Source organism: Mytilus edulis, chromosome 1, assembly GCF_963676685.1.
Source record: "Mytilus edulis chromosome 1, xbMytEdul2.2, whole genome shotgun sequence".
In the NCBI taxonomy this organism is placed as follows: Eukaryota; Metazoa; Mollusca; class Bivalvia; order Mytilida; family Mytilidae; genus Mytilus; species Mytilus edulis.
Genome location: NC_092344.1, coordinates 4,782,727 through 4,926,905, shown reverse-complemented (window position 1 = coordinate 4,926,905; position 144,179 = coordinate 4,782,727). Strand labels below are relative to the sequence as shown.

The 144,179-nt window shown below is 31.9% G+C and overlaps 4 protein-coding genes and 1 long non-coding RNA gene across 18 annotated transcripts; 3 read left to right on the top strand and 2 right to left on the bottom strand.

Annotated features, from left to right (window-relative positions):
• The first annotated feature begins 4,036 nt into the window (after positions 1–4,036).
• On the top strand, positions 4,037–9,731 carry LOC139522494 (uncharacterized). Of its 2 annotated transcripts, none has more exons than XR_011664451.1 (3): positions 4,037–4,142; positions 7,908–7,995; positions 8,868–9,731. It is a non-coding gene; the product is annotated as an uncharacterized lncRNA (long non-coding RNA). The 2 variants fall into 2 exon arrangements; XR_011664447.1 differs by having other exon boundaries at positions 4,088–4,238.
• Positions 9,732–27,251: 17,520 nt separating this feature from the next.
• Positions 27,252–43,936, top strand: LOC139509974 (stromal membrane-associated protein 1-like). Of its 9 annotated transcripts, none has more exons than XM_071296269.1 (13): positions 27,275–27,614; positions 29,143–29,276; positions 29,835–29,920; positions 30,190–30,280; positions 31,032–31,046; positions 32,298–32,363; positions 32,989–33,106; positions 33,497–33,633; positions 35,437–35,575; positions 36,449–36,511; positions 38,978–39,216; positions 39,774–39,881; positions 40,632–43,936. In XM_071296269.1, exons 1-13 carry the CDS (start codon positions 27,497–27,499, stop codon positions 40,773–40,775), a joined length of 1,458 nt encoding a protein of 485 aa, XP_071152370.1. In that variant the 5' UTR covers positions 27,275–27,496; the 3' UTR covers positions 40,776–43,936. The 9 variants fall into 9 exon arrangements, with proteins under 9 accessions (XP_071152375.1, XP_071152374.1, XP_071152370.1 ...); XM_071296268.1 differs by lacking the exon at positions 29,143–29,276 and adding an exon at positions 28,956–29,089 and having other exon boundaries at positions 27,418–27,614; XM_071296271.1 differs by lacking the exon at positions 31,032–31,046.
• Positions 43,937–44,923: 987 nt separating this feature from the next.
• Positions 44,924–48,538, bottom strand: LOC139510063 (MRG/MORF4L-binding protein-like). Its single transcript, XM_071296292.1, has 4 exons — positions 48,387–48,538; positions 47,205–47,326; positions 46,437–46,599; positions 44,924–45,427 (listed from the first exon to the last, which is right to left on the bottom strand). Exons 1-4 carry the CDS (start codon positions 48,490–48,492, stop codon positions 45,243–45,245), a joined length of 576 nt encoding a protein of 191 aa, XP_071152393.1. The 5' UTR covers positions 48,493–48,538; the 3' UTR covers positions 44,924–45,242.
• Positions 48,539–48,669: 131 nt separating this feature from the next.
• Positions 48,670–106,513, top strand: LOC139509918 (uncharacterized). Of its 5 annotated transcripts, XM_071296264.1 has the most exons (32): positions 48,687–48,947; positions 52,250–52,526; positions 52,638–52,693; positions 53,325–53,580; positions 54,258–54,313; positions 61,171–61,486; positions 61,707–61,762; positions 63,829–64,150; positions 64,362–64,417; positions 65,393–65,600; positions 65,634–65,714; positions 67,258–67,313; positions 70,172–70,529; positions 72,353–72,408; positions 73,431–73,608; positions 75,535–75,654; positions 76,649–76,730; positions 77,502–77,602; positions 90,028–90,083; positions 92,029–92,082; positions 92,610–92,674; positions 93,905–94,015; positions 95,489–95,630; positions 97,522–97,622; positions 97,878–97,965; positions 98,328–98,387; positions 98,789–98,859; positions 99,580–99,645; positions 100,217–100,324; positions 101,241–101,315; positions 101,880–101,967; positions 104,560–106,513. In XM_071296264.1, exons 1-32 carry the CDS (start codon positions 48,816–48,818, stop codon positions 104,752–104,754), a joined length of 4,047 nt encoding a protein of 1,348 aa, XP_071152365.1. In that variant the 5' UTR covers positions 48,687–48,815; the 3' UTR covers positions 104,755–106,513. The 5 variants fall into 5 exon arrangements, with proteins under 5 accessions (XP_071152366.1, XP_071152365.1, XP_071152364.1 ...); XM_071296265.1 differs by having other exon boundaries at positions 48,670–48,737; positions 65,393–65,714; XM_071296263.1 differs by having other exon boundaries at positions 65,393–65,714.
• A 3,027-nt stretch (positions 106,514–109,540) lies between these two features.
• On the bottom strand, positions 109,541–139,690 carry LOC139522484 (ADP-ribosylation factor GTPase-activating protein 1-like; the record flags this gene model as incomplete). The annotated part of the gene is given in 11 exon segments (XM_071315985.1): positions 109,541–112,012; positions 113,418–113,551; positions 114,281–114,340; positions 115,079–115,138; positions 116,439–116,528; positions 131,872–131,928; positions 132,359–132,467; positions 133,565–133,633; positions 134,623–134,819; positions 139,083–139,254; positions 139,581–139,690. Coding segments are annotated over 11 exon segments (1,578 nt in total), but the record flags the coding sequence as incomplete, so codon positions are not given.
• Between the last annotated feature and the right edge of the window lie 4,489 nt (positions 139,691–144,179).

The following is a 144,179-nucleotide window of genomic DNA, read 5'->3' as shown; positions in this document are numbered from 1 at the left end:
ACTGTCTTCGAAATAGTCTTTCTTTGTTCATGTTTGTGTCGTTTTGGTCTTTTGTGGATAGTTGTCTCATTAGCAATCATACCACATCTTCTTTTTTATAATTTCTCGCTACTACAATCTAACTTACATATTTCTAGAAATAATTATACCCAAAATATCATAATTTCAAAAAACGGAGACGAAACGGAGACAAGTTCATTTTCAGAATTTATTTTCGCATTGAAATTCGTTTCAGGCTTGTGAAACTGGACAAAACGACTTTAATTAGAGAAAAAAAACTTAATAAAAACGGATTTCTTAAAATATTCGTATAACTCTAAAATAAAATTCCTGGACAAGTTCGATAAATATGAGAAATTACATCTAACTACATGTATAATGAGTTTGATTGTTTGAAAAGTACGGCTTTTACCGTTAAGAACGGATTCCATATGTATACAAAACTTTAATTAATATAAATTCTTTTAAAGTATGAACATTTATTTCCCTTTTCAAACTCGTGCAAAGAATTAATTACTGGTCCAGGACATGATAATAAAATTAAGAATAAAACTTAAAAATTTATGGAACGAAATTTTAATAAAAAGACGAAAATCTTAAAACATCGTGATATTCATTCTACACGTCACAATATTACTTCCCGCGTGGTCACACTGTACAAACAACACAATATATAAAACAACAATAAAGATAATCCAATTAATTTTGTTGATTGGATAATTCATGGCTCAGTAGTTGTGTAATCAGTGACACGTGCCCTTATTATTTACTAAGAATTACAAATGTAACATATCTATCTAAGTTCGATTTCAAATTCTGCCAAATTTAACTCTAAAATAAGAAGCGTATAAAGAATATATGCATCCATCCTGTGTGCGATGACTATAAAGGGTCCTGAGTGCACTTCGTATGTCATGATTGCAATCAGGAGGTCCTTCAAGCGGTGTTTAGACGTACCGTTATTCTTCTGGAAGCTTCAAATTTTTTTTTATCAATAACTTTTTCACAAGGAGAAATTTTTGTTTTTTGACAGCATGAACCCCAGTTAATGAGCAAACACAAATTAAGAAAGAAAATCGTTTACAATTAAATTTTATAGAAGGAAAAAAAGGGGGGGTAATAAACAAATTTTATTTACGCTCACATACTTCTAAACAGATTTGCATATGTAAGCTCTCTATAGATAATGTTAAATTATTTCAGGAGTTTTGAAAAAAAGAATATATACAGTTTAATTTCGACTAAAATAGTGATTCTTTTTATAGATTTGGTACCTCAGTTTCGACTCAACATTTCATTTTGAATTGTTAGATGGCAAACTCTTTAGGAGAATATTTTATCTGTTCTTTATGTAATTATGGTGATATTGGCGATAATATTCATTATAACAAGGCCTTGTACGAATCCTTGATTATAGAATGTTTGGCAATATAAAAAGACGAAAGTAGACAAACCCTAATTATGCAGGGTTTCACAATTTGATCTCCAAGCGGCCCACATTGTACATATAATAAGATCTATATTTTTCAACGTTTTCAAAATGAAATTACTTGAATTGAAAATTTCCCAACTGTGATTTGTTATTTCTAAACGTCTTTAATTATTATTTCGGAAAAAAAAATATTTAGCATATTCATATATTTTCATAATTTTTTCCAAGGAAACCTTTTTTTTTACAAAGTTTACTTCTATATGTTTTTAACCATCACCAGCGACTGATTTTCTGCCATCACTAATTAGTCCTAATTATTAAAGATCAATTGACCAAATTCAAATGATGATTGGTATATCGTATTGAATATGACCATCGGTCATCCGTGACGTATCCCAAATAACGACGCATGCCGATAGATAGATCATAGTTTATTAAATAGCGTCTCGCAATTTAAATTTCATCAAGGGGACTTAATTAAACCAGTTACTATACAAATCTTGAAAAAAAGATGTACATGTACTTTTTAATATTTTTAAAACAAATTACGAAAACGTTTAGTGTAAAAATCACCGAATATAAATGTTTCTTTCTTGCAGGTTTTCGCATTTGTAAATAACATTAACGTTTTGGAATTCTAATGCAAAAAACAGTCGATTCAAACTGAAATAACTTCTTTAAAGATGGTTTGATTTTTTCAGAGACACATGTATTATATATGTCTCAATACATGTATTATATGTCTCTGATTTTATCAATACAAAAATTACAAAATTATAAAATATGTTAGTTATCGAATGTATACCCTGAACTCTTACTATTATATATACATGTCCTAAGTTACTTAATGTCCTGTGTGCAACCAGGAGATCCTGAACGGTCTTTAAACGTACCATTATTTTATATGCATATATTCAAAGCTGTTCTTAATTATATGCATACTAGGTATCAGTGGCGGATCCAGGGGGAGGGTTTCGGGGGTTGGAACCACCCCTTTTTTTGAACGATCAATGCATTTGAATGGGGACATATGGTAGGAACCACCCCCTCCCCCTTTTGTTCTGGGTTGGGACCCCTCCTTTTCAAATGGCTGGCTCCGCCGCAGAGGTATATTTATATATATATGTGTGTGTACCAGCCCTCCTAAATCTTGGGAAACAAATGGTAGATTATATAGGGAATCATGGAAGCATGACTGGACGTGACCCCTCTAAGGCAGTCAATGAGTCCCCACTTATGAAAATTTCTGGATCAATCATTGCTTAGTTCTAGTTATCTTAGGTCCTAGTGTGAAATAAAGCCAATAGGTCTTTTTAAACACATCTTTATTCATACATGTATATATACGTTTTCTCACGGATTTGTTCATGCAATATTGAAATTATGTTTACTCAATGCGCAATTACTGAAGTTTATATTTGCTACTTTTCTTCTTAATTTCATATATTTTTTTTTTGATTTTTTTTCTTCGAAAAATTAGTGGTGTTGAAATAGGGAATGGACACAGATACCTTATCACATTTAATCAAAAAAATGTTGTATAATGTCATAAATCTGTATTACACGTAGACAGGATGTTCTCTAGAAAACTATACGTTATACACACCCGAGAATACACGCACTGTCGTAATGGAAAATTACTGTATGTTATAGTTACCTGTAATCAGCTTTGCAACACCATGTCATGACAGTTCAAAAAGATTTTCTTCAAATCAAAATGGAATATTCATTTTTTCTGTAAAATTTAAAACTTTTAAAAGTAGACTTTGACAAAATTATGAAATAGAAAGAATTGAACAATTTAAAATCGTATTTTAACAAAGATTTAGGTATAATTTTACAACGATCCTTAAAAAATAACCAAACAAACGTTGAATTAAACGATATGAACCTACGCAGTTTTATATTAAAATACTGACACACACCAGTTTGCCATCTCAGTATGCAAGGCAAGAGTGCTTGGTGAGGTGCTGGAACTTGATGTACATGTATCATTTTAAGTTAATACAGTTCTGTTAGGATTGACTGCCTTTTTACAGAGACTTTCTATTCTTACTGTTATCAGTTAGTATAGACTGTTCCTGGCTTAGAATGATTCTCTGCTCAGCAAATGGTGCGTAATTAGCATTTGAATCAAATTTCTTGTAGAAGTAAAAAACACAAATTAATGTATTTGACAACTTTATTCAGGTGCACAGTCTATATTATCCGGCGTAAATAACTTCGAGATTTATGTGGAAGTTTACTCTGCTGCTCGATCTATGCTAATCGATGTTCCAGTATATTTCATATTTATATTTATTTGTGAGGCCTCGTCATCGTTTATATTCACTAAAAGCACAGTCGCCTAAATATTTTATATGGCGAAAAAATTGCGAAAATTGGGGGAAATAATATATTTTTAGTAGCATTTTTATTTTAAAATCTTAAGAGGTTGCTGGCAAATTTAACTCTAAAATGAGAAGTGTATGACGATCTATAACGAATATATACATCCATCATGTGTGCAGATACGACGGCGACTATATAGGGTCTGCCATGAGTGCACTTTGTATGCCCTGCATGTGTGCACCCAGGAGGTCCTCCTGAGCGGTGTTTAGACGTACCGGGAAAATCTTATCTATTTAAGGATCAATTCATCGGTTACACTCCCCTGTCACCAGTGATTCTTTTTTGATGACATTCTGAAAAAGTATTGTGTAGTCCCTGTGTAAGTGTTGACTCTCAACTTGCACATGTGATTTTTTTAACACTCCCCGGACTTCTGCAAAAAAACAATTATTCAGTTCACTGATTAAGATGGAAGGTAAACGAACAGAAAGTCACAGGACATTCCGACAAAAAGTCACAGGACAAAAAGTCAAACTCAGACATAAAGTAACAAAGTTGATAGGACAAAAAGTCACAAACAATTTGTTGACAATTGATTGAATATAAATGAAAAAAGATTTTGAAACATCTTCTTTTTCTTACATATATTCATTTTTAATTTTAGGAAATTGTTCATAATATAAAAAAGAAGATGTGGTATGATTGCCAATGAGACAACTGTCCACAAGAGACCAAAATGACACAGACATTTACAACTAGAGGTCTTTATGGCCTTCAACAATAAGCCAATATAAAGAAGGTATGGTATGATTGCCAATGAGACAACTGTCCACAAGAGACCAAAATGACACAGACATTAACAACCATAGGTCATCATACAGCCTTCAACAATGAGCAAAGCCCAAGGTAAAGCCCATATCGCATAGTCAGCTGTAAAAGGCAATCATACTATATCTTTTTCTTTATATTTACATGTTAAAAAATGCGTGCAAATGTAATCAAAAGCTGCACACAAACGTAATGATTTTTGTGCGCAAATGTAATGGTAATGTGCGCAAACCTAATGCACTGATTTATTTGTTTTTAATAAATTTTAATTTAAAGTTGCTACATCATGTTCATGTATAAAACTTTAAGAAAAATACAAAAAGAGTGTTTTCTTGTTCAAAGAAAAATAATCTCAAAACTAAATTGTGACTTTTTGTCCTGCGACAGTGTGTGACTTTTTGACTGTGACTTTCTGTCCTACATTCAGATTGAATAGGGGTGTTTGGTTGACCCCGCCTCCCTCTATCTGAGACTACTATCTCAGTGATGAGCTTTATGTTTCATGTACAAATGTATTGTGCTTGTCATATATATATGTATGTCGGATAAAAGCTCTACAGACCTCTAATATGTTGTATTGTTATATAACCGACAATAAATAAATAGCCCTAACAAGTAAGAATTAGGTTACTTCTTTTTGTTTTGACATCTTGCATGGGTTTTTATAGCCCCGTATTAAAATTATGCCCCCATTTTAATAAAAAGGGGGGTGGGGTGTATTCTGTTTTACCCCTGTCTGTCCATCCATCCTTGCGTCAGTCAGTCCGTCCGATGAATATTTTTCGTCCCATTTTCCTTAGGAAATACAATAGAAGGATTTCTGAAATTTGGTTTCAGGGTTAAATAAGTCAGCTATACCGTCTGATGCATTTTCAGATTCATCACTCGACAACTTCCTGTTTTCCCAACACTTGTATGATTTTACACATGATAGCCAAGTTGAAAGTTGAAAACTAACAACCTAGTTTATGTACAAAAAAATTGAAAAACGGATATGTTACATATAAACAAACGACAATCACTGAATTATCGGATCCTGACTTGGAACAGGCACAACCATAACAAATTGGCAGGGTATAAGGAACTTTGAAAATATTTAGTTTTTGTGGTTTGGTCTATTTTCCGGATACTGTAAGTAATAAGGCCCCTTTATTTAGAGAATGAAATAATTGTAATATGCACTTAGCTGTCTGTCATATTTTATATGAACATGATGAACTTGACCTCATTTTCATGGTTCATTGGTCAATGAAACACTGCATTGTTTTGTCAGTTTATCATATGTTTAAAGTTACAGGTAGATTATATTTGGTAGATATGAAACAATATTGTGAGGTGTGCATGTCTGAATGGCAGATTCATATATAAACCATGACCGCATTTTATTGTTCTTTGGTCAATGATAAGTTTTCTTGGTTTTGTCATTTTATCAGGCCACATTTAAAAGAATGTCTGTTTCCCCTCCCCCGGGTATACCCTTTGTAAACAGACCAGGAAGGCAGGTTCTTGTTAGCTCACCTGACCTGAAAGGTCAAGTGAGCTTTTCTCATCACTTGGCGTCCCTCGTCTGTCGTCCTGCGTCTGTCATCCGTCGTCCGTAAACTTTTACAAAAATCTTCTCCTCTGAAACTACTTGGCCAAATTCTACCAAACTTGGCCACAATCATCCTTGGGGTATCTAGTTTAAAAAATGTGTAGCGTGACCTGTCAAACCAACCAAGATGGCCGCCATGGCTAAAAGTAGAACATAGGGGTAAAATGCAGTTTTTGGCTTATAACTCAAAAACCAAAGCATTTACAGCAAATCTGACAAGGGGTAAAATTGTTGATCAGGTCAAGATCTATCTGCCCTGAAATTTTCAGACAAATTGGACAAACTGTTGATGGGTTGCTGCCTGTGAAATGGTTATTTTAAGGAAATTTTGCAGTTTTTGGTTTTTACCTTGAATACTATTATAGATAGTGATAAACTGTAAAAGCAATAATGTTCAGCAAAGTAAGACCTACAAATAAGTCAACATTACCAAAATTGTCAGTCGACCCCTTAAGGAGTTATTGCCCTTTATAGTCAATTTTTAACAACTTTTCATCATTTTTAGTAACTTTTTTAAAAATCTACTTCTCTTAAACAACTTTGCCAAATTTAACCAAACTTGGCCACAATTATCATTGTGGTTTGTAGTTTAAAAAATGTGTCCGATGACCCAGCCTACCAAACAAAATGGCCAACATGGCTAAAATTAGAACATAGTGGTAAAATGCAGGTTTTGCTTTATATCTTTGAAACTAAGACATTTAGGGCAAATCTTTCAAGATTTAAATGTCCATCAGAATAAGATATATCCCCTCACAAATTTTCAGTTGAATTGGACAACCTGTTGTTGGGTTGCTGCCCTAAAATTGGTGATTTTAAGGTAATTTTGCAGTTTTTGGTTATTATCTTGAATACTATTATAGATAGAGATAAACTGTAGACAGCAATAATGTTCAGCAAAGAAAGATCTACAAATAAGTCAGCATGATCAAAATTGTTAGAGAACCCCTTAAGGAGTTATTGCCCTTTATAGTCAATATTGAACAACTTTTCGTCATTTTTGTAACTTGTATAAAAATCATTTCTAAAACTACTTGGCCAAATTTAACCAAACTTGGCCACAATCATAATACTAGGGTATCTATTTTAAAAAAAGTTTCTAATGACCCCGCCTACCAACGAAGATGGCGGACATCAGTAAACACATTAACAGGTGAGCGACACAGGCTCTTGAAAGCCTCTAGTTTTTTTTAACAGGATGTGATTGTCATAGCATGGTCACATGAATGGTTTGACTTGTCCAGTCCAGGCCACTTATCAGTTGTTTGTGCTCAATTTGAGTGTATTTATTTAGATTATCAATCCTTCTGCTTTCAAGCACTTTTGAAAAATGGAAACAAATTATTTTCAGGAAAAAAATATTTTCGATTTTTTTGTGGAAAATAATTTTTTGACCCGGGCGCTTATTTTTGACCCGTGTGGGGGGAGGGGAAACAAACATATTTTTAATTTTGGCCTTAGATTTTTTAAGCATAGGTCTACTTGTTGTATGGAATGACTACAAGGTATCATATAAAAAAAAGATGTCTGCCTGCCAAGGTTAATTTTACTGTGACCTCATATTCATAGAATAATGATAATATACATGATATTGAACAGCAAGAATGATGAGTAAGTTGATGTTATATACAAATAAGACAAAATTTTCAGTTGCCTACTAATTATGTTATACATGTAGTAGTTATTTTTGTCATTAAATGATATTTACCCTTTTATGTGTAGGGCAAGAACATGAAAGATAAAGGGGAAACTATAAACAGAAGAAATTATCAACAAAATAAGATTTACAGAGGTCAACAAAGCCTAAATGGTAAGTCCACTGTTATAAATTTTTTTGTCCTTGAATAATGATTAAATATTTATTAAAATAAGATGTGGTATGATGAAAGAGAAAACTATCCATCAGAGTTAAATTTAGTGGATGTAAGCATTGTAATTACTTATTAGAGGCCATTAATGGCCTGTAAGTAATGAGAAAACCCATACCCTATACATGTTATAGTAATCTATAAAAGTCAACACTAACCAAATTTGAAACAGAGCATCAATTCAAACGTCAAATATACCAGACTAATTTATAAAAACAAAAAATTATGAAAAATAAAAATGACGGATATGAACCAACGTCAACCACTGAACTATGTACAAGCTCCTGATATTAGACAGGTATAATATGGCTGGGTTGATATAAAAATAAGAAACACTTAGCAGTCTGATTTCCAATGAGACATTTCTCCAATAGAGATCAAATGACATTTAAGGAGGCTCTAGCGTATAACAATTTCATAAAAATGTTTAATATTTTTTTTTCATAACTCATTTTATTTATAACTTTATCATATGGTACACCAAATCATTCAATACAATCAATTCGGTTTGGCCCTAGATGACTTTTAAAATGCATATATCATTGAAAGAGCTCCAAATTATCTCCCTTTGGAGCAAAAATGCAATTTTTTGGCATTAGAAATGTAATATCTTATTTTACTCATCGGTGGCCTATATTTTTTATTATAATTTTAAATAAGCTGTACTTTACTAAACTATTATAAAATTTAAGCGATTTCTGTAATTTAGTACTTGAATATTTAAATGAAAGTTTATCATATTAATCATAAACATGATAAAATAGCCATTTTATTGATCTCTTCACTGATAATTTTTGAGTTTGTGTATTTGTAGGTCAGACATCTCGATTTTCATGGTCATCATTCACAGATCAATACCGAACGGAAAACTTAAAGCTGGTATTTTTCTCCACAGTGCGACTTTTTTTATTAATTTGAAATGGAACATGTTTTTTCCTACATTTATTTGAAAGAAGAAATTTCAACATTATGACTATAAACAAAAAGGAGTCATATCATCACGATCATTGATGCACAAGAACTTGATCATATAAATACAACAATGTAATTATCAATTGAAAGATGGAACGAATGAACTAGATATTAGAATGTTGTTGTCCAAATAAACTTGCTTTGTCTTCTCATTTGAATCTCTCCATTCAATAAAGATGTACACTACAGAGGCAGATCTTTGAAGAACAGATTGAAAAAATGTTTTGTCTAACTAGGAATATTCTAGTGAAAGAAATTATTTATTGACTTCACTCTTATATAGTGGACTGAATAATTGTACATAGCAAGTTGGGAATAAAGAAAGCAAAAACTTTAACAAAAAGTGTTTATATTATAAATTTGCAAATATAAGCATACTATTATGTACACCACAAAGGTATATATAATTCAAATTGTTTGCCTATACAAGTATTGCAATGAACCTATAACAAAGAAAATCTTACCTCATGAAAAGAGTGAACTATTCAGTCAGAATATGAAATATGTTTTCAGTTCTATTTTTCATAATAGAATAAACAAGACAAAGATTTCAAAACAATATTTTTTTCATTTATTTAGAAATTTCATCATTTTGTTTCAGTGAAAGGACTTTATTCTTTGACTGTAAAATATTATTATTATACATTCCAAAAATAAGAATAATCTTTATTGTCATATAAACAAATAAAAAACATGTTTGTGACAATTTTTTTTTTTTTTTACATATATGTATATATAAAAAATATTAAAAAAACTTGTGTACATTTAAAACATTTTACTACCAAACAGCATTCATTGTAACATACACATAACTTTATATTTATATATATTTATAATTTTAATCCTATAGGATTTTATTTTGTCCCATGGGATATTAAAAATCCCATGGGATAATTATAGTCCCATGGGATTTTTTTTGTCCCATGGGACAACAAATATCCCATGGGACTACAATAATCCCATGGGACCAAAAAAAATCCCATGGGATAATGGTAAATCCCATGGGATTTTGCCCTGTCCCATGGGATATTGAAAATCCCATGTTTTTATAATTCAAATTGCAAAATAAATATGAAAGTAACAGTATAAAACCAATGAAATTATTGAATCCCATGTAATTCCGCACATTTTGGTTATATACATGATATTGTAGCTCTTGTTTGAGGCGGCGGCGGATTTGCAAATGAGTGTTTTGCAAATTAAAAGTGTCCAGTGTTGAATGTTTAGACAAAATCACCAAACTAGAGAAAGAAAAGGAAGACAATGCTGCATGCACGAAAAAAATATCAGATCTAAACAATTTCCTAATTCTAAAATGTGACTATCAAACTAATGAAATTGAAATATAGAAATAGCGCTCTAAATTGCTTTAAAATGGCAAAATTATTGAAAAACGATTGTAAACTGGAATATCAAATACAGTCAAATGTTTTTTGTACCTTATACGGGGCGCCGAATGGGACTCTTGTGGTTTTGTACAAAATTCAATTCTGTTATAACAAAATCATTTTTGTCTAACAAAACTATGTGCTACATACTTGTTTTGTGAGAACTTCAATTTTGTGATGACAAAATTCATTTTTGTAGACAAAATTCATATTTGTCATGACAAAAGTCAATTTTGTCTAAAAGGTATGCAAATATAAACATATTTGCATACAAAATTGACTTTTGTTACCTGATATGGAAATTAAATCACAAAAGTCAATTGTGTGAGGTAAGATTCAATTTTGTGAGACAAAATTGACTTTTGTGAGACAAAATTAACTTTTGTGAGACAAAATTGACTTTTGTGAGACAAAATTGATTTTTGTGAGACAAAATTCAATTTTGTGAGACAAAATTCAATTTTGTCAATTTTTTTGAGACAAAAGTCAATTTTGTTAATTTTGTTGAGACAAAAGTCAATTCTGTCAATTTTGTTGAGACAAAAATCAATTTTGTTGAGACAAAAGTCAATTTTGTGAATTTTGTTGAGACAAAAGTCAATTTTGTTAATTTTGTTGAGACAAAAGTCAATTATGTTAATTTTGTTGAGACAAAAGTCAATTTTGTTAATTTTGTTGAGACAAAAGTCAATTTTGTCAATTTTGTTGAGACAAAAGTCAATTTTGTGACGACAAAATTGACTTTCGTGAGACAAAATTGACTTTCGTGAGACAAAATTCAATTTTGTCAATTTTGTTGAGACAAAAGTCAATTTTGTCAATTTTGTTGAGACAAAAGTCAATTTTGTCAATTTTGTTGAGACAAAAGTCAATTTTGTCAATTTTGTTGAGACAAAAGTCAATTTTGTCAATTTTGTTGAGACAAAAGTCAATTTTGTCAATTTTGTTGAGACAAAATTCAATTTTGTCAATTTTGTTGAGACAAAAGTCAATTTTGTCAATCTTTTTGAGACAAAATTCATTTTTGTCAATTTTGTGTAACAAAAGTCGATTTTGTATGCAAATTAGTTCACAGAAACCAAACTAAACTAATTTGAATACAAAATTGACTTTTGTCGCCCAATTTTCAAATTAGGTAACAAAATTCAAGTCTGTGTAACAAAAATGAATTTTGTCATGACAAAAGTGACTTTTGTCCGCTGATAGATAATTTTGTATGACAAAATTTTAAATTTGTAGTATGATTCAAATTTTGTTAAACTGAACTTATTTTTGTTGAACAAAAGTCACTTTTGTCAGTACAAAATTGAATTTTGAGTACAAAACCACAAGAGTCCCATTCGGCGCCCCGTACCTTAAACACATTTAATTGTCTCTGTTTCCTTATTTTTGGAGGCCTTTGGACATTTCCCGCCATTTTTAATTGCTATTTATAATAGATTTTTCTTGAAATAAAAAAAATCTACTAATGTTTTTCCCTTCAAACTTATGCATAAGTTGCAGCTTCAGGGAAGATTTTAAAAGCATAAATAAAAAAAGGGGGGTCACCGATGTTTTTAAATCCGTTTAAACGGAAATAATCTTATCGTCGAATTTTGGCGGGAACTATAAACTTTTCTGTTAACGTTAATGAACGACGTTGCTGGCATAATAGCATTTCTTGCAACGCTTGGTCTGATTTAAAATGTAATAACTATATCATGATTGAACATTTTTTTTAGGTATTTTGATTATTCATTAATATTTTTATCAATCTATCGAATCGTTAAATATAGATTACAGTAACATTTTATTGTTAAGTAATTGTCAAAGTTGGTCATCTTTAGTATTTCTTAATTGCATTTGTTGTATGGGAAAAACGAATGTTTGTCTCCGATGATGCCGTAGTATGCAAATCTTTATTTAAGAATTGAATGCTTCTTTTTGTAAATTTATTGGGGTGTAAAAGCGTTGACCGAAGTACATTTTGTATGAAGCGCGGAAGCGCTTCATTCTAAAAATGTGCGCACGATCAACGCTTTTACAACCCTATAAAGTTACAAAAAGAAGCATTCAATACTTATAATTACATTTTTTAGCTATGATCATGAAAACAAGAATTTTATATATTTTTTTATTTAATTCACCTGTGCACTTTATTGTTGGACCACGTGTTATCATGAATGAAAAGTTGTATTGAGCAATGCAACTGCTTACGGAATAACACGTAATGTGCAGTTAGCCAATCAGAATACAGTATTATAATGAAACATACATCTAATGTAATTATAGGTAAATAATCTTCTATCTCAGAAGACCGAAGGTATCCGTGCTAAAAAGTAACACGTTCCTTTTAGACTACAGACAGAATAATTTCACTAGCTTGTCCATTTGCACCGTGTAGATAAAACTTAAATGCCGTGTTCAAAATGCCATAAACTTAAAACGTTAATAAAAACTAGTTTCGTAAGGAATTAAAAAATGGTTAACATTTCCGTAATTACACATCAGTTATTCGAACTGTGGAAAACAATTTTTAGTCTGAGTTCTATCATCCAGCACCCATTTTTCATACATCGTTTCGTGTTCATTGTACATAATGTGTTCAGTGTTAATCGCCTGTGTATGAAAGCTTTATGTATTACTTATATATGATATTTCCGTTCGATTATTCGCGCAACATTGGTACGTTATGATAAATACAATGCATCTGATAATTCAATGCTAATACAGATTGACAATAAAAGACACATCGATATATTGATATCAGGAACATATATAATGTTCCCTGGCCGTAGATATGTAATAAAACATTCTTTTAACTTATAATAAACGGAACTAGTTTTTTTCTTGTTCTGTTACATCTTTCCGTGTTTCTGTGGAAAAGTTGATATATTTTATCTAACTCTAGTTTTTTTTATCAGATGACAAGTGAAGTGTTGATAACATTTGTAGTCATTTTAGTTCGAGTTCCAGTTAGATTTTGAGTAGAAGTTCGAGTATCATTTTGAGTTCGTATATTCACTCGAATAAGAGTTCTAAATAAAGTTCGAGTTCCGCTTAGAACTTCCAAGTTCTAGTACTACTGTGAGATAGTATGAGAAATTTTGGTAAGAGTTAAAATTTTGAGATCCGATATTATTGATGGTGAGATGTTAATAAATTAGTATTATATTATTGTATATCCGATGAAATTAAGAGAAAGATTGCAGTTTTTATTTTCTGTTGGTGCACCTCTTTTTCTTTGAATGTATATTCTTTTATCACATTTATGTTTCAATATGGTATATACTTTTGTTTCCCAATACGGATTAATAATAGGTAATTTGAAAATGACTTATTAATTGTGTGTGCCATTTTCAGCACTCTGATATATCATATTGGCCATTATTTTAAAAGAACCAAGGTATCAAGAGAAAATCATCTGCCTTTGAATTAAAAAAAAATCGTAAGGGTTCCGCGGAACCCAGTGTCTCGCCTTCTTTTGCTGTTAATCCATCAAGAAAAATGAGGGGGGGAATCAATAAGAACATTCCGATCGATACTATCTTTTCATTGTAAGAAGCTTCTGTCCAAGATTGGTAAAAATTAAGGATACATGTAGTTTATGAATCTAATAAATGTTTTAAAAAGTTTAACTGTAGACTGTATGTAATATTACCTGGAAGAAAAACTAAGGTAATTTATAAGTAAAATACGGATAAACAGGTACAAAATTTTAACAAAATTTCCTTCTAGATACTAGCTTTTAATCATAAACAAGCTTCAGTCCAAGTTTGGTACAAATCCAGAATAGTATAAGAAAGTTATTAAAATTAAAAAAAAAAACTTAACCACAAAGTCAATGTATTGTATCCGGGCAGAAAACCTAAGTTTATTTATAAGTAAAATACGGAAAAAATGGATATTTTTTTTTTCAAAATTTACTTCTGGATACTATCTTATGATCATAAACAAGCTTCTGTCCAAGTTTGGTTGATATCCAGAATAGTTTAAGAAAGTTATTCAAATTTCAAAAACTTTAACCACAGAGTAAATATTTGTGGACGCCGACGCCGACAGAATGTAGGATTGCTATGTCTCCCTTTTTCGACTAAAGTCGAAGGCTCGACAAAAATTGTTGTCCTTTTCAGTCATGGTCGGATTCCGACAATCTCTATATGTCACTGTTTTTTGACAGGCAAGTGATCACATTGAGAGATATGAACACGCACCTACATCTGAACTACTAATTTATGTTTTGTTTTTCTCCCGTCTTTTTCCTAATTTTTACAAATATTTCAGTGGCAAATATTACACGAAATTCGGCACAAAACATTTTTCTCTATGAGTTGAATGCTCTTTTACAAGACGGACCCTGGTGTGATAGTTACAGTTTAGCACTCTGAAAGATAAGTTACTCTACATAAATACATGTATTTTTGTGTTAAATATTTCTCTTGTCTGTGACTTGTAACGCCAAATATACAGTTTGGAACTTTTGTTGTTTTAGTCATCAATAGGAACAAAATAACTAGGTATAGTGTTTGATATTCCCATATTGCTATGACGTCTAGCGGTCGTATGTTTTAGTTTAAACAATATTAATTCAGATAAATCAACATTAAACATATTATTGAACAATACATAAATATAAATACTGGCATGATCTGTAATAAATATATGAATATGAAAAAGGTGAAAAAGGAAGAAAAAAAAATTCATGAGAAAAATAAAATAAAAATAATAATAAATAATAATAAATAAACGTGAATAATTGTAATTTATACAGTGTGAAATGCTTGGGTTCCTATTGAGTGATGAGGCATTAACATCAAGGGTTAAAACGTTTACTTTTAATAATATATTTTTGCACCAAACTGAATGAAATACTATTTTGCTCATCTGAGAGTACCGTTGATCCAAAAAGCAAAGTTTTTGTGTTTACTTGGACAGGAAGAACTGAAATAGAATCTAATAGTTCATGTCTTAAATTAATGTATATAGGACAAGATAACAGAAAGTGAGTATTTGTTTCTACATCACCACAACGACAATTTGGAGAGTCTACTAAATTACGAACGAAAAGGTGAGAATTCAAAGAACTTGAATCCATTCTTAAGCGAGCATGAAGAATTTGACCAAAACGATGTCCTATATAATAATACGTTGGGACCTTACTATTTTGGGTACTAATTTGTTTTTTGAATAATGATAGAGATTCACATTTTCTTATGTTTAAGTTAAGAGTGTTCCATAGTTTTGTTGTTGCAGGGATGAAATATTCAAAATATAAACGGGTCCGTGTGTTGACTTGGGTAATATTATTTCTTTGTCTTGTATTATGATCATGCCTACTTCCTACTGAATCAGGCAATAAGTCTCTTAAGTACTCTGGAGTTTTATTATTCAAAATTTTGTGATAATGAATTAGTCTATGATTGCGTCGTCTTTCAGATAATTTTTCCCATCGAGTTTCAATATATAAATTGTTTTTACTGGTAAGTTTAGTACCTCCCGTGACGATACACGCTGCGTCAAGCTGAATATTTTCAAGTTTAGCAATCAAATTCTGATTTTGGGAGTCCCAAAGGACATCGGCATATTCGAGAATTGGGCGAACAAATGGTATGTAAACTTTTTCAAGTGAAAATCTTTCAAGAACATTTTTCATTTTTCTCATTATATTTATTCTTTTGTAAGATTTAGAAACTATATATTCAATATGGTCGTTCCAGGATCCGTTGTTAGAAAAAAAAACCCACCTAGATGTTTGTGTTTGCTAACTGTTTGTAGCTCTTGGGTATTCATATTTAATGGAGGATGAAAGGGTTTATTTACTTTTTTGGAAATTATCATACTTTTAGTTTTTTGGGCATTAAAATTCACAAGCCATTTTTTTGACCAATTATAAATCTTATCTAGATCGTCATTTAAAATTGTGACTGTTTCTGTTGGATTGTCAACCATAATATATAATGAAGTGTCATCTGCGAATAGCTTAATTTGAGCTTGAATGTCTTCTACAATATCATTTATAAATATCAAAAAAAGGAGAGGGCCTAGAATGGACCCTTGTGGGACGCCTGCATTAACAGGTAACCATCAGGAACATGAACCGTTAATAACCACCCGCTGGACTCTGTTTGTAAGATAATTTTCAAACCACCTTAGTAAAGAACCTGATATACCCGCTTGTTGAAGTTTAAATAGCAGACCCTTATGCCAGACTCGATCAAACGCTTTACTTATATATGTAAAGGTTCAAGCACTAAAATATATGGCAAGAGTATCTAACACAGAAATTAATCCGTTGTTATATGATGCATACTGCACAACTAAACTGTTGGATGAAACAGGAACCTATTCTTGGTATACTTTTGTAAAAAATATAACTCATGAAAATAATTTAAATATATCTGATATACAAAATATTGACTTCATAAAAGAAAAATATAAAATGAATAAACACATGAAAGATATTATGCAAGAAAACTATAAAAAGCTGTTCTTTAAAAAATTAAATTCTTTAACAGAAAATAATAAATTATTTATCTATAGTAAAATCAAAAAAAAAATATGAAACTGAGCCTTATTTACTTAAAGAGAATAACTTTGAAATAAGGAAAAAATTTACTAAATTAAGGGTAAGTGACCATATTTTGGAAATTGAAAGGGGTAGATACAAAAATATAAAAAGGGAAGAACGTTTATGTCAACATTGTTGTCTAAATAAAATAGATGATGAAGAACATTTTTTATTTACATGTATTAAAAATAAAGATTTGAGACTTCAATTTTTGCAGAAAGTTAGAAATACCTATTCTGATATAGATAATATGGATGATGTGGATAAATTGGTTTTATGTCTTTCGTGTCCGTCAATTATGCAGTATACGGCTCCATTTGTTAAAAAGTCATGGTCACTGAGGAGAGTGGACTCAACAACTGCATGATAGATACTTATATGTATATAATGTTTGTTCTTTTGTTGTTATTTTTGTATGATGTATTGTGTTCATTTATATATGCCTTCAACCCCATTGGGGTATAAATGTGCATTTATTCAATAAACCTTAAAATATATCACAGAATAATACCCGTATTTCTTTACCGCTATCTAAAGCCTTCCCAAAATCATTTGAAATGTTAATTAATTGATTAACCGCTGAATCCCCCCATGTAAAGCCTGATTGATTTTTCGTTAAAATATTATTACGCATAAGGTGATTGTAAACATGTCTATATACACATCGTTCCATACACTTTGAAATTACACTCAACAAGGAAATAGGTCTATAGTTTTTAACGTCATTCGGTTTACTATTTTTATAAACTGGGGTAACATTTGCTCTTTTCCATTGATCTGGAAAAGTAGACGTACTTAACGATAAGTTAAATAGCTTACATAGTGGATACATCAAAACAGAAGATGCTTCTTTTAACAATTTGGGACTTATTAGGTCTGGGCCAGAAGCTTTTGTGGGATTAACAATTTTCAATATATCTTCAACTTCAGTAACAGAAAGTTCTATATAACCAATGTCATCACTAATAGTTTTAAGTTCTTCAGGTAACATAGCACTTGAATCATCAATATTTGACTGGGAAGAAAAAAATCGATTAAATTCATTTGCCTTTTCGATTTCATCAAATATTAAGTTGTTATTAACCATTAATGGAGGTACACTTGCGTCGTTTGCTTTTAATCCGGATATTTGTTTAACCGTTTTCCACCAGTTAGTAGTGGACGGGCTACTGTTCATGATTTTTTTAATTAAATTGTTGTTATAATCATCCTTTGATTTTCTTATTAAACTGGTAACTTCATTTCGTATTTTCTTAAATTTTGACCAATCCGATGGGTTATTATATTTTTTAACCTTTCTGTGGATTCTATTTTTTTTCCTTATCTTTTTTTTAACATCATTTGTTAGCCATGGAGGTTCATTTTTACGAACAGTTATTATTTTATTTGGAATACATTTTTCAGCAGCTTCTATGATAGTTTTTGTTATTTCGGTTGTAAATTGTTCAACGTTATTTAAGTTAATTACGGAATCCCAATTTTTTTCAGATAAAATGTTACGATATCTGTCATAGTCTCCTCGATCATATAGCCAAATTTTCCGCTTAAAAGTTTTTTGACGACATTTTGGAAAGTTCAAAAGACTAATTATAGGGCAGTGAAAGCGTATTTGGTCTAATAAAGGTGGCCCGACTCCACAGTAAGTTATTATGTGAGCATCGTTTGTTATAAAAAGGTCTAACAATGATGACGACGATTCAGTAAAATGAGTAGGTTCATCTATCAATTGAGTAAGATTAAATTGGCTTACAAAGGTGTAATTTTTGAATTAACAGGGGCTAGTTGGTTATCGTTAAAATCGCCTGTGGCCATTATGTAATTAATATTATAGTATTATCATTAGACGCCATATCAAGAGAATATTCAATTTTTTCCCAGATATCTGGTCCGAGCAAAGCCTTTTTATCTTTAAATTTAATTTCTAACCATATTGCTTCCAAGCTTTCGCTTTCGAGCATGTATATCATTTTTTACATACACAATTATCCCCCCTCCAACCTTGTGTGGACCTCTGTCGCGACGGAAGGGGTGCTGGTAATTTAGGATTTCAATTGATTCGTCTGTATGATTATTGTTTAACCAGGTTTTACTAAACGCTAAAATGTCGAAATCAGAATATTCAGCTTGAATCAGATCTATTTTCGGGGCTAGACTTTGTACGTTTAAGTGAAGAATTGAGACTGATTTTGAAAAAAGTTCACCGAAATCCGACATGTCAGTTGAGTTAATTGAACTTTGAGAAGAATCGATATCGTCACTGGGACCTGGATTTACCTCTATTCCTGCTAAGATTAGCAAAATTTGAATAAAAAATAGTAAAAATAAAATAATAAATAGTTTAAGATTAACATTTACACTTGTTATTTTTTGTACATTGGAGTCTACATGTTTCATCTCTAAAGGTTTAAGGCACACGCCTAGTTGATGCGTCAACGTGAAGATTAAAATTGATAACACCAGTGCCTGCGAGACACTTTTACAAGCGAGAAATAAGTTGATACAGATAAAATCAATATAATTTAGTCTATGTTTGATGTTTTTGCCTGGTGAGTATTGGCCAACTCTCATACGATATAACTCGATTCCTACCCCCATGATGTTATGTTACATCTGGCTGAAATTGGTCAAACTGAGAGCGGCCGTATACAAAGATAAATAACCCATAGCATTTCATCTGTTCTGTGAAAAAAGTGTAAGTAAAAAATATGAAAAAATTGTGAGAACAAAAATTGGATAACAGTATGTTGTATGCATGAAGCATAAGTAAAAGTATGCACATGTACATGGATGTAACAAGTAGTTTGGAGGATTGATTATACACATGACATTGTATAAATGATTGGTGAATGATACAACTTTATATATACGTAGTAAGGCAGCAACCATTTGATTTTCTGGGGGGGGGGGGGGGGGGGGGGCTATGGTTTTTTTTGGGAAAAAAAGTTTGTTTCCAGTTTTTGGAGAAAAAAATAATTTGTTTTTCATTCTGAGAAAAAAAAATTGTTTGTTTCACCCTCAGCTGCCACTATATGTAATGCTAAAATTGAAAGAAAAAAATTGTTTTTGACTTGTCGCGAAAAAAATAGATTGTTTTTCGCCGCAAAATTTGTACAGAAACCCCCCCCCCCCCCCCCCAGACGAATGTATGAATGGAGGTGTTGATTTTTTCGCTCCTAAGATAAGTCATCTTATTTGATGAAAAATGAAATGGATAATTTTGGAAATTAGAACTTTCAAGTGTTTGATTAATATATTGGGACCTTTCGCCCGTTATTTATATGGTAAAGACGCTGATTCTTTTGGTAAATTATTTATTTTTTGAAATCCAGTATCAACAATAAGTAGAATCCCGAGAGACATTGTTATTTATTTGTTTATCACCTGTACCCTGGGGTGTATTGTATTCCAAGTGAACAGTAATTAGAACTACGATTCATTTATTGAGGCTCTATACGAGTGGGTTAAAATATGGAGTCAAGCAAAACGGACACATCTACAGTATTAACGGAAAGTAGGGATGTTCTTTACGGAGATCCTAGCCAGGACATAACATTACAAAACGTCTATCAACTGCTAATAAACATGAATGGCAGACTTACTTCCATTGAAACGGGAATGACACAAGTCACCCAAATGAACAGAACATTAACAACCTTAGCTAAAAATTTTAGCGAGTTAAAAACAAAAGTTAACGAAGTTGAATCAAAAGTTCAAAAAATAAATGTAAGGTGCGAAAAAAGTGAGTCCGAAATATCACAAATTAAAACACAACATGGAAATCTAGATAAACAAGTAAAGAATTTACATGTTAACAATAAAGAAGTGAATAATAATTTACAGAGTATAAGTGATTTTATGGACGACTTTAAAGTAAAACATGACAACAATATAAAAGATGTAAAACAAATAAGATCTTTTGTTAGTAGAGTAGCTAACGACTTAGACGACCGAACAACCGAATTGAGGTCAGAAATTAAATCAGCTTTAAGTGGTGCGCGAGAGGAACATTAAGAACTTCGCAACAAAGTAATCGATTTACAATGCAGATCGATGAAAAATAACTTGGTATTCACAGGAATACAAGAGACGGAGCACGAAAATACAGAGCAAGTAGTGAAAGACTTTATACGCAAGGAATTGCATATTTCAGATTGGATAGAACTGGGAAATGTTCATCGCTTCGGCAGTGGAGCTCGCGCAGGAAAAAGAGGCCGCCCGTGACCAATCATAGCCAGATTTATCTTCTATAAAGATCTTGCAAGGGTACTATCTAACACCTACCGCCTGAAAGGTAAACCGTTCGGAGTCAACCAACAATTCCCGGACGAAATTGAGCAGACTAGAAAGAGTCTTTATCCGCTCATGAAGAAAAAACGAGCTGAAGGTTGCCAGGTCAAGTTAGTGAGGGACATCTTGTATGTCGATGGGGAAATATATAATGAAGAACGCAATGTTGAAGACGATATAGCTACGAACACACAGACTCACACAAAAATGTCTCATACTCCAGATAAAAACCCTGTACAAAAACGCAAACGTACAACGACGCCAAAACACTATTAGCAACCCCATAGAGAGTCAGTTGTTGCGGATGCTTTTCTGAAAGACATTAAAATGTTAAACCTTAACTGTTGCGGTTTAGTGAGAAAATCGCAGTATCCTGAATTTATCAAATTGATAAGTGACCATGATATTATATGTTTGACTGAAACAAAAACTGATAATTTTGATAATATTAACATACCAGAATATACTTTTAAATTTAAAAATCGAAAGTCACACTCTAGAGTAAAATCAGGTGGCATAGCTTTTGGGTATAAAAATGAAATTTCTAAATATATTCATATCATTGAAACTAAGAGTAGCCTAGTGCTATGGGCTAAGATATCTGCAGATTTCCTACAGACTGATGAAGACTTGGTGATTGGGAATGTGTACATTCCTCCTGAAAATTCGCTGTACAAAATAACCGATGCATTAAACGAACTTGAGCAAGAGTTGTTGAAACTTTCTGTTAACTTTAAATATATTATGCTTGTCGGAGATTTTAATAGCAGAACTGCTTCTGATATAGATTTTTCAAATATTGTAAATAGCAAACATGATATAGTTAGTGATTCAGATTTATGCTATGATTACTCAAATACTTTAAAGAGTTAAATATGCTAAGTATTAGAAAAAGTAAAGATATATCGAAAAATACTTATGGAAACGCTTTACTTGATATTTGTAAAAATAACAATTTGTTTATATTGAATGGTAGAGTGAATGGTGATAAAGAGGGAATATTTACATGTAGAAGTTCTAGTGTTGTTGATTATTTTATTTGCTCATTTGAATTATTAGATCATGTTGTAAATATGCATGTAGATACGTTTTCGTCTCTTTACTCAGATGTACATTGTCCATTGACACTTTTGTTAAAATTTAAAATTGAGCAAAATACTGATGTAACTGAAGCTGAAAACAATGATGTAACAAGTGGTAGTGAAAATATTAAGTTAAAAAAATGGGATAACGAAAAAAAACAAAATTTCATTGAGAACATTGATGGAAATAAGATTGCAGAATTAGAAAATGAATTAGTGTTTTTGCATTCAAGTGTTTTGTCGCAAAATTCTGTAAATAAATTGTCCGAACATATAAATGAAATACTTTTGGAATCAGCAGAAAAGGTACTATAGGTACCATTACTTATAACACGAAGGTTAAAAAGATCACAAAGGAAAGCAAACCATGGTTTGACAAAAAATGCTGGGAGCAAAGAAAGTGCTCACGAATTGCAAAACGGCGATATAAAAACAACAAAACAACAGATAATCAAGTTCAAATGAAAGATGCAGAGAGAAAGTATAAAAAGCAGATGGATTGTTCTATACAAGAGTATAGAAAGACTTTTAGAAAAAAGATGCAAAATTTAAAAAACAGTAACTCTAAAGAGTTCTGGAAAATTTTAAATGAAAAAAGAGAAAAACGTAGTCAAAGAATTTCCATCGATGTTCTCTTTGATTTCTTTAAAGACTTGAATTCGTCGGATTCAGTCGACGATATCCCTGTTTCGCAAGTACCAAACCAGTTCAATGAAACTCTTAATAGTATCATAACAGAAAAAGAAATATTTAACTGTATTAAAGATTTAAAAATGGAAAGGCTTGTGGAGATGACAAAATTATTAACGAATATATTAAAAGCACATGCCATATTTTTATGCCTATTTATGTTCAATTTTTTAATATTGTTTTCGATTCCGGTAAAATTCCAGAAGCATGGTTAGTTGGTAACATTATTCCTTTTTATAAAAATAAAGGTGATACAAAAAAACCAGAAAATTATAGACCTATCACAATTCTTAGCTGCATGGGAAAGCTATTTACCTCAGTTCTAAATTCAAGACTATCCACTTTTTTGGAAAATTACTTATTGTTAAATGAAAATCAATCAGGATTTAGAAAAGGCTATTCAACCATAGATAGTATTTTTGTCCTACATATTCTTTTTGAACTATTGAAGATGCGAAAGAAAAAACTTTTTTGTGCTTTTATAGACTTTGCAAAAGCCTTTGACACAGTTTGGCGATCTGGTTTATGGCAAAAACTTCTGGAGAATTTTATCAGTGGAAAAATGTATGATACCATTGTAAATATGTATAGTAATTTTAAATCTAGAATTTTTAATGGTAGTGTATTTTCAGAGTATTTTCCTTGTAATGTCGGTGTACGTCAAGGTGAAAGCCTCTCACCTTTATTATTTTCACTGTATATTAATGATCTTGAACATTTTTTAAAAGAACAAGATGTAGAAGGGTTAAAAACAGTATCCGATGATATAGAAATTGAGCTAGACTACTATTTAAAATTGTTTCTGATTCTGTATGCAGATGACACAGCTCTTTTGGCAGAGTCAAAAAATGACTTACAAAAGCAGCTTGACTCTTTGTATAACTATTGTGAACTTTGGAAATTGAAGGTTAATGTGAATAAAAGCAAAATTGTAGTTTTTTCAAAAGGTAGACCATTATCAAATTTAGAATTTAAATATAATAATACTGTTTTAGAAATTGTAAATGAGTTTACGTACCTTGGTGTTATTTTTTCTAGAACAGGAAGTTTTTCTAAGGCAAAAAAGGCACAAACAGAAAAAGCCACACACGCTATGTACGATGTTATCCGAAAAGGTCGAAAACATAATTTATCTATAGAATGCCAACTCGATCTTTTCGATAACATTGTCAAGCCTATTTTATTGTTTGGAAGTGAAGTTTTGGGAGTCGGCAATAATTCTGTTATTGAAAGGGTCCACCTTAAATTATGTAAAATTTTGTTAAGTATTAAGAAGTCAACGCCAGATTTCATGATTTATGGAGAACTTGGAAGATATCCTTTGGAAATTGATATCAAATTGCGGATTTTAAATTACTGGTGTGGAAAGCAAGAAAAACTTCCTGTTATTTTGTATAAATATGCATATAAAAAGTATGGGATGAACATTCCATGGCTTAATAATATAAAATCTATTCTAGATAGTTGTGGACTGTCATATGTTTGGAATGCACAGTACTTTGTTAGTAATACATGGTTATATCATAAGGTTAAAGTTAGTGTTGTAGACCAATTCAAACAAAATTGGCACTCTATCTTATTAGAATCGCCAAAAGCTATTAATTATCGTCTATTCAAAGATAATGCTGAAAGAGAAAACTATTTTAAGATCCTAGATGATAAAAATATTATTACTTTTTGTAGATTCAGGATACTCAGTCATAAACTTCCTATTGAAACTGGAAGGTGGAAAATGTACCTAGAGAAAATCGAAATTGCAAACTATGTAATTCAGGAGATATTGGGGATGAAATCCACTATATTTTTAAATGTTCGAAATTTAATCATGATAGAGAAAAGTTTTTGAAACCATATTATCTAAATAGACCAAACATATTGAAATTTCATGATTTGATGAATACTAGAAACATCAGTATGTTGAATCATTTGTGCAAATTTATCAGACTGATTAATAAACAGCTGGACTCTTAGGGGAAACATTGTTTAATAACTTTTTTATATAATATTGTATACATGCATAATGCGTTTTTTTTTATATTACATGTAGCTGGAAATATTTTTCCAGTTGTAGATCATACATTTGTATTAATTCTGACTATATGTTATATTATTAATTGTATATATCTCTGTACCATGGATTTTGGTTTATGAGAATAAAGATATATATAGAAAATCAAATGGTTGCTGCCTAAATCAGTACAACTGTTAATACCAGCCGTGTCAAGTCATCTCGATTTTGTTTTGATTACATGAAACGTCATGTATGTTTTAATCTGCTGGTCGTACAGTTTGCTGCATGTAGCTACAGTTTGAAGAAATACAACAACATATATTTGTTTGGTGCCGCTTAAATTATGTAAGCCTTTACAAAGCATTAAAGAAAGATTGAGTATGATTTATTTTATAATAGGTGCTAAGTTTTCATTGATTTCGACAGCAAGCAACCGATGTAAAAATTTGTATGTTTCTTACAGGGATTTTTAAATGGCGTTATACTTAAATAACATTTGATATTTCAACAACTATATTACTCTAGAAATCACTCGTGTTTATGTATTTGTGCTCCACCTCCCAAAAGATAAAGAAAAAAAATAGAGGGAAAGAGAGACGTAAGATACCAAAGGAATATTTAAGGAAAGATGGATGACACTTGGATAATTTCTGTCGTCACATGCGAAATAAAAGTTAAATACATATTCAGAACTAGAACATATTGACTTATGAATTTTGACCCTGCTTTCTATAACCCGACAGACTGAGCCGGATAAATACAAACGTGAAATTAAGTTTTGATGAATTGTTTATACATGTAGTATAGAAGACTATATAGTAATGACGTTTCATGTGATATGAGAAAACTTACAGTCGACAGAAACTCCTTGTTTTTGTTAACGTCCCTATGCTGGACAGAAAACTACAAGTTCTGGAAGCTGTACGCTTACATGCTGTTTCTCTTGGTAATAATATATTGTTATTTTTTCCCGGAAAATATACGCTGAATCCCACATACCGCATCGCGACGATACGCTGCCAACAGCTGGGCTACACTAATGACAGGACGATTGCCCGGATTGTGACAGGATATTCACCGGAACTTTCTTGTTATTTGATAGATTATTTTAATATTTGAATACCTTAGAGATACAAGACTATTTTATATGAAAATCCACCAAAAATAATTAAAAAAATGATCGGACAGATTTCAATCTATGTACGCTTTAATAATTTACGTATATTGAACTGATCGACAAAAAGTGTTAATATTTCTTTTGATTTACAATATTTTTTCATACCACTAAGAAATCTGCGAGATTAATAGTTATGAATCTTATATGAAAATTTTAACTTAATAATAAAACAAATTGTTTTTCTACAAAAAAAAAAATGACTGGACGGATTTTATATTCGCCAATTTACGTGTTGATTATATTGAACTGATCGACAAAAAGTTTTAATATCTCTTTTTTTTCACAATATTGTTTCATACAACTAAGAAATCTGCGAGATCAATAAATATTTTATTTGAAATTATATAAACTTTACAGTAAACTTAAAGTTGTTTTTTTTATATATACAAAAATGAGTTGAGCGGACGGTAATTCATATCAAGACCATATCAAGACCACTATCGGCTATTTTTGTTGACATACATTATGATTTTGTCCATTTCAAGTAGCATTTTCATTGTTGCATTTAAATCAAAACGTGGTTTGCTTTTTTCTGCTTTAGTGAAACGTCCCGTCGGGGGGGGGGGGGGGGGGGGGGTAATTGTTTGTTTCACCCTCAGCTGCCACTATATGTAATGCTAAAATTGTGAAAGAAAATAATTGTTTTCGACTTGTCGCCAAAAAAAATAGATTGTCTTTCGCCAAAGGCGAAAAAAAAGTTTGTCAAGAAAAAAAACCCATAGCCCCACCAGAAAATCAAATGGTTGCTGCCTAAATAGAGAGTTTTTTGTCATGTTGGAAGACGTCAAAGTTAAATTTATACTTAAGTGCGGATGGGTCAAAGTACCTTTTTTGAGATGTTGATGTATTTTTTTTTACAACCTTCTTATAATGCGAATGATATTTTAGAATAAAGCACATTCATTGCAAGTCTTTATTATTTGTCACATACCTACATAAGATCTTTCAATTCTCAGGTAAGATATTTTCTTTTCGAAGTCGGACTAGCTTTTAAAAAAGCTAGTATTTGTCATATTGACCAAGTTAGCTCCCCTTGAATTAAATACGCAAAATAATTCTCGCGTAACCTATCTATCAGTCTGACAGATACTGTAGTAACAAGGATTTGCCTCCTTTAAATAAGAATATATGATGAATATTATTTTAGTGAATTGTACATATCATGTCAAAGTTTATATAGCAAATATGTTTTGAACAGGAAGTTAAGAAATTCTTCCGCAAAGACCTTATCACACATCCGGTTAGTTGTCATCGGAGGAGTGTATTGATTGATTTCTGGTATTGTCAAAATGTCTACAAGATCAGAGAAGGAACGACAAAAACACTTACAGGAAAAATACCAGGCTACATTGGCAAACCTTTTGAAAGATGATGATAACAAATATTGTGTTGACTGTGACGCAAAAGGTGTAAATTACAAAAAAGTTATCTTGTCCTTACCTTAATACCCAGTCGACCAAAAGAAAACAATTCACATCAAAATTATAATTGAAAGTCACATTTGTGAAACTTTCATCTTTTGGAGACACTTGTTTTCTGTAAGGAAAGACAATGGGGGTTCTTACATCTTTAAGTAAAAATATGTAAAAACTATTTACCAAAACAAAACTAAAGTGAAAATACAAATTCATCATTTCATGTAAAGACTACAGTCTAAATGCCTACAGAACGTATCAGTATTTGAGTAAGAACTAAGTAATATACAATGTGTACAAAACAAATGTGAAAAACAATTAATCGAACTTAATCTGTGGAAATAACATCGGGGCCATCCAGCACAATCAAACTTGTTCATAGTCATAGACTAGTACCATAACTGCCAGTAACTATATTTTGGATTTATAAACAATCCCAGTAAATAGAAAAATAAATAAATATATTAAGATGAAACAAAACAAAGTCTACTGACAATGACTGATAAGTACTAACATCTTAAAAAACAGTTAAAAAAGAACAGTCTACCAAACTGGGCAATGGTTATCATGGTTACCCAAATCCAAACCTTGGCAGAGGGACGATTATTACATTTCTGGAGAAAACAAAAAAGTATTTAACACAGACTTATGGGACAAGTTTCTTTCTTGGAATCAATGAAATATAAAAAAAACCTTCAAAATTAAACCCTTTTTTCCCACAACCCACAATATGCTTTGTACTTTAACTTTGGACATATGTCTTGCAACATCGATAGTTCTTTCAAAAACTGACAAATGCTGTCCCCTGGCTTGATTAGAATTTAGACAGGTTTATCAGTTTATTTCATTGTATTCACATACATGTACATGTAGACTTTAGGAGTAAATTTAGAATATGAACCGTTTTGTCTGCATTATATATATCAACAAGCCTTAAGCTTGCTTCATCAGCCAATCTAGATCTGTTGCATGTAAATATAGTGTATGTCAACCTTTTTGTAAAGAATAACTCCAGTGATTTCAAATTCACAGACATACATGACATACCAATATCTAAGTGGAAATTTTTCATGTGTTTGGTGATAACTTAGTTTGTTACACATATTTATTTCACTTTATTTTGAGGTCAGAAACTTAAAAGTTACATACAATTAACGTCTGATTTGAAAGGATATTGTTTAGATTGATCATTCAAATAATGTTTTTTTTGGCAGAATAAAATTAAATTAGCATATATATGTACATGTAATAATACTTTCATTCAACGTTTAACATCTGATTATGACACTTGTATAGTCTTATTATCATCATTTACTTTGTTGATAATTTTCAGGTCCGAGATGGGCTTCCTGGAATTTAGGAATTTTCCTTTGTATCAGATGTGCAGGAATACACAGAAATCTTGGTGTACATATATCAAAAGTCAAATCTGTAAATTTAGACACATGGACTGCCGAACAAGTAGCAGTATGTATTATTAGATTATGTGATATATATTTTACTCTTTAATGGAATTACAGGTCCCAGATGGGCATCATGGAACTTAGGGATTTTCCTCTGCATGAGATGTGCAGGAAAACACAGGAATCTTGGTGTCCATATATCAAAAGTCAAATCTGTAGATTTAGATACTTGGACTGCAGAACAAGTAGCAGTATGTATTTTATTACAAGAGTTAGTCAGCTACTGTGGTGTATGTGGTGAAGGGTAAAGGCATATGTCATGCATGTCCAATAGATATATTGTAAAAATTATGTCTCGTTTTTTAAAAAGACATATCTTAAAAACAAATTATCTTACCTCCATAAATAGATATGCTTGTTTAATCTGTTTTAAATATTCTGTCAAAACTTTTAACAATTGTGAAATAAGAACATATTTGCCTCTAATTTTAGAGAGTTCAGATATATTTGCTTTTATTTAGTTTTGGCAAATTTTACCTTAAAGTTTTTTACAGGATAGATAAATGAAATAATACAGTTCAGCCATTGAAATTGTTAACATTATCAGATATAAAAAGAAAAAATGACGAGAATCATCAATGAACCTAAATCATTTTAAAATAAAGTGGTTAAATATATTTAATTATGTGAATAAGAATAAGATATTAACATAAACATTTGTAGATTTGAGTAAAAAAAATCAATAGTTACAAGTATATAAATATTTTATTGTGGATGTCAGTCATTTTAAACATGTTATTTTTTTTCAGATGATGATGGAGGTTGGAAACAGTAGAGCCAGAGCAGCCTATGAAGCACAAGTGCCAGACAGTTTCAGAAGACCACAGACAGACTCGTATCCTTGTCAGCTAATCCTCTCCATAAGTATATTGGTTTTGGAGATATATTTTCTGAATCAGAATTTTAAAGTTTTTAAATCAAAGGTCAAAACTATTGTACTTTTATGTTCTGATACTAGTATTTTTGGTCACTGAAATCAAATTATTTTTTTTAAACTTTTATTTATCTTAAGCAAAACTTTTCTTCAAGTAATAAAATGAACTGGTAAAAATGAGACATTTTAAATCCCTGAGTTTTCAACTTTATTTCCTTAACATAAACAAGAGCTCTAGAATCGTTTATAAGAGCCAAGTATGAACATAAGAAGTATGTTGCCAGAGAATGGGTGGTACCTAAGCCAACTATACCAAAGGAGGTAAGGTATTATATAGATGTACATTGATGTATATAAAGTTGAAAGCACTGTGGATTCATTATTATTTGTTGGATACCAATGTTTGTGGATTTCTTGGGTGCAAGTTAACCACAAAATAAAATGCTCAACTTATGTCATATTTTATAAAGGCTTGTACGAAGAATTTGTGAAAGCCGTAAATTAAATATCAACGAACATGCAAGATTTCCTTAATCCACGAAAATAAATAAATCCACAGTATCATTTGAAATCAAAGGATTTGTGTAAGTGTAAAACCAGTACTATTTAAACATTTTCAAATTGATTAAATTTTTTTGAAGTTCAAGAAATATGCTTTGCTTAGAGACACTTGTTTGTTTTTTAACACGCGTAGGATTATCGACTGCATTAAATTAGTCCAACCAGATGAAATAGACTAGTAAGCCAAAGTTTCAAAGAAATCCAAGTTAGCATCATCTTTTTGTAAACATCAATAAATGAATAATTATATAAAATTTTAAATAAATATGATTCATACTTATTTAAAATTTTATATAATTATTCACTGTAAAATCTGAACTTGAAACATTTTAATCCAATAATCTGCTGTCTTATTGATGTATGCCACCATCATCTTTATTTATACTCATTTTGTTATCATGAATAACTATAGTTGCACAGAACTTTGCATGTCCTTTTTATGTTGTAAATGTATCATTTGCTTATCCTAGATATATGTGTATAGTTAATGCAACTTTGAATATTTCTGCAGTTAAAAGGAGACACGGTAAATTTTACTATCTTTAATCTTTCTTTCTTCTAATACAGCTATGGGTTGATTGTTTTAACATTTGTATGATGCTAATGAAATAATATAATAAAGTAAACCTTGTTTTAAATAGATTTGTCTTGGTTTATTTTAAAGGAATAATTTGAAAAAAGTTTACCATTCATTTTGGTTTTTGAACTTCCACAAACCAAAAGGGATTTTTTATTTACACAAAAAGTTTTTAAAGAGATGTAGCTCAATTTACTGTGTCCTTCATAATTATTTCGTTAGCCTCATAAAAGTAAAGCTTTTAGATATATATGGATAACAACGTCAAATATTTATGTATGAATGCAAGAGTATTGATATTAGGAGCTAGAGTATGCTTAAGAAGTATATTGTATAGCAAATAGTGGAAATATGCAAAGTTTCCTTCATAAATGTTGTGAAAATTAAAAATTTGAGGTTTTACTTGCTATTCTTTTCAGTTAATTTAAAAGCATGCAGAAATTACTATTTTTTGTTCTTTTTATAGATATTAAAATAAAAACAGGAATTCTGAACATTTGGAATAGATTTATTTAAATTAATACACTTAAGAAAAAGTATTGTTAATGTTCATATATCTCAATGTTTACCATAAGGACCATTTAAACGAAACCATGACACACACTATCTGCATTTAGAGGCTTGGTTATTCACAGCTGTTTTGTAATGACATTAACTGATCCTTTTAAGTTGTTACCATCACATAGTAGAATTATGGATATATGCATGTGGAAATTGGTGAAGGGTCTTTAATAGTAATTATAACATCTTTTGTTTGTTTACTAGTAAGATAAATCTGTCTCCTTATATAACATCACTTTTCAAATGTCCTGACCATGTAGCAGAGCACAATTAACATTTTTTGTATAAATAGAACTCAATGAGACAAAAAAAAGATAACTACATTTGTAATCCGAATTTTTTTAAAACCCACCAGATTGGTAAATAGAATATTAACAATTAATTGGATGGGTATATGTATTGTAATGCTTGAAAGGCAAATGCATTGATATACAAAGTAATCTGCTTTTAGCTACTTGTAAACAACCTATTTATATAACCAAGTATTATTTACATGTACAATAGTTATCAATATGAACTTATTAATATCAATGTATTTCCATTATATTATTCTTCATACATCATTATAAAAACAAATTGGAGTCATATTCAACAACCAATCAAAATTTAAGTTAATTTAGAAGTTTTAAACTCTTTCAGTTGGAAATGGATGAAAAAGCAGAGAGAAAGAAAAGACCAAAACAACAGTCATCTATACAAATAGAGGTAGGAAAACATCTTACTTGAGACCATGTACTCCGCATACCTGCCAACTGTCACTATTTGTGAGGGATTTCCCACATAAGGCTGCCAAATGGAAATTTTTAAAGAGCAATATTGTCCACAATTTTAAACATAGTGATTAGTTAAAAGTATGGAGAAGCAAAAAAACAACATTAAAATATATTTGAAGGCCCTCTTGAAGGTTTTGTAGGACTATAAGAGCCAATTTGCACATTATGTTACAAGTGTTGAACAATGGATACAAACAAGAGATTGATTATTTGGGTTTATTTAAAGGATAAAATAATGATTTTAAAATTAAGGATGCACTATTTTTATTATAATTGGTATAGCCTTCAGTCTGAGTTGTATCTATATGAAAATAAGAGTTTAGTAGAATTACCAATGAGACAACTATTTACCAGAGACCAAATGACTTGGATATAGGCAACTATACATGTAGGTCATCATATATACAGCCTTCAATTCTGTAGAGGATTTTCATAAAAAGATTAAACACTTGAAATTAAAATATACAGTTTTATGCAGCTAAAGATTTAAACAAAGTAATTTTTGCAGCATATAAATAAAAGTGGAATTTTTATATTTATAATTTATACCATTTCAGGCACCTAAATCTAGTGTACCAAGGTCACAACCTGCAGAAAAGAAAACACAGAACACTAACCCCCCTCCTCCAGTACAGACAAAACAGACCTCCAATACAGAAGATTTACTTAGTCTAAGTAAGTTGCTAATAAGACACAAAACTCTTTATAATCAATATTTTCAGTTAAGTGGAACACTTAACTAGATAAAACTTACTTGATCTTTTGGCTCGTATCTTTAAGAGAAATTCAAATTTACATGAATGAGGACAGAATCTATTACATAAAATTTCAATTAATTGTATACTTTATTTTGCAATACTTCGTATATTTAGGAATCACAAATTAATGTCAGGCAATTCCTAAGCCACATGCCCTTAAATTCGGTTTGTCCTAGAAAGGCACGAAATTTTTGCCACTGGACATTTAGCAACCAACAATTTATTAACCCTTAGATTTGGTCTTATAAAGGTTGATTAAATAACACAGCTGAATCTGAATATAAAACTAGATGTTGATATTTTATAGATACATCACCTGCAAAACAACCAGCAACACAATCATCAGATTTACTAGGAGATTTAGTAGATATCATGGGACCAACTGTATCAACTAGTCAAAATGGCAATATTCAGTCTAGTCAACCGTTAGATTCAGGAACCCAGGTATGTACACAATCATCAGATTTACTAGGGAGATTTAGTAGATATCATGGGGCCAACTGTATCAACTAGTCAAAATGGCAATATTCAGTCTAGTCAACCGTTAGATTCAGGAACTCAAGTAGGTACAATTTGGAAGATATTGAATTACTATGTTTACATTGTCAGTAGAAAATATTTATCCATCTCATTCTTTTTATGCCCCACCTACGATAGTAGAGGGGCATTATGTTTTCTGGTCTGTGGGTCTGTTTGTTCATCTGTCCTTTCATTCGTCTGTTTGTCCGTCCGTTTGTCCTGCTTCAGGTTAAAGTTTTTGGTCAAGGTAGTTTTTTGTCGAGCCTGCAACTTTTGTTGCAGAAAGCTCGACATAGGGATAGTGATCCGGCGGCGGCTACGGCGGCGGCGTTAGCTCACTTCTTAAAAGCTTTATATTTTAGAAGGTGGAAGACCTGGATGCTTCATACTTTGTATATAGATGCTTCATGTTACGAAGTTTCCGTCAGTCACATGTCCAATGTCCTTGACCTCATTTTCATGGTTCAGTGACCACTTGAAAAAAAAGTTCAAATTTTTTGTAATGTTGAATTCTCTCTTATTATAAGTAATAGGATAAATATATTTGATATGTGCGTACCTTGCAAGGTCCTCGTGTCTGTCAGACAGTTTTCACTTGACCTCGACCTCATTTACTGGATCAGTGAACAAGGTTAAGTTTTGGTGGTCAAGTCCATATCTCAGATACTATAAGCAATAGGGCTAGTATATTCGGTGTATGGAAGGACTGTAAGGTTTACATGTCCAACTGGCAGGTGTCATCTGACCTTGACCTCATTTTCATGGTTCAGTGGTTATAGTTAAATTTTTGTGTTTTCGTCTGTTTTTCTCATACCATATGCAATAGGTCTACTATATTTGTTGTATGGAATGATTGTTAAGTGTACATGTCTAGCCGGCAGATGTCATGTGACCTTGACCTCATTTTCATGGTTCAGTGGTCAAAGTTAAGTTTTTGAGTTTTGGTCTTTTTTATCTAATGCTATATGCCATAGGTCAACTATATTTGGTGTATGGAAATATTTTATGATCTTTATGTCAGTCGAGCAGGTTTTATTTAACCGTGACCTCATTTTCACGGTTCATTGCACAGTGTTAAGTTTTTGTGTTTTGGTCTATTTTTCTTAAACTATAAGTAATGTGTCAACTATATATGTTGTATAGAAGCATTGTTAGCTGTACCTGTCTGCCTGGAATGGTTCATCTGACCTGGACCTCTTTTTCAAGGTTCATTGGTCTTTGTTTAGTTATCTTGGTTTATGTTAAGTTTATGTGACAGTTGTAATAAAGCTTAGCTTTATACTTAGGACTATCAACATAATATCAATGATTAGTATAGAAGGCGAGACATTTCAGCGTGTGCACTCTTGTGATGAAGTTGAAGTCTAATTCACTTGAAACTTAGTACACATGTTCCCTATGATATGATCTTTCAAATTTTAATGCCAAATTAGAGCTTTTACCCCAATTTCAAGGTCAACTGAACATAGAAAATGATAGTGTGAGTGGGGCATCCGTGTACTTGGGACACATTCTTGTTTATCCAGGTGTCCGATGTGCTCATGATGCATCAGTGTATTTTAAAGCGATTCTGTAATTTAGTACAAATAAAAAAAATCTTTGTCTGTATGTTTTAACTTTCTTATATGATTAAGTGTAATTTACCTGATCATAAAATATTGTTTTCTTTGTTCTGTTGTTGTCTTTTACGTGCATATGTAGCATTTAAAATATTGACCTTTTTTGCAGATGCCAAATGGTGATTTAGAAGCTTCATTATTTGATGATGGTGCAGCTAAAGTTCAGGAGAAATCCACAAAAGATTCCATCTTGGCCTTGTATGGTCCTAGTAGTCAGCCACAACAACAACCAATGTATGGTGTACCTGGTAAGTCTGTTAACATGTTTACATATACAATCAAAGGAAAATCTGACAAACAGATTATGTTTAAAGGGTACCTCACAAAACAGTCAACAATTAGAGGGAAAAAGGAATTATGCCTACTGACCACCACAAGAACTACACTTTACACAAACACTTTTAAAACAAACTATTCAATAATGTATATATTAGAATACAAATAGGAGAATGAAATTTAAATAAAGCTCAATTATTTTATTTTTCCATTGGGTAAATTGCAACCACAAAAATCCTAGCATAAGAAATAAGTTTTGAAAACATCTAGAATTTAGTTTAGAAGTCTGTTGATAATTTTGTTAAAAAAATTATGATAACATTAGGAACTGTGCACAATAAAATTAGTTGATAATAAACATTTTTATGCCCCACCTACGATAGTAGAAGGGCATTATGTTTTCTGGTCTGTGCGTTCGTTCATCTGTTTGTTCGTTCATCCGTCCCTGTGTCCGTTCGTCCGGCTTCAGGTTAAAGTTTTGGTTAAGGTAGTTTTTGATGAAGTTAATTAAGTCCAATCAACTTGAAATTTAGTACACATGTTCCCCATGATATAATCTTTCTAATTGTAATGCCAAATTAAAGTTTTGACCCCAATTTCACGGTCCACTGAACATGTAAAATGATAGTGTGAGTGGGGCATCCATGTTCTATGGACACATTCTTGTTGTTTTAAGATTTATGAAGATTTTTTAGCTAAGATTTCTTGTGTCATGTCCTTTTATGAAAACATGGTTGGATCTAATAAGTTGATTTATTTTTCTACAAATGTTATAAATGTGGCATGATAAACTAACAGCATGTTATAGACAAGATGATTAACACCATATAATTATTACTTTACAGGTGGCACACCTTATTACAATGTGCCACAAAGTGATATGGGATATTATAATCAGTACGATACAGGTACAGCATGTATAGTAGATGTTCATACGCTTCAATGAATGCATTTGGTTTCTTTTTACGTGTCAATATGGGATGCATGTGGGCTTTTCAAATCACTCAGTTTTTAACTCACCTGGATTGAAAGGTCCAGGTCAGCTATTGCAATAACTAAGAGTTTGTGGTAATCATAAACGTTATTTCCGAAAAATTGAAAGGATTTTAACTTTATATTCTGTGTAGTTTCTTGGTACCTCTAGTTTATAAATTCAATCTGAGTTTTTATTTGACCACTGTCCACAAGCATGACTGTGGTCACTGTTTCATGGTTTTCACAGTACTGTACAAGAATAGGTTAAAAACATGTTTGTTGGATCTGTAATTATGACAGTTACTGGAAAAGACGTAAATGTTTAGAAGGAAGAGAATATTTCCCTGCAACTGCAATACATGTAGGTCATCTTAAGACTCAAAGGATATTTTGATGTGTAAGATAGTTTCACTGTTAAAACAATGGGCATTGGTTTTAAGGTTCTAATAGAATGATGTAAAGATAAGCAAAAAGTCTTATGGTGCTGATATGGAAGAAACTTCTTTTTCTAAATCATGAACTGTTAGTTTATGGGTGTTTTCATCTTCTTGTGTACATATCGTTTTTGTTTAGCACTCTTTATCAGCCATTTATTTTCAAATTTGATTTACCCAAGATGTGCAAATTCTACGTTTAAAAATATATGTGTCAGAGTTTCCTAAAAAAACTAAAATACAAAATTGTACAATTTATTTCTATTCAACTCTTCTGTACACATGTAGTAACTGGGACACATTTAAACATTTTTGTTAAATGTAAAAAATTACAGAATTTGATATATTTGTTTTAATTCAGCTATACATGTACATATTACAGAACTTTTTTTTTTAGACTTTGCTATTGCATAATATATTGCTATATTTTCATTATTATTTGATATTTGAAATGCTGGGTTATATGTTTATACCTAAATGTGAACATAATAACATGAACTTTATGTGCTTTGATAGTATTGTATCAGGTTCTTTTATTCTGCTTTACAATTACATTCAATCAATGAAATCATTTCAATTATGCTTTAAAAAAGTTTTAAGATTCATGTTGCAATATTGATCCTCAGAACATTTTAGCAACCAAGGATAATATGAGGCAGGTGCTATGAAGCTTATTGGTGCATGTTTGCTTAATTTATCATCATACTTTTGGAAATCAGACATATAAATTTGTTGGAAATCTTATGCACCTTTATGATATTCTACAAAAAAATCCTTCAAAGGAAGAAAAACCATAAAGGGCTTTTATTGACTGCCATATTGTTGACGGTCTTTCAGTACATTTGTTGTCTGACCAAAATCAACCCTTTTTCCATATAAGTTCCATGTTTAAGCATTTTAAGAAAACAATAAATCTGACTCTGGAAGTTAGATATGATGTTATTTTCTTTACAAATCAGAAGATAGGATATGAGTGCCACTGAAACAACTCTTCAACCAAGTCACAATGCATAAAAAGTACAGCCTTGGCTCACACTGAACAGCAAGCTATGCATGCTATGAAGGGACCAAAAATGACTAGTGTAAAACTATACAAACAGGAAAATCAAAGGTCTAATCTATATAAAAACAAAATATGAGCCACACCAACAAACAACAACCACTGAACAACAGCTCCTGACATAGGACAGGTGCATACAAATATAAAACTAATGGCTGTGTCTTTCTGATTAACCAAAGGCAGCTATTTTGTACCTTTAATAAAACTATTAAGAATTTACAATGTCATATTGCATTTCAGAGAATGGTTACTACACTACTAAATAAAGTTAAAACCAGTTTTGACAATCTTTTTTGAACAATATCTTTTTTGTATGGTATCATTTTAGATGATATGTAAATTGGACAATTTTAGATGGCTAATTTCAGCATTGTAAATCTTTGTTATGACTATGTTATTGCTTACATTGCACAACTAACTAGTGAAAAAAAAACACCTGATAAATTGTGTTATCTGCAACTTTTTAACCTTTGCACTGCTGAATCTAAAGTTCATTTATTTGACAATACATTGAAGAGTTTTATCTTTATTCTTTTTATTAGTACAAATATTGATAGGTTCAGTAAAATAGATACTGAGAGAATATAGAAATAGAAAGTACATTTTTGGCTTGTTGTATGTAAGGCCAGATAATTTTCCTAATTTGATTTGGATGCAATTTAATAATATAATAAAATAATTCTGTTAATATATTTGAATAAAATAAGAAACTGATTGTTATAATATATCTGAATTGCTTAGTGTAAATACTTAACTACAAAATAAAACTTATTATTTAAACAATAGAAAGTTGTCTTTTGAAAGATATAATACTGGTCCAAGTAGTTTATACTTCCTCATATGAATAATATACTATAATATATCATCTGTAAAGTAGAAAACAATTTAAAATATTCTTTTTACAGGTGGTATGTACATGCCTCAACAGAACATGGGAATGTATGGTGTGCCACAACAACACGGGTTGAATAACCAAGGCAGTATGCAACAACAGCCAATGATGAATAACCAAGGAGGCATGCAACAACAGCCCATGATGAATAACCAAAGTGGAATGCCACAAGGTGGAATGCCACAGGGAGGAATGCCACAACAGCCCATAATGAATAATCAGTATAATCCACAGCAAGGGCAAATGCAACAGGTATTTAGCTTTACAATTTCTATTTTTATTCACAATGTTAATTACCATAAAACACAGGTCAAGTTTGTATTTTGGTGGCGTCACCTTATCTGTTTTAGAGTTATTCCCCTTTACAAATAGAAAAATTTCTGAATTTTTGTTTCTTTTCTCTTAGTTATGTTAGCCTCAACCAAATGATTTGAATGATGATCCAATCTTATGCATAATGCTTATAACAACATAATACAGATCAAGAATGAATTTTGGTGGGGCTTCTTTAACCGTTCTAGAGTTATGCCTGTTTACAATTTTTTGTTTACTTTAGTTTGACCTGACCAAATATTATGAAACTCATATACAGTACTTTAATGTTACCACACAACTCACAAGTCTTAGAAGTGTCAAAATAAAGTTCTTCAGATATGTCGCTTTAAAAAAAATGAAATTCAAGACCCATATTAGATTTTATTTCTTAAATGATTTTGAGTAATCACTTTTTATTTTATTAAACCAACACCACCAGATATTCATATAATAAATAATGAAAACATTTGATTCACCGTTTTGTTTGTTTACAGAATCCTAACATGTATGGTATGATGGGACAACAGAATATGCAGCCCTCAATGGGAATGTATAATCAGCAACCACAAATGGCCGCTGTCCAGTCCATGCAGTATAATCAGGTGGGTCTAGATATATTATATCATCTTATTTTGTAGTGATTAATTACAATTCCAAAAGAAAAGTATGATTGTAAGAAACGTAACGTAAAACATGACACTAATTGTAGTTTATATGTGCTACCCCTCAGAAAAGAAAGAAAATGTTAAAATTTACAACTGGTCACCTTGTTCATTTTGATAGCCATATTTTCATTTAAGAAAATATATAAGAATATATCAACTTTAAAAAAAAACAAAAAAACATTCACTCCTAATATGATCAAATAACAGTAAAGTCTATTTTGTATGACAGAGGTAGATGTAAGTTTCTACTGAATTCACTATTGACTTCTTAAATGTAGTGCATGAAATCAGTTACTGACAACAGAGAAATGACACAATGAAAAACAAAAATGTGTCCATGGTACATGGATGCCCCACTCGCACTATCATTTTGTATGTTCAGTGGACTATGAAATTGGAATCAAAACACTAATTTGGCAATATTATATCATAGAGAAGATGTGTACTAAATTTCAAGTTGATTAGACTTCAACTTCATCAAAAACTACCTTGACCAAAAACTTTCACCTGAAGAGGGACCAATGAAAGGACGCACAAACCCAAAAAACAAAATGCTGCTAAGTGGGCCGTAAAAAATCTTGACAACAGATACATTTATAAATGTGTGTTAGTATTCCTCTCACATCATTGAAAAGCATTTTTGAGACGAGACAATTGTTTCATAATTGAATATTTTACATCTTTCAGATGCAGCAACAAATGAATAATATGAGATTAAATTCTGGTAACATGGTTGGACAACCTGTTGGGGCAACATCCAATGGAGGAATGGGTAACTGGGGAGGTCAGGGAAATAGTGGACATACTCTCTCTACAAATCTTTGGCAATGATGACGTTATAATTAGGCTGATTTGTAGCATTCCATTTGTTCATGTGATGGTATTGTTAATTTTAGAATTGTTTAATGAGAGGATGAATGTATGAATTAGTGGATGCTGAAAACTTTTGTGACTGTCATTACATAAAAGTGTATCATTTCTTGAACTCAGGTGGTGTCTCTACTAGTCATTGCCTGATTATGATGGAAATCTGCCACAAAGCCATTGACAGTACATTAGTTTTCTATAGTTAATTGCTTTCAATAATAATCAATAAAATAGATAAGAAAATATTATCATAAAGATGAAAATTGGTAAAAATTATTGAGAGTTGCTGAAGACGTTTACCTTTAACAGATTTGATATGATTGATGTGAATCTGGTATGAATGTTTATTTTTAATATCTTGCTGGATCAAGTTTGATGAAAACATTGAACTGTAAAGTATTATTATCGGCCATGTAGGGAAGTACCGTTATGAAATGTGATGTGTCATGTTTACTGCATGTATTTTTGTCATGTTCAAACTGTATTTTTCGGTTTACATTTGCTTATTCATTAATTTTATTATTTTTTATAAAAACAATAACTTGTTTAGTTGATAAAGGGTGATGTTATAGTGTATGTGACACATTAATACACAGAAATAAATAAGGGCAAAGGAATGACTATCCTAATGTTGTTTTTCATTTTAAACTTTTGACATGATAATAACTGCAATATATATACAAGATTGTAACTGCCTCTGGAAATTATTTTTTGGTTTGTTTTTTATTTGAATTTTGTTTTTATTCAGCAACTATTATTATTGTATTTATAAACAGAATATTTTCTTTTGTTATTATCAGAAAATCTATAAATTGATACTTAATGAGTTATAGTAAATATATTTTGCAATATTTGTTTACAGTGCAAATTCATAATTTGAAAGCCATATACACCAACTATTGCAAAAGATTCTGCAGTACATATTGAAGGACTCATTAATTAATAATTATTTATAATGAAAGAGACCATTATGCAAATAAGATAAATATGTATTTCCATAGTTTTTCTTTATATAAAAGGTGAGGGTAGCACTAAAAGTCATTCAGCAATCATACAGTCCATGCTTTCAGAATGTAAATGTGTCTGCATTTTGTTTTGATAACAAATTATATCCTGTAAGGAACAGTATTTTATTTTATATTTTATCATTAATATAATGTAAATATTCAAAATGAGGTTTATAACATTTATTGAATTCAGATTCTTTATAGTTCTAGGTGAATGAAAATTCAGATTTTATAGGCCTATATAAATGATAATTCAGTTTTTATAGGTCAAGGTGAATGGGAATTCAGATTCTAAAGGTCAAAGTGAATGGATAAATTGTTGAATATTTATATGCCTCTTGTGCAATATTAAGATCATATTCAATTGGCTTGCTTTTATTATCATTACTTTGGATGGAATATGTGCATTTTGTTTTTATCCAGTAGTATAATTTGTAACTTTCTATGAATATGATGTAAGGCTGTTTTAATAGAAACAGAAGGATCATTGTCAGCTTATATCATAGATGCATATTGATGTATACTGCTTATAGAACTTTTATCTATTTGATGTTTAAGCACAAACACAATTTCATGATAGGATTGAATAATGAGGGACAATAATCATGATAATGAACCTCAGGCTTTTTTTTGAGTGTATATTATCTCTACACATGAACTGTGTTCAAAGAAAATAATACTCATGCACTTTATTATACCAACAATGTCTCTAAATAATATATTGAAAGATTATAAAACTTTATTTGAATAACATGAAGGGGTCTCAGTTAGGTTGGTATATTCACTGTTTTGGGGATTAACAATGAATGTTGAATCCCTATTCCTCAGGTGTATTAGCTATATTTCAGTCTACTACTCAATATATATTGGACATCAATTATAGCATATACTGCCAATAGTAAGTCTTAAGGGCTGTTCCATTCAAACATCTACAGCACTTGGGGAAGACTCTTACAAATTACCACCTACAGACACAAATGTGTGCCTTGCCTTTGATAGTAGTAGGGCATTATATTTGCAGGTCTTTGTGCTGCTCTGTCCTTAATTACCTGCAAGTTTTGATTATTGTAGTTTGAGGACATGTCAACTGAAAACTTTATTCATATATTTATGAAGTAAACTGTATAAAATATATGCCAAATGGGGATTATGACAACATTTCACCTGCCTATGATAAAATATTCTAGTTCAAATTCACAGTACCACAAAGTAATACCCATAGTTGAGAGTACAAAGTGCCTTCCCTAGGTCCCATGTTTGTTAAATGGAACAGCATCAAGAAATGCTAGTGTGAAAACCCTTGATAGAGAGAAGGTTGTTCTATTTATGGATTATTTTATATTGTAATATAATAGATTGTTTACATTGGTGATATGGTAAGATAATTCCTTGCGTAATTTCCATCTATTTATTTCCGTGTTATACTTGGAGGTATTCATTTTGGTGAAAACAGTGCATAAAAATGAACCCATGACAAATTAGAAAGCTCAATGTACCCATAACAGTAATGGCAAGATTGTTTTCATATAAATGGATGATAAACAGATTTAATGCACATGTGGAACATTATTATATATAGTTTCATCTATATCATGTCAAATGTGTTTCTTGGAATATCCATTTGTTTCAGGAAGAAAAAAAATACATGTCCTTTTACAATTTTGCTGAGTTTTTTCATCTATTGTTCATTTAATAAATGTTTGCTTGCTGGAAGTACTGTTGCTTTTGTTTGTCTTCATCTTAGAGAGGGTGAAATAAGTCTTTATTTTTGGCAATTAGATCCTTAGTACATATACAGGGTTTATTTTTTAAAGCTACGGTTAAACATTATATATTTTTTATGTCCATAATGCTATAAATTACTAAATCTAACTTTTAATTTTGTTCACATTTAATTGTTTATTGTTGGTAATTTTTTTACTGATAACAATATGCACAATATAATTGTTATTTTAAATGTCTTGTTTTATTTGTTATAACTTGCTTTTATTTAAATCATAAGTATTTATGTGACAGATCATTTGTAAATATCTCATTTGTAATGTCATCATTAAATTTGTTGGTATATTGTAAAAATAAATGTACTTCATAAAAAACAATAAAATATGTGTAATTATATTAGATTTAGAATTTGAAAGTTATAGGCCAAAGTCGAACCAGTGACCCTTTATAGACATTATGACTGACTATGATGCCACATTGATGACACAATTCCCATTGAATCATGATATTTGGTAGTGCAATAGGTCCTCAGCCTTGATTCTATTTTTGCTGACTACCTTTTCGGGTATAACTGTGCAGACAGCACTTGCCAAATCATACCCTGTTCTAACCAGAAAACATTGAAAAACATACCCTGTTCTTAACAGAAATATTATAAAACATGCCCTGTTCTAGACATGCTCAGAAAATGTATCCTGTTCTAGACCATACAAAATAGATGCTGTTCTAGACCAGGTTTCTAGACTGTATCTTAAACAGTTTAATAAGCGATCTTGGTCTAGACATATACTTTGTTTAAAAAAAAACTGTTCTCACCAGCAGGGCATGAAAAAAGCATTCCTGTTCTAACCAGCAGACCATGAAAAGGGACCCTGTTCTCACCAGCAGGGCATCAAAGTGACCCTGTTTTGCGGCACACTCATTCCACTAAAAATATAGGAAGTAACCCCTCAGGGAGAACATGCCGCTGGAACAGGTCACCTTTTCGAGCTCTTAAATATGTGAATAGGTTAATAAAGTTCCCATTAACTTCTTTGTCTGTCATCTTTCTCGGCGTTTCCAGTTGTTTTTATCAACCAATTTTTCTCTTTTTGCCATTTGGTATTCCACTGGTACATTACAGACCATTACACACCACATTACACCAAAACGATATGGGAAAAGGTTACATTTTTACCTACGCAATATATGAAAGATATACATTTTAAAAATCTAAATTATATGAAAAGGTTGGGATATCAGAAGCCCAGCAGCACCCCTATCAATTAAGTATTGAAGGTCAACCATAAAGCCTTCAACAAGCATGCTGATAACTTTGATTTTAATAACATCAACAGAACAAAAGACATACAGAGGTCAACAATACAGCCTTCAACACACGTGCTAATAACTTTGATTTTAATTTCTTCATATATCAATACTGTTCAATGCATGTATACAAATAAAATATTTTAATCCTGTTAATGAATTTTCAAAAAGGTACAAAACAGGCAGATTTCTTTTTCCTTTCTATGAAATATAAAAGTTATCAATTCATTTTTGTGCCTTATTATACAGTCTCTTCTTTAACAAACTCATTCTGTGTGATGAGAAATGTCTATCAGGGGATTATATTTCTATATAATTCATTTAGTGAGGTTTGTTCAGCTCTCCGTCTGCCTACTCATCAATTGTAGTACAATGGCCATGTTATGTGTCAGGGTTATCTCCTCCTCTTTGTAGCTGGAGTATCAGGTGTACTGGCAGGACTTGGTTGTGAAGAGGGAGTGTGTCTTGTTCTCTTCCTCTTTGGAGAGTTCTCGGGTGTGTTTGCATGTACAACATTACTAGTATGTTTATTTTCAAAATGTTTACTTTCTGATTTATCTGTTTTACTTGTCTTCTGAGCTAAAATGATGAAGTAAACATACATTACAAAAATCAATGATTTTAAATAGTGGCATTGTATTAACATCTACCAATTATTTATAAACATCCACAAAATTTATTTAATAACTAGAAGAAGTTTTTTTTGAGTCCAAATGTCTGTAAATAATAAAAACATCTTCAACTAATAAAAACCAATATTAATACTACAGTCAGTGGCTGAATGAATCTGAATGACTAATAAAGACTATTACAATGTCCTCTGCTATGTGGACAGTGGCAAAAATTGGATGTCTAATTCTCATGTAACTTCATCAATACTTTCACATTTATATAGTATATATTTTAAGCACTATTTTGTCATTCAGATGATATTTCTTGATTTGATAATCTTGAAGAATTTTTTGTCCATTTTTAATAACATTCCATGACAGGTTGATAAAGTTGTTTAAGTTTTAAAATGTTGATCCAACTGTAGGTCCATTTTTTAGTAGAATGTGAAAAATGAAATAAAACATTTGAATTTTACTGTCTTTTGTCAATTTGATAAACTCAAACAATAAAAACTGGCCACCATGAAATAGCCTAAATACGGTGCTTAAAAGTGGTGTTAAAACACCAAAAATCACAAATCAAATCAATTTGATGAAACAAAAAAAACTTCAGTTTCAAAACATTCCATGAAGTTTTGACAAAGTTACAGATGTTTAAAAAAACCTCTTTATTATATATAAACACAACTATCATTTACCGTACTATTATAGGTTTACTGTGTCTTTCTTCTAGACAAATTTTGCAGGCCTGACAAATGTCAAAGATTTTATACTGTATGTCAAGTAATAAACAGCCTTTAAGCTTTCTTTATTTCAGCTGTATAATAATTGTCTACATAATTTTGAAATAATCTATGACAATAGAAGTTTAGGACAACATTGTCTTGTATCCTGCTATATTGGTTCATAGGAATATACATGTTTACAATACATCAAAATTTCCTCCTCAACTTAACATTCTACAAGAATATACATACAGCTAATACTGTGTGTTTCTTTTTCTGTCTTCTGTTCAGTTTTATTGTCATCATTTTTCGTCGGACTTCTAGGGAAAGCTTTATGTAAGAATTCTTTGTAGTCATCTTCAGGTAAGGAGAAGTCAGTTTCTTTGTTAGGAAAGGGCAGTATTTCAGATTCATTCTGGAAAAAAAACATATCTTTTAGGTTATTGCATTTATATTTAGACTGTAACTTGTGATAATTTTTCCCCCTAGCAAAAGACAATAGTGAACATGTTGTAATGACCTACCTGCTTTACTGATAATGTCTACTCATAATACCTGAATGTTAACGTGGTTTAAATAAGTTTCCAGTACATGTATTTACATTAATTACTGTAAATTCATTATTTATTTAGGGGTACTAATTTTGGTGCATTTCTGTGATAACAGTAAGGCAAAATAATGAGAGCTAATCAAAATATATATTTTTTAAGCTTGTATGCAGAATTGATAAAAAATAATGTTTCCTCTCCCATAAAAAATGTGTGTACCGGTACACATGCATGACATGGAAATAAATGAAGCCACATATAAGATAAAGCATTTGTAGAAATGATCATGAACGTGTAAAGAGGGCAAATTACAAATCTATCTTTTTGTGAAAGGTATATTTGTCATGAATCTTGGTTTCCATTTTCCTTGTTTTCTAGAGTAGTCTTTGTAGATAAGTAATAGAATAAGAGCATTGTAGATAAATAATAGAATAAGAGCATTGTAGATAAATAATAGAATAAGAGTATTTACCAAAGCATGTAGATCATACATAACACCAAGATGTTTCCATATCTGTCCAGCTGTTATTTTTTTCTGGCTGATGTTGTTCAGTTTTTCATGTATAAGAGCTAACTGAAAGTATCTATTGACCCCTAAAAAAAGAATATTTGTCATAATATTAGAATATCAATCATCTCTCTTATTGGTATACAAAACATTGATGTTAATTATGCTTTCTTGAACATAATGAACATCATGAACATGTTGAAGTAAGGTCATTAAAATTTTTTGCATTCAATTAAATTTACCAAATTCAATGAAAATTTCAAATTACTGGCCGGCATGGTAATTGTATATTTTAGTAAGCACATACATGTACATGTATATACTTAGTAAAATAATCACCTAGTCCATGACTGAATTGAACATAATATAAATAACACTTAGCTTAGCCTTAGAGGGTGACTGTCCTAAAAGGTTTAGCTAGCTATAAAACCAGGTTCAATCCACCATTTTCCTAATACAAAATGCATGTAGTGTACCAAGTCAGGAATATGACAGTTGTAATCCATTGGTTTGATGTGTTTGAGCTTTTTCTTTTGCCATTTGATAAGAGACTTTCCTGTTTTAATTTCCTCGGAGTTCAGTATTTGTGTGATTTCACTTTTTTTAAACGATATTTTAGGGGACCATTGACATAGACTTCAGATAATTTTACAATGGAGGGGATCATACACCTTATCGCTATGTCAGTATTTGTCTGTGATTACTGAACATGTATCACAAAGGATCCTATAAAATGTTGACGTCTTAATAGAAAATATCTGACACCACAATGGAAAAGTGATTGTTGTATGATGTCAAAAGTTCAAGCCGGACAGATTCTCAGGGTTAAGCAGGGACAGATTTCCAAATACTAAAATAGTGACAAGCCACAAGGTGAATTATATGGGGGCTGGACATAATTTAACGAAGGCGGTGCACCATGATAAAACATTCCCTGGAGATCCCTGAATTTTACACTATTTGGACTTGACATTATTTTTTTTTTTTGGTACTGCTATAATTAACCTATATTAAACTTATATATAAGGGGAGATAAGTTCTCTCAGTTTTCAAAATCAGTGATTTTTTCCTATATTCGGTGCTTGTTACGCTAGTTGCTGTTGCGTATTAAATCTAAATTGATTTTTGTTCATTCAAAATTATTACCAACTGGTTTGTGTCCTCTCATGGCATGTAATAAATTAACTTCCAAATCTACACCCCAGACAAGGTTCTCAGTGTCCACCATTTTTAAATTATACTGGTTCTTCATTAATAATCTTCCTTGCTCATCGTTATAATTTATTTTAAATCAGTCTTTTCGTAGTTTCGTAATTAATATCGCCAATATGTTATTAAAATTATTAGTACATCACCTTTAAATTGGGTTGATAATATTTTTTCTATATAATCTATACATGGATATATTAAAAAATTATACGCTTAAAACATATTTTATAACTCTGCTTGTTTCCATGTGGGAAATTTCAAAACTACTTTTGCTTTGATACACTTTACGTAAAGAACGATGTTTGAATGAAAATGTGTTGATTTTTTTGTTTTATTCAAAGTTAATGTTCTTTTGTTTATTTAACAATGTACGAAGAGGAGAACTGGGATGACGAAATAGCTGGTTTGCCTCCCAAATCTATGCCACAACCTCCTGTGGCTAGACAAGAATGGAGACCATCATCTTCATCTTTTTCAAGGGAACAAAAATCAAACACAGTATGCACTTGTAATCATCAAACTATACTCCTAACTAATAAATACTTACTCCAAAGTGCATCCCTTATAATGATACTTCTCCTTTATTTATCACACTTTCTAGATTTGCAGGTACATGTATATTGACTTACTGATCCTCTCATAATGTGACTTTAATTGCCTAGAGATAAGTCTCAGTTGGCGTTGATTAAGGGGACTGAACATTGTCTTCTGCTATGAGACAGCTGTGCATTTTTTCAAGTAGTTTCTACTTCAATCATCAATTTTTATGCCTGTTGGTACAAATTCTTACTGATCAGTAGCAGACGATAAATCATTCATGTACTGGTTCAGATAGCATAGACTTACAAAATCATGCATTTCCCCATACATTTCTTGCTACCAGTTAGTTTAAAACAAAATTGTTATGTTAAACTTAAATTACTCTACATTAAAACGATGTAATATTCCTTAATCATGTTAAAAAAATGAAGTTTTCTTTAATACATGTACTTCTAAAAATGTATGTGAAAAAATATACAAATATCATCTTTTATAAAACAGTTATGATCATCAATTAAAACACATAATTTTATCCAATTTTGAATTAAATGAATAATCTGACAAATGCATTCCTCTCTCAAATGTTTCTGCTATTTTTATGATGGTCAATGAAAGATTAAACAAAAGACGATAATAACATTTGTAAATTTGTTGATGAGTAATTGTATTCACAAACTTTTTGAAAAGTTTGCTTAAGTTAAAGATGGTCTATAAGCATGATAAATGATCTTGTTATTACACTTGATAACTGAAGTTCCTGCCACAATCCTATTTCCTACAAGTTGCGGCAGTAACAGTTTAAAACGTAAATTGATTATTTTTGATCAAAATGAAAGAAATATTAAAATTTAGGATCATTTCTTTTTTGTTTGTTTCAAGGAGTGTTTGAAATTGAAAGTCAATTTATAAATAACTTGTTTTTCTCATCACTTTGTGTCCGTCGTCGTCGTTAACGTTTTACAAAAATCTTCTTCTCTGAAACTACTCGGCCAAATTTAACCAAACTTGTCCACAATCATCATTAGGGTATCTTGTTTTAAAAATGTGTCCGATGACCCTGCCCATAAACCAAGATGGCCGACATGGCTAAAAATAGTACATAGGGTAAAATGCAGTTTTTGGCTCATACATGAAACAAAAGCATTTAGAACAAATCTGCTGTAAAAAAAATTCTTCATTAGGTCAAGATCTATCTGCTCTGAAATTTTCAGACCAATCGGGCAACTTGTTGTTTGGTTGCTGCCCCTGAATTGGTAATTTTAAGAAAATTTTCAGCTTTTGGTTATTATCTTGAATACTATTATAGATAGAGATAAACGGTTAACAGCAATAATGTAAAGGAAAGTAAGAGCTACAAATATTCAAATTGACCAAAGTGGTCAATCGACCCCTTAAGGAGTTGTTGCCCTTAATAGTCAAATTTTTTAAAATTTTCAGAAATTTTCAGAATTTTTGTAAATTTTTACGAAATATTTTCTACTGTCACTTCTGGGCCAAGTTCATTATAGGTAGAGATAATTGTAAGCAGCAAGATCTACAAACGTATTACCAACACCAAAACACAACTTTGTCATTAATTCTTCTGTGTCTTTTGTTTAATATGCACTTAGACCAAGGTGAGCGACACAGGCTCTTTAGAACCTCTTGTTTATGTTCAATTTTTCTGTGTCCACAATTATAATCTAAAAGACAGGATTATCATATCAGATTTAAAATTCATTCAAAGTGTAAAAGATGATCGAGGCTTATATTTTTAATGATGTAACCTTTAACAGACATATAGTTTTTTGGCCTAAGTATCAGATATTGAAAGAGAGAAATTTGAGGTTTCATTTTTCAAATACTTTTTCATCACTCCCCAAAACTGACTGTTTTTAAAAAGCCAAAAATTTGTTATCTTTGAAGTGTTGTGTTGGCAGACCAGGTAGAATTTCATTCCATCAAGGTTAATTCAAATTTGTGTACCACACAATGCATCCTATATACATGTATATTTGATTTAATATCAGTTTCTCTTCTAACCTCATTGACTGTCAAAAGTAGAATTTTATAGGAATATCTCAATTAGTGTAATATGCAACTAGTCAGTTGTTAAAGATTAAAGAGTCAGATGTCTAATTTTCAATTTAAATAAGCATCATCATGATCATTTTTGTGGTAATTTTGAATGACCTTGAATATTACTATGTTGTTAGAATTGTTCATTCTCATTTGTATGTTAATTTTTGTTGTACAAGGTAAAATCACACGACCACATTATATTTCCAGAAGTCAAAAATTTTAATATTTGACTCCTGGTTATTGATAGAATTGAAATGTTCATTTAGGGGTCTCAAATATTTACCAAGAAAATCAAAATAAATAGAGACATGATAAATGAAAAAGAGCAAGTTAAGCTTTTGAAGTATGAGAAAATTGAATAAATTAATTGTATGATGTAAATCCTCAATATCTTGTAAAAAGTTACATATATTTACCTTGTACACTAACACCTTGTTTTGTTGACAACTGTTCAAGTTACTTAATGCTTTGTTCTCTGATGGTTATTTCAGAAATACATACACAGGGGTCAGGAGGCACTGAAATGAAATGTTGTTTAATGAAAGTCTAGTAGGATGTGTTTTACTGTGAAACTACTTTTGTTCGTGGGCCAGGGATACCATGGTTTTTTCGTTATTGGGTTAAACCATGAATTCAAATTCCCAATGAACAATGATGAAATGTGAACTATGTTCTAAGAAAATTTTGAAAATCCAGAAATTCAATACCCACAAACAAAAGTACTTTTACAGTATTTGATAAATCAGCAGAAATTAAAGTGCAAAATGTGACCTGTCCTGACCCCAATTTATTTATTTCTGGAATAGCTTTATCATGTTTAATTATTCAGTTATACATTGTACATGTTGTATGTTACTTATATTGTTTATAAGTTTTAAATACAAACAAAAACTTTTTTTTTTAATATCATGAAAAGGATAAAAGCTTAAATATGTTAAATGCATTGTTTCTAATATCTTAATATTTTTCATTAATATGCATCTTAAAGAAAATACTGTTTTGTCCTTTTCACATGTCTAACATTGTCTAACAACAGCTTTCTTTGTGACCATATTTTGTATTAATTTTCTACCTGGACATTTATTTAGATGAATTAAATAAAAGAAATAAAAGGATAACAAGTAAAGAACAAATATTATCATGAATTTAGAATATCAAGATGTTGTCACATGTAAAAAAAAAATTGTTGGTTTTTACAGCCTAGAATGAATACTGACACTACTTGGATGGGAAAGTCTAGAGGAAGACGATTTTCTTCCAATGCTGATCAAGACAACAATTGGAGAAATAGAGACACAAACTCTTCCAGTGGTAGAGGAGGCGGGATGGGCTTTGGTAGAGGAGATAATTCAAACAGAGGTTTTGGTAGTAGTAATGATAGTGGACCGAGGTCATTTGGCCAAAATGAAGATCAAAATGGCCAGAGTGATTCTCCCACTATACGTGTAGATTCATCTAAGATTGGAAGAGTTATTGGTAAATACAATTCTAAATGAATGTTTTCTTTAATCAAATTTCGAATGTAAAAATTGTTGGTAGCCTTAAATTAACTTCTTTTCCTTGAAGTTAATCTTTTTTCTTATACAGGAAAAGGTGGTTCAAAGATCAGGGAATTACAGGATGAAACTGGGGTGACAATCAATGTAAGTTTACTTGTTAATACTGAAATCATCATTGGCAAACTGAGACTACACTTAAAATATAAACACTGACCTAACATTAAATGCTGTAGAGAGTTATTTGGTTGTTCATCTTCCAACTCTCAACTGTGTTCTTTCAAATTTTAAAACTTTGCACAGTGATTGAACAAATGTTGAAGATGTGCTTTGTTTAGTAAGGTCAGTTTGATTATTTTTTTGTCGTTTGAAACATCCGTAACTCATTAAACTCATCATAGATACCAGGATTAAATTTTATATTTAGGCCAGACACGCAATTCGTCTACAAAAGACTCATCAGTGACGCTTGAATCCAAAAAAGTTATAAGGCCAAATAAAGTACGAAGTTGAAGAGCATTGAGCACCAAAGTTCCTAAAGGGTTTTGCCAAATACAGCTAAGGTAACCTATTCCTGAGGTACAAAAGCCTTAGTATACAGTTTCCTTCCATGATTATGAGAGAGGTCAACCTTACACATGTTCAAATCTTGCCATAATGAGTTTTCTGGCTAAGTGCTATATCTTTAAAAATTCTTTGTAATTAAAAAAAAAAATTGGAGTATTTATGTATCGAGAGGAAAAGTGAAAGATTTTTGATCAGTGGTCATTCTTTACAGATAAGTAAAGATGATGATGGTAGTGGTCAAAAGGAAATACAGTTAGAGGGTTCACCTGATGCTGTAGCAAAGGCCAAAGAAATGATAAAGGAGCTGACACAAGATGACGGTGGGGGTTTTGGACGGAGAGAAGATTCAAACAGAGGCTTTGGAGGAAGAGACAATTCAAATAGAGGTTTTGGAGGAAGAAATGATAGCGGACAAAGTGATTCTTTCACTATACGTGTAGATTCATCTAAGATTGGAAGAGTTATTGGTAAATAGACATTGGCATTCATACCACATCGTCCTATAGCTACGAAAATAAATACAATCCTTATTCTAATGGTTTTATTTGTAACGATAATTTTCTTTTCTTTACAAGTAGATAAATACTTATTGATATATTAGTATAACCTTGTTTTGGGAATATAAAAAATCTTGGTCATGTTGGTAGCCTAAAATAAACTTCATTTCCTTGAAGTTCATCTTTAGCCATCACTTGGCTTCTGTCATGGTCCGTCTGGTGTAAACTATTTCAAACATCTTCTTATCTAAAACTACAGAGCCAATTCCAACCAAACTTCAGCTGAACGATCCTTATGGTATCTAGAATAAAGTTGGTGTTTTATTTTCTGTTTCGTCAAAAAACATGGCAGCCATGGCTAAAAATAGAACATAGGGGTAAAATGCAGATTTTGGCTTGTATTTCAAAAACCAAAGCAGTTAGAGCAAATCTGACAAGGGGTTTAAGTGTTCATAAGGTAAAGCTCTAACAGCCCTGATATTTTCAGATGAATCTAATAACCCATTGTTGCTGCCACTAAATTGGTAATTTTAAGGAAAAAACAATCTACGATGAAATTGGACACTTAAACTCTTAAACGAAAGATAAATGCCAAAAAATCAAGGTGAGCGATTCAGGCTCTTGAGAGCCTCTTGCTTCTTTTACAGGAAAAGGTGGCTCAAAGATCAGGGAATTACAGGATGAAACTGGTGCTAAAATCAATGTAAGTTTACATGTTAATACTGAAATGATAATTGACTGAGCTGAGACTACACTTAAAATATAAGTTATTATTATTGTGGGTCTCATTGGGGTCTAAGCGTGACACAGGATTGCCGATTATTTTTGTAAGTCAAATTATTGTGCTGTGAACAAGGTTGGCAAAAAAGCGGTCAATACTAGTATTGACCATGCCAGTGGTCAATACCGGTATTTACCTGGAAATACTGGCAAATACTGGGAAATACCGGCAAATACTGGTCGATTGAAATTTTTAGTGGTCATTACTATAAAAACCACTATCTACTTGATCAATTATAATTACAATTAATAATTAATTTATATAGAAAATATTCAAATCATTTTTAATGCTTTCATTTCTAATTCTATTGTAAATTCAAACAGGGATCTACATGATTGATTAATGTGTACATAATATTATAGTAAAAGATAAAAACTTTTTGTCCCTGCTTCAAATTTCCATTTCCAGCATGAAGAAGATTTTTATCTCACAGTTAAATAGCTATCAACAGGAAATAATTTATTGTTTATTGGAGTCTTCATATATCAATTTTATTACTTTCAACCCATGTACTGTCAACTTTTATTGGAGGCTGTTGTTTTAGTAATTAAATTTTCACACATAGCAATGCCAGGTGATAGGTAAAAAGACCCATGTAACTTCATTTACCTGTAGTTTTATTTACCTTTAATTTTAATTACCTGTAAAATCATAATTTTGAATAAAAATATATTGATTTAAACATGTTGAAATCAAATATAAATTTGTATATCTTAAGTACAATGAAGTATGCAATATCATTATTCATAAAAACTAAATTTTAAATCAGTAAGAATAAGTTTTATGTAAATGATTATGAATAAAACATATCAAATTCATTAATTTTATAAGCCGACACATTATATTTGACTTTTTATCAAGATTTTACTTCAATTAATAGTAGAAACAACCATGAAAATTTCAATTGACCAGTATTTGCCAGTATTGACCACTTGGGGAGTATTGTCCGGGGCGGTAAATACCGGTAAATACCACTGGTAAATACCGGGGGTGGTATTTACCGCCCAACCTTGGCTGTGAAAACAGGAAATGAAGTCTATCTAGACATGGAAAATTATAAAAAAAAAACGAGAATTACTTACCTTCATAGTGTAAGTGAGATGCAGAAATATGACAAAATAGTAAGATCAGAACCCCCACACAGTGATCTGGAAGGATTTTTGGGATACGATTGCTGTCAAGCAATCTGTAGACTTTTACCATTGACCCTATGATACACTCCCTCACGTCATTCGTTTTATTCTAAACATTCAGCAACATCTCAGATTCTTATGATTGTCTTGCTTTAAAAGGTAAAAACAAGCAAAACAATTGAACATAAACAACTTTCCTGTAATGTTTTACTCATAATCTTCATGTGTGATATTTTCCTTGACTTATATGCGTGTTTTTAACAATACGGAAAATCAGAATTAAACAGTATTTATATTTAGTGTTTTTATAAATTTAGAAACACGTCAGAGGGAATTCCCAAATTTTGATAACTTGCGAGAGTTCTCTGAAAGCCGATCGATAATTCCATTTCTGTCACAAGAACTGAAGTGGAGTATTTCTATATTTTACCGTTATGAAACTGATATTTGATACTGTACTCTCATAAAGAAATGGAGAACCATTCATCATATCATTTAATAAACGTTCTTGTTCCAAATCGCAAGTCGCGGTTTGTTTATGTATTGATGCCCATGCGTGGTCTCACTAATTAGAGACAAAAAGAATTGTAGAGACAAAAAGCGTCAAGAAACGACAAGAAGAATAATATTAGCAACAAGAAACTATTTAGCGACAAGAAAACATTTTTTTATTTATATTTATACTTATTCGAAATAAATATTAAAAAGATATGCAAAAGAAAACAATTTCAATGACAGGAAAATTAATTTTGATAGGGAAAAAAATTAAACTTGTAAATCTAATTCAGTTGCTACATTTATTTACATGATATTTTATATAAGGTATCACAGGAAGTATTACCTTTACCCTGTCGTTTTATTGTATTACTTTTACTTGTGTTTTAGAACAATAATATATTTTGATTTTTATTTGTTTTTAAAACTATTTTTGTACAATATATAATTAACTTGCAAAATGCATTATTTGTGCATAATTGTCCAGAAAATACATACACAAATTGTGAAATACAAATTAAGAACTGAAATCAAACAAGAGGAAAACATAACTAAAACGTGAATATTTTTCATCATTTTATTTAGTGTATTGTCTCATTTAACGATATTTATCATGTTTATGCATATAGATTGAAGATTAAAGGAAACTGATGACAATCTTGAGTTTTCAACAGTCAGGTGTTCACTATTCGGTACAATAATTGTATATTCTGGTGCATGTAATAGATGAAGGTGTTAATGGATGTTATTGTAGCAATTAAACAAAGGACACGCACCTAGTTAATCTCATTTGATGCTCTGAATTGTGTATTACCTTAGAGTGAAGCCACAGCTAATGTTGGTCTTATCAGGAAAAATTAATTGTACAGTTAGGAAGGAAATAATATTTCATGTTTTTTTTTTTATTAAATCCTTCAAAAGGAAGGTGACAAATCTTTGTTTTTATTTTCATTTTATAGCGTTTACATTTCCTTTGCTCTTACACATGTTTAATTTCTTCATATAAAAAGTACACAATCTCTTCCTCGAATTTTTTTTATTTCTTCATCTTTCAATATAATCCTAAAAAATTATTTTGATGTATGTGATAACAAAATGTATTCTTGTCGCTAAATAGCTTCTTGTTGCTTTTTGTCACTAATTTTTTTTCTTCTTGTCGCTTTGTGACGATTTTTGTCGCTAATTAGTGAAACCCCACATGCGTGTAGTTTTCCTGATTTCAAGGGGTATCAGATTGAGTGATTCCCCGCTTCATTGATTAATTTGAAACTCATGGGATTCTTTCTATGTCTGTCTGCATATGGAGGGCTATTGTTGTTGCACAATTTTAAATCATATGCATAATTTAAATTAAAATAAATGTTTCATCGTAAAAATTTCCTATAACACCCCTTCAGCAGAAATGGAATCTTCCATATTATCGTTTCGAGTTGTCTCCCTTTTCGAAGTATTGGTCAAGAAGAATTAACTCGTTAATGCCGATAAACGTCATATTATATTAAGAACGATCTCAATGTAAACAGAGGAGTGTGTACGGAAAGGAGTCATGCCATCTGACCCAAAGGAACTTCAATAACTAAAGAGTAAGAAATGGGGTTCCTCCTAAACTGGTCCGCCGTTCTATATATAGCTTCGCACCGAAGGTCAGTGTAACGATAAGTGAACACAACAGGGGTCCAGTTTAGGGTTCCTCCTAGAATTACGGTGATAAGATACGGAAGCAAGTTAACTCGTACCGCGGCATTGGAACCAAAAAAGTTAACTTGTACTACTGGGAAGTCGTACCATTCAGAAAAATATATGGGTTTCTGTTTGTAAACTTAATAGAAATAAAAAAAAGTTGAATTACTTGAATTTTACACAGGAGTTAAATGAAAACTTAGACAAAAATAAAGAATGTGTTAAAGCATTAATGTTTTAACTGATCTTTCAAACTAGAACATAGGCGGATCCAGCGCCCCCCCCCCCCCCCTTTTTCGTGGAAAAAATTGGTTGATTATAAAGGGAATCATTGAAGCATGACTGGAGCGAGCCCCTCTTTGGTCAGTCAGCAGGCTCCCCCTTAGGAAAAGTTCTGGATCCGCCACTGTAGAACTTAATCCAGAGGAAAGTTAAAACATTGCTTTAACTGTACTTTATTAAAATTGAACATGTTGAATATATATATATATCCAATTTAAGTTAATTAAAGCTGTAATCCATGATCACAAATTGAATGCTATGTTTACAATTGTTGAAAGCCATGTGCTTTTTTTGTGGGGAAAATGCGGACCCCCTTAACAGGAATCAGTTACATTTCATTGTTATTTATAGACTAAAAATAATTTTGGCAATCATTTTGACTAACTGCTAAGATTTAATTATTCATGAAAAATTTTCTTCGGGTGAAACTGTTAATACTTTAATTATCTACATCTGCCACAGTATTTTCTATCCAATATACAAGGAACATTAGCTACAAATTGGTCATTGTACTTTCAAATTATATACATTTTACAGACTTAAGAGGTATTGGGTGAAAGTAACGTATATTATGTATATTCATCATTTAACACCATTTGAATGCATTTAAATAAGTTGGTACGAGTTAGCAATGGTACGAGTTTGCATTGGTACAAGTTTTTTTTAGTGGTACGAGTTTACAATGGTACAGGATAACTATAATTCGATAAAACACAATAAGTACATGGCTCATACACTTGTAACGGGGATTGGCTATTCTTTAAGTTGAGTGACTATTCAGATTGTTACATTTTGCATGTGCAGTTGAATTAGTTTAGAGATTAATACTATCCAGCTGTACCAGGGTTACTGGCCAAAAATGCTTGAGACTCCCGCATGTTCATATTATTTTGCGGCAGTATTCTTGGATCTATTTTTTTCCTCTTTGATCTTTTCAATTTTGGCCAAATCTCATGCATTTGTTTAATGAAAATTTGGCAGAACTGCTATACATGTGTCAATGAAAACTATGGCAATCGTATCCCTCAGAGCATTCTGCTCTTTGATTTCTCTATGAGCCCAGGGCCCCTCACAATTAAATTCAAGGGGCCATTTTAAAAAATAATGGGCCATGTTGTCAAATGAATGGGCCATTTGAATTGACTACAGTGAAAAAAAATAGAAAGTGTATATCTCGGCAAAGAGATGGTGGTACTTACCTTTATGATTCTAAATAATATCATGGATATTGTGCCTGTGATTTTGTTATTTCAATTTCAAAGAATGTAAAATAACTTCTTCCAAACCAGACAATATTTAAGATAACCTTTATTTACAATGTTTCTACTGGTACTGTTATCTTGTTCATGTTCATGGTTTTTTTTACATTAAATTTGGGTCTTCGTCCATACCATACTTATTCCCGACGTTCCGTATTAGAGGACATTTCTGGTATTTCCTCTGCACTTCTTGAATTATAATTACTTCATTACGATGACAACAATAACAGTAGAGAGTATCATTAATTGATAAAACAAAACAACAAATCGCTGAAGGCATGTTTACAAGATGTCAATACAAGCCAAAGACCAAAAAGTGACAAGGACAGTTAGTCGCCTTTTATGGAGACAAAAACTATATTCATAAAAAGGCTTTGGGGTTTTTCAATCGAAATAATAGCAAGCTGAACTAACTTAAAATATAATAATTAGAGACAAATCTCGTCTGTACTAGCCTGATTTCACAAATTTAAAGTTGTAAAAAATCATATCATGAATGATGGTTCATTACGTTTTTTTGGGTAATCAGTAACACCCAATGGTTCTATTATTTCTATAGGAAAACACCCGAGACGTCCCAAAAATATATAGGTGCTCCTATCATTGGAGGAACATTACACAGTTGTGTACACACACATGGCGGGACGGAACACGATCGGAAATCCATTTGACAATAACTAAACGTATCGAAACGAAGTGAAAAATATCGTGCGCCACGTGGGCGCTTACATAAGTCACTCTATGCGCCATTTCTGGTCGATATGCCTATAGGCGCAGGGCGCACGTCCTTCCCGATCACTGCCCACATGAGACCCCCTTTATTGTCATTTTATGCTGTAAAGAATGTATGGTTTTTTCAACACCAACTTAACAGTTTCCTTAGGTAGCAAAACAGTTTCCTTAGGTAGCAAAACACAGAAGTTTAGTTTCGCATTATGGCCATGGTGAATTTTTTAAATATGAAAGTTTTTGTACAATAAAATTGATTTTTAGATAGTTGAAGAATAATATAGCCTTCCTAGTGGGTTTATATGAAAATTCAGATTGTTTTTAGCATGTTTTATAGGTCATTTTTCTGTTTGACAGTCCGTATTTTCCTATCCATACCGCCCATACAATGTAGGTCTAGAAATTATTGTAGTGTTTTTCAACAAAGATTTGACGCTCAATCTTTTCAATTCAATTTTATGGAAAAACGAGCAGAAATGCATATGATTTTTTTCCCCCTCTTGATAGATATATATATCTATGGTTTCAGGAAAGGTATCATTCTAATTGATTGAAATTTTCCTTTGGACCAAATTTTTGAGACTTTTGTGACATGTTCACTCCCCTTTTGCAATATTTTGTATTAAATATAAAATACAGATTGTTGCCATGGTTACACCAAAAAGAGATTATATTTTACCAAATTATAACTATTGGAAATTAAATCTATGGAAGATTCTCTTTCCATAAATATACACATGCATAATACAAATATTAAGCTTAATATGTTAGGAAGGAAGGGAAAGAGGGTGTTTATAAATTATGAATGTCAATTTTAAGTTTTTTTCCTAAGTTAACTATGTATTGCTACCTTAAGCATTCTTAAAACTTTGCACAGGTTGAAGATGTGCTGTGTTTAGTAAGGTCAGTTTGAATAATTGCTTTCTCAGGTTTTCCCAAGTGTGGAACTTTTTGTCATTGAAATTGAATGTCTTTGAAGGTCGCTAGTTTGAAACATGTGTAACTTATAGTTTTTCTTCCATCATAATTAAGAAATTGCATCCCTGTTACTTTTTTTTGTTGAGAACAAAGAGGGGTAAACCTATCACATGTACAAATTGTGCCATCAAGGGTTATCTGGCTTCAGTGCTAAAGCTATAGAAATTATTTTTTATCCAAAAGAAAAGTAAAATATTTCTTGATTTGTGGCCATTCTTTATAGATAAGTAAAGATGATGATGGTAGTGGTCAGAAGGAAATACAGTTAGAGGGTTCACCTGATGCTGTAGCAAAGGCCAAAGAAATGATCAACGAGTTAACACAAGATGACGGTGGTGGTTTTGGACGGAGAGATGATTCAAACAGAGGCTTTGGAGGAAGAGAGGATTCAAATAGAGGCTTTGGTAGTGGGGGTGTTTCAAACGGAGGTTTTGGTAGTGGGGGTGATTCAAACAGAGGTTTTGGTAGAAGTAAGGATAGCGGCCAGAGTGATTCTTCCACTTTACGTGTAGATTCATCTAAGATTGGAAGAGTTATTGGTAAGAAGACATTGGCATGCATACCACATCTTCCTATATCTATGAAAATACAATAAATACAATCCTAATTCAAATGGTTTTATGGTAACCATAATTTAGTTTGTCTTCAAAAGTAGATTAATACTCATTGACATATTAATATTATCTTGTTTTTGAATGTAGAAATTCTTGGTAGCCTTAAATAAACTTCATTCCCTTAATAAAGTTTTTTCTTTTACAGGAAAAGGTGGCTCAAAGATCAGAGAATTACAGGATGAAACTGGGGCTACAATCAATGTAAGTTAACATATAACACTGAAATCATCATTGACAAAGCTGAGACTTAGCGATCCTACATTCTGTCGTCTGCTTTGTCGTCGATGGATTCCACAAATACTCACTCTGTGGTTAAAGTTTTTGAAGTTTTAATAACTTTCTTAAACTTTCCTGGATTTCTACCAAACTTTGATAGAAGCTTGTTTATGATCATAAAATAGTATCACAGACTACACGAAATTTGTCGGACTGTTGGACAAATCCGGTTAATAATGGATCGATCTGGTAAAATTTTGTTGAATTCCGGTCTAAATGTATGGTGTTGGTTTTTTTTCATGGATTTTTCTAACATTCTAGCAAAATTCCCAAACGATCTCAAAATTAATTTTCATCTTTATTATTCATGACAGAGATGTTTATTTTGTTCAACCATTCGCTTTATGCAGAAAATCGCCAACAAGTAATGTGTAAATCCGGGTAAAAACATATCTGACTGACAAAAACAACAATGGCTGCCATCATTGGCCAAACCGGAAATGAAGACAACACCGGATCAGATTCAAGGAACGGATAAGCCTTTTTCCGGGTTTGCCGATCAATTACAATGAATAAAATTTTTTTAAATCAAAGCAGGTCACAAAATTCAGCTATGGAATATAAACGCTAGAATTGAAAACCTAAAGATATATGAAAAAGAAAGAAGAAACAGGAAATAATATTTTATACAGAAACTCTAAATTATGCTTAGTTCACAAACATGTCAAAATCCAATAAAATGTGACATTACTTTTCTATATCACTGAAATGCATTCAAGCAATTGTGCACAACTTTCATAACAATATACCCTCTTACACATGATTTTGTTTTTTGCATTTTGGAGAGAAGTAGGGCACAACAAGTCATAAGTTTGTTGTATTTTGTCGGATAATATACATGTACAATTAGATGTAAAAAAAAATTGGTCTGGTAAAATTTCATTCAGTAGGTTGTTTACCAGACCGAATGTCCTGTAAAAATAAGATTCATTCGTGTAGTCTGGTATCCAGAAGTAAATTTTGTAAAAATAGAATTCCTGTTTTTCTGTATTTTACATATAAATGGACTTAGTTTATCTGCCGGGAAACATTACCATGATTACATACTCTCTGTGGGGAAAGTTCTTAAAATTTTAATAACTCTTAAACTATACTGGATTTTTACCAAACTTGGATAGAAGCTTGTTTATTATCATAAGCTAGTATCTAGAAGGAAATTTTGTTAAAATTTTGTACGTTTATCTTTATTTTACTTATAAATGGACTTAGTTTTTCTTTATGTTCACATTACATACAGTCTGCAGTTAAAGTTTTTAAAACATTAGTTTTTCTTCATGTTCACATTACATACAGTCTGCAGTTAAAGTTTTTAAAACATTTATTAAATTCATAAACTATCCTGGATTTTTACCAAACTTGGACAGATTCTTACAATCAAAAGAGTGTATCGAGAGGAATATCTATTAATTTTTTCCCTCCTTTTTGCTGAGCCTGCTATTAACAGCAAAAGTAGGCGAGACACTGGGTTCTGCAGAACCCTTACAAATTTTTGGTATTGAATGTATTAGTTTGAAACATCTGTAGCAAACAGTTCTTCAATGGTAATGGGGGCCTTGATGGCCGAATGGTCTAAGTAGTTACTACTTTAATCGCTAGCCAGTCAACACTGAGGTTGTGAGTTCAAACCCTGATTGTGTTGGTGCACTTGACTCCAATCTTTTAAATTGACTAGGATTGTCATTCTTCCTATCGAAGGTCATGGTTTTCTCTAGTTATAGCTTCCTCCCCCAATAAAAAAACTGGCCACCATGAATATAGAACAAAAGCACTCCTTAAAAGAGGCTTTAAAACAGAAAATCTAATTGATTCTTCCATGATTATGAGGGAGATAAACAATACATATGTTCAAATTTTGCTGTACATAATGAGTTAACTGGCTTTAGTGCTACAACTTTGAAATTTTTCTTTTTATTCAAAAAAAAAAAAAAGCGCACCATTTATGTATTGAGAAAAAAATTAAAAGATTTTTGATTTGTGGTCATTCTTTATAGATAAGTAAAGATGATGATGGAAGTGGTCAGAAGGAAATACAGTTAGAGGGGTCACCTGATGCTGTAGCAAAGGCCAAAGAAATGATCAATGAGTTGACACAAGATGACGGTGGGGGTTTTGGACGGAGAGAAGATTCAAATAGAGGCTTTGGAGGAAGAGAAGATTCAAATAGAGGCTTTGGTAGTGGGGGTGTTTCAAACGGAGGAGGTTTTGGTAGTGGGGGTGATTCAAACAGAGGAGGTTTTGGTAGCAGTAATGATGGCGGCCAGAGTGATTCATCCACTATACGTGTAGATTCATCTAGGATTGGAAGAGTTATTGGTAAAAAGACATTGGCGCATCTTCCTATATCTATGACAATAAATACAATCCTTATTCTAATGGTTTTATTTGTAACCATAATTTAGTTTTTCTTGAAAAGTAGATAAATACTCATGACATATGAATATTTCTTCGTTTTTTAATGTAAAATTTTTTGGTAGCCTTTAATGAACTTCATTTCCTTGGAAGTTATTTTTTTTTTCTTTTACAGGAAAAGGTGGTTCAAAGATCAGAGAATTACAGGATGAAACTGGTGCTAAAATAAATGTAAGTTTACATACTGAAATCATCATTGTCGAGATAAGACTACACTTAAATTATAAAAGACATGTGAGGGGCCTTTTAATGCTGAGTATGCGGTATGGGCTTTGCTCATTGTTGAAGGTCGTACGATGACCTATAGTTGTTAATTTCTGTGTCATTTTGGTCTTTTGTGGAGAGTTTTGTCATTGGCAATCATACCACATTTTCTTTTTTGATATTTCCCACTGAAGGTTTTTTATTGGCATTTACTTTTTAACACGTTGAAAGTTTAGCAGAAAATAATCAGCTTATTGATATTATGGAAAACTTTGTACTGTAAAACAGCTTGGCCAGGATTATAAACAAGATAAAGCTCACTTGAATCATTTACTTAAATATTAATATTTTTGTCCCACCAACAATCCAACATGGCAGCATTATTTATAAATAGCCGATTGGGATAAAATTAACAAATGTGAAATTCTCCTAGCTGTTAATGACTGATTTTAATTTACAAACGTAGAAGATAAGCACCTTTTATTTTTGACGAAATTGATATCTTCTTTCTGGTTTACTATGTACAGAACTAACAAGTCTTTATTGCCATTTTATGCCGTAAAGAATGTATGGTTTGTTTCAACTTCAAACTAAACAGTTTCCTTAAACATTCTTGGAACATTGCACAGATTGATAATGTGCAGTGCTTAGTAAGGTCAGCTTGATTTATTGCTTTCTCAGGTTTCCTCAAGTGTGTCACTTTTTGTCATTGAATGTCGTAGAAGGTCGCTAGTTTGAAACATGTGTAACTTATAGTTTCCTTCCATCATAATTTAGAAATTGCATCCCTATTATTTTTTTGTTGAGAACAAAGAGGGGTAAACCTTACACATGTACAAAATGGCCTTAATGGGTTATCTTGCTTCAGTGCTAAAGCTAAAGACATTATTTTTTAACCAAAAGAAAAGTAAAAGATTTTCTGTTTGTGGTCATTTTTTACAGATAAGTAAAGATGATGATGGTAGTGGTCAGAAGGAAATACAGTTAGAGGGGTCACCTGATGCTATAGCAAAGGCCAAAGAAATGATCAATGAGTTGACACAAGATGACGGTGGTGGTTTTGGACGGAGAGAAGATTCAAATAGAGGCTTTGGAGGAAGAGAAGATTCAAATAGAGGTTTTGGTAGTGGGGGTGTTTCAAACGGAGGAGGTTTTGGTAGTGGGGGTGATTCAAACAGAGGAGGTTTTGGTAGCAGTAATGATGGCGGCCAGAGTGATTCATCCACTATACGTGTAGATTCATCTAGGATTGGAAGAGTTATTGGTAAAAAGACATTGGCGCATCTTCCTATATCTATGACAATAAATACAATCCTTATTCTAATGGTTTTATTTGTATCCATAATTTAGTTTTTCTTGAAAAGTAGATAAATACTCATGACATATGAATATTTCTTCGTTTTTAGCTCACCTGGCCCGAAGGGCCAAGTGAGCTTTTCTCATCACTTGGCGTCCGGCGTCCGTCGTCCGTCGTCGTCCGTCGTCCGTCGTCCGTCGTCCGTCGTCCGTCGTCGTTAACTTTTACAAAAATCTTCTCCTCTGAAACTACTGGGCCAAATCAAACCAAACTTGGCCACAATCATCATTGGGGTATCTAGTTTAAAAAATGTGTGGCGTGACCCTGTCAACCAACCAAGATGGCCGCCACGGCTAAAAATAGAACATAGGGGTAAAATGCAGTTTTTGGCTTATAACTCAAAAACCAAAGCATTTAGAGCAAATCTGACATGGGTAAAAATGTTTATCAGGTCAAGATCTATCTGCCCTGAAATTTTCAGATGAATCGGTCAATCGGTTGTTGGGTTGCTGCCCCTGAATTGGTAATTTTGAGGAAATTTTGCTGTTTTTGGTTATTATCTTGAATATTATTATAGATAGAGATAAACTGTAAACAGCAATAATGTTCAGCAAAGTAAGATCTACAAATAAGTCAACATGACCTAAATGGTCAGTTGACCCGTTTAGGAGTTATTGCCCTTTATAGTCAATTTTTAACCATTTTTCGTTAATTAAAGTAATCTTTTACAAAAATCTTCTCCTCTGAAACTACTGGGCCAAATTAATCCAAACTTGGCCACAATCATCTTTGGGGTATCTAGTTTAAAAAATGTGTGGCGTGACCTGGTCAACCAACCAAGATGGCCGCCACGGCTAAAAATAGAACAAAGGGGTAAAATGCAGTTTTTGGCTTATAACTCAAAAACCAAAGCATTTTGAGGAAATCTGACGGGATAAAAATGTTTATCAGGTCAAGATCTATCTGCCCTGAAATTTTCAGATGAATCAGTCAATCGGTTGTTGGGTTACTGCCCCTGAATTGGTAATTTTGAGGAAATTTTGCTGTTTTTGGTTATTATCTTGAATATTATTATAGATAGAGATAAACTGTAAACAGCAATAATGTTCAGCAAAGTAAGATCTACAAATAAGTCAACATGACCTAAATGGTCAATTGACCCCTTAAGGAGTTATTGCCCTTTATAGTCAATTTTTAACAATTTTCATTAATTTGGTAAATATATGTAATTTAAATTTTTACCAAATATAGTTCTCTGTTACTAATGGGCAAAGTTCATTATAGATATAATTGTAAGAAGCAAAATCGTCCAGTAAAGTAAGAACTTCAAACACATCACCATCACCAAAATACAATTTTGTCATGAATCCATTTGTGTCCTTTGTTTAATATGCACATAGACCAAGGTGAGCGACACAGGCTCTTTAGAGCCTCTAGTTTAATGTAAAAATTTTTGGTAGCCTTTAATGAACTTCATTTCCTTGGAAGTTATTTTTTTTTTCTTTTACAGGAAAAGGTGGTTCAAAGATCAGAGAATTACAGGATGAAACTGGTGCTAAAATAAATGTAAGTTTACATACTGAAATCATCATTGTCGAGATAAGACTACACTTAAATTATAAAAGACATGTGAGGGGCCTTTTAATGCTGAGTATGCGGTATGAGCTTTGCTCATTGTTGAAGGTCGTACGATGACCTATAGTTGTTAATTTCTGTGTCATTTTGGTCTTTTGTGGAGAGTTTTGTCATTGGCAATCATACCACATTTTCTTTTTAGCTCACCTGGCCCGAAGGGCCAAGTGAGCTTTTCTCATCACTTGGCGTCCGTCGTCCGGCGTCGTTAACTTTTACAAAAATCTTCTCCTCTGAAACTGCTGGGCCAAATTTAACCACCATAATCATTATTAGGGTATCTAGTTTAAAAATTGTGTCCGGTGACCCGCCCAACCAACCAAGATGGCCGCCATGGCTAAAAATAGAACATAGGGGTAAAATGCAGTTTTTGGCTTGTAACTCAAAAACCAAAGCATTTAGAGCAAATCTGACATGGGGTAAAATTGTTTATCAGGTCAAGATCTATCTGCCCTCAAATTTTCAGATGAATCCGACAACCCGTTATTGGGTTGCTGCCCCTGAACTTGTAATTTTAGGGAATTTTTGCTGTTTTTGGCTATTATCTTGAATATTATTATAGATAGAGATAAACTGTAAACAGCAATAATGTTCAGCAAAGTAAGATTTACAAATAAGTCAACATGACCAAAATGGTCAGTTGACCCCTTTAGGAGTTATTGACCTTTATAGTTATTTTTATGCCCCACCTACGATAGTAGAGGGGCATTATGTTTTCTGGTCTGTGCGTCCGTTCGTCCGTCCGTCTGTCCGTTCGTTCGTCCGTCCATCTGTCCCGCTTCAGGTTAAAGTTTTTGGTCAAGGTAGTTTTTGATGAAGTTTAAGTCCAATCGACTTCAAACTTAGTACACATGTCCCCTATGATATGATCTTTCTAATTTTAATGCCAAATTAGAGTTTTTACCCCAATTTCACGGTCCACTGAACATGGAAAATGATAGTGTGAGTGGGGCATTCGTGTACTGAGGACACATTCTTGTTTAACCATTTTTTCGTAAATCTTAGTAATCTTTTGCAAAAATCTTCTCCTCTGAAACTACTAGGCCAAATTAATCCAAACTTGGCCACAATCATCTTTGGGATATCTAGTTTAAAAAATGTGTGGCGTAACCCGGGCCAACCAACCAAGATGGCCGCCATGGCTAAAAATAGAACATAGGGATAAAATGCAGTTTTTGGCTTATAACTCAAAAACCAAAGCATTTAGTGCAAATCTAACATGTGGTAAAAGTGTTTATCAGGTCAAGATCTATCTGCCCTGAAATTTTCAGGAAAATCAGACAACCTGTTGTTGGGTTGCTGCCCCCAAATTAGTAATTTTAAGGAAATTTTGCAGATTTTGGTTATTATCTTGAATATTATTATAGATAGAGATATACTGTAAACAGCAATAATGTTCAGCATAGTAAGATTTACAAATAAGTCAACATGACAGAAATGGTCAATTGACCCCCTAAGGAGTTATTGTCCTTTATAGTCAATTTTCAATAATTTTTATAAAATTTGTAAATTTTTACTAACATTTTCCACTGAAACTACTGGGCCAAGTTCATTATAGATATCGATAATTGTAAGCAGCAAGGATGTTCAGTAAAGTAAGATGTACAAACACATCACCATCACCAAAATACAATTTTGTCATGAATCCATCTGCTTCCTTTGTTTAATAGTCACATAGAGCAAGGTGAGCGACACAGGCTCTTTAGAGCCTCTAGTTTGATATTTCCCACTGAAGGTTTTTTATTGGCATTTACTTTTTATGCCCCACCTACGATAGTAGAGGGGCATTATGTTTTCTGGTCTGTGCGTCTGTTCGTTCATTCGTTCGTCCGTCCGTCCGTTCGTTCGTTCGTCCGTCTGTCCCGCTTCAGGTTAAAGTTTTTGGTCGACGTAGTTTTTGATGAAGTTGAAGTCCAATCGACTTCAAACTTGGTACACATGTTCCCTATGATATGATCTTTCTAATTTTAATGCCAAATTAGAGATTTTACCCCAATTTCACGGTCCACAGAACATAGAAAATGATAGTGCGAGTGGGGCATTCGTGTACTGAGGACACATTCTTGTTAACATGTTGAAAGTTTAGCAGAAAATAATCAGCTTATTGATATTATGGAAAACTTTGTACTGTAAAACAGCTTGGCCAGAATGATAAACAAGATAAAGCTCACTTGAATCATTTACTTAAATATTAATATTTTTGTCCCACCAACAATCCAACATGGCAGCATTATTTATAAATAGCCGATTGGGATAAAATTAACAAATGTGAAATTCTCCTAGCTGTTAATGACTGATTTTAATTTACAAACGTAGAAGATAAGCACCTTTTATTTTTGACGGAATTGATATCTTCTTTCTGGTTTACTATGTACAGAACTAACAAGTCTTTATTGCCATTTTATGCCGTAAAGAATGTATGGTTTGTTTCAACTTCAAACTAAACAGTTTCCTTAAACATTCTTGGAACATTGCACAGATTGATAATGTGCAGTGCTTAGTAAGGTCAGCTTGATTTATTGCTTTCTCAGGTTTCCTCAAGTGTGTCACTTTTTGTCATTGAATGTCGTAGAAGGTCGCTAGTTTGAAACATGTGTAACTTATAGTTTCCTTCCATCATAATTTAGAAATTGCATCCCTATTATTTTTTTGTTGAGAACAAAGAGGGGTAAACCTTACACATGTACAAAATGGCCTTAATGGGTTATCTTGCTTCAGTGCTAAAGCTAAAGACATTATTTTTTATCCAAAAGAAAAGTAAAAGATTTTCTGTTTGTGGTCATTTTTTACAGATAAGTAAAGATGATGATGGTAGTGGTCAGAAGGAAATACAGTTAGAGGGGTCACCTGATGCTATAGCAAAGGCCAAAGAAATGATCAATGAGTTGACACAAGATGACGGTGGTGGTTTTGGACGGAGAGAAGATTCAAATAGAGGCTTTGGAGGAAGAGAAGATTCAAATAGAGGCTTTGGTAGTGGGGGTGTTTCAAACGGAGGAGGTTTTGGTAGTGGGGGTGATTCAAACAGAGGAGGTTTTGGTAGCAGTAATGATAGTGGACAGAGGTCATTTGGCCGAAATGAAGATCAAAATGGACAGAGTGATTCTTCAACTATACATATAGATTCATCTATGATTGGAAGAGTTATTGGTAAATAGAATTGAAATCAATACAATCTTTATTTTGATAGTTTTATTTGTAACCATAAATAAGATATTCTGTAAAAATAGACAACGCCAGGATTTTTTAATTTGTTGGTTTATGGATCTGCCGACCTTAATATCTGATTTGCAGAATAAAAATAGAGTATACATTTCATGCATTTTTATTCCCGCCCACCCTTACAAATACATAATCTCTTAAATATAAATAAAAAGATTCTTTGTTATGAAATTAAATGCATTAATTATAAACAGAATTGACAACACATATTGTGTTGAAAAAAAAAAAATCTGTGTTTACATATCTAAAAATAGATAAATCAATCAAAACTAACCTTGAAATGTCTGTGAAAATAATTTTGCAGAGTGAAAGCTGTGTTTATATTCCATTACAAAAAGTTTGTTTCCCTTTTTGTATAATTCCCTAAGATATGTCATCTCTATCATAGATGAAATGAACCTGTCCATATGGGGAGAGATCCATTTGCGCCAAAAATGCGTCCTTTTGCGCCACAACTTTTTTCTTCAATGCTACGTTTGCACCACCTGTTTTAAAATTACATGGTATTATTTGCTTCTATTTTCTACTCTTTTGGCATATCTTGTATTAAATATTCAGCAAAGCAATAAGTTTTCTTCTCTCTTTTCTTCCTCTCTCTGTACATGGACTGTCTCATGCATGTCGGGTCATTTCTCTCCAGATGCTCATCTTCATTGTGAAATATCCCCGAACATATGATACTTTTTACGCAAAAAATAAGAATACAAATTAATAATTAATATTTATGATAGATATGTGTACAGGTAAATTGGCGCAAATGAGTTCTAAATATTGGTGCAATTGATAACAAAATTTGGCACAAATGACACCCCTGAAAAACAGTAATTGGCGCAAAAGGACTGCTGCCTCCATATGTGAAAGACATCAAGTTAAAGGTGCTAATGTGGCATAAAGGAAGCAACAATCAATCAATCAATCATCAAGTAAAAGATATTAAAAAACTATTTGAAATTTTTCTTGTTTCATAGATATTAAAAATATTAAGTTGATCCATTTGGATTTTTTTGGGGCTTATTTTGGTATGACTTTTTTGTAATTTTTATTTGTGCTTTTTCATGTTTGAGGATCATTAGTAGACCATGTTTCTGGAAATTTGATAAAAAGCAACATGGATCTGTTTTTTCGTGTTCGTGAAATGACGATTTGATTTCGTCTTTGTCTGTTGACATATCCCCCTTTTCAGAAAATGTATGACATTGGCATGCATTTTTATGTTTAAAACAGCTAAGGGCTGTTCCAAAAATAATGTATGGGCCCAGGTGGGGTGGGGGAGGAAGGCACTTTTTATTTGACCCCTTACCATTTATACATTTTAAATTGGATATTTCATTTAAATGTTCAAGCAATCTTTCTTAAATAACCACCACCCATCAAATTTTAATAAAAGTGCCTTCCTTCCTCCCATGCAATTAATTCTTGAAAAGCCCTTAGCAATAATATTTGGAATTTAAATTTATGAAATGATGACAAAATAGCGTACCAAACTTTTTGTTAGTCAGGTGAAACATATATTTTTTTTATTTTTTTTTTTACATATTTATGTCTTGAACGATATATTTTTTTCTTATTTCTCTTTAGACCTATCAACCCTACATTATCATGTGAAAATCGGTAACAACAAATAAAAAAAAAATCCTAGTCTAAAAACTCATTTGTATATTAATACGTGTATTACCTTGTTTTGGAATGTAGTAATTCTTGATATCGTTAAATTAACTTCATTCCCTTAAAGTTCTTTTTTTCTTTTACAGGAAAAGGTGGCTCAAAGATCAGAGAATTACAGGATGAAACTGGTGCTAAAATCAATGTAAGTTTACATGTAAATACTGAAATCATCATTGACCAGCTGAGACTACACTTAATTTAAAATTTTGAAAGTTAGCAGAAAATAATCAGCTTTTAAACATTGTAGGAAACTTTGAAGTTTGAAACAGCTTGGTCATAATGCTAAACCTTGCCTGAAATATTGAACAGATATATCATGTTAAGGAGGGGTATTTGCGAAAAATACCAGTCGAGAGAATGTTAAATTTCACGAGCCGTAAGGCGAGGGAAATCCATTCTCAAGACTGGCATTTTTCACAAATACCCCTCAATAACATGATATATCTGTTTAATTACACCGAATGTTAATGTACTAAAACGCATCGATGATTGTGACGTTACAAGCGTCCAGTCGGATAGAGTATTTTTTGGCAAATACCACGGCAGAGAGGGTAAAAAAGGCATATCCTTTTAGCAAATACCCCGGCAGCGTTAAAAATGAACGATATTCATTTGATAACAGTAAATTGGTGAAAAATACACTGGCTATTAACCAATCAAAACCCCGGAATCTTACATAAGGTGTAATTATCATTTAAATCTTTACAACAAACCAACATGGCAGCCTTTGTTATAAAAAGAAGATTTGGGATAAAATTCTCTAACTTTATACACAATACTTATTATCACAAAATACAGATCAAATTTAAATCTTGATGACATCATTTTAACCTTTCTAGAGTTCATCCTTTACAAATGGAAAAATTGCAAATTTTATCTACTTCCGTTCTATAACTTTAGTTTGCCTCAACTAAATGTTAAGAAACTTATACAGTGCTTATCATCGCAAAATACAGATCAAAATTTGAATTTTGGTGGTATCAATTTACTGAAATTCTTATAATTTGCAAATAAAAATAGCTGTATGTTATCTGTTAACTGCTCTACTATAGGACTTTTTGGACACTAGGCTCCCTTCTACTTTTATTGGAAAGTAAAAATTACAGTATTTATGTATCGAGAGAGAAAAGTAAAATATTTTTGATCTGTGGCCATTCTTTATAGATAAGTAAAGATGATGATGGTAGTGGTCAGAAGGAAATACAGTTAGAGGGGTCACCTGATGCTATAGCAAAGGCCAAAGAAATGATTAATGAGCTGACACAAGATGACAGGGGTCCACCAAGGTCATTTGGTGGAGGTGGTGGTGGTTTTGGAGGTGGCGGTGGTGGCAGGGGAGGAGGTAAGCATTATATTATTGATCAATGAAATGTTGATTGTGGCAAATGTTTCTGGTTTATTTTGGACAATATGGTTTCCGAAGCATTTTGGATACTAGCATGTAGTTGGCAATATTTAATTATCTAACATGTTAAAACCTCTAGATGCAAACCTGATGCATGTTTTTAATCTAGTACTGTGGATTCATTTATTTTCGTGGGTATCAATTTTCGTGGATTGCTTAAAATTTGCATTTTTTTTGACATTTGTTTTTTCAAGGTTTTGTCAATCTCTGTATGCAAAGCCTATTGGAAATATGTTATTCGTTGAACATTTGAATCATGGTTCACATGTACCTACGAAATCCATGAAAATTGGTATCCAACGAATAATAATGAATCCACAGTCAAGTTTGTGTGCTTTGTTCTTCATTGTAGGACGGACACAATATTTTAAATAAATAAGTGTGGTAAAAAACAACACTTTATTAAATGTAGTCAAATCCATCACATTTAGTTTACCTTTATCATATATGTAATCAGATAAGATGTAGTTATCAAAGCTAGCCTGACACTTGCAGGTGATACTGGCAAATAATGATTATGTGAATTGTACACTTTTCATGACCTTAAGGCCAAAACATTTAATGGTTGATGACAGGTCCATAATAAATATCCAGACTCAGCTTGCCAAAATTATATCAGTTGCATTATGCTTCAATGAATATTAACACTATTTTTATGCCATTTATGGGCATTATGTTTTTCGGTCTGTGCAACTGTTCGTTCGTTTTTCTGTCAATCTGTCTGGCTTCAGGTTAAATTTTTGGTCAAGGTAGTTTTGGATGAAGTTGAAGTCCAATCAACTTGAAACTTAGTAAACATGTTCCCTATGATATGATCTGTAATTTTTTCAAAATGATAGTGCGAGTGGGGCATCTGTGTACTATGGACAATCCGTGTACTATGGACAATCCATGTACTATGTACACGTTCTTGTTTATGACATGAAAATAGAAGTTTTATTGTCTCTCCTTCTATGAAAGACATAGGTATTACAATCCAGCATATTTTCTTAAACTATTTTTTCAAAACTTAATATTTTTAGAAGGCAGAAGACCTTCATATTTTGTGGGTAGATAACTTCTGTTACAAAGTTTCCATCTGTCATTCATTGTCCTTGACCTCATTTTCGTAGTTCAGTAACTGCTGTTAAATGAAATATTCGTTCATTATAAGTAATAGGATAATTATATTTGGTAAATGGGTTCCTCGCAATGTCTACATTTCAATCCAGTAGGGTTCACCTAACCTCAACCTTATTCCATGGATCAGTCATCTAGATAAAAGTTACATGGTCAAGTTCATATTGCAGATTGGGCAATATGTGCAATTTTTTTCTTTATAGGTGGTAATGGTTACATTTTCTTCTGTAGCTCAGTCCATATTGTAAACTTGGAATTATATATGATGGCTCATTTCGAAGCTGATACATTTTAACATATGTGGTTAAAATTTTTGGGTAGGAAGTGTGATTCATTTTCCCTTAAATTAGCATGCCCTGGAAATCCTTTTGTGATGCGGCTCTTCAAGGTAAAAAATCCCCTTTTTTCACACTATATGTTCTATGAAAATTTAATACCTTGAATATATTTAATAACTATATTTTTACATATTTTTTTTATGGTCCTCTACTTTCCAAATCAACACAGATGGTTAAGCTCAGTCACTTGCTAAAAATAGAAACATGTCCAATTCACAGAGACTTTTTGTTTACACACTAGTAAGCAGGATGAATGACCTTCAGAAGGAAAACTAACAATTCTAGTGAATTCAGATAGGAGATAAATGAACTTGCCATGTGCAGGGTTAGAACTATCAACCTCAGTGTTGATAGGCTAGAAATACAGTTGTTACACTACTTATTTGAAATAATATATTTGTTTTAGGATTTGGAGGAGGTGGATTTGGCAGCAACTCGTCAACATCCAACACAGAGGCAGCACCTATGGTCAACTGGGGTATAATCAGGGCCAATAAAGAAATCAACGAAAAGAAAAAATGGGAAGGTAACTTTTACACTAGTGTAATGTTGACTGCAATTGCCTTCATTCACAAGTGTCTAAAATGATAACTGATAGATCAAAGACAAGTATAATTTTAACATAGAACTGATAGATCAAAGACAAGAATTATTTTAACATAGCAGTTAAATTTTAATTAAACTGGTAAAAGGTCTTTTATGGAGTTGTATTCAAATCGTTTAAAAGTCAGCTTAAGGGACACACGAAGATGTGAATCCAATTATTAAGTTTGGGCAATACAGTGCATAGTCAGATGGGATATTCCAGATTTTTCTTTTCAATAACTTCAGACAGTGCAAAAACGTCAATCCTGTCAGTCCTGGCTGCCAAAGTTTCACCATTTTCACCTTTTTCATGTTTGAGCCGGTCTGTTTGTCCAACAATAAAAGGGTCATTTTGGTTCTTTCTGTCACCTCGGTAGATATTGGTAGTATGTCATATCATTGAATACTGGATTCCTGGTTTACCATGTGGTATTGTGGTCAAAATTTATAATTTTAGAACCATTTAAGGTAATTTCAAAGGCACACGATAATAAATACTACTAAATATGATACTGAATATTGATAAGGCAAAAAACTATCATTTAAATTCCTTACCATCCATATGGAATGGCTATGACCATAGTGTTTCTGCTAGGATTCTTCCAAACTTTTCATAATAAATTGAAATTTGTGACAGACAGACCATTTGATCAAAATCACATTAATTTTTTTCTTTGACAAATGTCAAATCGCTAACATTATTATAATACCAGAACCAGGCTCTGTGAAGAAAAAAAATTCTCATTGAAACACAAATATTTAAAAACGAAAATCTTATCCTCTGGCATAAACTATTTTATTTGAGAAATGACTTTTTGCATGGAATCATGTTTTGAATTATTAGTGACGTCAAGCTGCAATTTAAACCTTTCAATAGCCAATGTAACTTCACATCCAAGCTTTACTGTACTAATTTTATTTCCAATACATTTTAGGTCTACCTCCAATAGAGAAAAACTTTTACATAGAAAGTCAATCAGTAAAAAATATGTATCCTGATGAAGTGAATGAGTTCAGGTAATAATTTTCTCTTGCATATAATGTAACTTGTATAGACATATATTTTGGCAGAGTATGCTTTTAACTATCAAGGATAAAATATATTATTGCATAGCAATATAATATTTCCCACAGAAAGTAACCAAAAGTTAGCATGCAATAAATTCCAATATTGCACTAGTGCAATAAATCTTCAAAATTCATGACGTCATCAACGACAAAATCTTAGTTTAAAACAATTTTTACTTTAAAATATTATATTGCTATACAATAAAAGGGTTATTGCATGAATATTGGAGAATATTGTCCCTTATAGAACATATATTGCACTCGCAAGCTCGTGCAATATAAATTTCTACTCAGGACAATATTCACCAATATTCATGCAATAACCCTATATAACTTTAGGATTTTTGAATGCATTTCAAAAAACCTAGGATGCAGAAATCCTTATATTTGCTAGTTTGTCTGACATTGATGTATCTTTCTTCTGCAGACATTGATGTATCTTTCTTCTGCAATTGAAAGTATAGTTATGTTTGCAGGTCTAATGCCAAATATATAACTTTTTTTTTTATTTGTCCATTCTATAATACATCTTCTATAAATATCATTAATCTTTCATCATTATATTTCTACTAACTTGTGTAAAGGTTTTCAAAATGTTGTAAATTAATTTTACCTATTTTCGGATAAAATGTTAAAAAAAAAAATTAAACATTATTTGAGAAAAATTTTAAGGATTTCATTACAGATTTTTGTCTTTTAATGAAATAAACTTTATTACAGAAAAACTAATAACAATATAACAGTGACAGATTTGTGTACCGAAGGAAGCAGAAATATACCCAATCCTTGCAGAACATTTGAAGAAGCTTTTGAGCATTATCGTAAGTTCATGTGAAATTTGTTGAGTATTGTTTTCCTTATTTCTTTCTTATATTTACAACTTTATATCAATCAGTATTGTAAAAAAAAAAATAACACTAACAGTAGTGATTCAACACATCTTATTGCTATTTGAAATCTGAGCTGGTCTTGAGAATATACACCACTTGAACTCTTGACGTCATACAACAATCACTTTTTCATTGCGGTGACAGATATTTTGTGTTGTGATGTCAAAATTTTACTTGAACCTTTGTGATGTCCAGTAATAGCGGACAATGGCAGTAAGGTGTATTGTATGATATATTGTATTCAATAGGAATAAGGAGATTAAAAAGAATTGTTTGGCCTTTTGTTATGTCGTTTTATAGCTTTATGTTTGGGTTTGCTCAATGTTGTAAACTGTTCGATGACCTATTTAAACAAACATGTTTATCATTTAGTATTTAGGGAATGGTTTTCTCATAGGCAATCATTCTGCATCTTCATATTATATAAAACATATCGTTATAGTGATTAAAAATTACTTCTTACTTAATTATATATTCCCATCTGCACATGATGAAACTTAGAAACTATATACATGTACAAAACATGTATATATTTGAAGGTGTCAATAGTCGAATTTGATATAAAAAAAACCAACTTAATTATCATGCATTTCCCAAAGAAGAAATATTTTCATACAAAATTAAAAGATTTTATCTGAGAATTGAAAGTTATCTTTACAAATAGTGTTCAGAATAATTCACAATTGTATCATCACAATCATCTCAAGATCTAGTTGATTGCAATTAGATCAAAGTGAAACAGATAGGTAAGGTGTAAATTTCAACAGGTGTTTTCTGTATTTACAACACTACCTCATGTCATCTTTGTGTGATAAATAAACACCTTGGGTAGTATTCTTACAGTTTAATTGTTTTTCATGTCTCCAATAAATTTCTTACTATTGTTACAACTGTCTGTCAGTTTAAATTTGTACTGATTGGTATTTCTTTGTTTTCTTGTTTCATTGAACATTTGAGTTGTATCTTGTTAAAAAGTTATGTAAACATCGTTAGTTAGAATAAGATATACAAATGTTGATTAACTTGATTATTTAGCGAAACATTGAGTGACTTCTTTCCCTCAGTCTCATTAAGATATCCCTACATTTTTTGCAAAGTTATAATTTAAGAAGTTTTGCATTATAAACATAAATTGTGTTGTTAAAATTAAAAAAAGGGAGGAAAACTTAGATATATTTTTTTTTCAGATTCTCAATATCAAAATTAATTTAAATAGGTGAAAATATTTATTTAAATCAAGACATTAAATGGAAACAAAACTGAATGGTGCAGGAAATTTTTATCCAATATTGAAATAAAATGAGTTTAAGTGTTTTGGTTTTAAAAAAAGTTACATATTGAATTTATTTAAAAATTAAGTTGATGTCGACAAAGGAGTAGGTTCGGTAAGGTCTTAAAATGGGCGATATCTTTTTGCGCCAAAAAGTAACTCATTGGCGCCACAACTTAATTGCGCCAATACCTCTTTTGCGCCACCTAATTTTCAAAACTATAGGTATTATTTGCGCCAATTTATATATATTTTTATTTATATATAACAACTAAATGATTGACTAGGTACCAACAGCAAAAAGTTCCTCTGACATTGTACACTGAAATTTCAAATTAGCCTCCCATCCTAATAAAATTATACCGCTTTCTGGATCGTTACACAATACAAAGTCATCATCTTTGTTTGTAACAACACCAATATGATCCAATATTTTGTGAAATTCTGCTCGATTTTTAGATTAAGCCGAACACAGTTTTCTTCTCTTTATATACATAGATTGACACACATATTTTAAATCTTTCTTTTCTAAATTTTCTTCTTTAATTTTGAAGATATCTGAATTTATTATTTTTGAAGGTCGCTCTGACAACACATTGGTTGCTTTTCTTTTACATGCAGTTCTAAAATTTGACGTTCTAATTTCTGGACACTGATAATGAAAAAATTATATTTCTTTTTACAAATGAAAATATGGTATTTTATACTGCCAAAATCTGCTATGAAATTTTAATAAAGCGAAAATGTATCTATACTCGTGATAGGTGACTTGTATTTGCATTATAATTTTAAGAAAAATTGTTTTATAGTCTCTCAAAACTCTTTATAGAGTGTAAGTGGAACCCCCCTTTTGTCCTGGGTTAGGAACCCCCCTTTTTAAAATGGCTGGATCCGCCCCTGATACAGGTATGATATAGGTAAAAAATATTAACAGGTAAATGTGGCGCAATTTCATTTCATTTATTGGCGCAATTAATACCATCAAATTAAAAGAGAGTGGAGGAATTGAAAAAAAAATTGATTCCATGTTTAACTGTTAAATGGACTGGACTTCAATTTTTGGCCATCAACATTGCTCTTGTAAACTTTCAGCAGCAATTGCAGGCTTGAAATATGGTTCCAAGGAACCCTTGATAATTGTTTTAATATTATGATCAGAAATATATTAGAATATATAAAGAGTCTTAGTTTTTTGCACTTGAACATTGTTGATATCAAGTCTAAATTGGTTGCAAATTGATGCGCTGCTTATAGAATTCAATATTTTCTTGAATTTTTTACAACACTTAAAGTGTTTGCATTGTATGTAAGCATATTTTTAAATCTCTTATTTTCCCTTTTTTGTGAAAGTTAGGCACAGTTGTATGAGCCTTTCCTTCCCTAGTAAGAACTGATACAAATTTGATTGAGAAATGTCAGTAGTATGACAGAACGAGTTTTATAAATTAACAAATAAAAACTGGATTTGAAGAAAATTGAATATTCTCAATTCTTATGTCTCAATAAGTTTGACAATAAGCAATAGATATGTTACATCAAATATAGTTATATTTGCATGAACTTTAAATGATATCTAATGATATATGTAATATGAGTTAAACAACAAAGCATTCCATGTTCTTTTAATCATAGTGATATAATGGAATCAAGATGTCTATACTTGGATATTTATATATTTATATACACTGAATTAGTACAGTTGGATTAAACTTGCTTACACGCAATGAAAGAGTATAGCTTCATATTTTTCAATTTCTGTCCATTTCTTAAAAATTATATTTGAAAGATTACTCCCCATTTGGACACAAAGAGCCTGTAGACTCCCTTGAGAAATCATTTGTCAATGATAGTTAATTTTCATATTTTGTACCAGGAAAAAATACCAACATCTGGGTTAAATAAATAAAAAAAGATTAAATTGTGAAGCCTTCAGTTGAATAATACAAAATCTGATTGATAAGTCACTCATGAAATAAAACAAAGAAATATGAAGTAAACTAGATAACTTGATAAAATTAAACATTTATTGAAGTTCTATTTCTTATTTTATTTCACTTCATTCCACTTTTAAATGTGTGTTTACAACATAATCTATTTATTAAAAGGTACAAAAGAAAAAACATAAATAATTAATTAGGGTTTTTTTATGCCTAGAAAAACAGAAATAATTTATTCTCTTTGAAATGTTTTTTTCTTAATTGTCTTTTTTTTCTCAAGTTACACATTGTAATAACATGTGTAAAGATGAAAAGACTTCTGAAGGCCCTTCTGAAACATCCTATTTCCTCATTGTGTAAGCCTGGGGTGTGTGTTATGTAATCCTCTTAAAGGTAATAAAATCAACAGGTGATCATTAATTGACACATGGCCCAAGCCAAGTCTTCTACATGGGACTAATTTCTTTATTAAACTTATCAAAAACTGTCTATAGATAATTGCATTGAGTGGGTGTGTTACCTGGTCTAGAATCAAAAGATCATTGGTCAGTGAGATTGAAAGGACTTGACAGTGTCATTCTATGTTTGGAGAAGGCAGGCAGATTATTGGTTAGGATTAATCCATAGGGGATTTGGCAGTTTGAGAAATTGAAAACAGGATATACACATAAATATGAATTCCCATGTCATACTGAATATTTAACATTTTGGAAAGTTGAAAGAAGTGCATCCACAATGACTGTTATAACTGCCAAACATACTTTGAAGAAAAATGTCACTAACTCTGTGAGGTCAAGAACGCCAGTGTATATGTCCACACCTCAGATGACCAGAACAGGACTGTTTTCTGCCTGTGTAGCTCTGACTCCTAGATATCATTCTATTAAGTCAACAACAAAAGTTCAAAGATCACTTATCTATTCTACAGTGAAAGTAACACCAGTAAAGCAGAAAAAGTTTTCCAGCAAAATTCCAACAATTTCTGCAGAGAGCTTTCTTAAGACAAAGAAGCAAAAATCTCTCCATAACAAGAGCTCTGTTCAACAAAATCCAACTAAACGAAGATTGTTTGGTTATCAAAAGAAGTCTTCATACAAGACAAAGACTCCTACTGCAGTACTGACAGATATAACTAACCATCAGACAAATATTCCAGCAGACTCAGACATTCGTACCCATCAAGTAAATAGTCCATCAGAATCAGCCACTCATCATCTTCTAGAACATTCATCACCAGTCCATACATACCAGGAGCAACCTGTTCTGAAAGAGACATCATTTGTACACAACAAAGACTCTACAAATCAAATGACAGATGATTGTGTGACTATCCCAAAAAACTGGGATTGTAATTCTAACATTGTTACACAGGACCATAAACAGAAGAAGTCTAAAAAGCCATCAAAGAAATCCAAACGTTCAAGACAACGCTGTGGTTGTATTATTTGTGTGATGGAGAATTCTAAATTTGTGTTTTCTACAGAACTGTTATTTACGTCGTGTGTAAAATTTGTTCTCAAGTTTTTATCATGTGTGGATGGTTTCTTCCAGTGCAAAAAGTTCAGTGGGTCTGGGACAGTATGAAATACATTTTATTGTAAAAATCAACTGTGAATTGAAAAGAAGATGTGAAATTTATAAGCTGTAAATATATAATGACATTATTTGTGTCATCGGACTCTATTCCAATCGATGGATATTATTTCAGTGCTGTATTAAACCTTAGTGCTAAAAGTTTATATGTATTGTACATGTATATATAGATGTTGTTTTTATGTGATCATTGATGTATTTATTAAATATCAATTCAGACATTTGTTTCTTCTTTCCATCATAGAATTTTGAAAGCAAATTATTTACATTGACAGTTAAATGAATTTCATTCCAGTTATTATGAGGGTATGTGTAACATGTATTAAACAAGGCAAAACATTTTCCTCTTATAATATGACACGGAGATTTAATTTCATAATGGTCAAATGGATTTAATTTACAAGTTGTATCTTAAAAAGACTGCAGAAAATGTTCATTTTTCTGTTCAAAAATTTGTATAGACTATATAGTAAGAAGGATTTTAAACTCATGGACATTTTGCAAAGCTTATATTGAAATAAGCTGTTCAGTGATTTTTTACAATGATTTACTGCGATGCATGTTGTTTTTTCTTTGACCTCTGGCATATCTATGGTTACTACAAAAACCTTTCTTTGCAACAGATAGTACTATTATACAATGTTATTTATACCACACAATAAAAATCTTTTACAAAATTCTTTCATACATGTATAAAAAAAGGAAGCCCTAAGGAAAAAAAGAGTTCCATGTCCTGTTCCTTTGAACTTTTGAGAGTGTTTACACAGTGAGTTTAGCTAGACAGTGTTACATCATAGAACACAATAACTATATTGCAATACATCCTGTCTTTACCTAAAATATAAACTACAGTAACATCCTATTGGACAATTTAGAATTCATTTAACTATGAAACTATGATAACTGACATATTAAAGCATTATTAGGTTAGAGGTAGACATACAACTATGAAACTATGATAACTGACATATTAAAGCATAATTAGGTTAGAGGTAGACATACATTGTGCTGCAAATCCAATTTATATACTTGATATTAACGGTTTTATTTTTTTCTGATTTGAAAACAGTAATCTGGTTTAATACACTTTATTTTATTATCTGCTATACTGCAAAGTTTGACCAATGGTTTCTGTTGTCAAAGTATCCAACCTGAGATTTTCCTACAATCTTGGTGAAATTTGAAAAGAAAAAAAAATAACAGACTCAGTTTGTAACATGGGTGATCTTAGTTATCTTGATTGTGTTTACATAACTGGATATGTAAAGGATGTTTATATGTTCCTAATACAAAGGATTAGAATTGAACAAAAGTAACATAATCATCTATTAACTTCACATCCTTTCTATTGTTGGGTGCCAGGTTGTTGTTGTTATATTGTCTATATAGCTCATTTCTTTGCCATCTTAACAACTGAACATGTCTATATAGCTATTTTCTTTGCCATCTTAACAACTGAACAATTAATGGGTTTAACTCCATATAGGTGTCTGCTGTTAAGTACATACAAATGGATTGTTACACCTCTGAAAAGCATTAGTATACAACAGTTTTCATAGCCACCAGTCCTATACAAACAGTTTGATTTATTATGGATTATAATTAACAAAAAATAATGAATACATTGTAAAAATCTAAAGGTATACCCAGAAGTTATATATCAGAGAACTGCTGCATTAATGGTGATATTTTCTCACATTTCTGAAATATCCTGGACACCTTTAAAAGGATGTTGTTTATTACTCCAGGTTAAACAGTACCAACCTTTTATTTCTGACATTTTATTCTCATATCTGTCAAAAGTACCAAAGTGACACAGGAATCTAATATACACTGTCACAAAACAAAAACAAAAATGAAAACAAATTTTATGTGTGGATGAAAAAATAATTCAAATGATACCATTAAAATTGCTCAATACAAGTAACTACTAGTATCACACTTAAAATTTAGAAAATTTGGCAGTAACTACCTCATTAAAAAATAACCAATAACTTAAGATTTAGTCAAATGTGCAGTAACTACATACTAGAAAAATGTGCAGTAACTACATACTAGAAAAATGTGCAGAAACTACCTACTAGAAAAATGTTAAGTAACTACATACTAGAAAAATGTGCAGTAACTAAATACTAGAAAAATGTTAAGTAACTACATACTAGAAAAATGTGCAGTAACTACATACTAGAAAAATGTGCAGTAACTACCTACTAGAAAAATGTGCAGAAACTACCTACTAGAAAAATGTGCAGTAACTGCATACATACTAGAAAAATGTGCAGTAACTACATACTAGAAAAATGTGCAGAAACTACCTACTAGAAAAATGTTCAGTAACTACATACTAGAAAAATGTGCAGTAACTACATACTAGAAAAATGTGCAGAAACTTCCTACTAGAAAAATGTTCAGTTACTACCTACTAGAAAAATGTTAAGTAACTACCTACTAGAAAAATGTGCAGTAACTACCTACTAGAAAAATGTGCAGAAACTACCTACTAGAAAAATGTTCAGTTACTACCTACTAGAAAAATGTTAAGTAACTACATACTAGAAAAATGTGCAGTTACTACATACTAGAAAAATGTTAAGTAACTACATACTAGAAAAATGTGCAGTAACTACATACTAGAAAAATGTGCAGTAACTACCTACTAGAAAAATGTGCAGAAACTACCTACTAGAAAAATGTGCAATAACTACATACATACTAGAAAAATGTGCAGTAACTACATACTAGAAAAATGTGCAGAAACTACCTACTAGAAAAATGTTCAGTTACTACATACTAGAAAAATGTGCAGTAACTACCTACTAGAAAAATGTTCAGTTACTACCTACTAGAAAAATGTTTAGTTACTACATACTAGAAAAATGTGCAGTAACTACCTACTAGAAAAATGTTCAGTTACTACCTACTAGAAAAATGTTCAGTTACTACATACTAGAAAAATGTGCAGTAACTACATACTAGAAATAATGTTCAGTTTCTTACTATTAGAAAAATGTGCAGTAACTACCCACTAACTTTCCATCTAGAAAAATTCTATGGTCTGCAAATAATTAAATAGTCAAAAAATATCATAAGGACATAAAGGGTTACAGTTCCACAGCTAGATAAAGATAGAGCATTATCCTAATTTAAAAGAAACTAGCAATAGAGTCAGAATCGTAAAACTATTTTATAATGATTTCAATGTATTTATTTACATGCACCAAATACATTCTGTTTCAAATATATTCTAATGTGTAAGGACAGGGCCCCTGTTGACATGTTGAACTGAGTTTTAATGTGCGTATTGTTATGCGTTTACTTTTCTACATTGGTTAGAGGTATAGGGGGAGGGTTGAGATCTCACAAACATGTTTAACCCCGCCGCATTTTTGCGCCTGTCCCAAGTCAGGAGCCTCTGGCCTTTGTTAGTCTTGTATTATTTTAATTTTAGTTTCTTGTGTACAATTTGGAAATTAGTATGGCGTTCATTATCACTGGACTAGTATATATTTGTTTAGGGGCCAGCTGAAGGACGCCTCCAGGTGCGGGAAATTCTCGCTACATTGAAGACCTGTTGGTGACCCTCTGCTGTTGTTTTTTTATTTGGTCGGGTTGTTGTCTCTTTGACACATTCCCCATTTCCATTCTCAATTTTATGTTAGTTTTTTTGGATTTTTTTATGTCCCTTTATTTAAAAAGAAAAGAAACTATATGATTTTCCATTATTTAAATAAGAAGCAAAAATGTGTTATTTTTCTTATGACACACTTGATAATTATGTCCCAGTTTTAAAAATACAAACTAAAACATGATAATTATATCCAATTATAAAAAAAACCACGAAACTAAAACTTGTTAATTACGCCCCCTTATAAATTAAAAGCAAACAAAACTTGATAATTATTTCCCTTAAAAAGAAATGATTATCATGCTAGTTAGGTCATCTGACATTGATTAGATTAGATTGTGAAAAAGCAGCAAGCTAAAATCTGTGGGATACTGAAATCTTAATTTTATCCTTATTAATATGATTAAGGAGAGTGTATAAGTGGTTTAAAAGGCCAATTCTAAGTAGATATTCCAAAATTTATCAAGGATTAATAACTGTTTAGCATAACATTTTTCTTAAAAGAGCTTTTAGACTACCTAGCTTTATCAACAACTTTTTCTTGACAATACCTTTGAAAAAATACCTGTAAGATTTTTGTTATTTGTTATATGACATTTAGTTATTATGTCCCTTTGTAAAAAGTAGGAAAAAAAACAACTCAATTGATAAATGTTCTAGTTTGGTCTTCTGACATTGATAAGAGCAGTTGTTTAGTTGTGAAAAAAGATCTAGCTAAATCTGTGAGAAATTTTATCTTAATTTTATTCTGATTAATAAGATTAAAGAAAGTTTTAGAAGGGGTTAAAAAGATAATTCCCAAATTTTTTTATGAAATTTATCAAGGATTACTGACTATTTAGCATAATATTTTTATAAAAAGCCTTTGGATTACTCAGTTTTATTTGTTTAATCCAGATTTATTTTTGTACACACGCACATTTCAGAGTACAACCTCTACATTGACAGATAATTAGTTTTTGATGCTGTGTATATAGTTGACCTGTTATAATCTGTCTTGTCCAGACTTATCACACAAATAAGTTACAGGTCTGAGAAAAATTTAACACTTTCTTGTGAAAGAAGTGACTTCATGCTACTTTAATGTTGAGCTCTATTAGAGTTTCAGTCTGTTGATGTCACTTCTCTATTCTTGTAACCCATTTTTTAGCTCACCTGGCCCAAAGGGCCAAGTGAGCTTTTCTCATCACTTGGCGTCCGGCGTCGTCCGGCGTCGTCCGGCGTCGTCGTTAACTTTTACAAAAATCTTCTCCTCTGATACTACTGGGCCAAATTTAACAAACTTGGCCAAAATAATCATTGGGGTATCTAGTTTAAAAAATGTGTGGCGTGACCCGGTCAACCAACCAAGATGGCTGCCACAGCTAAAAATAGAACATAGGGGTAAAATGCAGTTTTTGGCTTATAACTCAAAAACAAAAGCATTTAGAGCAAATCTGACAGGGTAAAAATGTTTATCAGGTCAAGATCTATCTGCCCTGAAATTTTCAGATGAATCGGTCAATCGGTTGTTGGGTTGCTGCCCCTGAATTGGTAATTTTGAGGAAATTTTGCTGATTTTGGTTATTATCTTGAATATTATTATAGATAGAGATAAACTGTAAACAGCAATAATGTTCAGCAAAGTCAGATCTACAAATAAGTCAACATGACCAAAATGGTCAGTTGACCCGTTTAGGAGTTATTGCCCTTTATAGTCAATTTTTAACCATTTTTCGTAAATTAAAGTAATCTTTTACAAAAATCTTCCCCTCTGAAACTACTGGGCCAAATTAATCCAAACTTAACCACAATCATCTTTGGGGTACCTAGTTTAAAAAATGTATGGCGTGACCTTGTCAACCAACCAAGATGGCCGCCACGGCTAAAAATAGAACATAGGGGTAAAATGCAGTTTTTGGCTTATAACTCAAAAACCAAAGCATTTTGAGGAAATCTGACGGAGATAAAAATGTTTATCAGGTCAAGATTTATCTGCCCTGAAATTTTCAGTTGAATCGGTCAACCCGTTGTTGGGTTGCTGCCCCTGAATTGGTAATTTTGAGGAAATTTTGCTGTTTTTGGTTATTATCTTGAATATTATTATAGATAGAGATAAACTGTAAACATCAATAATGTTCAGCAAAGTTAGATTTATAAATAAGTCATCATGACCGAAATGGTCAGTTGACCCCTTTAGGAGTTATTGCCCTTTATAGTCAATTTTTAACCATTTTTCATAAATCTAAGTAATATTTTACAAAAATCTTCACTGAAACTACTAGGCCACAATCATCTTTGGGGTATCTAGTTTGAAAAATGTGTCCGATGACCTGGCCATTCAACCAAGATGGCCGCCACGGCTAAAAATAGAACATAGGGGTAAAATGCAGTTTTTGGCTTATGGGTGCAATCAACAGTTTTTTACGTGACGTCATTCTGTAACAGGGCATGTAATAGAGGACCCATCATGCAGAAGTCAGATATTCATAGTTATATAGATATCTATACATCAATGGAAAGATAATTCTATGAACTTTCTGAATAAATAAAAAAAAAATCCAACATCTCTTGTTTAAACATGCAAATTGGTACAAGTTATCAGCTGGAAATTAGGCATTTTCCCCCTAAAAAACCTTAAAAACAGACCACCTTTGGACACACGGATCAGTAACCTGTGCATATATTTGAGATTTCTTATAATATGCATTTCGAAGAGCTTATCCGGCTGATTTAAGAAAATGTAGTTTCAGCCTACGTTCGCCTGCTCCGAAAGGAGCTATCTTACCTGACAAATCAAAGTGCTTTTTGCAACAGGTGAAAATCAGCTGTTTATGGAGTTGCCTCCCATATAGTAGGAAGTCACAAAAACATTTTTTTTTTTTTAAATCTTGACAAAAGTGGCATTTTAATTGAACTTCAATATATGTTTTTCACATTGAACATAAAAAACAATCAACTTTTTCATTTAGTGGTATATAAATAGCAGGTAATTCCATCAGTATGTAAATCTCACTGGGGAAATACCCCTAGTTTTTAGTACGAAACTGTTTATAGCACCCTATAACTATGAAACCAAAGCATTTAGAGCAAATCTGACAAGGAGTTAAATTGTTAATCAAGTCAATATCTATCTGCCCTGAATTTTTCAGATGAATTGGACAACTGGTTGTTGGGTTGCTGCCCTCCAATTGGTAATTTTTAAAGAAATTTTGCCGTTTTTAGTTATCTTGAATACTATTATAGATAGCGATAAACTGTAAACAGCAATAATGTTCAGCAAAGTAAGATCTACAAATAAGTCAACATGACCTAAATGGTCAATTGACCCCTTAAGGAGTTATTGCCCTTTATAGTCAATTTTTAACCATTTTCATTAATTTGGTAAATTTATGTAAATTTTTACCAAATATAGTTCTCTGTTACTAATGGGCAAAGTTCATTATAGATATAATTGTAAGAAGCAAAATCGTTCAATAAAGTTAAAACTTCAAACACATCACCATCACCAAAATACAATTTTGTCATGAATCCATTTGTGTCCTTTGTTTAATATGCACATAGACCAAGGTGAGCGACACTTTTTAAGCACAATTTGATTTTATTTAAAAAATTTGATAGCTATGACGGTATGAAAAAGTGATTAATTAAATTTCTGTTTTAGTGTGTTTCTTATTTCCTCTTAGTATAATCCATACGGTGGATCCGGGTAAAGAATTTTCTTAGTGGGTTGAACACCCATTGGTGGCCTTGGGCTGTTTTCTGCTCTTTTGTAGGGTCTCATTGACACATTCCCTGTTCCCATCATATATTCAATTGAAGATGTAAGAAATGACTATAAAGATATCAATGATATCTCGATTGCATTGAATTACCATGTTTCTTTGACATGATTTTGAAAAGAGATTTACTTTAACTAAACTTGTATTAAAAGATTTCTATTATTTTGCAGCTGCCATCCTGGACACTATATATAACCAGAAGTTTACAAAACCTTCACCAATTCAGGTAAGTTAGTCTATAATGAGAGAAATAATTGATGTTATCAGTCGTTCCACTGTCTATATCAGCTCTTAATGAAATTGCATATCACAGCTTCTTGACGTCAAATATGTTTACCCAGCCTTAATAACTTTGATCTGGACATATCATTGACATCATAATGTTTGAACTGACATTAATAAGTTTGACCTGAACTTATAGAGTCATCTTCCGGTTTGCTGGTGAAACAAAGAAAACTCTTCCAAAAGATGTAAATACAGCCCAATAAGTCTATAATCAGGTTGTCTGTATAATGATACTGTATTTTACAATATCAATATGCAAACACAGTGATAATTGATACTTACCAGAGATTTCTTCACAGTATTCTTATCAACATGACTCAAAAGTGTAGTTGATACAATACTTGTTTAGAAAACAGTATCATATGTTTATATTGCATGCAATGGTAAAATGTATACACATTTTCATAAAATCTGTTCACTGTGGACAGCTGTTTAAAAGAGATTATAATTTTTGCCATTTCCTGATCAATAAGCAATACTGTGATTTGGTCAGTTTATAGGGAATCATTAATGGAAGGTTGATGGTATCTGGTAAGCAGCAATACTGTGATTTGGTCAGTTTATAGGGAATCATTAATGGAAGGTTGATGGTATCTGGTAAGCAGCAATACTGTGATTTGGTCAGTTTATAGGGAATCATTAATGGAAGGTTGATGGTATCTGGTAAGCAGCAATACTGTGATTTGGTCAGTTTATAGGGAATCATTAATGGAAGGTTGATGGTATCTGGTAAGCAGCAATACTGTGATTTGGTCAGTTTATAGGGAATCATTAATGGAAGGTTGATGGTATCTGGTAAGCAGCAATACTGTGATTTGGTCAGTTTATAGGGAATCATTAATGGAAGGTTGATGGTATCTGGTAAGCAGCAATACTGTGATTTGGTCAGTTTATAGGGAATCATTAATGGAAGGTTGATGGTATCTGGTAAGCAGTAATACTGTGGTCAGTTTAAAGGGAATCATTAATGGAAGGTTGATGGTATCTGGTAAGCAGCAATACTGTGATTTGGTCAGTTTATAGGGAATCATTAATGGAAGGTTGATGGTATCTGGTAAGCAGCAATACTGTGATTTGGTCAGTTTATAGGGAATCATTAATGGAAGGTTGATGGTATCTGGTAAGCAGTAATACTGTGGTCAGTTTAAAGGGAATCATTAATGGAAGGTTGATGGTATCTGGTAAGCAGTAATATTAGCATTTGCACATCTCCTTTTCATGGTGATATTTGTCCCCTTTTGGTATTTGGTATGCAGTTATATAGGGTTACTAAGCATGGGCTTTTCACATTTTTCTTGTAATAGGCCTTACAGGTTGAAGTATTTCTATTTTAGTTTCATCATTTGCATTATACTATCAAAATTATACAACAACAGCAAAATAAACTGAATAAAATTGCATTCACATAATTGCCTCTTTCATAACTTGAAAATAGGAATAATAAACTGTTGAGATAGAGTCAGCATAAATGTGTATCAATGGCTTGTAAAGAATTAAAAAAAAAAGCACAACAACTAGCAAAATATAAACTTACTTATTTTGGTTTTTTTTTTATGCCCCACCTACAATAGTAGAGGGGCATTATGTTTTCTAGTCTGTGCCTCCGTTCGTCTGTCTGTGCGTCCGATCGCTTCAGGTTAAAGTTTTTTAGGTAGTTTTTGAAGAAGTTGAAGTCTAATCAACTTGAAACTTAGTACACATGTTCCCTATGATATGATCTTTCTAATTTTAATTCCAAATTAAAGTTTTGACCCCAATTTCACGGTCCACTGAACATAGAAAATGATAATGCTAGTGGTGCATCTGTGTACTTGGGACACATTCTTGTTATTTCTTAAATTTCTATCAATTTTCAACAGTAAATAAGAGATGATTATATATTTCAGGCACAAGCATGGCCAGTGCTGTTACAAGGTTTAGATCTGATAGGTATAGCACAGGTATGTAATAAGAATTAGCTTTTAAGGATAAAATACTAGAGTTTAGACAAGAGTAGCAACTCCTAAAGCTGGATGATGACTACACTACATTTCAGTTTAAAAGATTATATAGTATTTATCAGATGGCAGTCTGTATGTCAAGATCAAACAGATTTCTGAATTAATAGCCTAATAATCAAACATTTGATATGTTTTAGTGACTTGCAGAAAGTTTTAAAACACAAATGACTCATCTACCTCAGTACCATCATTTTTTTACAGGTAAATTGTCAAACACGAAAAATTAAGTAGTTTTAACTGAAACCAATAGTAATTACAATTGTGTATAGTTCTTATGTTAATTGATTAAATATTACTTTTCATGATTTGCATTTAAAAGAAAGTTATTAAATTCAGCACAAACAGTTGATTCACTGCTGTGGTGTCAATCTCATTCTTATGATTAAAGTTAAACATTTCAACAGATATAAAATGGATCATGATGTAATATCTACCCTTGTATCTAAATTTGATCTCCTTTTCTGCAGACAGGAACCGGGAAGACATTAGCTTTCCTTCTACCAGCTTTTATACATATAGATAACCAACCCATGTAAGTATATACCCAAAATGTCAATAATTTTTATGCCCCATCTACGATAGTAGAGGGGCATTATGTTTTCTGGTCTGTGCGTCCGTTCGTCGGTCCGTCCGTTCGTTCATTCGTCCGTCCGTCCGTTCGTTCGTTCGTCCGTCTGTCCCGCTTCAGGTTAAAGTTTTTGGTCAAGGTAGTTTTTGATGAAGTTGAAGTCCAATCGACTTCAAACTTAGTATACATGTTCCCTATGATATGATCTTTTTAATTTTAATGCCAAATTAGAGGGTTTACCCCAATTTCACGGTCCACTGAACATAGAAAATTATAGTGCAAGTGGGGCATTCGTGTACTGAGGACACATTCTTGTTGTTAATTATTAATCATCTAGGTACATACAAAACTATTGATTGTTTCATAACATTTTTGATTGAAACAAAAAATAAGAGTAGGCTGGTGTTTTAGTGTTACCTTTGTCCATCCATTTATCTGTTCTTCCTTCTGTTTTCTTTTTTCACACTCTTAGGTTAGGTCATTCAAATTATGAAACTCATACACAATACTAAGAACCAAGACTCAGACAGAGTTCACATTTGGACAGGGAGTGGCTTACATTTCTAGAGTTATGTCCTTTATAACTTGGAAAATTTCAAATTTTGTCATTTCCACACACTAACTTAAGTTTTCCTCATCCAAATTTTACAAATCTCATACACAATGCTATGAACCAAAAGTAGCAGACAGAGTTACAGAATGGACAGTTAGTCACAGTTCTAGAGTTATACCCCTTTATAACTTGGAAAATCTCATACACAATGCTATGAACCAAAACTAGCAAGACAGAATTACAAAATGGACAGTTAGTCACAGTTCTAGAGTTATACCCCAAGTATCACTTGGAAAATTGCAGTATTTTTCATTTCCTGACTCTAACTTAAGTTTGTCTCATCTAAATTTTGTGAAACAAACCCACAAAGCATTATTCTTTTATTTAGTAAGAATGAATAGGAAATTGTTTTTATCCCCTTTCTAGGAGTGAGGACTATCTTCTCCAGCTTGTCTGTCCTTCTGTCCATCTGTATTCGTTATTCTTTCAGAATTACTTAACATATGATCCACAGCTTGACAAAAGTAGTTAATAATGTTTGAACTGTTGTATAAAATACCAGTAAATGTGATTTTCATTACTTTATTTGTTTGAACTGTTTTATGATATAACAGTAAACGTACTTTCCATCTTTGTTTCAGTCCTAGAGAAGAAAGAGGAGGACCAAATGTTTTAGTTCTGTCTCCTACAAGAGAATTAGCTCTTCAAATTGAAACAGAAGTTAAAAAGTTTGACTACAAAGGTATCAAAAGGTGAGATCATTCAAATCATTGATTTTCCTTCTGAAGTCACTTACACAATTTATTACATACCGGTACATTTTCTGTTATAAAATGTTTACTTGTCAGTATGCTTTTGTAAAGTCTGCAGATTTGGAGGTGATTTTTGGTACATTAGTGTAACAAGATGAATTACATGTTGAGTTTGCATGTGTTTTGGGTGACTGACTTTTGGCAAAATTACAGAGTTGGAAAATTTCCTAAAATGAACTGGTCCTTATTATTTTTATAATGCCTGCAGTACATGAGCTGATATTTAGCTCGCCTGACCTGAAAGGTCAAGTGAGCTTTTCTCATCACTTAGCGTCTGTCTCAGTCCGTAAATTTTACAAAAATCCTCTCGTCTGAAACTACTGGGCCAACTTGGCCACAATCATCATTGAGGTATCTAGTTTAAAAAATGTGTCCGGTGAACCGGCCAACCAATCAAGATGGCAGCATGGCTAAAATAGAACATAGGGCAAAATGTAGATTTTGGCTTATATCTCTGAAACCAAAGCATTTAGAGCAAATCTGACAGGGTTAAATTGTTTATCAGGTCAAGATTTATCTGCCCTGAAATTTTCAGATGAATCAGACAACCATTTGGTGGGTTGCTGCCCCTAAATTGGTAATTTAAGGAAATTTTGCTGTGTTTGGTTATTATCTTGAATATTATTATAGATAGAGATAAACTGTAAACAGCAATAATGTTCAACAAAGTAAGATTTACAATTAAGTCAACATAACCAAAGTTGCCCTTTATAGTCAATTTTTAACAATTTTTGTAAATTTTTTGTAAATTTGTACAAAATATTTTCCACTGTAACTACTTAGCCATTTTCATTATAGATAGAGATAATTGTAAGCAACAAGAATGTTCAGTAAAGTAAGATCTACAAACACATCACCATCACCAAAACACAATTTTGTCATTAATCCATCTGTGTCCTTTTGTTTAATATGCACATAGACCAAGGTGAGCGACACAGGCTCTTAAGAGCCTTTAGTTTAAAAAAATGTTGAGATCATATTTGTGTTTGACTGACTTAACATGAAATTTTAAGTTTTAATGTTATTTCTAGTGGTCATCATTTGTCCATTTTGGTTTTGTGACTTTCCCGTTCAATAAACACATAATGAATTTCTCAGATTTACTTAGGTATGAAAATAAGGAGCTGATGATTGCCAATGAGACAACTATCCACCAAAGTCCAAAATAAAGTTGATGTTAGCAATTAAAGGCAAGCGTATAGCCTTTACCAATGAAAAAAACCCATACTGTATGGTCGACTAGCCTATACTTGTGATAACTGTGTTGCCATCTAATGTTATTGGTATACCTCACCTTTATTTGAATTCCTAGAAATGTACATTTTACCAATGATGCTGCAGTGCATCCTTCCTTTCAATGCACTTCATTTTGAATATTGTAATTTATTTGATGTTTTTGTCAAATTGTTTCAGTGTATGTGTATATGGTGGAGGAAATAGACGAGAACAGATCAAAGTGGTGACAAATGGTGTAGAGATTATCGTAGCAACACCCGGTAGATTGAATGATTTAGTCATGAACGGGATAGTCAACGTTAAATCAGTCACATATTTGGTAAGTTTAGACTATCAAAGCCACACCTGGTAGATTGAATGATTTAGTCATGAACGGGATAGTCAACGTTAAATCAGTCACATATTTGGTAAGTTTAAATGGTGTAGAGATTATCGTAGCAACACCTGGTAGATTGAATGATTTAGTCATGAACGGGATAGTCAACGTTAAATCAGTCACATATTTGGTAAGTTTAGACTATCAAAGCCACACCTGGTAGATTGAATGATTTAGTCATGAATGGGATAGTCAACGTTAAATCAGTCACATATTTGGTAAGTTTAGATTATCGTAGCCACACCTGGTAGATTGAATGATTTAGTCATGAACGGGATAGTCAACGTTAAATCAGTCACATATTTGGTAAGTTTGGATTTATCGTAGCAACACCCGGTAGATTGAATGATTTAGTCATGAACTGGATAGTCAACGTTAAATCAGTCACATATTTGGTAAGTTTTTGGATTATCGTAGCAACACCTGGTAGATTGAATGATTTAGTCATGAACGGGATAGTCAACGTTAAATCAGTCACATATTTGGTAAGTTTAGATTATCGTAGCCACACCTGGTAGATTGAATGATTTAGTCATGAACGGGATAGTCAATGTTTAATCAGTCACATATTTGGTAAGTTTGGATTATCGTAGCAACACCTGGTAGATTGAATGATTTAGTCATGAACGGGATAGTCAACGTTAAATCAGTCACATATTTGGTAAGTTTTTGGATTATCGTAGCAACACCTGGTAGATTGAATGATTTAGTCATGAACTGGATAGCCAACGTTAAATCAGTCACATATTTGGTAAGTTTAGATTATCGTAGCCACACCTGGTAGATTGAATGATTTAGTCATGAACGGGATAGTCAATGTTTAATCAGTCACATATTTGGTAAGTTTGGATTATCGTAGCAACACCTGGTAGATTGAATGATTTAGTCATGAACGGGATAGTCAACGTTAAATCAGTCACATATTTGGTAAGTTTAGATTATCGTAGCCACACCTGGTAGCATGAATGATTTAGTCATGAACGGGATAGTCAATGTTTAATCAGTCACATATTTGGTAAGTTTAGATTATCGTAGCCACACCCAGTAGATTGAATGATTTAGTCATGAACGGGATAGTCAACGTTAAATCAGTCACATATTTGGTAAGTTTAGATTATCGTAGCCACACCCGGTAGATTGAATGATTTAGTCATGAATGGGATAGTCAACGTTAAATCAGTCACATATTTGGTAAGTTTAGATTATCGTAGCCACACCTGGTAGATTGAATGATTTAGTCATGAACGGGATAGTCAACGTTAAATCAGTCACATATTTGGTAAGTAGAGATTATCGTAGCCACACCCGGTAGATTGAATGATTTAGTCATGAACGGGATAGTCAACGTTAAATCAGTCACATATTTGGTATGTTTAAATCGTATATTTAACATTATGCTGTTATAGAACTTTTTAACTCACATGGTAGAAGGCTATGTGTGTTAAAGCTGGCATATTAAAAAATATAAGATGATGGTTTTGCTGAATGTGGCATAAAAAGAAGTGAAATCAAATCAAACCATGTAAAATATTTCCTTTTTGTACTTCATGGTCTGGTGAAAGTGTGTTTGCTTGAGAGCAGACCGTCATAGATTCAGTCTGTAGTCTTCAAACAAAGAATTTAAACATTAAAGATTAAGAACAAAAATTTATCATTTTTGAGTAAGAAAATTGTTTTTGTCTGAAGAGGGGGACAGGTTTTTTGTGTGGACTGATTTGTTATACTCTGCTTGTTAGTTTATACTGTAGTACAATGTGTGATATGTTTATGTCCTGAATGTTTATGAATTTGTTACCACTGAACATTAAATAACCCACAATCAATCAATTTATAGATACTTGATGAAGCAGATAGAATGTTAGACATGGGCTTTGAACCAGAGATAAAGAAAATATTGTTAGATATCCGTCCGGATAGACAGACTGTTATGACAAGGTAAGGAACCATCTTTGCTAAAACTATTCTCATTTAAAAAAAAAATGAATACAAAAGCCAGTAAAGTCCTTCAACTAAGATAATTTTGGCCTATAGATTAACTGTTGTATGTCACTTCAAACTTATGAAATGCCAGATTTGAAAACAAATTCCTGCAGAAATATATTGTGGACCATATGTTAAAAAAACTTGATTTTGACATTTTCATTTGCGATTGAGTATACTTAACATTGATATAAAGTAAATACTTTTCAGTGCCACATGGCCAGAAGGTGTACGTCGTCTAGGTGGACAATATCTTAAGGATCCTATACAAGTATTTGTAGGAAGTCTAGATTTAGCTGTAAGTATTATAATAAGTATACAGCATGGTTTCACATGGAATGTAAATTAAACAAACTTACTATTCTGGAAAAATTTGTCCAGATGCTAGTATTTATTGTCTAAACACAGTTACCTATAAATTCACAAATGTAATTTCTTTATTTGTTATAGTATACTTTTATTACCAAGTTTTAACTGTTGTATTTTTACATAAGAAAAAAACATGTTGCATTTATGTCTGATTTTAAAATGTTGGTTTTTTTTCTGTTTGCTTGGTTAAATTGACAGTGTTTAATATGTCCATTTCATTTTTTTTTTTTATAGGCTGCTCATTGTGCACATATATTTTTATTTTATTTTTTAAAATTTTTTTTTTAATAGGCTGTACATTCAGTACATCAGAGAGTTGAATTGGTGGATGATGATGATAAGAAAGATAGGGTATGTATACTACAAAAAATGGGCTATAATTTGCCAGGTTAATAGCACTACAAATAAAGTGTTCATCACTTAATGGTAATGAATTAACTGAACCTGATCTTAAAATACATAAAATAATATAATCAAAATTCAAGTGTAAGTTTTAACAAATATTGAAAAAAATAATGTGAAAAGTTGCTTTATATGCTATTTAAAAAAAAAATCAATAAAGGAAAACTCTAAACTTAAACAAAATATGGGGGGGGGGGAGAGATCATTTTCATCACATTTACTTGGAAATGGATAAATTGATTGTCAGTTGCTAAATAACATGGGGCAAGTATTTCATATACAGAATGACTTAGACATAAATGTGATTAAGCAATTTATTCTTTAAAAAGATTATATTTATTTGATTTTAGTTGTTACAGTTTATTCAAGAGGAATTCCTTCCTACAGATAAAGTTATAGTGTTTGTTGGGAAGAAACTAATGTAAGTAATGACTACAATAAAAGGAACAATGTCTATGATGCCAAGATAGTGATCATCAATTAAATAACTAAGATTAGTATCCACAAACTTGAACTACATGTGAAAAAGGAAAATGAAATATGCCAACTCCTGTAAGAATATAAATTTTGAAAAGCCCTTATGTATTTCTTGAGCCTGTTATTAATTGTATTTTTACATCCAAAAATGAACATTATCTAGCAAAACTGTAATGGTAATTTTCATTGATGTATTTGGTGATATGCCCCAATAAATTAGAATTTTGACCTAAATATAATACAGTTTGTCATCGCAACTCCTCTGAAACCGCACAACATAATTTTATGAAACTTTGTAGATAATAAGGACATACTTTGTAGAAGTACATATCGACAGAAAATTAAGATTGAATTTTTTTTCCGAGGAGTTATACCCCTTTGAACTTGAATTTTGGACTAAATATACTACTGCATCAGTTTGTCATTGCAACTCCTCTGAAACCACACAACAGAATCTCGTGAAACTTTGTTGTAAATGTGGACATAATATGTTAATGTGAATATCTACAAGAAAAATTTTATCAGTTGACTTTTGTAGAGTTTTTAGTCTTTGAAATTAGGAATCTGGTGAGATTTAGTTTGTCCAGCGACAATGTGGGGTGTAGGATATGTGAGCGTGCTCGCAAAAGTTCTATAATTAAATACATATATATTTATGTTTCAGGTGTGATCATTTATCCAGTGATCTAAGTCTGTTAGGAGTTGACTGTCAGTGTATACATGGTGACAGGTAAGAGAAAATAATACATGAATTAAATCCATTAACATCAATAAAGTAAAATTGCAAAAAAAAATATTGAAGGAATAGTTCATAAAATTTTAATTTTCGAAGGGTCTTAAGCTAATACAAACCATATTAGTCACTATGAAACACCAAAACAGAAAGAACAATAACCGATTATGTTTTGTAGTTTACAAATTGAAAGCTGGTTTACAGTTGTCTTTTTTACTATGTTTGTATCGTTTCAATCAATGCATTGAAAAGAAATGGGAAATTTTTAATGAAGGGTTTAGTTTTTAAATTTATCAATATTAATTTGATATTGACTAGAAATAACTTATTAATACAGATGAGTTAAAATTATTAGTTTAAAAATTTTAAGAGCGCCCTCTACAATATCAATAACAAAGATGGCGGAACATAAACAAACCAACTCGCCCGTCAAATTGAACTTTTTCTTTTATTTCTTGCTTATTGTACTCTATAGTCTGCACCCCGTGTGGAAGGTCCAATTTAGAGAATAAAACCGCGGACTATACAAGCCTTTTAACATAATATATAATGAAAATGAATGTTTCAGGGAACAATGTGATAGAGAGGCTGCATTGGAGGATTTTAAATCAGGAGCTACTAGAATATTAATAGCCACTGATGTGGCTTCTCGTGGTTTAGATGTTAAAGATATAACGTGAGTAATAATTATTATACCATTTTATTAGGACTCCTTAGAAAAATATAGGCAAAGTATCTGTAATGTTCTAGCCCTTGTTTATACTTAAGAATTGAATGCTTCTTTTTGTAAATTTATTGAGGTGTAAAAGCGTTGACCGAAGTACATTTTGTATGAAGCGCGGAAGCGCTTCATTCTAAAAATGTGCACAGTCAATGCTTTTACAACCCTATAAAGTTACAAAAAGAAGCATTCAATACTTATAATTACATTTTTAGCTATGATCATGAAAACACGAATTTTATATATTTTTTTATTTAATTCACCTGTGCACTTTATTGTTGGACCACGTGTTTTCATGAATGAAAAGTTGTATTGAGCAATGCAACTGCTTACAGAATAAAATGTGTTGTGCAGTTAGCCAATCAGAATAAAGTATTATAATGAAACATACATCTAATGTAATTATTTGGTTATACAAGGTAAATTATATTCAGCTGATTTTCAATAAAATAATGTTCCAGCTCAAGTTATTGAATCTACTAGTAGCGAAAAGACATCTATTTTGATAATTTTTTCAATTATTTTTAGTATCCATAATTTATAAATAAAAGGAAAAGAAGGAATGTGTCATAATTTTAAGAAAACATTTTCAAGTTCAATTTAAAAAAAAATTATAATTAGTGAGATATGAACAACACAAGTATCCAGATTCAGATCATGTAGACGAACTACCATCAAAATAAGTTTATTTAGACAAAAGAAGATGTGGTATGAATGCCAATGAGACAACTCTCCATCCAAGTTACAATTTTGTAATAGGAAACCATTGTAGGCCAAAGACTTGTATATCTGATGAGAAATGTCTCACTAAAGACCAACCCCAGACTAAACCACAAATGATCCATATAACTTACATTGTATGTATTTTCAGATATGTGTTCAATTATGACTTTCCCAGACATATGGAGGAATATGTGCACAGAGTTGGCAGAACAGGAAGAGCAGGGTAAGGAAGTTTATTTAACAAGAATATGATACCCAACTAAAGGAGTTGATGGCATACTGCAATAAAATTATCCATTTGTCTGTCTATTTAAGTTGTATAGAAGCATTGTAAGGTTAACATGTCTGTCTGGCAGGAGTTATCTGGCCTTAGGTCTTTGGGCTCAACGAGCCAATAAAATCTACCTAAAAAAAATTCGCAAACTTCAGCTTTGGCCCAAAAGATTTAAAAGTTTTATTGTGAAGACTTGACCTTGACCTAATTTTTATGGGTTATTGATATTGCAGCTTTTGTCATTCCTATAGAATGACCTTGATCTGAGAATATTCACATAAAGTTCACATAAACAGTCAATGTATTTCAGTATGTGTCCTGTTTTGTTCCAGTTGACCTAATTTTCATGCACAAACTAATATTAGACAGTTATATTGATACTGCCGAGTTAAAAAATTGAAAAGTAATTAGTTTAAAAGCAAGATATAAACCAAACTGATGGCTTATATAGTCTTCAAATATGGTGGCATACAGTTTTTTATTTGTTATTAATCCTTTTTTTTCTGTTTTTAGGAAAACAGGTACTTCCATAACACTTATGACAAGGATGGACTGGAGAAATGCTGCACATTTGATAGAAATCTTAGTAGAGGCCATGCAGGTAAGCTAGCATGTCAAACTGTTTCTTTGGTTTTCTACACTTCTTTGGTGTAATATTCATCACACTGAAGTATGATTAAGATAAAAAGCATAAAGGATGTTTGCTTGTCAGATTTTCAAAATCCTCTGGTTTTAATGCTTTAAAAAATTTTTGCCCATTTTTTTTATGCCCCACCTACGATAGTAGAGGGGCATTATGTTTTCTGGTCTGTGCGTCCGTTCGTCCGTCCGTTCGTTCGTTCGTCCGTCCGTTCGTTCGTTTGTCCGTCTGTCCCGCTTCAGGTTAAAGTTTTTGGTCAAGGTAGTTTTTGATGATGTTGAAGTCCAATCGACTTCAAACTTAGTATACATGTTCCCTATGATATGATCTTTTTAATTTTAATGCCAAATTAGAGGGTTTACCCCAATTTCACGGTCCACTGAACATGGAAAATGATAGTGCGAGTGGGGCATTTGTGTACTGGGGACACATTCTTGTTATAAATCGTTTACATGTATAAATAATTATAAGCCATCTGAAAGAGTCTTATAAAATCTTTTTTATTTTTTAATAGTTTTCAGACCTTAAACTTGTCAGTGATAATGCTATGTCAAGAGAGAATATAGGTTAACCCTTTCCTCCATAATGACGCTTTTTGACGCCACCCCCTTTACTCCATAATGACGCCTTTTGATGCCTGTGTAGTACCTCAGTTGAAACACTTCGACTACAAAATGTCTGCATCAGACTTAAAAAAGTTTGTATCCAATATGAAAAGGATATTCATGAGAATATTTGACTTGAATTGCATTGATGAAATATTCTTTTTCGCAATGCATTATAACTTTAAACCTGATGATTTTTTTTATTGAAAAAATTCTATGCGAATCAAGTATGTGAGAGAAAAAAATCCATGGAGGAAAGGGTTAAAGTCACATTCTAGTTTGTACAGCCACATAAAGAGCTGGTCAAATTCAGATAATATTTTCTTCATGTAATTACTTGAGTTGCGTATCATATTTTGTGATATGACTTAAAAAGTCACGGATTAAAGCATCTAATGTTAATAGTTACACAACTTTAAACTTTTCTCAACTTATGTGTAACACTCTCAATAATTTTTTCCTCTGAAACACTTTTCTAGGTATATGTACCTTGTAAGTTACGTAATGTCTTACTCTTAATGCATAAAAACATATTTTGTATATGAATATCACTTTTGGTTCTCTTTATCTTGACATCAAGGTTAGCTTTTGTCAGTTTCAGTATGTGAGACATAGAGATATCTTTCAGACTGTTTAGACTATTCAGTATGTGAGACATAGAGATATCTTTCAGACTGTTTAGACTATTCAGTATGTGAGACATAGAGATATCTTTCAGACTGTTTAGACTATTCAGTATGTGAGACATAGAGATATCTTTCAGACTGTTTAGACTATTCAGTATGTGAGACATAGAGATATCTTTCAGACTGTTTAGACTATTCAGTATGTGAGACATAGAGATATCTTTCAGACTGTTTAGACTATTGGAGTAAATGTTTATATTGCATATATTGCAGAAGGTAGAAGATCTGGATGTAGATACCTTATGTTACCAAATTTCTGTCTGTTATATGTCCATTATCTTTAACATTAACATTAACATGGTTCAGCAACTGCTTAAACAAATTTTATTTGTTTGTTGTGTGAACTTTTCACTTATTATGTGTAATAGAATTACAGATTTTGGTATATTTGGGTTCCTTGCCATGTTTACATGTCATGTCTGACCTCAACCTCATTTCTAGGATCAGTGATTAAGGTTAAAGTTGTGTGAATAGGTCTGTTTCTCATAGACTGAAAGCAGTATTCAACTTTATGTGGTGCATTGGAATATTAAATAATAGAAATATAGACAATTGATGTCCATTTTCACTAAACTGGTACACATTTTTGTTTAGCTGTAGCCTGCTTCTGGTTGAAAAGACTCATTAGTGGCCTTCAGTTGTTTTCTTCTTTGGGTCAGGTTGTTGTCTTTTTAACACATTTCCCATTTCCATTCTCAATGTTAACAATACATTAAACAAAATATGTACCACATATAAAAATGAAGAGATGTGGTATGGGACAACTGAGACCAAATGAAGACAATAAGCACAAATGTTGTTTATTAACAAAGAGAACACTTATTTTCAAAAGTCTTATTGATTTATACCCTGTTACTCTAATTCTTACAAGATTTATCCTTTTCCTGACGTGTTGATTATTTTTATTCATTCACTTGATCTTAGTTCTTGATTGGTCAAATTTTCTTGCTTTCCTCTAAACTTCCTATTGTGACGGCATGAAAAAACCAACCATGTCGGATGACGTCACATAGAAAGAACACATCTTTTTGGCAGATCAGGTGAAAAGATGGAATAAGTTTGCCTGCATATTTTTTAAAAATCATTAGAGATACAGATTCCACATTCGATATTTATCCACTCTTGACAGTTAAATTTTAAATATAACTCTTGAGTGGATATATATCAGATCACACACTATGCAGTGGTAGAATCTATATCTCTCCTTTCATTCATATGAATATTCTATTTTTAAAATTTTCATACTTGGTGTTAATTTGCAGGAAGTACCGGAGTTCTTAGAAGATATGGCTCAACGTTGGGAGGCCAACCAGAGAAAGAGAGCAGAGGAGAGGGAAAGTCTTAAAGGGATGGGAGGTGGTAGGGGTGGGGGAGGACGAGGAGGAGGAGGTAGAGGGGGCAGGGGAAGAAGAAGAGAAGACTTTGGTGTTTACACACCAGCATATGGAATAGCTTGATGTTAGAAAGAATATTTTAGGGCAAAATGATCTAGTCAGTGATGTTCGGTTGTGATTGTGTCAGTAGGTAAATGTACCTCATAATGAAGTAAAGTGGCTGGTTGTGTGTGACTGTTGGCAGGGAGACATTGTAGAAACGTTTGTTATTTTTGTGTACTTCTGATGATTTATTGAAAATGAAAATTATGAACATTTAAAGTGCAATTTTCATTGAATATGTGACAGTATTACATAAACTTGTTTTGTGTCTCTATTAATACAGTTAATAATTATCCAAATACAATTGGATTCTAGAAAATTTCAATTGTGGAGTAAGAATTTAGAGCTAGAACAAATGTAATCCAATAATGTTACTATGTATTTAGAAGTTTTTATGATGGTTGATACTGTATTGTTAAAAATAAGGTTTTTACTGAGTTTTGAGAAAAAATGATTAATGATATATTCATAATTTGTTAATCAGTTTACATGATTTTTATGGTTTTTATTACCTAGATAAAGCATTACCAATCATTCAATCATTGATTCAGTGTTCTCAAAGGAAACTTTCAATACACCTCACTCTTCTAACAGCTGTTTATTGATAATTTCTTTTCCACAAAACAAAACAAGTTTTATATTTCTTGAGTTCTGTAGAGACTCAATATACCTGTAAGAAAAGATCATTTCCATTTTCCATCTAGAAGTGGTATATGAATTTATGAAGAATTTTGTTTTCTTTCAGACCAGCGTTATTTTCATGGTCATGTAATAGTAGTTTGGTATTTGCCTTTTAAAATGATATAACATGGTGACCTGATTGCTTGCCAGAAATAAGGCTGGTATTTGTTAAGGCTCTTACCATTTTTGGATTCCCTCTACCTACAGACACTATCTGAATCTACACAGCTCTAGTGGTTTCTGAACAAATCTGCCAAAGAGATTATCATCTTAAATTTTTACTTTTATATTTAAAAATCTTTTTTATATTAGATGCTGTTTGTTAAGACAATTGTTGTAAAATTTTCAGTGATTTTATGTAGGTTTTATGATTTCTTGATGGCTAAAATTCTTTATTTAAGTCAGATTTTGATGAGTTATTTTACTATTGATAACAAGTATAAATAAGTTCCATCATTTGTTTTATCCATTTGATTTGAAGTTTATATGATTTCCTTCTCTGATGGACAAACTCCTTCAATTATGACATTTTTGTATCGAATTCTTCATGAAAATCACTGTAAGCAAATTATAATATTGTGATCAGAAATAAAACAGATTAGAGAGACCACCAACTTGAATTCCAACTTTTTTATTATGTCATAATTTTATGAATATTTGAATTTTGTTAGAAAACCTTTAAGAGTTTATTGTGTAGCAGTCCCTGCAGAAGGTTATACTGTGGATTCATTTATATTTGTTGTATACCAATTTTTGTTGATTTCGTGGGTACAGGTTAATCACGAATATAAATGTTCAACGTATTTTTGCCATTGACTTGTATACTGATTTTGGCAAAACCACGAAATTAAATATCCACAAAAGTGTCACTTTTCCTCAATCCACAAAAGTTGGTGCTCACGAAAATATATGAATTCACAGTATGGTATAAATATAAACTGGTACCACTGGTTGTTAATGTAGAATCTCAAGCATGAAAAATGCCCATAAAATTTGTATTGTTATAGTCAACCTTGTAATGTTTTTTTTTTTTACAGAATTGTGATATTGTATTTATTTGAAAAATCTTAAGTAAAGAATAAAATGTATCACATAACGATATGTGTGTTTAATAATGCTATTAGATAATATAACAGACCAACACGAGATCAGTTAAAAAAGGCTTAACTCATCAGATGGATACAAATAGAAATACATAACAAAAACATAGAGTGGATGCGGATGGGTTCTTATACATCCCAAAACAAAAAGACTAAGTACTGATCTGAGAGTACTCACAGTTAGGCCATAGTTATTATATTTTTAGTTTTACGAAATTTTTTGACAAAACCAATGGGTAGGAGGACGAAAAAAAAAAAAAAAAAAACTGCTGCTGCTGCTGATTTTTTTTTTAATACCAACCGTCAATATCAAATTATTTTTTTTGTATTTCACCAGGAGATTTTCTACTAGTGTAACAACTATTTTTTTTTTCTTGACAAGGTTTGAATTGAAAATCAATGTGCAACAACTTACTAAATCACCAAGAGCATAAATTTAGATTCTTTCATGCAGTTATGAAATAAAATTTATTTTTTTTTGCATGAAAAACACTGGGTCGGAGGAGAAAAAAAAATTAAAAATCAACATTTTTAATTTTATTTTTTTTCCTATTTGGCAAAAATTAGGGTAGGAGGGTTCGTAAAACTAAAAATAAAAAAACTACGGCCTTACTGACAGCTAGTTCAAGGCCAATAACAACTAATAAAAAAATCATGCATCTATAACTAAAATATCAATCAGTACACATCCAACTTCCAAAGGATTTAGTGTAAAGACATCATAAACACAGAAAAACATGACCCTTGTGTATTAAGTATTCTTTCACTCTCAGAATTTATGATATATTGCATTCACACTGTTCCCTCTATTTCAAAAGATTTTGTTTCTGTAAAAAGGAATGGGTTCATGTTTGGTTTAGAGCACATTAATTTTAGTGGAATATAAGCAACTACCACTTCTTTTCTAGGTGCGTTATTGTTTGTAGGTTAATACTATAGTGGATTCTATGTGTAAATGTGATCCAAGAATTTAATAATTCAGCAGAATTCATGTCTTATAACATACTAAAACATATATCCAAATTATAAAAAATATAAAATAAACAATAACAAGGCATGGGCTCAATAATATATATCATTGTTTTGTGTCTATTTTAGTCTAGATGTCATCAAATTAACTTTTGAGTAGACCTCTTAATAATGCTGACAGTCATATAAGTGATATAAACATAAACTTAGATGTAGATAGCAAATTCGTGCAATTGTATTTTTCTAGGTGTTTAATTTCAGATTGTAGGTTAAAAACATATGTTAATCATATAAGCATGATAATATAAAGTTACTGTTTTAAAGAAAATTTTTTAGAGCTTCCTACCACTTCTATCTTGATCAATGATCCCAAACTTATATTTAATGTCAAGGTCAGGGTCTCAGCCTGACTAACATTTACATCTTACACTTTTCAAATATAGTTCTTAACCTACTGCTAATATCTGAGAAACAGATATAACAATAAACTAAAATCATGAAAATGAGATCACAGTAAGATGGTCCCTGTCAAATGAACATATAAACCTTACAATAATTATACATAGATATAGGAAGATGTGGTATAAGTGCCAATGAGACAACTACAACCTGCTTTAAAAAAAAGAGGGTTATACTGTTTTACCTCCATTCGTCTGTCATCCATCTGTCCCATGATTATTTTTTGTCACATCTAACTAAGGAAATATATCATGAGAATTTCTGAAATTTAGTTTCAGGGTTTATATAAGTCGGCTATACAGTGTGATGCTTTTTCAGATTCATTACTCAACAACTTCCTGTTTAGGGAACACCTACATATTTTTAAACTATTAAAATTGTCCAGTTGCGGCTGGGGTATCATAAGTGAGCTGTAGCTTGCAGTTTCACTTGTTCATTTAACTGTTGACACAAGGGACAATTTTGATAGTTAAATTCAAATGTTGAAATCAAAATGGCAATATTTTAACAGGTTAACTGCAAATCAATCAGGAATGATGACTGAAGGTGCAGATCAAAATTACCTCTGGAAATGAGAAATGTTTATGCTTATAATGCATCCTTATACTATTGACCTATTTTAAGTAGTTCCCATTAAACAAACATAAAACACAAACATTGTAAAAGTTTTAATGTCAAATGAACATTGATGAGGAGATGAGGCCATGTAATCTCAATGGAAATGAGACATGCAATTGCCAATATATCTGCATACCAAATATCATGCACTTAATATAGTGGTTCATCTAAAACTGATCTAATCACAAACTTTAACATGTAAATTATTACAAAGCATTCAAAGTCTAGAAAATGACTGGGGCCAAATAATCTCCATGGAAATGAGATGTGACAATGCGAATACAACTGTATACCAAATATCACTAGTGGTTCCCAATAAACTGACCCAACCACCAACTAATACATTGTTGCTGCAGGTAACTGCACACCTATGTCTAACTTTAACAAATTCGCCCACCAAAGTCAATACACCAAAATAGGTTGACCTATTTCATAAATAATGAGAAACAGGCAACCATACAAACTGAACCTCATCCATGAAATGAGGTCAACGTCGGGTAAATCTTGACCATTGGACATGTTTATGACAAAAAGATGTGGAATGATTGCCAATGAGACATCTCTCCACAAGAGACTTAGTGACAGAAATTGACAACTATTTGTAAGGCCTTCAACAATGAGCAGAACTTGTACTGCATAGTAGGCTTTAAAAGGCCCAGAAATGACAAATGTAAATGACAGCAACAAGACGCTTACCTTCCCCCTGACCTGGGAGAGTGGTAACAATCTATAATCCAAATATAGTCGAGATTCATTTTATTCCTAGTAACTGAAAAAATATGTAGCTGTATTAAAGATATAAAGTATCATGGTCTTACTCACGAAGATATACAGCTTCATACAAATAGAATATGTAGACAACGCTGAAGACAGATTAGCATTGCAATGTGTTAATATTTTGTTACGAATTTAGAGACAACATTGAGGTCACTCTAAATATGACCATTGCTGCACCATATCCTTTTATTTATAAAAACAAGTGGCTTTTTAATCTTTATTGTGTAAATTTAAAATGAATACTGGCTTACATTTTATTAACAACTTGACTTCAGATAAGTATCTTATAACATAAATATTAACAACAATTGAAACATAATTAGATGCACCAGCAATATCTAATGACAATTTGCAACATTAGGATACTATTTACTACAGTTATTTTCATTTGCCCACAACACCTTTGAACAAGTTTGAGTCTCTTATAATGCATATATACGAACAATGACGGTTTGTAAATGAAAAACAACTTTTACATTTTATAAGTTTTATTTCAAGTCCAACTGTTTCCAAAGCTAAAATTTTCTGTGGAGCATAAAAACTTTACTATTTTTAAACAAATTTCAAGAGTTTTAAGTTCAATGGTATTACAAGAAATGTAAGAATAGTTTTAGTGGTTTAATTGATTTTAAGGATAATCCTTTTTTTTTTCATACACATGCTCCCTTTGCTTATGATTGGTCAATTATATGTTCTTTCAACTAGATTTCCATTTAAGACCGAACCCTTCAACATTATCGTCTACCCTTTATTTAGTGATTGATTTCTAAGGTAAAAGTTAAATGTTTCCAGAAAAAAAGGACAATCTGAAAACCATTTCAAGTTTATGCAATTAGTTTATTCCAAATTCAAATAATGCTGTATAAGCTTTGACTGATTTATAGGAAATACTCAATATTTTACTGTGAAGAAATGACAATGATATACAATGTACATGTAATTGATATGAAAATGTAATGTATGTATTGAAGTAATGAAAAAAATGACAGAATTTGTTTTTATGTTATGACTCTATAGTAATTTGTTCCCACATGTACATGTAAAATTCTGTAAATTGTTACTACTAATTCATGAGTGAAAGCATAGTTAAAACATATTTCATTGTTCAAGAAGGACAAATGGATTAGACACATGTTTTTCAAATTAGTGAAAGCATAACAGTGGAGATAATCTAGACAATTTGAAAACATTTTTTCAAAGCGATTACATCAGGCAAATTTTTTTTTGACTGGGTCATTCATTAAAATCTTGTGAACTTTCACTCATGAACAACCTTTTAACATAAATTACGACAGTATCACAGATACATCAATGCAATTTACAATCAATATTTTTTTATGTAAAATCAATTTGACATTTTCCACACAAAGCAACAGATCATAAAACAAAGCTGTTACGTCTTTATACATTGTTTATTTCACTTCATAATATATCACTAGCTCAGTGAAACGTTTGATAATCTTACTACATGAACCGGTATATTTCAATAGCAATCTCAATACATCTGCTAAATCAGAAAATAAAATAGATCAACATACTCCCAGAGTAAACATAGATTTGGATTCAGTAAATATTATATCATATTTACATGCTTCATAGTTTTTTGGCAAACACATGTATATATATACAATAAAATAAATATACACTGAAAAATACTGAGGAAACATCAGAACCATGCTAAAAGATTTTTACAACTTTTATACAATAAAAAATTGTCTTTCTAAAAAGAAATTGCCAATCAATAAGCAACTTCATTCCTTAAAATAATAGTTTCCGCAAATATTAATTGCCAGTTTCAATTAAGTGCAATGTTTTTGAAATGTTTTATATATATTGAGATTGTAATTTCTAAACCATTGTTAAATATTCGGACTACTTCATCTATTAACCTTTGTAGGAATAAATCTTCTTTTTGTATACCATTAATTGTAATATAGCACCTATCAGTACTTTCTAAATTAAGACTCACTCTTAACATTTTTGTTAACTTTCAAAATTCCTTGTATTACATTTTTTTCAAGATATTTTTGTTACATTAAAAAGTTGTATTGCTTGCAATCTCACTAAGCTATGAAATACAACATTTGGTAATTATTTCAAAGGATTCATGGAATTTAAGTTACGATATGAACACATAAAGTATATACTGTGTTAGTTATTTGAGTTTCCTATTATCTGATGAACCTATATCTAAGCTTTGCCACTCATCTTCTTCTTCTTCATTAGCCCAAACTTCATTGTCCCATCCTGAATTTCCATTGGTTGTAACAGGGGTGTCTTCACTAAGGTCCAATAAATCTCCAACCAATGGTTGCTTTTGTTTTTCATTTGAACTAAAGCCAGCATTCCAGTCCACATCTTCCCATCCGTCACTTGTTTTACTTTTAGAGGATTTTTTATCAGTTTTTACTTTTTCTGTTTTGCTGTTATCACCCCAATTATCCCAATCATCCTCCATTTTCTTTCCTTTAGATTTTGACTTAGATGTTTGTATTAAAGAGTCATCATCATTCAGCCAGTTCTCAAGGTCATCTTCCGCCTTCTTTGAATCAAACCCTGACGAGGAATCTTCCAATTTCCTTGAGGAACCTTTAGAATCTTTACTTTCCCACTCATTGCCCCAGCCCCAATTGTCATCATCGTCTTCTGACAGAAGTCGGTTTTTACTTGGATCTCTGAAAATAAAAATAAATATATAATTGATAATCATTATAATAAAGCATTGTCATTTCAGAACAAAAATACAAAATGAGACAACCGTGTGGATGTAAGCAATTTTAGGCAACCACATGGCCTTCAACAATGAGAAAAAAACAATACTGTATAGAAGGCTATAAAAGGCAATGTGAAACAGTTCAAACAAGATAAACCAGCAGTTTCATTTACAAATAAAACAATTTACGAAAAACAAATATAAGGCAGGAAACAAAGAAAACCACTTAACTATAGGCTCTTGACTTGTGACAGAAACATAAGGAATAAAAAAACATTTATGAGCGCAAAACCATACCCTAACTGTTCCACATGAAATTATTTTATTATTATTTTTTATTTTAAGGTGGTACCCAACATCTTTGCTGAAATTAATTTGGCTCTTTAATTTTCATAAAATTTTGACAAAGTATTTATTTTGACCCTTTGACGTATATTTAAAAATTTCAAATTATTTGAACCAACCATTTTATCAGAAAATTTACACTGGTTACATAGCAGTTTGACAAACACTAATTTTGATCATTGAGAAGCTTTATATTTCCTTAACAATACAACGTGATTTAAACGTTTTGCTGATTCTACAGAGTTAGAAATTTTCCCTCAATATTGACAAATTGTTGTCAAAACAGTGATGAAACATCTACTGTTTAAGCTTATATTCTTAAGTGAACCTACCAATTCAAGCAGTGTCAACATCTGTTGCAAATAAATTCAGATATTGTGTACATAAACCTTTAATACCTATTTTATACACAAAGTTGCAATTCCTTGCACATTTTATGTCAATACATGACAAAGATTGATTTCTGTCTAAAATAGTTTACATTCTTGCAGAGCAGCTGTTGTAACTGAATAATAATGACCAAAACTTTATTATATTTGAAATATAAACAGTTGACATATGTCATCCTCATAACAAGACTAGAAGATACAGGAATAGACAACTTTTTGTTTCTCAAAAACTGACAACACCCCAAAATGATGTTGCCATTCTGACTGTGTTGATTTCAGTAGATACATGCCAGTATATAGTTGCTCTGCTTTTCAACTGAATTTTAATCATTTTGGGAATGAAAGTCAAAGGAAATAGACTATAGATACTAGTGACAACAGCTAAATGGTACCCTCCCTCCTTTTTGGTCCCTTTGAAGCCAAATGTTGGTAGGTGTAGAGAGGGCTGTTGCTACATTATTAGGTTAATAAAGATGCACCAGAGTTTAAAAAGTGTTACCTTCTGTAAGACAAATTTGAAATGATGCCAGTCCTGATACTGAAAGCATTATTGATTTAATTTCAATAATGTTATAAGAAAAAGAAATTATTACTCTTAGATTACAAAGTAGGTTTTAATTTGTGAATACTAACTTGTCCGGTGATGAGTTTCCACTGAGTAAGTTAGACTTCTCTCCAGGACTAGTATCTACTGATGACAATGTGGTCTTTGGTTCTCCCCAAAGTGAGGAGAAGTTGGTCCATCCTTTAGAACTAGCAGTAGTTAGCTGAAAAATACAAACAATGCATGATAATTATTACAACTAGCATCAGTAAAATAATATAATTTTTCATTATAATGGTATGAATTTAAGTATAGGAATATGTTATGTGAGGATGCCAACAACGACAAAGAAACCTTGCTGCCTTACTTCTTCACGTCATTTGAACTAAGATGGATAGCTGTCTAATTGGCAAGCATGAGTAGTGTGGTTTTTACCATCTTTGACTATACATGAGGGTCTTGCACGGTTGGTAATTTTGCAATCATATCACATTCAATCACCCATATCAACCTTTGTCACCTTTGTGAAAAGGAAGTTAAAGATCAATTGATGTGAAAAATCATGACACATATACATGTATATGAATCTTGATACTTAAATTCAAAAGACTCTGACTTGTAGTGTATGAAAAAAAAAATGTGCCTAAAAATTTGTGGCACTGGCCAACAGACAGAAAGACAAAAATAATACTGAAAAAAAAGCATTGTAGGACCAGTTTTAAAATGTATTTTTTGGACAAGCTGATATGTAGAAAACATTCAAAATGACTATTTAATCTGAAAAAAAAGGAACAGTCTGGAAATTTTTTAGGTCAAGTGTCAATGTCTGCTGGCACGATTCTTATTGATTCTGAAAAGTAATGTAAGCTTGAGAATGATGTTAAAGATCAGATTTTACCTGTAAGATTTATGCAATTAAAAGACTGATGAATAAAATAGTGTTAAGATGTACCTTTGATGCAAATCCACTCATGGAGGATCCAACGTCATTCATCAAAGAACCTTCTTTCACCTGGAGAAATAAATAACCTTTTGTACTAAATCATAATTAATACACAGTAAATAATTATCTACAAACATGCATATAACTAAATAAAATATAAAAATGTAAAAAAGGCATCTATACTGGACCAAAATACTTAACCAATTATAGAATGTTCAAACTGGAGGTAAATTGAAACAATTTTGTTTGAGGATTAGACTTTGCGTTGTGTTTCTTTGATGTAAAGGTCACCACGTTATTGAAATAATTTATCATTTCTGCACTTTATAAAACATGAACAGCTATTAGTCAATTTTATTTACGCATTAAATAACCCAAATTAATTGGCTTTGAAAAGTGCAGCATGATATTGCCACTAAAAATTCCAATCAATAATGTCTGCCTCCCAGGCCATACCATATCAGTTTATCAATCACAGATATTTAGATCACTTATAATTTTAATATTTTTCAAGTAAGCATTAGAAATGTATCGGCAAACACGTTAACAGAGATCATAAACTTGTTTTAGCATTTTTTTTTTTTTAAATTCTTGTTTGAAAACATTACACGTACATATAAAACATATAAACCAATATGGGTTAAAATAAAGAAATAAAAATGCACAATACAAAACAAAATTAAAATGAAAAGCATGAAATTAAATTGTGTTGAAAGATACAGTAATTCTGAAATGTAATGTTTAATATCTCAGCATGAACAGTAGCATGATGAACTTTGAACTATAACCTATTACTTATATACTTACTTTACTAGCTAACCCTGACACAGATGATGATATACCATCAAGTAATGTGCCCTCTTGAACCTAAAGAAGTCAAATCATTCAAAAAGTCAACAATTAACTCAAAATCATCCTTTTTATGATTCTATAAAATTGTCTATTAATCCTAACATTTAGAATAAACAAATACAAGAATATCTATACTAAAATCATAATCACTACAGGGCATGTACATGAAAATCAATAACCACAAAAACATAACCCAAGCATGCGTCAGATTAAGCAACATTACCAGGGAAATACAGGAAATACAGTCATACCATGTCATTTTATGTTCTTTGGATTTTCCATGTATAATTTTTTACTTCATATTATTTAAAGAAATCTAAAATAGGATTGCTCTAAATAATAAATTACTTGATTTTTCATACTTCAAGTGTTATATATGTAGAAGCTTTATTTTTACATGATAAAAAAGTTAGTCTGTAATTTTACTTTTTCTAAGTAGAATCTTATTTCTGTGGCAAGGTGTGAAAATTTTTATTTCTGAATAAGAATGGATGCCTTCCTAAATAGAAATGCTGAAAATCCAAAGAGTACAAAATCAAATAGGTCAAACTAAACATACAACATTAAACTAAATCTAAGTTCTATTCACACCAAAGGTAACCAGAAAATGTGCAATTGATGGTAACTAGTTAAGGAACTAAAATAAGTGTATTAGTTAGAATACATTTTTATTAATCTCAAAACATAAAAAAAATAAGACTTCATGTTTTCTGTAAGTAGTAAATAAACATGGTGGTTTTTTTTTCAGTAAGTGATTCCCCATTAATCCTGATTTACCAAATTATGAAATTTACATCATCAGTAACCAGGATAAAGATTTTTTAATATATTATATAAATCTGATGAAATGTATGTATCTATATTTAGATTGGAGTGCCAGCTGTTCAGGAATCTTGTAAGTTGTTGTCTTTAAAATGTTTCATAATTAGGAGAATTTGACCAAAGACTTTTAGGGCAGATCTTTGGAAGTTATTGTTAAAATTCAATTTTCACATGATTTTTACTCTGGAAGATCTAGTGCTTGACATATTGTAAAAATCCCAGTACATTGTATTGGTAAAGTTGAATTGCTGGTTGTTCTTGTAATTGGGTTGCTGTCTCACTGATACATGTCCACAACTCCATTTATACGTATCTAAAAGTTTTCTCTTGTTTACAAAAGGATAATTCTTATGAAATGTATCTTTTTTTTAAGGTTCACACTTTCAACTTGAAAAAAAGAATAAATAAAACTGTGACCTTCACCATTAAAATGTTAGTAAAGCCATTCCAGTTGTCAATCAGAACTATAACACCTGTACAACAAACAGTTTACCTTTTCTTTGGTTGGTTTTATAACGCTGTCATTTACAGTTTGACCTAATTCTTTTGTCTTCTTTGTTGCAGCTGATGCTACTTTTGTGGCCTGTAAGATAAACAAGTATTCACTGTAAATATCTGTAAACTTTTCAAAAAATTGAAGCAAAATGATTGGCTAATACACTCAGACGCCCCCTACCCCCTCAATTAATATTGGATATTTTTACAAATCTCCAATCCAGATTTTTGGAGGTTATGATGAGTTGGAACTTTAATATTAGGTATTCACTTTGAAGAGAATCTGAAAAAAAAACAAGGATAGCATGTAAAATGAAGGCACTATCTTGGAGCAACCCTGATGAACATGTAAAAACAAGTGCAACATAAGATTACGAAAACGTAGTATGATTGCAACTGACACAACTATCTACCAGATATCAAAGTATGTAAATGTAAGCAACTAAATATCACAGTAATTAAGGCCTTCAACAACATACAAAATTCATACAGTAGTGTAAACTATAAAAAGAGACACGACAGAATGTCACACAATAATACGTCAAAACAGTAAACAAAACAGAAACAAATATGACAGACATCAACCATCAAAGGACAGGCTTCTAACAAGTATACATGAAACCTGTAAATGTTGATGGTTTATCTTGTTATTGGGTTATAGTCTTATTGACATAGATTTTACACATATATACATGTAGAAGATTTTATATTCTTTTCATAATCACTTAGAACTACTTTACTTTATATGTTATCAACATCTGTCACCCTGAACAGATTGACAATCAAGGTAGATCATATGGTCGAGATTATTTTACATTTTTATGATAATTGTAGAAATTCTGTGTTATTATAGCATAATCATTAGATATTTGTTTTTAACAAAAAAGTATCATTAAAGCAACTATTTCTTATCTGAAAACCTGAAAATAATTCAACAAACAAAAATGAATGATCTTACCTTAACGATAAAAATGTTAAGTCAAACAAGCTCTAGTATAATGTCTTTATTTACACTCAATGACATGTGCTTTGTCTTTACCAATAAATTCAGATTACAACACTTTACCAAGTATGAAATTCTTCTATACAGATTAAAGTGAGTGTATGGATTCTGACATTGAATTTTTCACAATTCAGCTAATAGAGTCACACACTAAGCCATTGTAAATATCAAAGTTTATAATCTCTATGTTAATTACCTTTCCATGGGGCACAAATAAACAATGTATTTACAAATTTGTAACATTGTTTTATCTTAATGTCACAATGCCGTTTTATTTGTATAAGAAATTTCTAATGACTGTATTGCATATATAATGCTCTCTCTTTAAAAGGTTTCTTATAGTCTACTATTATTTAAACTTCAACAGTCACTTTTCCCTCCTGAAGATGCATGTTTTCACCATTAATTATACGTAAAAAAAGTATATTCTAGTTATTCTACGGGGAGTATAAGTTGCAATAGGCAAATCAGTCAAATTTGATAAAAAGCAATTACACTTTTGAAATTCAAGACTTTTCCAGAATTTTTTCTCAAGTCTCAAGGGCATTTCCAGGCATGAAATGACTGACATCAGTGGCATATCCAAGGGGGCTGGGGTTTCCAGGAGGTTGTATCCCACTTTTTTTTTTGACGATCAATGCATTTGAATTGGGACATAAAGTTGGGTCTCTCCCCCCTTTTTTTTAAATGGCTGGATCCAACACTGGTCATAGTTTTAGATGCTTTTCAATTCTGAACACTGATAATAATCATGTGTAAAAACAAGCTTGAATTATTACAACATTTGAATGTACTGATGGATGGACAGAGTGTCTGTTATATGCATGAGGCTTTAAACTTTGCGATTTAACAATTGGTATTGTTTATGCAGACAGAAATGAAGGTCTTACATATATGTATAACAATGAAATTACTTCTACCATTAATTAAACTGTATCAAACACATCACATTTAATCAAAAGCACCAATATATTTAGATTAATTCCAATAAATTCTGCTTTTTTCATCAAGGCCTGTATAACAATTGATTACATGTGATAATATAACCAATGATAGATTAATAAACTAGAGGCTCATAGTGGACCAAAACATCTATCTCTGCAGATCATTATTTATACAAACAGGGGGATTATAGCATGTATAGAAACCACTAATCAAATAAAGAAAGGCCAAACATTGAAGAAGAACAAAGGGATATCTATCCACAAAGTATAATTGAATAAAGCATCACTTGATTTAGCATATTCATAGTTTGTACAATACAAGTAAACCGCTACTTTATCAAAATATATTATCCTTTAAAAAAAAACCAAGAAGTCCTACCTTCTCCTGGATTAAAGTCATATAATTACGTTAGATGTATGTTTCATTATAATACTTTATTCTGATTGGCTACACTGCAGTCTCGCGTTATTCCTTAGTCAATTTCATTAAACAATAAAATGTATCATGACACGAGGTCCCACAATAAAGTGCACATGTAAATTAAATAAATTTAAAACTTGATAAAAAATCGTGTTTTCATGATCCTAGGTAAAAATGTAATTATAAGTATTGAACGCTTCTTTTTGTAACTTCATAGGATTGTAAAAGCGTTGACCGTGTGCACATTTCTAGAATGAAGTTCCGTGCTTCAAACAAAATGTACTTCGGTCAATGCTTTTACACCCCAATAAAGTTACAAAAAGAAGCATTCAATTCAACGAAACGGGTGACTGGTGAAAAATAATGTTTATTCAATTCTTGAACCAATGCATGTATATATCATAAACTGAACTACTGTGCATGATTTTATCATTTTTTACGCAAAAATATTGTATAATTGTCATTTTTTTTTCTCTCTCTGTCTGTTATGAATTGAAAATATGGCCGCTCATTAATTCTCGTGTTTTGAAGCCGTAGTTTACCAATTGCCACCTTATAGTAAATAATCAACAAAGAAGCATGGATATTGAGCACATGTATAACACGTAAAATCAGATAATAGTTTATTTAAATGACAGATCCATGCGTATTGCGATCACTGAATTTTTTACGAGAAAGGTCACACTAAGGTCACATTGAATACAGAAAATATGTTGGCGAATTGCTTCCTGTAAGCAAGCAATTAAAAGAAAGTAAAGTTCTTCTAAATGTGGACAAATTAAAGAATTTTCTTCAGAAAAAGCATATGTACATAAGTTTTATAATGATAACTATCCATTCTGTTATAAAAAAACATATGCATATTTTTTTTCTAATTTGAGGTTTCATATGCATATTTTTTTTTAATTTGAGGTTTCATATGACTTTAATGTAAGATGCATGGGCTGTTAACTTTCGGAAGAAATGCTTAAACATTAGATTAGGGGGAAGGATTTTTCCATTACCAAGTTCATTAAAGATGAGCCCTGAAAAAGGAATGTGGTAAGTTCTAACAAATGAGAATTAACTTTGAGGAAAAACATGGAAAGGACCACAATTTCATGGCAAATACATATTGAATGACTTTAATGATATAACTTAAATTGAACACTGTAATAACTCCCTATTGTTTATTTTATATAGTCTGTCATGTATCTGGTTTTTTTTATTGAAGATTTAAGTTTGTCTTATTTTTATATATACAATATATTCACACTGTCCTTGATTTTAAAGATACGCCTTCTTAAGTAACATTAACAATAAAGTTTAAATTCATTTTATATAGATTTGAAATCCCAAAATAACATTAAAAAAAACCTTAAACACATAAACCAAAACTTGCATGTTTTACATGTTAATCTATTGACAGTTTGTTCACAACGTGTACAGTACAATCTATTTATTAAGTTATTTACTAGTCTAGGTATTATACATGCAGACTTTTAAATCCTGTTGAAACAAATTAATCTTCATTATTCTGTGCAATATATACTTATTAATCTTTTCTAAAAAAAAATTAAAAAAGAAGGTAAATATGGATTTCAAGCTTTTACCTGAAACAATGACTACTGCAACAAATCTATAATCATGATAATAAGACAACCAAATTCTGACATCAAATGTTTATCTTACTAAACCATTTTTGAATATGAGGAGGGATGCTTGTGAAATTTAAGGCAGTATGACAGTGCAAACATATAAAAATAACTTTATCTTTTTATTTTTTGCCAGAATGTTATTTATATCATACTGGTGAGGTTCACACAAACATATGTCATGCCTGCATGTAGATATTAAAATCATTCTTCACAATATTATAGACTTTAGAAGCTGAATTTTAAGAAATTTTTAGCTAGATTATATTGGCTCGATAGAAATTGTAAAAAGCCTAGGCTGATGGACCGCAGTTGAGCAAGAATACTGTAAAATGCAAATATTGATATCAACATGGAAACATTTAACTAAAGTCAAACAAATAGATATGAATAAAGCAATAAGCCTTCAAACCCATTACTTGCATGTATAATGATATTGATAAGAAATATGTTATAGCTTCAATAAAACATGTATGAAGGGTTTTCCACTAGGATATATGGGTTAATATTAGTGAAAAACGCATTAGAAGATTTCTAAATGTTTTTTGTTCAACAAGATTTTGAAAGATTATTTTAATGGTATTAAAACTTTTGTTACATGTCCTCCTACAAAAATATAACCCCCCTTTTTTTTCTTCTTTTTCATATTGGAAAGCAATGAAAATTGTAGTAATTATTCTTATCTCTTTCTATGAACTAAGCATTTGGTGTCATTCCATGCCATGCTTTTATTTTTTCCATGCAGCTGGTGGTTTCAGAGCTGCATGGATATTATCAACATTTTATACTCAAAAGATACATTACTCTTTTTACATATGAATTTTTACATTTACATTCTGTAATATATTTTACCAATTTTCACTAAAAAAATCTTATATAGTGCTCATGTTAAAAATACAGCAAGCAAGGCTTGTGTAACATATAACATATTGTTAAATAAATGCACACAATAAACACTTTCAAAGTAGAATTTTCCATTAAAATATTTCTAAATAAGAAGTAATTTCATACCTTACAATGCAAGTAAAAAATTGAACATTTAACACCATATAAATATAATAATAACCTGTGGCCCTCCTATTGGTTGATAATGATGTTTCATTGAAGACAATATATAGATTTATCCACTACATCAGTAAAAATCTAGAGAAGTGCTGATGATTGAATTACTATATTCTCCCCAGACACAATCTAGCCTCGCATTGTAACATCTGCTGCATACAAAACTGTGAGAGAGTATGACTAATGTCTTTATTAGATCACAAAATCAATAATGGAAGCTAAAGGACTTTATCTCAAGATAACACCAGAATCCAGTAGAACTATCAGATTCTACTTTTAATCACACAAGATTTGTGTAAGAAAGCAGCAAATAATTTAAAATTTAAACTGTTTAACCTTTGACATGACTACCATACTTATTTCTTATTTAAGATCATTAATAGTAGCTTAGTGAGGATGCAAGACCTAAATAACCCAGAATGAGGGTTAATTGTTTTACAACTGTACTTATATATGGCATACAAAACAGAAATTAAAACAAATTGGACATTTTTTGTAGATGACTAGAAGGGGGGGTGGGGGTTGTAGCGAACACCATATATTACACATGTTATTTTTGAGACAGGGCATTCCTTAAATTATTCAACTATTTGTTTCATTAAAAATGAGAATTTATAAACTGTAAATTCAGTACTGTAAATTCAGAAATTGTTGCATGCATTTAATATTGTGAATTTTGAAGAAAAGACAAAAGTGTGAGTATATTATTGCAATTTCAAGAAAATTTGCTAACAGACATTGGTATGTATCAGATATCAAAATTGGATTATTTTTTTTTGTGATCCTTATCCAGTCACATTATTTGCATTTCAAAACCTCAAAATTATTTCTGTATTTAAAGTAGGTACATTTGTTAATTTGAAGGGGAAAAAACTAAAATGTAAAATAATGCTGTATTTTGTTGTACAAACAGTGAAAGAAAACTTCCAATTATTGATTTTTTTCTTCTTCATCTTTTTACTGTTAAGTACAATAACTCAACTTTACTTAACAGGTACTTTTCTTTTGACAAGTCTAACTTTAAGTGTGAAAATTCAAATGAAAACTATTGGAGTTTAGATACAAATAGGATTTTTCAAAGTTTTATAAAACAATTGCCAAAGCTAAGAAAGAACTATAGTGAAATCTTCAAAAAGACTTCTCCAGTCTAAAAGGAACTAATTATTCAGAGAAGGATTACTGCATCTGATAAGAATGCAAACATTTGCCCACCATTTATTCATTGCCTAGCACATTTCACTTTTTTAAGTTGTCCTGATCGACCATCTGTGTCCTCAGACCCTAGAAGTTACTTGACTGTCTAATTCTTGATAAAGTCTCTATATTGTGACTTGACATATTTGACATCAGACATAAAAAAACACTACAAGTTACTCTTAGGGATATTTAATTTTGTGAATATGATCTTGAAGTCATCACAGATACCAGTACTTCAGTACTTTCTTTTAAACAAGGTATCTTAAGGATAATTGTGGCTAAGTTTGGTTATTTTGGCCCTTTGGTTTTTTTTGAAAAACTAAGGATTTTCTTATCCCAGGCATAGTTTACCTTAGCCGTATTTTGCACAACTTTTGGGAATTTTGGATCCTCAATTTGCTCTTCAACTTTGTACTTGTTTGGCTTTATAAATATTTTGATATGGGCGTCACTGATGAGTCTTATGTAGACGAAACGCGTGTCTGGCGTACTAAATTATAATCCTGGTACCTTTGCTAACTATATTCATAGGAGACCTTCATAAAAATTGAAAGATGATTATGGACAATAAATTATGGACAACAAGAGATGGAAAAAGCTCACACTGGTCCAAAATTTGAGCTAAAAAATAATGGAAAAAAACCCCAGTCAGTATTGTAATAATTATTACATTTAAATCATTATACTTCATTAAACATGAATTTTAACGTACATCTAAATTTGAATAAATTGAAAGATATCCTTACAATGGAGACTTAAGAAAAGACTTTCAATTGAAATCAACTTAATAGTAGTAAAACATTTTTGTCTCCAAAATTTTGAATCAATATAATTCAAGTAACTAAACAAGTCTACTACTGGGTTTTATTAATAAATAGTATTGACTACCTGTACCAAAGTCTTTCTTTCATGATCAATCAACCAAATTATAAAAGAAGAGTTGTTAAACACTGAACACTTGTGAAGTAAACCTTGGAGAAAAGCCAGTAGGAAAACACATCATGAATATCATACAATAATGGCGTTCTCTCAGTCCGTTATAAGAAGTCAAGCTCCAGTCAAATGTGGAGTGTGTGAAACTGACCGACCCATTAAGTGGAAGTGTATTGACTGTTGTAATTTATTGTGCAATAACTGCAAAGAAAAAGTGCATCCAAAGTTCCAAAATGCAAAGGATCATCAGATAGTAAATATCAAAGATGTTGGCCATATCGACGTCACTGTTGAAGAACTAAACATCAATAAACAATATCAGACTGAACTATCGGCAGTAGGTTATATGTCTTATTGTCATGATCATTCACTATGGTTATATAGTTACTCAGAAAAAGTTTTACAGAAAGTAAAACCTGAAGGAACCAAAGTAAACATAATATCAAGCTTAAATACAAAGATTTATGGTATGGCTGTTACTACATCGAATAATCTCCTTATATCTACAAAGGACAATAAACTCAAACAATTCAGCAGTACTACAGGTACATTAACAGACTCAGTATATAATATGTCACCATTAGTACCTACAGCAGTCTATATCACCAGTGACAATAACGTTCTAGTAGGAGGTGTTAATAATTTTAATAATAAAGACTACCCTAAACATGGAAGAAGAGTTGTAATACTAATGAATCAGAAGGGAGACCACAAGAGAGTGTATGAACATGATCAACATAAACAACCTATATTTGCTGATCCCTCAAGTATCTGTAGTACAAGCAATGGGAATATTCAAGTCGCGGATGGTCTTATTTCTAGGAAAGGATGCATAGTAGTGTTAGGGCAGGGTGGTGATATAATCAATATATATACAGGATACAGTGAAATCAACAAGGACATACCATTCACACCAACTGACCTAGTGACAACACCTAGAGACAATGTTATGGTAGCTGATGTAAATACATACACACTTCATATCCTAAACAATGCTGGCCTGCTGATGACATATTATAAAACAAGGGATATAAACATAATCTTCCCATATTCTCTTGCATTCTCTCGGTCTGGACAACTCTACATAGGATGCAGTTCAGAAAAAACTAGTACATCCAAGGATGCCAAGATATATGATGTGACAATATCAAAAGCTTAATGTAACTAAGAAATAAATTCTTTATGTAAGAGCTCATTGATTTTAAATAGAACATGTTTTTTCATTGTTAAAAAATTCCAAACAAAAATTTCTTAATTTCCTATTCTTATTAACCCTGTTAAATCAGTTCTTTCGCTAAGTTTACATATATCAATCCTATATTCAAGAAACCAGTTGTCAAACTGACCACAAATTAGATTTATGCATTTTAAAAGTAATTCTCAAGTATTGCACAGGTACTGCTTAAAGACCATTGATTTTATGGTGAAAGTATTCAGACAGACATGTACACCTAACAATTATTCCATTCACCAAATATCAGTCTTTGTATTTATCTATGTCCTACCATACTCCTTAATACCACATGCTTAGCAGAGGTGCAGCAAATACCAATCTTAGTCAAAGCCATAACCTCCCACACTCAAAGTAAACACGCTACAACAAGACCATTGAAGTAGTTAGGAGAAAGGAGGAGATAGGCCATGTTGACTTATTTGTAGATCTTATTTTGTATTAAAAAGTTCATGCTTATCTCCTCAAGTTTTTTCTTTTACAAAAATAGGTAAAATCATCATGCAGGGGAAATAAGTCTAAGGGATAAATTGACTAACTCAAACATGATGACTTTAACTTTGATTCTCATTGTGCTTAACTTATTTCTATATTGATATTTAAAATTTCTTCTATCTATTATGATTTCTTCAAAAATGCACCAAAAAATAAGTAAAATCATTTGTCAAGGGCAATAACTCCTATACAGGTCAATTGACAATTTCTCCAATGATGACTTATCTTAGGAGCATATATACTGATATATACTGTTCCCAGTTTATTCGTAGATCTTACTGTTCAGGTCATTTTAAATGTATTAGCAATTTATTACAATTATCAGGATAAAAAACACAAACTTGAAAATTTCCCCCAAAATACACAGGGGCAACAACTCCAACATAGACTGTCCTAATTTTCAGAAAGTTATGTACATTTTTTAGGAGTTGGTCCTTGACCTATTAATCTACTGTAAATTCATAAATTATTGTGAGGTTTAAAATTAAATTTTATCATTGCTTATAATGCAACTGGGTGAGTATTGAAATAAAAGAAATATAAGAAATCACATTCTGATATCTGATGCATATTTCCTTTTTTCCTGATACAAGCCAAAAACTGCATTTTACCTTTCCTGGTATTGAATCTATTTGTTGGTGGATATTTTTCATGGATCCATTTTTTAATTCTGATGTCTTAGGAATATTCAGATATAGTTTTGCCCAAGAATTTCATAGGATACTGAAGACTGACAGATATATGAAAAAGGAGGCCAGGTGAATGGAAAAACATTACATCTTAGAATGGAAAGTTCTTTTTTCAAAGGGAACAACTTAGGGCTGTTCAACATATGCCTCAAATTTCTTAGAGTTTAAACTTATACAAAAATACTGCACTACCCCTCCCCTCACTTTTGGTCATCTTCAGAATTAAATTTGGCCACTATTCATGTGTATTTATACTGGTAAAATTCCTAAGTTGTGTCTCTGTGAAATGAAACAACAAAATTGTGTTCAAAGTACACAGATGCCCCACTTGCACTATCATTTTCCATGTTCAATGGACCGTGAAATTGGTAAAAAATCTAATTTGGCATTAAAATTAGAAAGATCATACCATAGGTAACATGTATACTAAGTTTCAAGTTGATTGGACTTCAACTTCATCAAAAACTACCTTGACCAAAAACTTTAACCTGAACCTGGCACTTCCAATTTCTATGTTCAGTGGACCGTGAAATTGGGGTCAAAAGTCTAACTTGGCTTTAAAATAAGAAATATCATATCATAAGGAACATGTGTACTAAGTTTAAAGTTGATTGGACTGCAGCTTCATCAAAAACTACCTTGACCAAAAACTTTAACCTAAAGCGGGACAGACGAATGAACAGACGGACAAATGGACGCACAGACCAGAAAACATAATGCCCTTCTACTATCGTAGGTGGGGCATCTCTACCATCGTAATTGGGGCATAAAAAGATCATACCAGGGAACCAGTAGGGAAACAAACAAAACATCTATAAATATAATATATCTCCCCAAAAGAAGTATGGGTTTTGAAACTGGATTTACTGGAGAACCAAATCAGAAAGGGATGTGCTTCAAGAACTATCACACAAGAGACACATGTTATACCCAACAACCAGGAACAACTAACATGCAAAAAGAGGATTATTGTTTTGAAGCTACTGTCTGTGCCAGATAAAAATACTACAATGTGTTTTTTTTAATCTGAACATATTTAACTGAGCTTCAAGGACAAGGTGTTAATCTAACACACTCAGATGACAAGTTTGTATGTTGTAAAAAACATAAAAAACACCTGTTGAAATTTACACCTGTCATATTTATAGCTTTTTAAAATTATATCTAATGCAATCAGAAATATTTTAGGCAAAACAGGCAAACCAAATTATTTGATTTCAACTCTTTATTTTCAGTCAGAAATGTTTTGCCCAGCATGTTTCCAGATGTTAATTGTGCAAAAACATTTCTGGTGTCAATCAAGTGGACCCTACAGAAAATTCTATTGACAGTCACAGTTTGGATTTCAACAATACTGTTGAATAAGTGCTTCCATTTATCCTAAATGAAAAAATTGCTTGGCCGAGCGCAGCTGGATACCATCGCAGAGCCTGAGGTCTAACCCTGAACCGTTGGGGCAAAAATGGACACAATATTAGCGCTTGATACAGGTCTGAATTTGGATTGTAATTAAATATTCTCCACACAATAGGTTTTTTGACACAGAATAACTGTAGTCAAAGAACTTAGAATTGGTTATATGATTTGAATTTATACTCAATTTATTGCTATTGTGCAATACACTATTCTTTCCCTAAGATATGGTCATAATCTCAATTCAAATTTCAATTGGAGTTTGCAACCATAATTACCCAATTAAAAATACATTATAAAAGTCTTAAAATGGAAAATTAATATTCCTTAATCAGCATAAATTTAAAAGTAACTTCTTAAAGTAAATTGATAGCTAATCACCTCAAGACAATACAACATTTCTTTATACATAATTTAAAAGTAACGTAAGGGAGGTAATCCAAACATATTATGCTTGGATTAACTCAATATGATTGGATTACCTCCCTAACACTGCTTTAAAATTGTCTTAATTGTATAATAACCAGGAAACCCCCCCCCCCCCCCCCCCCCTTTTTTTTTTTGCCCCTAACTACTATGCGGTTTGAGCCGTTAACCTCCCGAAAGCCAAGTATCCCTTTGAGGTATGGCATTTTTTGGTATAATTTCAGAGAGGTCCATACACTTAAACACAAGTTATTGTCTGGATACTAGAAAAATGCTTATTTGGTCCTCTTTTTGGCCCCTTATTCCTAAACTGGTAGGACCATAACCCCCAAAATCAATCACAACCTTCCTTTTGTCGTTATAAACCTTGTGTTTAAATTTCATAGATTTCTATTTACTTATACTAAAGTTATTGTCCAGAAACCAACTGTCTTAGGACGACGCAGACGACAAGAACGTGATACTAATATACAACAGTTTGAAAGCACAGAAGAGTAAAGAGTGTGTTAATTTATCAGTGGGAAGTAATAATTAAATATTGGATTGAATAAAGCATTGGTTGTTGTTGATTCAACTAAAATTCTGGACAATGGAAGATAACTCCAATTTTTAATGACGACTTCAACAATGACATCATTTATATTTTTAGAACAGATATTAGATTACTGCACCTTGCAAAAGTTATGTAATTTTCTTGACAGGTGAAACATCGTTTAGTGACTTGAATATCTGAGCATATTTCTGGAAAGGTTCATGGATAGGATGTATATAATGTTATGATCAATGCACTATATTTTGTGTACCGAAAAGGTAGTGAAAAGCCTTGGAAGATTTAAGATTTAGATATCATGTAAGTAGCATAGGGTTCTTTACCCAAAAAACTTTTTGACTGGATGGACAGTTCCATGACTGTTATTTTAATGTACCCCTACCCCCCAATTTAAAATAAATCTGGATACATACTGCATGAAATTACTGTGAATTGTAGTGATATTTTTCTCTTCCATTAAAATAAGTAAGTTATTAGACAACCCCACATTGACAATAAAGTTGTTTAGACTAATTGTTTCATGAGGCATCCAAACTAGATTTGATTTATATTTCTAATTTGTCACCTCTCTTACAGTGGTGCTATCCAAAAATCTTGATGAGAACACTGAATGAGTATTGAAAGCAATGTTGATTTTGTTCAGTGAAGTTAAAGTGCCAAAGCAAAACACAATACCTTGGTTACAGACCATAATCTGGTTAAATGTTTGCAAAAAGTCAGCAGAAATTACCCGACATAGTTGAAAGTTTGAGGCTAAATGTTCAAACCAGAAGTGGAGAAACAGAGTCACTGTTGACATGTAAAGAAATTCACCTGATTCAATAAAAGTTTTTTTTTCTATTTTGAACATATTTAAAGGGTTGGTGTCCTTATTTCTGATCACATTAAACAATTCTTAATTATTTTTTGATTTCTAATCAATACAATAGCAGCTGATTAGCAGTTTCATCAATGAAGCTAAACAAGGACAAATATACATTTCCATGTGAATGTTAAAAAGCTAAATGGCAAGGGTATGTTAGTACTAGTATATAGGAGAAGGTAAAATTTGATTATCTCCCCTTAAATTTATTGAAATGAGGATTATTTTTCTTTACCATCAGGTATAGTTCAATAACTGTGTAAAGTTGTATCCATCTAGCTATTTAGAAGGAGTAACCATTAAAAGGCACCTGGACAGATGGACAGTAGGATTGGTGATTTCCATATAAATGAGAGAGAAAAAAATTGTTTTACTGGGTATACTGGCTTAAATAAGTCAGAATTGATTTTTTTGTTACATAAAATTTTGAGTGCCATTTTCCTATTTAGACTTAAGGGGACATAATCCATACACTCAATAACAGCTGTTATTAATGCCAAAAAAATGTTTTAAAATTCAAGACTTAACTTGATGCTCCGCAGGGCGCAGCTTTATACGACCGCAGAGGTTGAACCCTGAACGGTTGGGGCAAGTATGGACACAACATTCAAGCTGGATTCAGCTCTTAATTTGGATTGTGATTAAAAAGTTGACATAGCATAGGTTCTGGACACAGAATGAATGTGGTCTAATGAACTTAAAATAATTTTTTTGTCTTTGAGCAATTCACTATGCTGTTGAATATTAATCCTCTCAAAAAAATGTTTGAAGAAATTTTCTTTTTATTTATGAAATCTGAAATGAGAAAAATTTAACCCCCCTCCCCCACCACCATTTTTTTTTCACATCCCCCTTTCCCTTTTTTCAAAACTGATCTCAATTCAAATTTCTAATGGAGTTTGCAACAATAACTACTCATTTAAATACATCATAAAATATTAAAATGTAACAAAAAGTGCTTGTTATCACTGAATGGTAAAGATTGTTTTAATTTATCAGTTCGTAGTAAAAGTGAATATACATTGTGTATTGTATAAAACAATGATTTAAGTTGATTCAACTTCTATTCTGGACAAAGAAAGATAACTCCAATCAATTGAAAATTTCTTGCTATTGCACAATATTGTGCAATTAGATATTTCTTGCTATTGCGCAATACTGTGCAATTGAAAATATTTGCTATTGCACAATACTGTGCAATTGAAGATTTCTTGCTATTGCGCAATACTGTGCAATTGAAAATTTCTTGCTATTGCACAATACTGTGCAATTGAAGATTTCTTGTTATTGCTGAATACTGTGCAATTGAAAATTTCTTGCTATTGCACAATACTTAATATAATAATTTTGGATCCTGATTTGAACCAACTTGAAAACTAGGCCCATAATCAAAAATCTAAGTACATGATTAAATCAAAAAAGCCAAAGAATTCAATTTTTATCAAAATCAAATTTAGTGTAATTTTGGACCCTTTGGACTTTAATGTAGACCAATTTGAAAACGGGACTAAAAATTAAGAATCTACATACACAGTTAGATTCAGCATATCAAAGAACCCCAAGGATTCAATTTTTGTTAAAATCAAACTAAGTTTAATTTTGGACCCTTTGGACCTTAATGTAGACTAATTGGAAAACGGGACCAAAAATTAAGAATCTACATACACAGTTAGATCTGGCATATCAAAGAACTCCAATTATTCAATTTTTGATGAAATCAAACAAAGTTCAATTTTGGACCCTTTGGGCCCCTTATTCCTAAAAACCTGTTGGGACCAAAACTCCCAAAATCAAACCCAACCTTCCTTTTATGGTCATCCACCTTGTGTTTAAATTTCAAAGATTTCTATTTACTTATACTAAAGTTATGGTGCGAAAACCAAGAATAATGCTTACTTGGGCCCCTTTTTGGCCCCTAATTCCTGAACTGTTGAGACCTCAACTCCCAAAATCAATCCCAACCTTCCTTTTGTGGTCAAAACCTTGTGTTTAAATTTCATTGATTTCTATTTACTTATACTAAAGTTATAGTGCGAAAACCAAGAATAATGCTTATTTGGGTCCTTTTTTGGCCCCTAATTCCTAAACTGTTTGAACTAAAACTCCCAAAATCAATCCCAACCTTCCTTTTGTGGTCATAAACCTTGTGTAAAAATTTCATAGATTTCTATTTACTTAAACTAAAGTTATAGTGCGAAAACCAAAAAAATGCTCATTTGGGCCCTTTTTGGCCCCTAATTCCTAAAATTTTGGGACCAAAACTCCCAAAATCAATCCCAACCTTCCTTTTGTGGTTATAAACCTTGTGTTAAAATTTCATAGATTTTTATTCACTTTTACTAAAGTTAGAGTGCGAAAACTAAAAGTATTCGGACGACGACGACGTGATAGCAATATATGACGAAAAATTAAAATTTTGCGGTTGTATAAAAAGTTATTGCAAAGGGATGACAACATTGATACATCCAAAATCGAATATGACTGCAATTCTAATTAGAATAACCAGTTTTGTTAGCAGGTGATTGGTAAATTCTATGAGAATATAATTCAATGTATATTAAATTTACCAACCTTTTCTGAAGCTACTGATGCAAATTTGGTAGCACCCAATGCAAATGTTGACCATCCCTGAAATAGAAAAAATATCAATATCACAGGTTAATAACAATACAAGAATGGTACAGTTAAAAGTAAATAGCTTTTCAGTCTATAGGCTAGTCAGCTCTTTTTGTTGGAATGCTAGGGTTATACAAGACAATAAAATCATTAACAATTTCTTTTTTATTGTTTCAACAACTGACTATCACTTATTACTAATAGTGCTTTACTTTGAGGCCCTTTAACTTGTAACAGCTGCTATTTTCATTGCTCCAATTTAAAACTTAAATTTAAATTTAAAGATTTTACCACAAAAAAGAGATGAAAATAGTTTACAACTTCTCTGTCGTAATTATACTTTGTTTAATTCAATTTCTATATTATATGCTATGGATTAATAAGTATTTTCACACATAAGTATCTTGCTTTAATGGAAATATTTAAATATAAGTAAGCTTACTGAGCTCAAAGATGATAAAGTGTTGTCAAAGAAATCATCATCTTTTTTATCAGACATAGGTGTACTTCCAAATCCTACATATTTCCCTCCTTGGCTTGGAGGCAGATTTCTACAAAATAATAAATAGACAGGTGATGATTATAAATATGTTTCAAAAGCATTTAATCATTCAACATTGTCTGAAGGCATTATGTTCCTCTGTATGAAATATGTTCCTTAAGTAAACAGAATATTGCATACTGTGGATTCATTTTTATACCTTGGATACCAATTTTCATGGTTTTCGAGGGTACAGGTGAACCACGAATCCAAATGTTCATTTAATTTCTGTCGGTTGATTTTATGAATTAGAATGAAATTATTTTCTTCTGAATTGTCTGCCCCTAGATGGCGTTTAGGTTGTGTGTTTTGTGTGATTTGGCGGTTAAATCATTCGGCACGACAGGTTTACTCGATCGGTCACGTTAATTTTTACATCCATGCTATTTGATATTTTGTATCATGCATTAAGAGATTGATTGATTTACAAATGATTGTGTATATTGAATTACTAGTATACATGTATATATATGATTACATTTCGATCTGATTCATAATTTGTATACAATAAATATTATTAAATGGTTGTTATTAAACCAGCCCTCGGCTCTGTCGTGTAGTATTGCACTTTACTCTTTTTTGTTATTTATTAGTATGATTATTATCAGTGGTTATGATAAATGTATATGGGTGTTAACGGAAGAAGAAAATGAATTACACATTTTCTATAGGCTTTGAATGCAGAGATTAACAAAACAAGGAAATCAAATACCCACGAAAATGCAAGTTTTCCACAAACGACGAAAAATTGATACCCGCGAAAATAATGAATTCACAGTACATGTACTAAATTTAATCATAAATATAGTAAAACAAATTTTCTAATAAATTAAGCCACAAAAATCATCATTGCAAATTTATATATTAAACGAGTACAAGACTCATGCTGATCACTACCATATAACAAAACAGAAACGTTTCAGTTTCAAATTTACAGCTTAAAACGTTTCCTTAGTTAAGGATTTCTGAAAATACAATATTAAAATGCCCTATGTACTCATTCATGTTGTGACTCTATATTTAAATGTAGCAAAACTTAGCTTGTAATTTTTCTTTTCCCTTAATCTGAAAAACTTTAATGTTTTAATTCTATAATGGTAAACTTACTCAGGTCTGCTGGCATTGTCTGCTTGCATTCTACTAAAATAATCTTCTTTCTGCTTTTTAAACTCCTCACTGCAAATTAAATACCATTTTGTCAAAGGGTGTGACAGATCCATGTCAAAAACACTAACATGTTAAATTACTATTGCAGGAATACAAATAGATTCAATACAACCCTGTACAGTACATGCATTACTGTGTGTTTTCAAATCAAATGTTTTTTTCACTACCACTAGGTTGGTACTACATCTGGGTATTGATATGATTAAAATAATACATATTGTATCATGTATATTTTCATTATGGTAATTTGCTAAAGTTAAGGATCCTTCAAACAAACTTGACAAAAGACCTCTTTAGGTTTCTGTACTACCAACTTGACATAAGACCTCTATAGGTTTCTGTACTACCACATTTCTATTTTGGGCTTTCATTTGGTGTCCAGTGTATGTGTAGTTTTAAATTATGGAAATTGTATCATGTTTTTGAAGGTTGAAAGAGTGAAATTGGGAAGAAACAAGATGTGTCCCAAGTACACAGATGCCCCACTCGCACTATCATTTTCTATGTTCAGTGGACCGTGAAATTGGGGTCAAAACTTTAATTTGGAATTAAAATTAGAAAGATCATATCATAGGGAACATGTGTACTAAGTTTCAAGTTGATTAGACTTCAACTTCTTCAAAAACTACCTTGACCAAAAACTTTAACCTGAAGCGAACGGACGCACAGACGGACGAACGGAGGCACAGACCAGAAAACATAATGCCCCTCTACTATCGTAGGTGGGGCATAAAAAAACCATGGCAAATTGAGACTGCATACAATAGAAATGTTTAATTTAATTCAGTCACAATCATTTTAAGATTTACGGTACCACAACTACTTTAATACAGCTGGAAATAGATACAACCTGAGCTTCAACACAAGCTAGCAGTACTTCCTTCCTTTTAAGATTCATGCTACAGAAGGATAAATATATCTTGAATTGATTTTTTTATGTTTTACAGCTTTCAGTTTATTTTCTGTTATAATTACTTACTTATTTGTATCAGACCTACCTTTGTAAATTGACATTTCCATCTTGATAACTATTATCTGTAAAGTCATCAGAATATTTAGAAGTGTTGGTAGGTTTGTTACTGAAACTTGATGAACTAGATGATGTCTTCAGACCAGCTGATGGTTTATATGCAACATAATTCCTAGCAGATGAAGTTTCTATACTCCATGGTTTTCCTTCAGCTTCTGATAAAATCTGATAATAAAAAAAGATAACAATATTGACATATATTAGATATAACAAGTGACACAATAGATATAACGCCGAAACAGCCAAGGAAGGAGGACCCCACCTGATGATGGAATTGGATTAGCATTCCTTTGATGTTTACAAGGTAATCAACTTCTGGAAACCCAGTGACCACCAGGAAAGTCTGGTTGACGACTGTGAAGAGAACAGTGGCAACCTGGAGAGACAGGAGGCAGCCAGGAGAGACTGGTAACCGGGGCATGAGGCTTGGCAAGTCAAAGTGCATCTCCTGTGAAGGGGAACCCATTTTACACGCTATGGAACGATATATACTAAGACACCCTCGGGGCTGTGCGAGAGCGAGGGAGGATGAACAGCCCATAGGACAGGACCAGGAAACGACTATGGAACCGACAAGGACAACGAACCAGAACAACGGATGTAAATGTTTTTGTGGTAAAGTCTGTAAGAATTCTAGAGGTTTGAAGATCCATCAAAGTAGAATGAAATGTGTGCAACCCCATTCTGGCAATCAACGCACAGAGAGATCTGGTCAGACGGAGGAGGAGACCATCCAGGAAGCAAACCACAGTGATGATAGCCTCCCTGTGACCCAGGGTGAGGATGAGCACGAGGAACAGCCTACAGAGGTAGAACAACTTGACGAGGCAGAAGAGATAGAGAGGATAGAACCAACAGTCCATAGAGAAGACGGGATAGAAACAACAGTCCGTAAAGAAGACGGAATAGAACCAACAACCCGTAGAGAAGAGAATGAGCCACGCAAAGAGAAGATCAAATGGCCAACGAATGCAGACAAAGCAGCTTGGAAAGCGCTTGACGAAGATTTGGAAAACATCTTAGAGGCAACATTAGCAGGCAGTGTAGACAGAAAGATAACAGCAATAACGTCCATTATTTACAGCGTAGGAAAGGACAGATTTGGAGTGGTACCACAAGGGAAACAACCAACAAAACTAGGCCATAGTAACCGGAGACAGAAGAAGATCAAGGAATTGAGAGGAGACCTGAGAAGGTTAAAGAAGAGGTACAAAGTCGCCAATGAGAATGAAAGGTTACCATTACAGCAGTTAAGAAAGGAAACTAGGGAGAAACTTAAAACACTTACAAGAGCAGAAACGCATAGAAGAGATAGAAAGAAAAAGGCAAAAGAGAGAACAACATTTACAGCAAACCCATTTCAGTATATGAAGCGATTATTTGGAGCGAGAGGATCTGGCAAACTGGAAAACTCGAGGGAAGAAGTGGAAGAACATCTCAGGAAGACCCACAGTGATGAGAGACGAGGAGAAGACCTGGAAGAATGTGAGAAATTGTTAACACCAGAGGAGCCAAAAGAACAGTTTGATGAGTCAGACCTGAAGTTCCAAGAAGTGCAGGACGTAGTGAGAAAGGCAAGAGCAGGGTCAGCACCAGGACCAAATGGTATTTCATATAGGGTATATAAGAACTGTCCCAGACTGATCAGAAGGTTGTGGAAGCTATTAAAAGTAATTTGGAGAAGGAGAAAGATGACAGAGTCATGGTACAAGGCAGAAGGATGTTTTATACCAAAAGAAGAAAACTCCAGGAAAGTTGAACAGTTTAGAACCATCTCCCTATTGAACATTGAGGGGAAGATATTCCTGGCAGTTTTAGCAAGGAGAACGACGAGGTACCTGCTTGGCAACGAATATATAGACATCGCAGTCCAGAAAGGAGGCATGCCTGAAGTATCTGGTTGCATCGAACACACCAGCGTTATTACACAGATTTTAAGAGAAGCAAAGGAGAAGAAAAGTGACTTAGCAGTGTTTTGGCTAGATCTGGCTAATGCTTATGGGTCCATACCTCACAAACTAGTAGACCTGACATTGGAGAGGTATCATGTTCCACCAACTATCAGAAATATGCTGCGAGAGTATTTTGACAAGATTGAAATGAGGTTCACAGCTGGAGACTTCACCACAGCTTGGCAGAGACTTGAGGTTGGAATACTAACGGGGTGTACAGTATCAGTAGTCCTGTTTGCAGCAGCAATGAACTTGATTGTAAAATCAGTAGAAAAACCAAGTAGAGGACCATTATTGTCATCAGGGGTCAGGCAACCACCAGTAAGAGCTTTTATGGATGATATGACAGTGACAGCAAAAACAGTCATAGAGGGAAGATGGACTTTAGAGGAATTGGAAAGGATGATTAAGTGGGCCAGGATGAAGTTCAAACCAAGTAAATCTAGAAGTTTGATAGTGAGGAAAGGCAAAGTGCAAGATGAGACATTTGAATTAGCAGGTGAAAAGATACCAACAGTTGGAGAGAAACCAGTGAAATGCCTAGGTAAAAAGTTTGATGCAACACTAGCAGATATGGTAAACATGGGTGAAGTTCAAGTGCAATTGGTAGAATGGCTGACGAAGATAGACAAAAGTGGGCTCCCAGGAAGATATAAGGCCTGGATATATCAACATGGGGTCTTACCAAGGATATTGTGGCCATTACTAGTTTACGAGTTCCCATTGTCCAAAGTTGAGGCCTTAGAGAGAAAGATCAGTGCATGCCTAAGAAGATGGTTGGGTGTGCCAAGAAGTTTCAGCAGCATTGGATTGTACAGCACAGGAACAAAGCTACAATTACCAATGAAGGCATTGACAGAAGAGTATAAAGTTACAAAGACAAGACAGGTTATGACGTTGAGAGACAGCAAAGATGCTAAAGTGAGAGGAGCCAAAGTAAAGATCAGGACAGGAAGAAAATGGAAAGCAGAGGAAGCAGTTAAGGAAGCTGAGACTAGACTAAAGCACAGTGTCATCGTTGGTGTAACAGCAGTTGGTAGACAGGGATTTGGTATGACAACAAAACCAAGGTGGGATACAGCAAATGAGAAGGGACGGAGGGAACTGGTGCAACAGGAAATACGACAGATGGAAGAAGAGAGTAGGAATGTTAAGGCAGTAGGAATGAAACAGCAGGGTAGTTGGTTGAATTGGCAAGGAGCGAGAAGCAGGGCTTTGACCTGGAGCGAGATTTGGAGTATGGAGGGATACAGATTGAGTTTTCTACTAAGATCAGTGTATGATGTTTTACCAAGCCCATCAAACCTCTATACCTGGGGGTTGATAGAAGACCCAACGTGCACCTTATGCAAAGACAAACCAGCATCTCTACAGCATGTGTTGTCAGCATGTCCAGTCGCATTGAAAGATGGAAGATATACATGGAGGCATGACAGTGTATTGAAAACAATAGCAGCAAAGTTGGATACCACCAGGAGAAAGAAGAGAAAGATGCAGAAGAACATCACATTTGTAAATTTTGTGAGGGCTGGAGAAAAGAAAGACAACCAGGCAGAAGGTTTAGGGATACTTGGAACAGCATCAGACTGGCAGATGACAGCAGACATACATCAACGCATGAGTTTCCCAGCAGAAATAGCAGCAACATCGCTAAGACCAGATATAGTCATTTGGTCACAGGGAACTAGGCAGGCGGTCTTGCTGGAACTGACAGTCCCATGGGAAGACAGAATAGAGGAAGCTTATGAAAGAAAGATGGCAAAATACCAGCAGCTAGTAGAGGATTGCAAACAGCGGGGATGGAGGACGTGGTGTTTGGCAATAGAAGTCGGATGCAGAGGCTTTGCAGGACAGTCAATGTGGCGGGCACTTAGGACCTTGGGAGTAGTAGGAGCAGAGAGAAAGAAACTGATTACAGAAGTGTGTAGAGAAGCAGAAGTGGCATCACAGTGGATTTGGAGGAAAAGAGACGAAATGTGGAAAAGTACAAAGTGTTAGAACAATGAACATTTATTGTGTAGATAATGGACAGATTTAGATATACAGAACAGCATTCAGTTACAGAAGAACAGCAATGACATCAGCTGAGACATCGGAGCCGTGTAGGCCATCCAGTTCCAGGTTCAGATTGATCACCTGAGCCGGCGCACCTCTGGAGGTTGTTGTGGAATAGTGCCGAAACAGCCAAGGAAGGAGGACCCCACCTGATGATGGAATTGGATTAGCATTCCTTTGATGTTTACAAGGTAATAACAAGTGACATACTAGATATTTCAAGGGACACACTACATATAACTAGTGACACACTAGATATCACAAGTGATGATACACTAGATATTACAAGTAACACACTAAAAATTACTAGTGACACACTTGATATTACTAATTTACAAGTTACATACAATTATTAATAAAACAATCAAGTTAATATGAGCAATAAAGCCAAAGCTTTTTTCTTTATAAATAACAGGTTTACCTTGTCTCTATACAATGCTGCTGCTTTAGAATTGTACTTCTCTTGTAGAGTCATGCCAGGATCGTAATCAGATTGGGATTTGAAGAAGTTTTTGGCATTTCTGTTTCCACCAGCTTTCATCTTTTCTAACTCAATATCTTTCCATTTATCCATTGAAACAGACCTTACAAAACTAAGATAGAAAAAATAAAACAGATGACATCATGTAAACCTCTTATCTGTATTTGTTGTGGTCTGACAGAAAGAAAACAGATTTTTGATTTAAATTTAACTTTTGTACTAAATATGGTCTCACTTACTATTAAAATACACCAAAAAAAAGGCAGAAATGTAAAATAAAATTTCCTGTATTTGCACTGGATGTTATAATTAAATCATCAAAAAGCCAATCTTTCCTACCAGAATTGTCACCAGACAGAGGAAAAATATTGTTTAATTATTTACACAGTTTTGTTTTAAATTAAGCAAACATTCACTGATTCTTCAATTTTGTTTTACCTTAAATGAACACCTAGTCCTCTGTGTTTGCCTGAACATTCTAAACAGATCCATATTCCATATGTCACACTGACCCACTGGGGATTGTGTCCTCCACATTCAAAACAGGTCTAAAATAAAGTTGACATAAATGTAGATTGCATTCCATACAGTTTTTTACACTATATCTGTTGTTTTACAAAAGTAATTTTACATCAAAATATACAAGTAATTTCCATTTGGAAATTACAGCTTTACTCAACTGATTGAAACTTATTATAATATATTCAAACTATAATCTATAATGACTTCACCTATTTCTAAAACTCTAATGTTACCTGCGTTGTAAGTCAAGTATCAACACTATTTATTTTATTGGAATTTCAGCTTTTTCATTAGAAATTTTCAACCACCTTGTTATATACTCCTCCAAAGCAAATGCAGTATTCAGTATATAACTGAAATTGACTGTAAAATGACACTTTTAGCAAATAAAGTAGTTCACCAAAGTTTGATTGATTTTATAACTGATAAAAAAGACACCCCTATTTGATGGCAGATGATCATCAACCATCTTAACCTGTTTATGGAAAATTTCTTTTACTTTTTTGTCACAAAAGTAAATAAACATCAGCACAAGTTGAACAAGACTTATAAGTTCAAATAGATAGACAAAATCTATAATTCCTGATGAATACAGGTTTCTTTCTCTTTGGTGACTAAATCGAAGAAAATGGAAATTTTATAGAAAATTCACAGCCTTTCCCCTGGTACATCATGTAGTCTTATACATGTGTATGACAATTCAGTACTTAATAGATAGAAGATTAATACATGCATTGTGTTTAAATATCTCAACTTGTACGATTCGCTTGTGTATGTAACAATGTTTTAGATTTTAATGAGAGAAATTTATGTATTACTGAAAAATTATTACACCAGGGTTTTCGATATCACAAACTTGTCAAAACATTTACTAAATTTTATCATCGGTATAAGGACATCATTCGTAAATATAGCTCAACATGCAGACTTCTTATACGTTCAGGTATTTCACATCCAATATTTTATGGAAATATTCTTTAGAAAGCACAAAAATGTCAGTATTCACCTCAAAAGCTAACAAAACCTTTAAATAGACTTATTAAGAAGGGATATAGTTACGATACTGTTGTCAGGTCATTAAAGATTGCATATTTTGGCGTTTATATTGATTCACTCAGGGTTTAAGCTAGGATTTTGAGGGCTTTAGTCACTTTTGCGCGCTATTCAAAATCAACCTTATTTTGTGTATATACATAAGCAATGGACCAATGATGTATATTACTCGCTTCATCTTTTGACTTAGTCAGATTTTAAGGGATTGAGGCACCAGCATGATTGGCATTTATTGTATGATTTGACTGTATTGTCCATTATTATGAAAGATTCTGACATGGAATCCAGAAATTTAGTTCACAATTTCTCTTCAGTTTATTCCAGGGGTCATTCCTGATCAACAAAAGCTGCATTCTATCTTTTTTAAACAAGGAATCACAGCAGAAATTAATTTGCAATGATTATTTCACTGCATAATCATTATCCTTATAAAACGTCTAAGTCGATATTTGGAAATCATTTCTATCAAGTTGGAAATGTATAAAATCCTTTTTGGAACGATTATAATGACTGAAAGGAGGTTGTAAACAAATCAACAATAGATCACGTTTACTACTTTCGGTTTTAAAATGAAACGAAAACGGGAAGTGACACGTGGATAATAAATTCAAAACGAGTCCGGATTCATCAGGAAATTATCATTTTTCGATTTAAATTCCTTTAGTAAGAGATATATATTTGTCTCTCTCATTTAATTGATTCTAAATGATTTCGTATTTTACGTTTTTTTAAATGTCTATAAATAGTCAAGGGGATACTTTCACGCATGCGTAGAACACAATACAGGAAACACCTGTTTAAAACATTTCTCGTGAACTTTTTGAATAAACACATTAAAGTTCTTTATTTTAAATGGAAATTGTCGAATGTTTTTGATGAACATTTAAATCAAATATGACGAAAATGCCTTCGAATGACGAATCTACGACAAACTAACTTCCGATTGTGATTGTTTGGGAAATATTGAAATTCAAATGCGAACTGTCCGGGTTGTTACATTTTTGATTAAATGACGAAATTATACTCCTGGTTGTTGAAATGCGGACTGACTGATTTTCCTGGGAAAATAATTATGATGGTCATGCAATTATGGGTTAATTAATAAATTACGGATAAGTGACCCATCTGATGGCGATAAGCGGATTAGTTGTAATCACAACTTGTAACACCTGTTGAAAATGTTAATTACCTGGAGGTCATAAACTTGTCAAAAACTTGAAAACAGGTAGATTTATAGTTTTTATTGCGAAATTTTTTTTACACTTTCAAAATTAAAGTGACGAAATTGATTTGAAATACTTTCGTCAATGAGAAAACCTTTTCGTAAAATACGAAAGTGACGAGCGCTAGAAAAATCACTGGATTCACTTATAGGGTCTTTGCATCGGAACTAAACACATTTATTATTAACACTTTGCCACGCATTTATTTTTTGATGTTTTTTACTTACCAGGCAACAGTAATGTCACGTTACAGTCGTTTTCCCGCAAAGCATAAATACGCGACGTTGTTTACTTGGAAATGCACTAGCACGTATGTAAATGTGTGTGTATGGGCCGAAACTGACAATTAAAGCTTTGCTTAAATATTGATTTGTTAATTTGAAACTGTACCTTTTCATATTATAATGATGCTGTCCACCCATCAAAGGATTTAATCGTGTATTTTTGTTTAATCAAATATTAATTGCACCAAAGTTGACAAATCAATATTGCGTATCCCCTAACTGATTTATGCCGTAGAAGTATGTATGGAAGTCCTGCTTTCTTTCTTGTGAATACATTCCTCCACTGTCTGGAGCACCTTTTGCTTATAATATAATCAACAAACGGAAATGGCGATTAATGCATGGAATCAGACAACTTATAAATTTAAAGGAATTCTACAAATTTTGGAAAAAAAATTTCTCACTTAAAAAATGCTGTTATTTCATCTAAAATCGATTTTTTTTTCAAAAAATATTGTGAAGTAACTACATGATCGATTTTTATGAAACAAACACCACAAGATGTAGAAATGTTTAAACTTTTATTGTTTATTTGGAATCGGCCATATGGTATAATTCAGGCTTATTTTTTGTTTTTGATAGTTGAACACAAAGAAAAATATTTCTTGAAAATTTTGCTATGCATTTTAATCAAAATTAAATCGTAAATATTTTTGATTGTGTTTACCTCATCAAAAAAGGAAAAGGATCCTCACGAAAATTAAGGCCAAATGAACAGAACCAAATTAAACATTTCTTCATCTTATGGTTTTTATTTGGTAAATATCGGTTGTGTGGTTACTACGCAATATTGTTTTGAAAAATATCAATAGGACATTTTTTTTTCAAGTCAAATTTGAGATTTGTAAGTAATAAGTACCATTTTTTTCCAGTCAAAATTGAATTTTGTAAATAATAAGTATCATATGTAGTGAAGTTTAATAGTCATATAAATAAAGTACAGAATCAATCATCACGGAGTGACAATCACAGAGGTACAGAGGGTGGCCTAGTTACCGGGCATTTATAAAGTATGTATTTTGTTTTCTTTTTCAGCCTGTATTTAAGATGATCAACTGTACATTCATTTTAGTGTACTGATAGCTATCAAGATCAAATGGTTCTCTTGTAGAATGGAGCTAATGCACTGTCTTATAAAGAAGAAGATGATTAATTTATAATAACTTTGAATCAAATAAAAATTACGGGAGCCAAAACTTAACAGACGAACGACGACAAAGTCATATATACCAAAATACGATAGCATTGATTATTAAACACCATGCATGTCAGGTCTGAACACAGAGTAGAGAAGAAAGATTACTCATTACATATTTATTGACACAATTTGGCAGCACCAAATTAAGCCCATGTATTCTGTCTTTTTTCTGAATTCTACAAGAAGTATATGTTAATGGTATTTATAACAAATTTTGGCAAGTTTGATATGTGTTTTCAAATGCACAACATGAATTGCTCTATAATTTCAAATCATTCTGACTCATTATTCTTCCGTGACAACTCCGATCCCAATATTAACATGGAATGTGTTGTGACATTCAGCTGAACATAAATGTTTATCACATTTTTCACATCCCATTTGTGTTGTTTTACGCTTCTTCTCTCCTGTTTTTGTGCAAAGTTTGCATGTGGAACGTTTGCGGCCCAATTTCAAATGAGCGTGTGTTGCTCGCGGTCTCATTGGTGGTGCTGGTGTCCTCAATTGTGCGAAATTCCCTATAAGTTGTGTTGACAAATTTATCCTGAAGTCCAATTGCCTATACCTCTTTTTAGTACGGGCTACTTGCGGAACCTCTGTTTCTGCCTTTACAATAAATGAGTTCACAATACAAAGATCTATTATGAAATTCATTAAATATTTCCACCATTTTTTAGATGGCCTACCAATTGAATATTTTGCACGTAATTGATCAGAGATGTCAACCCCTCTGAAATTTTCCTGGTAATTTGTAACT

Bases quoted from the DNA above. Each gene is read 5' to 3' on its own strand.
- LOC139509918 (XM_071296263.1), top strand. From the start codon at position 48,816: ATGTACGAAGAGGAGAACTGGGATGACGAAATAGCTGGTTTGCCTCCC. The intron at 75,655-76,648 runs GTAACTTTTACA...AATACATTTTAG, and splicing joins CGAAAAGAAAAAATGGGAAG to GTCTACCTCCAATAGAGAAA. The intron at 77,603-90,027 runs GTAAGTTCATGT...ATTATTTTGCAG, and splicing joins AGAAGCTTTTGAGCATTATC to CTGCCATCCTGGACACTATA.
- LOC139510063 (XM_071296292.1), bottom strand. From the start codon at position 48,492: ATGAAGAACCAGTATAATTTAAAAATGGTGGACACTGAGAACCTTGTC. The intron at 47,327-48,386 runs GTAATAATTTTG...TTCTTTTTTTAG, and splicing joins GAGAGGACACAAACCAGTTG to GGGTCAATAGATACTTTCAG. The intron at 45,428-46,436 runs GTATGTATATTC...TCATCATTTTAG, and splicing joins AGAAACACACAGTATTAGCT to CTCAGAAGACAAGTAAAACA.
- LOC139509974 (XM_071296269.1), top strand. From the start codon at position 27,497: ATGTCTACAAGATCAGAGAAGGAACGACAAAAACACTTACAGGAAAAA. The intron at 29,277-29,834 runs GTATGTATTTTA...ATTTTTTTTCAG, and splicing joins GGACTGCAGAACAAGTAGCA to ATGATGATGGAGGTTGGAAA. The intron at 39,217-39,773 runs GTATTTAGCTTT...GTTTGTTTACAG, and splicing joins AGCAAGGGCAAATGCAACAG to AATCCTAACATGTATGGTAT.